At 48.6% G+C, this 136,893-nt stretch overlaps 2 protein-coding genes and 1 long non-coding RNA gene across 3 annotated transcripts; 1 reads left to right on the forward strand and 2 right to left on the reverse strand.

The window, feature by feature from the left end:
- Nucleotides 1-3,603: 3,603 nt before the first annotated feature.
- On the reverse strand, nucleotides 3,604-10,351 carry LOC149429058 (uncharacterized). The gene is made up of 2 exons (XR_016310619.1): nucleotides 6,383-10,351; nucleotides 3,604-5,856 (listed from the first exon to the last, which is right to left on the reverse strand). It is a non-coding gene; the product is annotated as an uncharacterized LOC149429058 (long non-coding RNA).
- Nucleotides 10,352-18,327: 7,976 nt separating this feature from the next.
- Nucleotides 18,328-20,729, reverse strand: LOC149429059 (cyclin-dependent kinase 5 activator 1-like). The gene has a single exon (XM_089666774.1). The coding sequence runs from the start codon at nucleotides 20,318-20,320 to the stop codon at nucleotides 19,439-19,441; it is 882 nt and encodes a 293-aa protein (XP_089522900.1). The 5' UTR covers nucleotides 20,321-20,729; the 3' UTR covers nucleotides 18,328-19,438.
- A 16,395-nt stretch (nucleotides 20,730-37,124) lies between these two features.
- PTPN23 (protein tyrosine phosphatase non-receptor type 23) lies at nucleotides 37,125-114,867 on the forward strand. The gene is made up of 25 exons (XM_089666773.1): nucleotides 37,125-37,266; nucleotides 39,709-39,783; nucleotides 45,644-45,771; nucleotides 47,655-47,731; nucleotides 51,245-51,294; nucleotides 52,927-53,058; nucleotides 54,586-54,666; nucleotides 58,011-58,142; nucleotides 64,040-64,087; nucleotides 64,315-64,371; nucleotides 65,297-65,355; nucleotides 69,278-69,357; nucleotides 69,900-70,014; nucleotides 74,085-74,150; nucleotides 74,438-74,583; nucleotides 80,982-81,293; nucleotides 86,952-87,106; nucleotides 89,225-89,376; nucleotides 92,842-93,021; nucleotides 97,797-100,554; nucleotides 103,821-104,005; nucleotides 106,156-106,260; nucleotides 106,360-106,498; nucleotides 106,744-106,857; nucleotides 113,642-114,867. Exons 1-25 carry the CDS (start codon nucleotides 37,183-37,185, stop codon nucleotides 114,218-114,220), a joined length of 6,009 nt encoding a protein of 2,002 aa, XP_089522899.1. The 5' UTR covers nucleotides 37,125-37,182; the 3' UTR covers nucleotides 114,221-114,867.
- The last annotated feature ends 22,026 nt before the right edge of the window (nucleotides 114,868-136,893 follow it).

The following is a 136,893-nucleotide window of genomic DNA, read 5'->3' on the forward strand; positions in this document are numbered from 1 at the left end:
CAATGCGGGTCGTTGATTGCAGACAAGATTTGTTGATTTGCGCACACAAAAAAAGTATTTTTCCTAACAAATTTATCCAAGACCATGTTGCAAAAATGAACACGCCTCAATGAAAGTCTTAGGAGCAAAGCTAAATTTTACACAACAAAATCCTAATGAAGGAGAATTCAGCTCCAGGTGAGTCTAATTATTCATTAAACAGGTGTCCAGAGGACAGGTGATTATAAAAGGGCGTGACTTGACAAAGAAAACCTCGCCCATTTCATGTTGTCATCAATGGCACCACGTGGAAGAGACATGTCACAAGGCCAGAGAAAGAGAATAATTTCTTTACACAAGAAAGGTGACAGCTACAAGAAGATCAGCAAAGTCTTACTGGATACTGGAGCAAAAGTGTAACAAAGATGGAACTGCAACCATGTCACAGAGACGTCCAGGCTGTCCTCAGAAGTTAATACCTCGACAGGAGTGTCTTCTGATGAGAAGGGTTGATGAAAATCCACAAGAAAGGTGACAGCTACAAGAAGATCAGCAAAGCTTTACTTATCGGTCAGAATACTGGAGCAAAAGTGATACAAAAATGTAACAAAGATGGATCTGCAACCATCTCACAGAGAAGCCCAGGCCGTCCACGGAAGTTAACGCCTCAACAGGAGCGTCTTCTGATGGAAAGGGTTGAAGAAAATCGCCATGCAAGTTCACTGCAGTTGGCTAAAGAAGTAGAAAGCCAAACTGGGACGATTGTTTCCTGTGACACAACACGGCGTACACTGCAGAGGAATGGCATGCATGGGTGTCATCCACAAAGGAAGCTTCTCCTAAAGCCTATGGACAAAAAAGCCCACCTAGAATTTGCCAGGGCCCATGCTGAAAAAGAAGAATACTGGGACTCTGCACTCTGGAGTGATGAGACCAAGATAAATGTTTTTGGAACTGATGGCTTCAAAACTATATGGCGTCGCGAAGGTGAGAAGTACAAAGAAAAATGCATGGTGCCTACTGTGAAACATGGTGGTGGCAGTGTACTTCTGTGGGGCTGCGTGAGTGCTGCTGGTGTCGGGGAGCTGCATTTCATTGATGGTGTCATGAATTCACAGATGTATGGCTCTATATTGAAAGAGAAGATGCTCCCATCACTCCGTGCCCTCGGTCGTCGGGCACTTTTCCGACATGACAACGATCCAAAACTGGGTGAAAGGGATTCCATGGCCAAGTATGTCTCCTGATCTGAACCCAATCCAACACCTATGGGGGTATTCTGAAGAGACAAGCTGAGCATCGCTCTCCATCCAGGGTCCAAAAGAGGTCGTTCTTGAAGAATGGAAAAAGATCGATGTTGCAGTATGTCGCCAACTTGTTCATTCCATGCCTGGAAGACTCGGTGCCGTCCTCACCAATCATGGAGGTCCTACAGAATACTCGATGGAGGAGTTCTTGTTGTGGGGGGGGGATTCATTTTTGCATCGACTCATTGGAGTAAAACTGAAGATTTTGTCATCTAAGTTCTATTATGAACCTTCCATGTCATGAGCCGAACAGACGATCGATAAAACTCCGATCTGTCCCAATGGTGGAGATCGTTCTTGTGTTCCTTCAGAGATTGATTCAAATCTTACTTTTCAAAAGGGGTGGAGTCATGTATGCTGAGCACTGTGTATACTGTATGCTGAAATCTGACATGGGAACGACACAAGTATTAAATCATTTTTTTTTTCTTCAGTTTCACTGAAGGTACAAAATAGATGAGACCGATTTATTGTGAAAAAATCACCAGGTCTAGATGGCTTTCAGCCACGACTCCTCAGTTTTAGTCAAGCCGTGATTTCTCATTTTTAAAGACACCTCACTACCCACAAGGAAGAAAGATATACAGTAGGTTAAATATGTATTTAAAAATATTCTTCCCAAATATATTGACGTATATTTGAAATACTACAATTTTGGGCGTATTCAATATATATATACTGTATGTTAAAAGGCGTTTTTTTATATATTACAACATATATGAAAAAAAATTTTCAAAATATTTTTTTTACATATATTCTTCAGATTATTTTTAACATTAAAAAAAGCCATTTTTACATATATTTGTAAATGCATTCCAAAAATGTAGATTAAATGTATTTTTAAGGACATACGGTGTATTTGAAAATGTACTTTTAAAAATATTTTTCATATATTTTGTAACATATAAAAAAGGCATTTCAACATACAGTGTATATATAGAGAGAGAGAGATAGGGTGGGGGAAGAGAGAAGGAGGGGGAGGGGGGGAGAGAGAGGGAGGGAGGAGAGAAAGGAGAGGGGGGGGAGAGAAAGAGAGGGGGGAGGAGAGAAAGGAGAGAGGGGGAGGAGAGAGATAGAAGGGGGGAGAGGGAGGGGGGAGGGAGAGAGAGAGAGAGAGAGGGGGGGGAGAGGGAGGGGAGAGAGAGAGAGGGGGAGAGAGATGGAGGGAGAGGGAGGGGGAGGGGGGAGAGAGGGAGTGGGAGAAAGAGAGGGAGGGGGAGAGAGAGGGGGAGAGGGAGAGAGGGAGGGGGAGAGAGAGGGGGGAGAGGGAGAGAGGAGAGGGAGAGAGGGGGGGAGAGGGAGAGAGGAGAGGGAGAGAGGGGGGGAGAGGGAAAGAGAGAGGGGGAGAGAGAGAGGGGGGAGGGAGGGATGTAGAAAGAGGGAGAGAGAGGGGGGAGAGGGAGGAGAGAGAGAGGGAGGAGAGTGGGGGGGAGGGAGAGGGGGGGAGAGAGAGGAAAGAGAGATAGAGGGGGGAGGGAGAGAGAGGGGGGTAGGAGATGGAGATAGGGGGGTAGGAGAGGGAGAGAGAGGAGGGGGGAAGGGAGAGAGAGGAGGGGGAGAGAGAGGAGGGGGGAAGGAGAGAGAGAGCGAGGGAGAGAGAGGGGGGAGAGAGGGAGGGGGAGAGAGAGAGAGAAAGAGAGGGGGAGAGAGGGAGGGGGAGAGAGAGGGAGGGGAGAGAGAGAGGGGAGAGAGATAGGGAGGGAGAGAGAGATGGGGGAGAGGGAGAGAGTGAGAGAGGGGGGAGGGAGGGAGAGGGGGGGAGAGAGGGAGGGGGATGTAGAAAGAGGGAGAGAGAGGGGGGAGAGGGAGGAGAGAGAGAGGGAGAGAGAGAGAGGGGGGGAGAGAGTGGGGGAGGAGAGGGAGGGGGAGAGAGAGGGGGGAGGGAGAGAGAGGGAGGGGGGAGAGAGAGGGAGGGGGGAGAGGGGGGAGAGAGAGAGGGAGGGGGGGGAGAGGGGGGAGAGAGAGAGAGAGGGGGGAGAGAGACAGAAGGAGAGAGAGAGATGAATGCCGGGAAGTGCTCTCTCAGCACATAAACAATGGCCTCCCAGCGTTCAGTATATGGGTTACAGACCCCATCATTTTGCTGCTGCACACATTTGTGCCGGAACAGCAGCAGATCGTTGAGCGTCCCTTTGTAAATTCGACCCGGAGATAAAATGGCCTAAAAACATTCAATGTTGCCCCCGTTCACACAGAACGAATCTACATGCAGTTTCCCAGGACGAATAGCTCTGAATTTTTTTTTTATGAACACGCCCCCCGGTGTCTGATGCCGGAACAGCAGCAGATCGTTGTAAAATGACGACAAAGCCAAGACTCCATTTTTATTACGTTTTTATTTTCATGAAAAGTGCCACTGTTGATGTCCCATTATTAAGAGGACCAACAATTCCCGTCTGTGGTGGGGAGGACCTGCATCTACCCAAAAACCCAGACAAATCCCGCACAGCCAAGACACGACAAACCTAAAAACGACTTACTCCCCCCCCCACCCCCCAAAGAACGAATCTTATCCTTCCCACTTCCCTGCCATCCACCTGACATCGAACATAAACACGTCATACACAGCCGGCCACGTCTTCTTTCTCCATTAAACTTCCTGAGGTGACTCTTAAAACGGCCATATCCCAAAAAAAAAAAAAAAAAAAAGTGCTTGTCCCGTTTTTCCAAGTGTTGCCCATAAAACCACATCGACAGAACAAAGGCAAGACCAACTGTTTTTTTTTTTGTTTTTTTCTGTTTTTTTTTTTTTGTTATCTTTTTGTTTTTTTTTCTTTTTTTTTTTAACAATAAGTGGCAAAAATCCATCAGTCACATTTTTTTTTTTTTCAGAAAAAACGCAAGTAGGCTTTGATTTTGTCTGGAGGGTCCGAGGACAGCAGTCTACGTCTCCAGCCGAAACGCTCCAGTGTCAGCGCATAAAAAAAAAAAAAAAAAAAAATTCTTACAAAACCAGAAAAAAAAAAAGGTGAACGAAATCCGCACAAATACGTGTATTCTGCCGTCTGCACGGAGGAAACTTTTTTTTTTTTTTTTGTAAATCGATTTTGAATCGTTTTTGTTCCCTTATAAATTAAATAATTTACAAAGTGAGAGAGAAAAAAAAAAATAAAATAAAACCTAAAAACACCAAAGTCTTGCATGCACCACGCACACGCACACACACGGAAACATAGTAATAATATCGTCATCGGTAGTATGTACAGTACAGCATTTCTCGCCCGCCCCCAGGCAGGCCTTTTGATTTGGGTGGGGGAGGGGGGATCAGGAAATTTTCCTCAAAAACAAACAAAAATACAACCCCGGACCCTTCCCATCAGTAACATGTAGCGGTTTGTCCCCTAGAGATGTTAGAATATGTGCGTCAATGCAATACGGTAAACATTTACAAGAGTTTTATGATCGCCCTGGTGTGGACTGAAAGTGGGAAAAAATTTGACCAATTCCAGCCCACCCCCCCAAAAAAAATAAATAAATAAATCAAGCTATTGATGACCGGAGATCTGTGTTGTCCATTGCAGCCAGAATTTAGAGAGTTCCCCACAGAAACCCTGGGAGTGTCCTTCCTTTCTCCCTCTCTCTCCAATGTAGGGTTGGGTGTGATGGGTAGATATTTTTTACATTGGGTTTACGGTATGAAGAAACCTGCAGTAATATCTCCATTAAAAAAAAAAAAAAAAAAACCCAAGGCTCAAAACTTTGAAGGACACCTCAACTGGAATCCATAATCTTGCCAAAAATGGCTAAGATCACCACTTTTGGCTTTTTTCCTGAATAATGCTGGGTGGTGGATACTCAGATATGCTATTATTGGCAACCAAGGTGTATCTAAAAATTTGGAGGTATTGATCCCCGCTGAGTATCTCTTGATAGACGTTTTTGGAAAATACCAAACTCTGGATGGAAGGACTTGGGTTCCTCAATTTGGAAAAAAATAAGCCTGGCTAAGATCACCATTCTTGGTTCTTTCCCGAATAATGGTGGGCAGAGGAAAAGCCATCATTGGCAACCAAGGTGTAGCTAAAAAAAGTTGGAGATAATGATCTCCATATTCCCATTGAGAATCTATTGATAGACGTTTATGGAAAATACCAAACTCTGGAGTAGAGGACACCTATCCTGGAAACGCTAATTTGGCCAAAAAAAAAATACCTGGCTATGATCATCATTATTGGCTGTTTCTTGAATAATGGTGGGTAGAGGACTCTCAGATATGCCATTATTGGTAACCAAAGTATACCTCTAAATTTGGAGATAATGATCTCCATATTTCCATCAAGAATCTGCTGATAGACTTTTATGGAAAATCCCAAATTCTGGAGGAGGGGACACCTCACCTGGTTCACTAATTTGGCCGAGAATAAACCTTGCTGAGGTCACCATTTTTGGCTCTTTCCTGAATAATGATGGGTAGAGGACTCCCAGATGTGTCATTATTGGCAGCTTAAGTGCACATCCAAATTTGGAGGTAGTGATCTCCATATCCCCAATGAGAATCTGCTGATTGGGCTTTACGGAAATTAACAAACTATGGAGGAGAGGACACCTCAACCGGGTTCGCTAATTTAACCTGGCTAAGATCACCATCTTTGGCTTTTTCCCGAATGATGGTGGGTAGAGGATTCCCAGATATGCCCATTATTGGCAACCAAAGTAGACCTCTAAATTTGGAGGGAATGATCTCCATATTGTCATCAAGAACGATGGTGGGTAGAGGACTCCCAGATATACTGATGTTAATAATCAAAGCCTACTTCTAAATTTGGAGGTAGTGATCTCCATATCCCCATGGAGAATCTTCTAACTGAATTATTTGGAAAATACCAAACTCTAAAGGAGAGGACACCTCAGCTAGGTTCGCTAATTTGGCCAAAGATAAACCTGGCTAAGATCACCATTCTAGGCTCTTTGCTGAATAATGGTGGGTAGAAGACTCCCAGGTGTGTCATTGTTAACAACTTATGTGCTCATCCAAATTTGGAGGTTGTGATCTCCATATCCCCAATGAGAATCTGCTGATAGGATTTTATGGAAAACAACAAACTATGGAAGAGAGGACACTTCAAATGTGTTCGCTAATTTGGCCAAGAATAAACCTGGCTAAGATCACCATCTTTGGCTCTTTCCCGAATGATGGTGGGTAGAAGACTCCCAGATATGCCATTATTGGCAACCAATGTGTACCTCTAAATATGGAGATAATGATCTCCATATTTTCATCAAGAATGATGGTGGGTAGAGGACTCCCAGATATATCAGTGTTAATAATCAAAGCATACTTCTAAATTTGGAGGTAGTGATCTCCATATCCCCATGGAGAATCTTCTAACTGAATTATTTGGAAAATACCAAACTCTAAAGGAGAGGACACCTCAGCTAGGTTTGCTAATTTGGCCAAAGATAAACCTGGCTAAGATCATCATTCTTGGCTCTTTGCTGAATAATGGTGGGTAGAGGACTCCCAGATATGTCATTATTGGCAGCTTAAGTGCAAATCCAAATTTGGAGGTAGTGATCTCCATATCCCCAATGAGAATCTGCTGATAGGATTTTATGGAAAACAACAAACAATGGAGGAGAGGACACTTCAAATGCGTTCGCTAATTTGGCCAAGAATAAACCTGGCTAAGATCACCATCTTTGGCTCTTTCCCGAATGATGGTGGGTAGAGGACTCCCAGATATACCAGTGTTAACAATCAAAGCCTACTTCTAAATTTGGAGGTAGCGATCTCCATATCCCCATGGAGAATCTTCTAACGGAATTATTTGGAAAATACAAAACTCTAAAGGAGAGGACACCTCAGCTAGGTTCGCTAATTTGGCCAAAGATAAACCTGACTAAGATCACCATTCTTGGCTCTTTGCTGAATAATGGTGGGAAGAGGGTGGGTAGAGGACTCCCAGATATGTCATTATTGGCAACTTAAGTGCACATCCAAATTTGGAGGTAGTGATCTCCATATCCCCAATGAGAGTCTGCTGACAGGCTTTTATGGAAAATAACAAACTATGGATAACGATCTCCATATTTTCATCAAGAATGATGGTGGGTAGAGGACTTCCAGATATACCAGTGTTAACAATCAAAGCATACTTCTAAATTTGAAGGTAGTGATCTCCATATCCCCATAGAGAATCTTCTAACGGAATTATTTTGAAAATCCCAAACTCTAAACGAAAGGACACTTCAACTGGGTTCGCTAATTTGGCCAAGAATAGACCTTCACCATCTTTGGCTCTTTCCCGAATGATGGTGGGTAGAGGACTCCCAGATATACCAGCGTTAACAATCAAAGCATACTTCTAAATTTGGAGGGAGAAGATTCTCCATGGGGATACAGAGATCACTAACGGAATTATTTGGAAAATACCAACTCTGAAGGAGAGGGCGCCTCAGCTAGGTTCGCTAATTTGGCCAAGAATACACCTGGCTAAGATCACCATCTTTGGCTCTTTCCCGAATGATGGTGGGTAGAGGACTCCCAGATATACCAGCGTTAACAATCAAAGCCTACTTCTAAATTTGGAGGGAGAAGATTCTCCATGGGGATACAGAGATCACTAACGGAATTATTTGGAAAATAACAACTCTGAAGGAGATGGCGCCTCAGCTAGGTTCGCTAATTTGGCCAACGATAAACCTGGCTTAGATCACCATTCTTGGCTCTTTGCTGAATAATGGTGGGTAGAGGACTCTCAAATATTCCATTGTTGGCAGCTAAAGTGTACCTCTAAATGTGGAGGTAATGATCTCCATATCTCCATTGCAAATCTGCTGATTGACTTTTATGGAAAATACCAAACTGTGGAGGAGATGACACCTCAAATGGCTTTGCTAATTTAGTCTAAAACAGAATTATTTGGAAAATACCAAACTCGAAAGGAAAGGACACCTCAGCTAGGTTCGATAATTTGGTAAAAAATAAACCTGGCTAAGATCACCAATGATGGTACTGAACAATGGTGGACAGAGAACTCTCAGATGCACCATTTTTCTAAGGTCTTTTTTTTAAATCATGGATGTTCTAATCCCCCAAATGCATGTTTATAGGTATGGAGCAGAAACGAAGGACTGAGGAGGAGACACTTCAGATAACAACTCAACAAGGTGGGAATTGGTAGGAATCAAAACAGCAACTTCCAGCCCGTCCAACCAATCTTTCCCCCAAGGTCTGCTGGAGACTCTCACTTGAGAAATTAGATTGAAAACAGACAGACCCGGTTTTAGGTTTATGGCTGGAACAACAAATATGTGGATAATAAATTCAAACGTGGACAGTCTGCAGTAGTTGAGTGAAGTTCAGACAGAATGTTCCAACTGTCTGTGGAGACAAGGAACCATTTCTTACCACCACCACCTACTGATAGTAGGGTGAGCAACAGGAGAGGACAGAGTAGACAAGGAACCGTTCTAGCAAATGCATCTCAACTCCTATCATATGAGCTAAAATAAAGCCATTTGTCAAGTCAAAGTCTAAGGATTTGGCCATATTGGTTACCAATATCCATGATCCTCCTCACCAGAGATGGAGAACTAATTTCTTCCCGATAACACCCGGTGACTCTAGACGTCATAGAGTACTAGCTCTTCTTACTTGACACATCACCACAAAGCGGAAGCTTCTCATTCTTCACAACTAACAGAATATTTTTCTCTGTCATATGACCCGACCAGGCACTGGGAAATTCACGTCTAACCCCGAAGAATCACCGTTTTTTTACCCTCATCTTGGGATCTGATATTTTGTATAGGCCTCTTTTTTTGGAAATTAAAGGGTGAGATCAGGTCTAATGGTACTGAAAGAAAGGAGGGACTTCTTCCAGGCTGGAAATATAAATGTCCGCCACTAAATATACCTCATAATTTAAATAGGGTAAGCTGCTCCATATGGGCCACATAAAGGCACATCACCAATGATGAGGGAGAATTTTGGTATAGAATCGTCATAGATCTGCAGATGTCTTTGACAATGTGTCCTGTGAACTATGTGACATTATACAGTGGCTAAGTGGTTAGCCCTTCCGCCTGGCAGTACTAGGGTCGTTGGTTTGAATCCCAACAAAGGCACCACCTGCCCGCAGTTTTCATATTCTCCCTGTGCCTGCGTGGATTTCCTCCGGTTTCCTCCCACACTGCAAAGACATTCTGGGAGGTTAATTGGCTCCTGTCTAAATTGGACCCAGTATGTGAGTTAGGGACCTTAGATTGGCCACACCTTGAGGGTTAGGGAATGATGTGAATGTACAATAGGCTGTATGTATACGTAAAGCACTGCGTAAATTGATGGTGCTATACAGGTATATATACCTAATACACATATATAATATAATATACAGGTATATTTTATAAATATTGTATAAAAAGCAATGATCTGCTTCATGACGTCACCCACAGAGGTGATCTGACCATGAGGGATTCCTACAACAGATGCTAAGAATACCTATCGTAGGTAGATCAACGCAGTCAACTCTGATGTGAAATCTCTGTAGGCTTGTGGCATCACTACACCCACACAAGTGACTCAGATCCACTTACACTGTGAGGGGGAGGAAAAACATTTCTCACATGTAAAAAGGATCGCCAGACAGAATACAAATGTTTCTGCGACAATGGTGGTGTAATGATCAATGACTACGATAGGATGGCCAATGTTTTACAATGAATTCTACGTCAACCTGCATCAGAATCCAGATGTTTCTGTGGCAATGTTGGTATAATGGCTGATGACTAGGATAGGATGGCCAATTTTTTACAATTAATTTTGCATCAACTTGAATCAGAATCCAGATGTTTCTGTGGAAATGGTGGTATAATGGCCAATGACTACGATAGGATGGTCAACTTTTTTCTATTAATTCTACGTCAACCTGCATCAGTATCCAGACATTTCTGTGGCACTGGTGGTATAATGGCCGATGAGTAGGAGAGAATGGTCAATGTTTTACAATGAATTCTGCATCAACCTGCATCAGAATCCAGATGTTTCTGTGGCAATGGTGGTATAATGGCTGATGACTATGATAGGATGGCCAATGTTTTACAATGAATTATATCATAGTCATTAGCCATTATACCACCATTGCCACAGAAACATCTGGATTCTGATGCAGGTTGACCTAGAATTCATTGTAAAACATTGACCATCCTATGTCAACCTGCATCAGAATCCAGATGTTTCTGTGGCAATGGTGGTATAATGGCCGTTGACTACGATAGGATGGCCAGTGTTTTACAATGAATTCTACGTCAACCTGCACCAGAATCCAGATGTTTCTGTGGCAATGGTGGTATAATGGCCAATAACTACGATAGGATGGCCAATGTTTTACAATGAATTCTACCTCAACCTGTATCAGAATCCAGATGTTTCTGTGGCAATGGTGGTATAATGGCCGATGACTACGATAGGATGGCCAATGTTTTACAATGAATTCTACCTCAACCTGCATCAGAATCCAGATGTGTCTGTGGAAATGGTGGTGTAATGGCCAATGACTACGATAGGATGGTCAATTTTTTTTCTATTAATTCTATGTCAACCTGCATCAGAATCCAGATGTGTCTGTGGAAATGGTGGTATAATGGCTGATAACTATGATAGGATGGTCAATTTTTTTCTATTAATTCTATATCAACCTGCATCAGAATCCAGATGTTTCTGTGGAAATGATGGTATAATGGCCAATGACTATGATAGGATGGTCAATGTTTTGCAATGAATTCTACGTCAACCTGCATCAGAATCCAGATGTTTCTGTAGAAATGGTGGTATAATGGCCAATGACTACGATAGGATGGTCAGTTATTTTCTATTAATTCTACGTCAACCTGCATCAGAATCCAGATGTTTCTGTGGCAATGGTGGTATAATGGCCGTTGACTACGATAGGATGGCCAATGTTTTAAAATTAATTCTATGTCAACCTGCATCAGAATCCAGATGTTTCTGTGGAAATGGTGGTATAATGGCCAATGACTACGATAGGATGGTCAATTTTTTTTCTATTAATTCTATGTCAACCTGCATCAGAATCCAGATGTTTCTGTGGCAATGGTGGTATAATGGACGATGACTATGATAGGATGGCCAATGTTTTACAATGAATTCTACGTCAACCTGCATCAGAATCCAGATGTTTCTGTGGAAATGGTGGTATAATGGCCAATGACTACGATAGGATGGGCAATGTTTTAAAATGAACTCTGCATCAAATAGAAGAACTGAAGATAACATTTGAAGTAGAAAACCCTACAGACGCACCAATAATATTAACTTTGTCTCCCAGCATGCCCTGCCACAGCCAGTAAGCAGTGATATGGCCAAACAAAATTTGGAAAGCTTTCAAAGAAAATTGGATTGGCTTCCCAGTACAACCAATCAGATTCCAGCTCTCATTATTCCACGGCTGCAATTGATAAGGCATACTGTCTTCTGTTCCAAGGAAATAAATTGGAACAAATCAACTTGCCATTTCTGCTCCTAGCAGCTTACCTTTGATATGGCAATAGTAGCTGGAATCTGATTGGGTGTGCAGGGTGTGTTGGGTAACCAATGACAGTCAGAAGCCTCATAAGGAACATCAGGCAGTAAGACGACTGTCCTGGATGAGAACGCCACTCGACCAAGACCCTCTGAGATGTCTTCCTCGACATGGGGGTTGGGCGGCAGTAAGAAATGGTTCCTTGTCTCCACAGACCGTTGGAACATCGTGTCTGAACATCACTCAACTGTTGTAAGCCACCCCAGAATCAGAAATTCCACCTTGAAAAGCCACCATCTAATGACCAGCAGTGTTTATAATCTGAAATGACAAATGGATGCCTTTCCTACTAAAAATTATATCTCCACCTGTTATTAGTGGACCCATCTCTGGACCCCTTGAATAATAGGGTCAGGGAAGTATTTTGTCCCCAGTATGAAGCTAAATTGGCAGCTGTTTCACTTCCAGATTCTGCATTTCCTTTTTCTAGATCAAGGCTCTCCAAATCTTCTAAGCACAGGGCCAATTTACTGGGGGGCTGGACTGTGACCTGTGGGAGCAGAAAATGCCCCGACATCAGTAGGCATAAACAATGAACCATCATTGGTATTAATGGGGGGAATGTTGGTATCAGTGGTAAAAATGGTGCCATCTATGGAGTCAGGAATGGTGTCCCATCATTTGTGGAATAGTGCCCCAAGGGCCAGATAAAGGCAAACAAAGGGCCACATCTGGCCCTCAGGCTGCAGTTAGAGACCACTGCTTAAGATCAGCAGTTTGGGAAGGGTATTCCAACGTGAATGTTGGGGACTTTAGTAATTTATTGACTAGTTTTTATTTGGGAGTTCTATGTTTTTTAGGGAAGAGAATAAACTGTAACATTGTATCCCATGCTAGTCACAGATCCTCTAGAGAGTCAAACATATGTACTATATGGGCACATTTTTGAAGGCACCTGAACACCACTTTGATAGCAACATAATTGGCATCTTAATCCAACCATGGCCATTAATATGGAGTCCAACTGAGCCAGGTGGACATCTCAGTCCAACCATGGCCATAAATATGGAGTCTGATTGTGAGCCAGGTGGACATCTCAGTCCAACCATGGCCATAAATATGGAGTCTGATTGTGAGCCAGGTGGACATCTCAGTACATCCATGGCCATTGATATGGAGTGCGATTGTGAGCCAGGTGGACATCTCAGTCCAGCCATGGCCATTAATATGAAGTCTGACTGAGCCAGGTGGACATCTCAGTCCAGCCATGGCCATTAATATGGAGTACGATTGTGAGCCAGGTGGACATCTCAGTCCAACCATGGCCATTAATATGGAGTCCAATTGTGAGCTAGGTGCACATCCCAGTCCAACCATGGCCATTAATATGGAGTCAGATTGCAGGTCAATTTGTAGCTATAACATCCTCTACTCTTCTGGGAAGAGTTTTCACAAGTTTTTGGAGGATGTCTGTGGAAATTTGTGCCTATTTGTCAGGTCAGGGTCTGATGATGGATGAAAAGACCTTGCTTACATGTTGTGCTCCACGTTGGGCCCAAAATAAAACACCTGGCTCACAATTCGACCTTCCAATTCATCCCAATGGTGATCAGTAGGGTTGAGGTCAGAGCTCTGTGCAGGACACTTGAGTTCCTCCACACCACACTAGTCAAACCATGTCTTTATGAATTGGATTCTACACAGGGGTACACTCTTGGTTGAACAAACTGTTCCCATGATGTTGAGCTGTTGGCCATCGCATTCCAAAACCATGATCATTAATATGGATTTGTCCTCCATTCAAAAACCATGAATATTATTATGGAGTTGGTTCTCCTTTGTGGCTATAACATCCACTGCTCTTCTGGGAAGACTTTCCACCAGATTTTGGAGGGTTTCTGTTGGAAACGTTGTCCATTTGTGAGGTCATGTACTGTTGTTGGACGAGAAGACCATCAGCAATCCAATTCATCCTAAAGGTGTTCAGTAGGGTTGAGGTCAGGGCCCTTTGAAAGGCATTTGTTCCTCAACACCAAACTGGTCAAACCATTTCTTTATGGAGCTGGCTTTGTACACCGGGGCACAGTCATGGTGGAACAGAAAAAGGTCCCTTACCAAACTGTTACCACAAGGTTGGAACAGCACAATTGTTTACAATGTCTTTGTATATTGCAGTATTAACAGTAGCCCTCACTGGACACACCAGGATTTCCTAACTTAGAAGGGGGGGTTCTCATGGTTTTGGCCATATAGTATACAATCATTTTTTTTGTTTAGAACAGACACTATATAAAATGTCTTCATTGCTCAGACATTCATTATAAAACATTTGGAATGCAAAACCACTAATCCTTCCCTATGAATGGACACCAAAGAGGTCAGGAAAAAGCCATATGCTCATTTTTAATGTGTCCACCTCCCGGCATCGAGCATCTCATATTACCCACCCAACTGCACGATGGGGCCAAGCACAAAACTCTATTAACAGCCTCCACCACCCAAGGTCGGAGAAAGGAAATTCATTTGTGGTGTTGCATGGCAACTAAAAGTTTTAATTCTCAAACCTGGTTTCTATTTGGCTGCAGTGGACAACACAGACACTCTCCCTTCAGACCTATATAAAAAACGGTGTAACACCTGCAACTTTGAAGTCATCGGTTAAAGTGAAGAGCCCTCTGACCACCAAACTCCTAGGCTGCCTGGAAGTCAGATGGTTGTCTCAGTCACAGGGGCGGACTGACCATTTGGAAACTCGGGCACTGCCCGAGGGCTCGGGGTCAGTAGGGGGCCCCATGAGATGCCCCTGGTACCTTTTTCATAGGCTTTTTGAGTTTGGGCAAGGACACAGGGGCCCCATGATCCCTTATTGCCCGGAGGCCCCATGAGTTGTCCGTCCGCCCCTGGTCAATCAGCAGCTTCTCATGTAGGCATTCTGCATAAAGACAATTCCCACCACTTGTGTACAGGTGTACAAAGAACCCTTTAGCCAGCTTGCCATGTCATTTATAGCCACCAATGGTTGAAAAGCAGCTGAACAGATGATCTGCCTACATCAACCAATAAAAATGTAGCATTTTGTTTCCAGTGTAGTTTGAAGAATAATAGGTGAAATACGATAGATTGCTAAAGCAGCATCTACACTTCCAGAATAACACAATCACCATTCACATTGTGGGGGTCTGTATCAGGTACAGCTCCCATGAAGACAGAAGACCTCTAAAAACTGGACCTGGGGAAAATAATGATGTTGCCCAAAGCAACCAATCAGATTTTCTCTGTTCTTCCTTATTCTGTATTGGAGAAACGAATCCTGAAATCTGATTGGTTGATATGGATAGCAGGAACCCTGGGCTCCAGTTTTTATACGTCGTGCCTGCCAGTGTTTGTTCTCAAGGAGGTAATACTGCAAACCCGGTATAGACAAGGATCATGGTGCCCATGAGAATGCCCATGGGGTGTCCATACCAATCCTGGCAGGCACCTCGTAACAGCACACAGATTAGGGAATACTGACAGGTATATAAAGATGTGTGCAAAATACAATGCAACAACGCAAAACTCCTGATCATCTCCCACCCTGTACAGTGGCCATGTCCATCAGAACACTCGGCTCTAGTGAGGGATCAATCATCAACCAATGAACCTGCAACAGCAGAAATATGGTAGACACCATTGCCAACCTGCTGTGAAGGTGCAACTCCAGAGGCATCACCCTGACCACTTGATATGCACATGCTTGTTCCAGGAGAGTCACCGAGTTGTAAAGGAATGATGAGGATTGCCACCCTGGAACATGCACCTTAACAAACAAATCAGCAAGGGGGGATGAAAGATGGAGAAAGAGATGGAGAGGGAAGGAGAAAGGAAGGAAAAAAAGTCAAAGGGAGAGGAAGGATGGAAAAAAAGTGAAAAGGAGAGGAAGGATGGAAAAAAAGTGAAAGGGAGAGGAAGGAAGGAAAAAAAGTGAAAGGGAGAGGAAGGAAGAAAAAAAAGTGAAAGGGAGAGGAAGGAAGGAAAAAAAGTGAAAGGGAGAGGAAGGAAGGAAAAAAGTGAAAGGGAGAGGAAGGAAGGAAAAAAGTGAAAGGGAGAGGAAGGAAGGAAAAAGTGAAAGGGAGAGGAAGGAAGGAAAAAAGTGAAAGGGAGAAGAAGGAAGAAAAAAAAGTGAAAGGGAGAGGAAGGAAGGAAAAAAGTGAAAGGGAGAGGAAGGAAGGAAAAAGTGAAAGGGAGAGGAAGGAAGGAAAAAGTGAAAGGGAGAGGAAGGATGGAAAAAGTCAAAGGGAGAGGAAGGATGGAAAAAAGTCAAAGGGAGAGGAAGGATGGAAAAAAGTGAAAGGAGAGGAAGGAAAGAAAAAAAGTAGAGGGAAGGTGGGAAGGAAGAAAGAAGAAGGGGCAGATAGGAAGGAAGGAAATAACAAAGCAGGAAGGGAAAGGATGAGGATGGAAGAAAAGAGAAGTGAGAGAAGAAGGAAGGAAGAAGTGTAGAGGAAGGAAGGAAAGAAGAGGGAGTGAGGAAGAAGGGTGGGTAAAGAGTGAGGTGTGGGAGAAAGGGAGGGAGAGAGATAGAGAAAGGGAGAGATGGAGACAAAGGCATGGTGGTCATACTTGTAACAATCTGATGGAATGATTCTTCCCAGACTCGTGTAATACGATCAGACCTATGATTATTGAAAAGATACAAAATATGTGGTGTTGATCAATTTTGAGTAAAACAGATCAATTTCATTGAAAGGATTCTGATCAGTCCAGAAAGAAAATCAAACAGTAAATTGATCAACAATACGATCATATAAAAAATTGGTCGGTGTATGGCCGCCATTAGAATAAGAGGAGAGAATACAAAGCCAAGAATGAGGGAATTAAACTGTATGAATAGGAGGAGAGGAATAGAAGGATCATAGGGAGGAAGAGAGGAGTAATGTGGGGGGGGGGGAGAGGATAATAGAGGAAAGATGGAGAAAACATTGAATAGATCCTGGGCCCCTGGAGGAGAAGTGGAAGAGATATGAATGGTGGGGAGGATAAAGAATAATATAGGAAAGACGGAGGAAATGTAGAACAGACCCCGGCATACTGGAGAGAGATGGAGGAAAGTAGAATAGACCCCAGGATACTGGAGGAGAAGTGGCAGATAAGAATGGTGGGGGGATAAAGATAATATAGGAGAGATGGATGAAACATAGAATAGACTCCGGGATGCTGGAGGAGAAGTGGCAGATAAGAATGGTGGGGGGGATAAAGGATAATATAGGAGAGATGGAGGAAACATATAATATACCCCAGGAACCTGGAGGAGAGATGGAGGAAACATAGAATAGACCTCGGTATCCTGAAGGAGAGATGGTGGAAACGTAGAATAGATCCCGGGATACTGGAGGAGAGATGGAGGAAACATAGAATAGACCTCGGTATCCTGAAGGAGAGATGGTGGAAACGTAGAATAGATCCCGGGATACTGGAGGAGAGATGGAGGAAACATAGAATAGACCCCGGGGATTCTGGAGGAGAGATGGAGGAAACATAGAATAGACCCCGGGATACTGGAGGAGAGATGGATGAAATGTAGAATAGACCCCAGGGTACTGGAGGAGAAATGGCAGTTAAGAATGGTGGTGGTGGGGGTAAAGGATATAATAGGAGAGTTGGAGGAAACATAGAATAGACCCCGTGATCCTGGAGGAGAGATGGAGAAAACATAGAATAGACCCCAGGACCCTGGAGGAGAGATGGAGGAAACATAGAATAGACCCTGGGGCCTTGGAGGAGAGATGGAGAAAACATAGAATAGACCCTGGGGCATTGGAGGAGAGATGGAGGAAACACAGAATAGACCCCAGGACCCTGGAGGAGAGATGGAGAAAACATAGAATAGACCCCAGGACCCTGGAGGAGAGATGGAGGAAACATAGAATAGACCCTGGGGCCTTGGAGGAGAGATGGAGGAAACACAGAATAGACCCCGGGGCCCTGGAGGAGAGATGGAGGAAACACAGAACAGACTCCGGGATCCTGGAGGAGAAGTGTCAGATACGAACGGTGAAAAGAGATGACAAAGAGGAAGAGAGGAGGATGCAGGGAGGGAGTGATGGGAAGCAGCCGAACAATCTCCCTCTTTGTTCCAGCAAGCCATAGTAGAATCAAGTATGGAGATAGCCGTGTGCCCACATGTAAAATATCCCAGTGTTCCTCTACACAGACATACATGGGGGGGGTTATTTACTAAAACTGCATGGTGTAAAATCTGGTTTAGCTTTGCATGGAGACCAGTTTTCATATTTTATTGCCACAGCTTAATTGGCCAAGCTGAGGTTAGAAGCTGATTGGCCGCTATGCACAGCAGCACCAGATTCTGAATGCACCAGTTTTAGTAAGGGTCCCTGTCCAGTAAATCTACATGACCGGAGGGGTGCGTGTAGTCAGCCCATGCATGTAATCCATGTAATACAGCAGACAAGCATGTGAGCTGCCTGTCACACTCCTCCTGTACACCAATCTATTCCTCATTAATGTAAAGCCAGCTCAGCATACCACCCTCCCCCCCCCCCCCCCTCCAAGGCAGGCAATAATCCCCGGGAGCCGGTTAGCAGGCTACATCGTCTGAGCCTTGCGTTGGCGCAGAGGTGAACCTTCCCTTTAAACACACGTAGAACAAGGCCGGTATCATGAAATTTCATCTTTCAAATAACATTGCCCCCCCCCCCCCCATCCCCCAGCAAGCATCGCTAGTGGCAGCCTCCATGGAACCGAGGGCACATTTGGCATGGCCTGCAGCAATTGCGCTCTATCTAGCATTACAACACATTAAAAACAAGTCTTTGCCAAAGATAACCTCCCCCCTGACAAGGTCCCTAGCATAAATAAATCACTCAGCAGGGGATTTCCTGACTGCCGAAAAAAAAAACCGAAAGAAGAAAATGACCCAATTTCAGCATAATGCAAAATTGTTCTCGTAATCTGCACGACTGGACTGCAAGCGCTCCCTATCAGATCGGTGTTATGGATCTGAAAGTAACTTCTCATGCGGAATTGTACTGGTGGTACCCCACATGAAAGGAAATGAGCAATAAAGCAGACGTATTGTTACCGATGTGGTGTTATAAAACCAAAGTCTAATCCATATATCGTCACATTCGTGGATGCAAAGGAACTGAAGAAGTCCAACAGGGCCCCATAACGATCCTCCTGCCTCAGCGGCCTCTTTAATCCTGCAAGCTTGCTGACTCCAACCACAATTGGCCGGATGGAGAAGATGGGATTGAAGGCTCTTGACGTTGACTGGCCAATTCAGGTTCCTTATCGTACATTTGTACAGAAAAAATAGGAAAGGTTTGGGGATTCGCTTTGGAATGAGTATGAGCAGCCACTACCAAGGTGTAGTGAAGAAAAAAAAAAAACAACGTGCAGCCCTCGGAGAATACTAAGTGGGAAAAAGAGGTGGTGAGCGTCAGGCACTTTTTGGCCTACAAAATAAAAGATGCACGTTGGATGGTGGCCAAGATGCCTCGAATTTCCACCACTGTTCAACGTAGGCAATGCACAAAAGGTTGAATGTGGTCCCGTTTTGTTTTCTTTTTTTTTTGGCTACTGGATCAAGGTTGGCCAGCAACATTATGTGTAGGATCTGGCCTTCAAGTGCTGTGAAAGAGCTGGACCTGGTCTCTCCATGGACAGTCACCGGTCTAATACTCTGGAAAACTCATCGCGGTTGCCCTCGTTTTTTAGGTCAGCAAACACCTGGGTGAAGTAATGTGGGTCAGCGTTAATTCTCAACATCTTGGCACTCATGGCATCAATGATGCAAAGACATCGGTCCCAGAAGGCATCCTTGCCGGCTTCCACCAAGAAAGGCTTGAGAGGGTAAGATATCTCATTGCCCATGTAAGAGTAGGAGAGATACAGGCAGGTCAACAGAGTGGCCTGCAAGTCATGTTCAGTGGCCACAGAGTCCCCGTCGATGACATCCCTGCAAAGCAAGTAGACAAATACTACGTTGGCGGGAGTGACGAAGGCCTGGTCTTGCCAGCCTTGAAGAAGTAAGGAGCGGTCCACGCTGCGCAGCCATAGAATTGGGTCTGTTGGTGACAAATGTTTCAGCCGGTAACACCTCCTACAAAGGAATTCCCCAAGGCATTTGAGTAGTTCTCCGGTGGAGGCTTGGACTATAACCCTCTTTGGAGAGCCACCACCAGTAGTGTTGGAGACCTTCTTGATGGAGGATATCTGCTTGGACGTGAGCGGGGCAAGGGGCTGACTGTCATAGCTGGAGAGATTGGCACAGGATAAGGACTTTTTCACATTCTCGTGGTTTAAATGGGCGACGTCTTTCTGGTAATTGCTGTTGGCGGTTCCTTTCCTTGAGGTCTTCTTTTTGGTCGAGGCCACCAGCCTTTTCCAGGTCAGCGCAGGGATAAACATGGAGTGCCGCTTTAAACCCTTATCGGGCTTCTGCCCGCTGCCCTTGCTGACACTGGTGTAATGCGCCAGGGATCCAGAACCATCGTCGTAGAGGCTCGCCTTCCGGGAACCCGGAGACAGAGAGAGGACCGTGCCCATGCTAACGAAGATCTTCACCAGAAAACCGGGGGAATGGGAGGAGTCTGAGCAACCTCAGAGGAAAGCAATTAGTCCAATAAAGATCCAATCTTCTCGGGGAGAATTAATTACCAGCGGAGGAATGAAACTGGCAGTTCTTTGTTGCCTGCATTGCAGGACACATGCAGCTTTCTCCTCCGAATACGGCACGCTGGTGGTAAACAAGAGCTCAGTGGTCTCTTCTCCCCCCCCCCCCCCCAACGCTCCAATGAAAGTCCTTTCAAAAGAAATAATTCAATTAGCCAGCTGATTCATTAGCTGTGGGTCTCCCGTGATGTGGAGGGGGGGGGTGGGTGATGGTATTAGTCAGATGCTGCACGGTGGTCCTCCTTGCAATCTGCGATGTGGACTGCAGATAGCTGGAGGGGAAGGGGGTGGGGGGGGGGGGGGGTTGATGTTGCCAAGGATGAAATGGAATGTAGATAGAGATTGGCTCACTCGCACCTTCAACAAATTCTATATTGATCTGTCCTTGGTTTGCTCATTGCAAAATACTAACTGTGAGCGGCGTTGATGAAGATAGCCAAGCCTTGATCTTTGGTGGGGGTGGTGGCAATATGGACCGAGCCTGCGTTTATGCAGAATGAGCCATTGGTCTTTGGATAAAAGAGGACCCACCTAGATAAAGGGGGGGGGGGGGGTATTGGTGAGGAATAGCAATCCGTAGTGAGCTTTGGATGATCCAGCCTTTGTAGTGCAGTCCAGGCGGGGAGCGTTGGGGGGGGGAACGGAAAGAGGGGGTTGTCCAGCTTTTGTCAGACGAGTGTCTTGGTACCTCTGTGATGCTGAAGCTGATGCAGGCGGGGGGGGGGGGGTCTTCCCTTAGGATGAAGGCTGATGAGCGAAGACAGTCTACTGGATGGACATGCGGCACCCCAATGCAGCCGCCCCCCCTGAGACCTGAGCTGTCAGTGGTTGCTGGAGGTGCAGGGCAGCGCAGATCTGCCGCATTGGTCAGGGGGAAGGCAGTGCTGAGCATCTGATGAGAGACAGGAGACACTGAAAGGAGAGGGCTGATCCTGAGTCTCAGCTCACAGACATCTCCATGCGGCTGATCCAACCAGCTCTGGCCTTCCAAGGGGGGGGAGAACACACGGGCATTGTGATTTGCTGACAGCCTTGCAGCCAGAGCCCCCCTCCTGAATGGAGATGTCAGTGCCATTGCAGGAATAGTAGCGCCACCTGCTGGAGCCCCTCTGGTAGGACGCTTTTGTTCCAAGATGCAAATCTCGGCACGCTACAATGTAACAGATGGTTCGCCGAAAAGAGAAAAACATCGAATCAATGAAAACGGCGGCAAACCGGTCACACGGGTCAGGACATCGTTTCTCCCTGACGCATCCTTACTCTATTCACCTTCTATGCTTCCAGTAAATAAGGCGGTAATTGGAACCACGCAGCGTGCATTATTGTGCGTACAACATGCGTCCGCTGGTGTGCAGTGAGACTGTGCGCTGAAGTGCTTTATTTTCCTCCTTTTTATATGTTTCCAGATTGTAAGGGCTTGTTAAACCACAAAGTGCGCATTATTGTGTGTATAGTGCGCATGCACTGGTGCGCAATGAGAACGCATGCTGCAATGCACACAGCGAGCGTTCTAATGCCTATACCATGCATGCACTGGTGCGCAATGAGAACGCATGCCGCAATGCACACACAGCGAGCGTTCTAATGCCTATACCATGCATGCACTGGTGTACAATGAGAACGCATGCCGCAATGCACACAACGAGCGTTCTAATGCCTATACCATGCATGCACTGGTGCGCAATGAGAACGCATGCCGCAATGCACACAGCGAGCGTTCTAATGCCTATACCATGCATGCACTGGTGTACAATGAGAACGCATGCCGCAATGCACACACAGCGAGCGTTCTAATGCCTATACCATGCATGCACTGGTGTGCAATGAGAACGCATGCCGCAATGCACACAGTGAGCGTTCTAATGCCTATACCATGCATGCGCTGGTGTACAATGAGAACGCATGCCGCAATGCACACACAGCGAGCGTTCTAATGCCTATACCATGCATGCGCTGGTGTACAATGAGAACGCATGCCGCAATGCACACAGCGAGCGTTCTAATGCCTATACCATGCATGCACTGGTGTTCTTGAGTCCCTCCATTGAGCCTGCGTTGTCGAGTTCCTCCATTGAGCCTGCGTTTTTGAGTCCCTCCATTGAGCCTGCATTCTTGAGTCCCTCCATTGAGCCTGCGTTGCTGAGTCCCTCCATTGAGTCTGTGTTCTTGAGTCCCTCCATTTAGCCTGCGATGTTGAGTTCCTCCATTGAGCCTGCATTGTTGAGTCGCTACACTGAGCCTGCATTGTTGAGTCCCTCCATTGAGCCTGCGTTGCTGAGTCCCTCCATTGAGCCTGCGTTGCTGAGTCCTTACATTGAGCCTACATTGTTGAATCCTTACATTGAGCCTGCGTTATTGAGTCCCTCCATTGAACCGGTGTTGTTCAGTCCCTTCATTGAGCCTGCGTTGCTGAGTCCTTACACTGAACCTGTGTTGCTGAGTCCCTCCATTGAGCCTGCATTGCTGAGTCTTTATATTGAGCCTGCATTGCTGTGCCCCTCTATTGAGCCTGCATTGTTAAGTCCCTCCATTGAGCCTGCATTGCTGAGTCCCTCCATTGAGCCTGCGTTGCTGAGTCCCTCCATTGAGCCTGCGTTGCTGAGTCCCTCCATTGAGCCTGCATTGTTAAGTCCCTCCATTGAGCCTGCATTGCTGAGTCCCTCCATTGAGCCTGCGTTGCTGAGTCCCTCCATTGAGCCTGCGTTGCTGAGTCCCTCCATTGAGCCTGCATTGTTGAGTCCCTCCATTGAGCCTGCATTGTTGAGTCCCTCCATTGACCCTGCATTGCTGAGTTCCTCCATTGAGCATGCATTGCTGAGTCCCTCCATTGAGCCTGCTTTGCTGAGTCCCTCCATTGAGCCTGCATTGTTAAGTCCCTCCATTGAGCCTGCATTGCTGAGTCCCTCCATTGAGCCTGTGTTGCTGAGTCCCTCCATTGAGCCTGCGTTGCTGAGTCCCTCCATTGAGCCTGCGTTGCTGAGTCCCTCCATTGCGCCTGCGTTGCTGAGTCCCTCTATTGAGCCTGCGTTGCTGAGTCCCTCCATTGAGCCTGCGTTGCTGAGTCCCTCCATTGAGCCTGCGTTGTTGAGTCCCTCCATTGAGCCTGCGTTGTTGAGTCCCTCCATTGAGCCTGCATTGCTGAGTCCCTCCATTGAGCCTGCATTGCTGAGTCCCTCCATTGAGCCTGCATTGCTGAGTCCCTCTATTGAGCCTGCATTGCTGAGTCCCTCCATTGAGCCTGCGTTGCTGAGTCCTTACATTGAGCCTGCATTGCTGAGTCCCTCCATTGAGCCTGCATTGCTGAGTCCTTACACTGAGCCTACGTTGTTGAGTCCCTCCATTGAGCCTGTGTTGTTGAGTCCCTCCATTGAGCCTGCATTGCTGAGTCCCTCCATTGAGCCTGCATTGCTGAGTCCCTCCATTGAGCCTGCATTGCTGAGTCCTTACACTGAGCCTATGTTGTTGAGTCCCTCCATTGAGCCTGTGTTGTTGAGTCCCTCCATTGAGCCTGCATTGCTGAGTCCCTCCATTGAGCCTGCCTTGCTGAGTCCGAATATATGAAATTAATTCCGAAAACGAATCATTCAAACATAATGAATATGATGAAGCAAAATTCAATAATTTAACGAATCAATCCGAAATGAAAGAAAACAAACATTTCCGTTGTGCACATCTCTAGTACACTTCTCCATTTTCATAGTAAAAACAATCCAGCAGCTGAAACACGTTTTTGGCCTCAATAGGAACATGTGCAGACAGAAGATCAATGTGGGGGACATTCACTAAAACTGGAGCACTCAGAATCTGGTGCAGCTGTGCATGGGAGCCAATCCGCTTCTACACTCAGCTTCAGGGGTGGACTGACCATTTGGAAACTCGGGCACTGCCCGAGGGCCCGGGGTCAGTAGGGGGCCCCATGAGATGCCCCTGGTACCTTTTTCATAGGCTTTTTTGAGTGTGGGCAAGGACACAGGGCCCCCATGATCCCCTATTGCCTGGGGGCCCCATGAGTTGTCAGTCCACCCCTGCTCAGCTTGTTCAGTTGCCCCTGGTTCAAATCTGTGCGGGTGGTGCCGCTGCGATTCCACACAAAAATCCATGCAGCCGCACCACCCGCACAGAGGAATGCGGACCCACGGGCGGGTGCCATTACTTCTAATGGCACGCCGCCCAAACTGGAAGTCGCAACCGTACTGGGAACAGAGGTTCCCGTGCAGGCTACGTTTTCCGAAGAAGTGCAAGGACTTCTTCTCTACGTGTCCCGGGGCAAATGAATGGGCTCTCGTGCCCGCGCAAAGCTCGGCCCGCAGGAACTCGGAGATGTGAACCTAGCCTTAAGCTTTGGCAGTAAATCCTGGAAGATGATTGGTTTCTGTGCACAGCTGCTCCAGATTTTGCACTCTCCTGTTTTAGTAAATAACCCCCCATGGAGTCTCTGAAGTAAATTGTGTGGTCACTACAACCAGCTGTTTTCCTTAGACTTAGGAGACCTCTATCTGCGAGTCTCAGGAGACCCTGCCTTTCGATCCTATTTTCCCTTTGCAATTGGTAAGGACCACTACAAAATCACCTACCTTCCTTACGGACCCTCATTGTGTCCAAGGACCTCTACATCAATGGTCCCTGTGGTGAAGTGGGCAGAGTAGCACATGCAACTCTTTCAACATCTCCAGCTACTTCTGCCTATAGCTGCTCTGTTGAGGTAAAGAGCAGGGCCAGGACAAGGGGTTGGTGGAAGGGGTGGCTGCCCTGGGCGCAAAGGTTTACTATAGGGATGAGGGCACCTTCCTTCTGTTACAAGGCTGACAGGCACCACTACTTCTATCAGCCCAGCACTAGGATCCCTAAGTTTGAACATGATTAATGGGGAGGGGGGGGGGGGGTCGCGTGGTTTTTGCATCTTTGCCTTGGCCACTGGATGACCTTGAGGGATAAGAATTTATCATTACCCCAATGACATCTTCCTGCTGGCTCAAGACACAGACCTTCTCCTTTCAAGCAACGATGAGGTTCAACAAATCTGAACCACCCTTGGATGGGTGATCAGTTGAAACGAAAATGAGCCCAATCCAAGACTTCTAGTTATAGTCATATGAGTTGAGTTTCTTTAGCGATGTCCTCTTCACATCTCAGAGCCTCTACGTGTCTAAAAATGATAGTCACAATGGTGGAAGTGATCCCCAGGGTGAAGTGGGCACGGTAGCACATGCGACTCTTTCAATGTCTTCCAAGGACTTTTACAAAAGAACTTTAGCAAATAGTTTCTCTCTTGAGACAAACCAGGATGAGAATTCATCATTAGGTGAAGGACATCTTGCTGCTGGCCCAAGACACAGATTTTCTCCTTTCATACAATGATGAGGTTCAAATGTGGACCACCTTTGGATGGGTGATCAGTTCGAACAAAAATCAGCTGAAGGCCTTTGATTCACCTAGAAGTCAAGGCTTCCAATTCCAGTCATAAAGAGTTTGTCTAGTGGAATCCTCTTTGCAACTCAGAGCCTCTAAGTGTCTAAAAATTAAAGGCACAATGGTGGAAGAGATCCCCATGGTGAAGTGAGCACAGTAGCACGTGCAACTCTTTTAACGTCTTCACGGACTTCTACAAAAGTACTTTTGCCCATAGTTAATCTGTTGAGGCAAAGAGGGATAAGAATCCATCATTACCTCAATGGAATCTTGCTGCTAGCCCAACACAGAGACTTTCTCCTTTGATACAGACACCGTTAAGTAAATTTGAACCACCTTTGGATGGGTGACCAACCAGCTTAAGCCCTTTGATCCACCTGACAGCCCAAGTCACGACACCCAGTTTCAATCATAAAGAGTTGAGTTTCTCTAGCGTTGTCCTCTTCGCATCTCATAGTATCTAATAATTATAGGCACAATGGTGGCAGAGATCCCCATGGTGAAGTGGGCACAGTAGCACATGCAACTCTTTAAATGCTTCCAATGACTTTTGCCCATAGTTGCTCTGTTGAGGCAAAGAGTGATAAGAAATCACCATGACCTCAATGACATCTTGCTGCTGACCCAAGACAGAAATCTTCTCATTTTGAGGTTCTACATCAATGTCAACTAAAGCACTTTGGTTCACCTTGGAGCCCAAGTCAAGACTTTCAGTCATGGGTTCATTTTCTTTAGCTCAGCTCTCGTTGCATCTCAGAGGCTCTTTGGGGTTGATTTACTAAAACTGGAGAGTGCAAAATATGGTGCAGCTCTGCATAGAAACCAATCAGCTTCCAGGTTTTATTGTCAAAGCTCAAATGGACAAGCTGACATTAGAAGCTGATTGGCTACCATGCACAGCTGCACCATATTTTGCACTCTACAGTTTTAGTAAATCAACCCCTAAGTGTCTACAAATTCTAGACAAAATGGTGGCAGACATCCACATAGTGAAGTGGGCACAGTAGCACATGTGATTCTTTCAGGGCGAGGTTTGGCAACAGATCTGGACAAGAACATAAAAATCTATCACATTCTAGTCTATAGTGGTGGACTATCAAACTCAACCTTTCCAACTACCACTTTTAATTCCAACCACATGGATCAGAGAGTGGTGTCCAATGTTCTGGAGCTAGAAAAAGCCCAATGAACATTCTCTCATCTAATCCTGAACACGTCAATCTTCTGGGGAATGGACAATACAACAGTGGTAGGCCACAAGGGAACTGCCGGCGGTAGCCTCTAGCGTTCCACAGACCGGAATTCCCCAAGGCGCGGAATCTAAGCCCCGACCTGCTTGTTCACCAGGGCCCCTGATGGTGGGGATGGACTTGGAGCAGGCCAAAACCAGGTCGCGGGCCCCTGGGTTCACCCAGCTGTGGTAGAAGCGCTTGCCGAAGGTGTATAGCAGGTGAGAGCCTGATGTGAGGAGGTAGAAAGAGCGGAGTCGGGCAGGCCGGGTCGGTAGCGGTGGAGGCAGCACGGTACAAAACAGTAGACAGAAGGATAAATGGCTCACAAGCCGGGTTCGGTAACAGAAGATCAAAACGTGTGGGATAAGACAGGAGAATGGTCAGGCAAGCCAAGGTTCAGAGCAGGAGACAATCAGCACATCAAAGGTCAGGCAGGGTCGGCAACAAAGCAATCTAATCTTCAGGAACACAGGATACAGGTAAGACCATACGGCAATTAGAGCCAGACCTGACCTGTTTTAAATAGGGCGCCCTGATTGGTGCCAGGCGCGTGTCCGTGATCGCGAGTGCACATGCGAGAACGCCGCTGCCTTCGCGGGTGCCCAGGTCCCAATGCTCGCACGCTAGTGCGGCCGGGCACACCGTGCATGCGCAAACCCGTGCGCGATCGCGGCCAGATCCGGGGTCCCTGACACAAGGAGAAGCATGGATGGCCATAAAGTATCTAATTTTTAATGAATCAGAAATGACTTTGCTCTGGAAACAGACAAAGAAATTAAAGAACTAACTGGGGAATACTCAAACCAAATTCCAGGTGAGGACAAGGTGAGAAAATTGAAGTATTCTTAAAGACAAGGGGTGGGCAACCTGCGGCTCTCCAACTGTTGCAGGACTACAAGTTCCACCATGCCTCTGCAAGCCATAGCTATAACTGTCAGTTTTGAAATGTCTCATGGGACCAGTAGAGTCATGCTTGTGTCTTTGCAATTCCTCATGGGAAATATAGTTCCACAACAGCTGGAGAGCCACAGGTTGCCCACCCCTGGTCTAGCAGCTCAGTCATGGCCACTTCCACAGGTGGATCTGCATGCCTCACCGCTCAACAAAAAGATTCCCATATTTCACATGTCCAAGACCAATGGTGGTGGACATCATGACAGTGCAATGTTCTAACAGCCTATGTCTTTCCCCCATCCAGGTGATTTCAGATTGTTCTAGAGAAGGTCTGGATCCTAGCTGTGATTCCATTTTGCCAGAAGGTCCATGGTTCCAACCAGGGTTTCTCAACCAGGTTTCCTCCAGAGGTTGCTATGGGTTCCTTGAGCAATGTGCACTGTCTGTCTCTTAAAAAAGTTCTCACTGCCACCATTGATATTTTTAGCTTTCTCTAAGGTCATTCCTCCCAATGACCACAAGTGTAAGGAGCCTTCTTCCCACTGACCAGCACAATAATGTAGTCATTTTTAGCAGGTGTTGCCTGAGATCGGAGAGTTATATCAAAGGGTTCCTCTGTATTGAAAAGGTTGAGAAAGGATGGTTAGCTGTTAAGCTAACTCGAGCTTTAAGATCCTGTTCCCATTCCAGCTGGCCAAACCGTTCAAGGGTCAGTCGCCCATCCTTGTCCCTCTCACCTGCATTTTATGGTTTGGGTTTTCAAAGGGAAAGACTTGCCAAAACAAGATGTTTATTAAAAATCATGGGCATTCTGAGGAAGGCCAGAAAGACTTGTAGAGTCTCCTATAGATCTAGCAGCAAGTACACTATATTGCCAAAAGTATTGGTCGGCTGACCTTTCCACGCACATGAACTTTAATGGAATCCCAGTCTTAGTCCGTAGGGTTCAATATTGAGTTGGCCCCGCCCTTTGCACCTATAACAGCTTCGACTCTTCTGGGAAGGCCGTCCACAAGGTTTAGGAGGGTGTCTATGGGAAGGTTGGACCATTCTTCCAGAAGCACATTTGTCAGGTCAGGCACTGATTGCGGGGGAGGAGGCCTGGCTTGCAGTCTCCGCTCTAATTCATCCCAAAGGTGTTCTATGGGGTTGAGGTCAGGACTCTGTGCAGGCCAGTCAAGTTCCTCCACCCCAAACTGGCTCCTCCATGTCTTTATGGACCTTGCTTTGTGCACTGGTGTGCAGTCATGTTGGAACAGGAAGGGGCCATCCGCAAACTCTTCCCACAAAGTTGGGAGCATGAAATTGTCCAAAATGTTGCCTTAAGAGTTCCCTTCACTGGAACTAGGGGGCCAAGCCCAAGCCCGGAAAAGCAACCCCACATCCTAATCCCCCCTCCACCAAACATTACACTTGGCACAATGCAGTCAGGCAAGTACTGTTCTCCTGGCAACTACCAAACCCAGACACATCCATCGAATTGCCAGAGAAGCATGATTGGTCACTCCAGAGAACACGTCTCCATGCTCTAGAGTCCAGTGGCGGCGTGCTTTACACCATGGCATCCAATGCTTTGCATTGCACTTGGTGATGGAAGGCTTGGATGCAGCTGCTCAGCCATGGAAACCCATTCCATGAAGCTCTCTACACACTGTTGTTGGGCTCATCTGAAGGCCACACCAAGTTTGGAGGTCTTTAGCTATTGACTCTGCACACAGTTGGCGACTTCTGCGCACTGTGCGCTTCAGCATGCGCTGACTGCGCTCTGTCATGTGACGTGGCCTACCACTTGGTGGCTGCTGTTCCCAGTTGCTTCCACTTTTTTATAATCCCACTAACAGTTGAGCGTGGAATATTTAGTAGCCAGGAAATGTCACGGATGGACTTATTGCACAGGTGGCCACCTATCACGGGACCACGCTTGGAGTCACTGAGCTCCTGAGAGCGACCCATTCTTTCACCAATGTTTGTAGAAGCAGTCTGCATGTCTAGGGGATGGATTGTATACCCCTGTGTCCATGGAGGGGATTGGAACACCTGAATCACATGATTGGAAGGGCGGGGCCAATACTTTGGGCAATATAGTGTATGTAGCGCAGGGGCCCGCCTTATTGGATACAAATGGGATCGTTTAGGTAGGTGTTTTATGTGAATGGACGGTTGTGGTACATCCCCATTCTGCTGGAGCCAAATGCACCGTAGGGATCATTTTTGCTGCACCGCATGCAAACATTGCGTCTGCAGCATGTGTACATCCTAAAGTGGAACTAAAGTCTGCAATTATTCAATAGAGAAGATGGGACTTTCAGGGTTCATGAACATGAATACCAAACATATTAAAAAGTTATATCATTTTTATTTCTTATTTAAAAAAAAACAAAACAAAAAAGGAAAAAATACAGAAACATAAAAACTATTTCAGTACTAAGAGTGGAACTGAGATTCAAACTTGATTATATAATTGTAGTTACTCCCTACATGTTTCGTCCTCACGGGCTTCTTCAGGGAAGATTTTGGAAGAGATTACAACTGCCGCCCCTGAAGAAGCCCGTGAGGACGAAACATGTAGGGAGTAACTACAATTATATAATCAAGTTTGAATCTCAGTTCCACTCTTAGTACTGAAATTGTTTTTATGTTTCTGTATTTTTTCCTTTTTTCTTAAAATACGAAATAAAAATGATATAACTTTGTAATATGTTTGGTATTCATGTTCATGAACCCTGAAAGTCCCATCTTCGCTATTGAATATTTGCAATTTTAAGGGATGTGGTGCAATAATCGTATCTGGTCGCTCGCTCGCCACTTTACTCTTACTAAAGTCTGCCCTTCCTCAATCGGTCAGAGATCCCTCGCTAGCGCCAAATCTTCTACCCGGCGTCTTCTGGGTGTTGTGCTGCAGCTGTCTTCATTGGCCAACGCAGGATGACATCACTCCTGTGCATTCGCTGGAGTTTAGTGTACATGCAAAAACTTCAGAGGGCAGTAGAACCTTCCCCCCGACCCTTCGCCTGCCGTGTGACATGACATGGCGCAGCAAAAATGAAACATCATGTCGCTTTTGGCGCGTGTTGCTGCTGAACGCAACTAATGCTGTTCTACGGAGCCACCATGCAACTGCCCCGCCATGGCGTATGATGCACGCAATTGTGGAGCAGCAGTGTGGCTTATGAAGGGTACAATCAGGTCCTGAGGTGGCAACATATCGCCTCCTCACCTGCCGTCTGTCAAACATCTCTAAAAAAAAAAAAAGCGATCCAGGAGCGAATCGCTTATCAGAGGAGCAGCAGTCCTCGAAGTGGTGACTGTCTTGGGTGGGTTCTGGTTGTCCCCTGTAGAATAGTGGATGTCTCTATTAGCCCCCTGTAGACTGGTGGCTGTCTCTAGTGCCCTCCTGTAAAGTGGTGACTGTCTTCGGTGGCCCCCTGTAGGTGGTGGTGGTCTCTAGTAGTCCCCTGTAGGGGGGGTGGTCTCTGGTTGTCCCCTGAAGGAGGGTGGTCTCTGGTTGTCCCCTGTAGGATAATGGCTGTTTCTAGTGGTCCCATGTAGGGTGATGCCAATCTCTGGTTGTCCTCTGTAGGGTGGTGGTGGTTTGTAATGACCCCCAGTAGGGTGGTGAAGGTCTCTTGTTGCCTCCGTAGGGTGGTGATGGTCTCTGGTTGTCCTTCTAGGGCGGTGATGGTCTCTGGTTGTCCCCTGTAGGGTGGTGGTGGTCTCTAGCTGTCCTCCTGTAAAGTGGTGGTGGTCTCTGGTTGTCCCCTGTAGGGCGGTGATGGTCTCTGGTTGTCCCCTCTAGGGTGGTGGTGGTCTCTAGTTGTCCCCCTGTAAGGTGGTGATGGTTACTGGTTGCCCCCTGTAGGGTGATGATGGTCTCTAGTTGCCCCTGTAGGGTGATGATCTACAGTTGCCCCCTGTAGGGTGGTGATGGTCTCTGGTTGCCTCCTGTAAGGTGGTGGTGGTTTGGAATGACCCCATGTAGGGTGATGATGGTCTCTAGTTGCCCCCTGTAGGGTGATGATGGTCTCTAGTTGCCCCCTGTAGGGTGATGATGATCTACAGTTGCCCCCTGTAGGGTGGTGATGGTCTCTGGTTGCCTCCTGGAAGGTGATGATGAACTACAGTTTCCCCCTGTAGGGTGGTGATGATCTACAGTTGCCCCCTGTAGGGTGATGATGGTCTTTGGTTGCCCCCTGTAGGGTGGTGATGATCTACAGTTGCCCCCTGTAGGGTGATGATGGTCTCTGGTTGCCCCCTGTAGGGTGGTGATGATCTACAGTTGCCCCCTGTAGGGTGATGATGGTCTCTGGTTGCCCCCTGTAAGGTGGTGATGATCTACAGTTGCCCCCTGTAGGGTGGTAATGATCTCCAGTTGCCCTCTTTAAGGTGGTGATGGTCTCTGGTTGCCTCCTGTAGGGTGGTGGAGGTTTGTAATGACTCTCTGTAGGGTGATGATGGTCTCTAGTTGCCCCCTGTAGGTGTATATCGCCTCCTCACCTGCCGTCTGTCAAACATCTCTAACAGAAAAAAAAGCGATCTGGGAGCGAATTGCTTTTCAGAGGAGCAGCAGCCCTCGAACAAGCCTTTAAAAAAAAAATTGCAAGCAGGCAGGTAGGTGTATTTTCTTGCAGAAAAGAATCTTCCCATCTCTTCGGTAATAAATTGCTGCCTGCTCGCAGTTTTTTGAATTGGAGACTTTAGTATAGCTTTAAGGAAAGGGGGATTGGGGGGAGGTAAAAATGCAGCTCAAAGACACATTTTTAACACCATCCCCCAGCACCAAGGGTAAACAAGGCCTTAGAATGTTCTTCCATGTTTTCCCAGCCTGTCCTGAACACTCCTATCACAGCCGTGATTCTAAAGATTTGGTACAATGTTTCCATTTGCAATAAACAGACTCCTCCCCCCTCCATTCAACGGTCTCCCTCTAGTGGCCAATTCTGATATCCAATCAAATGCCGGTCACTGCGGGTGGGATCGCATCATCGCAGGAGCAGCCGCAACTTCCGCAAGTGATTGCTGCAGCCGATCCAAAGTGGATTCTAACAAAGAGAGATATCCGAATTCGAATTGGAAACATATTGCAGCAAGGTGTAAAAGTGAAATAAGATGATGATTCCTACTTAGGCTGCTGAATAGAATAGAATAAAAAAGAAATAATAGAATAGAAAATAAAATAATAGAGTTGAATAGACTAGAAAAGAATACAATAGAAATGAAAAAAAGAATAGAATAGAAAATAATAGAATAGAACAGAATAAAATAAATAAACAGAAAAATAGAACAGAATAACAAATAAAAAATAGAGTAGAATAGACAAGAAAAGAATAGAATACAAAAGAATATAATTTCCAAAAAAAGAAAAATAGAATAGAAAATAAAAAAATAGAATAGAACAGAAAATAATAAAATAGAACAGAACAGAATAGAAAAGAATAAAATAAAAAAACAGAAAAATAGAACAGAATTACAAATAAAAGAATAGAGTACAATAGACAAGAAAATAATAGAATACAAAAGAATATAATTTAAAAAAAAAATAGAATAGAAAATAAAATAATAGAGTAGAATAGACTAAAAAAGAATTCAATAGAAAATAAAAGAATAGAAAAGAAAGAAAAAAACAGAATAGACCAGAAAATAAAATAACAGAATAGAAGAGAATAGAAGAGATTAAATTAAAAAAAACAGAAAAAGAGAACATAATAAAAACAAAAAAAATAGAGTAGAATTGATGAGAAAAGAATAGAATAGAGTATAAAAGAATAGAATAAAAAAAATAAAATAATAGAGTAGATTAGACTAGAAAATAATACAATAGAAAATGAAATAATAGAATAGAAAAGAAAAAGAATAGAACAGAACAGAAAATATAGAACAGAATAGAAAAGAATAACATTAAAAAAACAGAAAAATAGAACAGAATATCAAATAAAAGAATAGAGTAGAACAGACGAGAAAAGAATAGAATAGAAAAGAATAGAATAAAAAAAAGAAAAATAGAATAGAAAATAATAGAGTAGAATAGAAAGGAAAACAATAGATCAGAATAGAAAATAATAGAATAGAACAGAATGGAAAAGAATAAAATAAAAAACAGAAAAGTAGAACAGAATAAAAAATAAAAGAATAGAGTAGAATAGATGAGAAAAGAATAGAAAAGAACAGAATAGAACAAAAAAGAAAAAAAATAGGAAAGAATCGAGTAGAAGAGACTAGAAAAGAAAAGAATAGAAAGTAAAATAATAGAGTAGAATAGAATGGAAAAGAATAGCATATAAATGAGTAGAAAAGGATATAAAAAAAAATCAAATAGAAAATAAAAGAATAGAACAGAAAAGAATAGAATAAAAAAAGACAAAATAGGGTTGTAGGGTAGTGCCTGTCTCTAGCGCACCCTGTAGGATGGTGGTGGTCTCTGGTGGCCCCCTGTAGGGTGATGATGGTCTCTGGTGGCCCCCTGTAGGGTGATGATGGTCTCTGGTTGCCACCTGTAGGGTGATGGTCTCTGGTTGCCCCCTGTAGGGTGATGATGGTCTCTGGTGGCCCCCTGTAGGGTGATGATGGTCTCTGGTTGCCACCTGTAGGGTGATGGTCTCTGGTTGCCCCCTGTAGGGTGATGATGGTCTCTGGTTGCCCCCTGTAGGGTGATGATGGTCTCTGGTTGCCACCTGTAGGGTGATGATGGTCTCTGGTTGCCACCTGTAGGGTGATGGTCTCTGGTTGCCCCCTGTAGGGTGATGATGGTCTCTGGTGGCCCCCTGTAGGGTGATGATGGTCTCTGGTGGCCCCCTGTAGGGTGGTGATGGTCTCTGGTGGCCCCCTGTAGGGTGATGATGGTCTCTAGTTGCCCCCTGTAGGGTGATGATGGTCTCTAGTTGTCCCCTGTAGGGTGATGATGGTCTCTAGTTGCCCCCTGTAGGGTGATGATGGTCTCTAGTTGTCCCCTATAAGGTGGTGATGATCTCTGGTTGCCCCCTGTAAGGTGGTGATGGTCTCTGGTTGCCCCCTGTAGGGTGATGATGGTCTCTAGTTGCCCCCTGTAGGGTGATGATGGTCTCTGGTTGCCCCCTGTAGGGTGTTGGTGGTTTGTAATGACCCCATCTAGGGTGATGATGGTCTCTAGTTGCCCCCTGTAGGGTGATGATGGTCTCTAGTTGCCCCCTGTAGGGTGGTGATGGTCTCTGGTTGCCCCCTGTAAGGTGGTGGTGGTTTGTAATGACTCCCTGTAGGGTTGTGATGATTTCTGGTTGCCCCCTGTAGGGTGGTGACTGTCCTTGGTGGCCCCCTGTAGGGTGGTGATGGTTTCTGGTTGCCCCCTGTAGGGTGGTGACTGTCCTTGGTGGCCCCCTGTAGGGTGGTGATGGTCTCTGGTGGCCCCCTGTAGGGTGGTGACTGTCCTTGGTGGCCCCCTGTAGGCTGGTGGTGGTCTCTGGTGGCCCCCTGTAGGGTGGTGATGGTTTCTGGTTGACCCCTGTAGGGTGGTGACTGTCCTTGGTGGCCCCCTGTAGGGTGGTGATGGTTTCTGGTTGACCCCTATAGGGTGGTGACTGTCCTTGGTGGCCCCCTGTAGGGTGGTGATGGTCTCTTACACCCCCTGTAGGGTGGTGACTGTCCTTGGTGGCCCCCTGTAGGGTGGTTCTGGTCTCTTGTTGTCCACTATAGTGAGGAGGTCTCTGGTGGCCCCTGTAGGTTGTTGGCTGTCCTATCTGCCCCTCCCCCCATGTGAATGAGCCCTAACACCTATTAATACTGTAATGGTGACAATGACAGAACAGACAGGAGCACAGCGCCATCTGCTGGCTGGAGGAGCCACCCTCCACCTTCCTGGTGGTCACATGATCAGGCAGTACACTGACCCCCAATCACTGGTTGGTGGAGTAGAAGACTGAGGTGTTTCTGATCCTGCCACTGTCCCGATGGAGGAGATTTCACATCACTTCCTGTTTTGGTGACAACTCACCAGTTTCCCATCACATCACTTCCTGTAAAACAGACATAACAGGAAGTGGGAGAAATTTTTCTAAAGTGAGGGGGAAATCTCTTCTTCATTGTCACCAGAACTGGTGTCCCCAATATATTTCCCCTTACTTCCTGTCCTGGTGACACCTGACCAGTCTGGAATTTACATCACTTCCTGTCCTGGTGGCATAACAGGAAATTAAATTTTTGGGACGTAAGGGGGGAACGGGTGTCCCCAATGGGAGATTTCTCCCTCACCTCCTGTGCTGGTGACAACTGATTATTCTGTGATTACATCACTTCCTGTGCCAGTGACAACTCACCATTCTGGCATTTACATCACTTCCTGTCTCGGTGACAACTGACCATTCTGGAATTACGTCACTTCCTGTGCCGGTGACAACTGACCATTCCGGGATTTACGACACTTCCTGTACCGGTGGCAACTGACCATTCTGTGATTACATCACTTCCTGTGCCAGTGACAACTCACCATTCTGGCATTTACATCACTTCCTGTCTCAGTGACAACTGACCATTCTGGAATTACGTCACTTCCTGTGCCGGTGACAACTGACCATTCTGAGATTTACTTCACTTCCTGTCCTGGTGACAACTGACCATTCTGGGATTTACATCACTTCCTGCCCTGGTGACAACTGACCATTCTGGGATTTATGTCACTTCCTGTGACGGTGACCACTGACCATGCTGGGATTTACGTCACTTCCTGTCCTGGTGACAACTCACTCTTCATTCTTCAGTAGATGGGGGTCTGTGGGGCTCCTGTGGAAATCACCATGGCAACACCTCCCTCTTCACAGGCCTCAAGCACTGACTCAGGGTTACCATGGAGATGGGTTAGCACAGTCACGATCAGCTGACCGCCCAGTGCCAGCCCACCTGCCAGGAATGCCGGGACTTGTAGTATCTCAGGTGTCAGCTGACAGCATGAGGTAATTTCAGCACAGCGGGCGTGGTTGAGGTGATCCGCCCATTATTGAGGGCAGGCTCCTCCTCCTCCTCAGAGAACAGGTGCCCCGCCCCCTGCCCAGGCCGGACGAGGAGGGGGTGTGCCCTGTGTAAAAATAGAGGGCGGAGCATGAAAGGTATTTTACTGCACTGTAGGATGGGCGGAAACAAAGGAGGGGCTACACAGCGCTAGGAGGCGGGGCGGTGGAGGGCTCAGAACTCCCAGCATTCCTCGCTTCTTCCGGGAGGTCAGCTGACGCAGCGGGCAGAATGGAGGCCGTGCCGCGGATGCCGATGATCTGGCTGGACCTGAAGGAGGCCGGAGAGTTCCCCTTCCAGAGCCCGGTCCGCCAGGTGAGGGGGAGGGGCCTGACTATGACAGGATATCAGTCTGTGGGAGGGGTCAGGGCACTATGGGGCGTCTATGACTGTTGGCACTGTGGGGCGTCTGCGGGTGTTGGGTCTGTTGGGCGTTTGCGGGTGTTGGGTCTGTTGGGTGATGGGTCTCTGCGGGTGGTGGGGCGTCTGCGGGTGTTGGGTCTGTTGGGCGTCTGCGGGTGTGGGGCGTCTGCGGGTGTTGGGTCTGTTGGGCGTCTGCGGGTGTTGGGTCTCTGGGGCGTCTATGACTGTTGGCACTGTGGGGCTTCTGCGGGTGTTGGGTCTGTTGGGCGTCTGCGGGTGTTGGGTCTGTTGGGTGATGGGTCTCTGCCGGTGTTGGGTCTGTTGGGTGATGGGTCTGTGCGGGTGTTGGGTCTGTTGGGCGTCTGCGGGTGTTGGGCGTCTGCGGGTGTTGGGTCTGTTGGGTGATGGGTCTGTTGGGCGTATGCGGGTGATGGGTCTGTTGGGCGTCTGGGGGTGATGGGTCTGTGGGGTGTCTGCGGGCGTTGGGTCTCTGCGGGTGGTGGGGCGTCTGCGGGTGTTGGGTCTGTTGGGCGTCTGGGGGTGATGGGTCTGTGGGTCGTCTGCTGGTGATGGGTCTGTTGGGCGTCTGCGGGTGTTGGGCGTCTGCGGGTGTTGGGCGTCTGCGGGTGTTGGGTCTGTTGGGCGTCTGCGGGTGTTGGGCGTCTGCGGGTGTTGGGTCTGTTGGGCGTCTGCGGGTGTTGGGCGGGTGATGGGTCTGTTGGGCGTCTGCGGGTGATGGGTCTGTTGGGCGTCTGCGGGTGATGGGTCTGTTGGGCGTCTGCGGGGGGTTGGGTCTGTTGGGCGTCTGCGGGGGGTTGGGTCTGTTGGGCGTCTGCGGGGGGTTGGGTCTGCGGGGCGTCTACGGTTGTTGGGTCTGTTGGGCGTCTGCGGGTTTTGGGTCTGTGGGGCTTCTGCGGTTGTTGGGTCTGCGGGGCGTCTGCGGGTTTTGGGTCCGCTGGGCGTCTGTAGGGTCTGTGGGGGTTGGGTCCGCTGGGCGTCTGTAGGGTCTGTGGGGGTTGGGTCCGCTGGGCGTCTGTAGGGTCTGCGGGGGTTGGGTCCGCTGGGCGTCTGTAGCGTCTGCGGGGGTTGGGTCCGCTGGGTGTCTGTAGGGTCCGCTGGGCGTCTGTAGCGTCTGCGGGGGTTGGGTCCGCTGGGCGTCTGTAGCGTCTGCGGGGGTTGGGTCCGCTGGGCGTCTGTAGGGTCTGCGGGGGTTGGGTCCGCTGGGCGTCTGTAGCGTCTGCGGGGGTTGGGTCCGCTGGGCGTCTGTAGGGTCTGCGGGGGTTGGGTCCGCTGGGCGTCTGTAGGGTCTGCGGGGGTTGGGTCCGCTGGGCGTCTGTAGGGTCTGCGGGGGTTGGGTCCGCTGGGCGTCTGTAGGGTCTGCGGGGGTTGGGTCCGCTGGGCGTCTGTAGGGTCTGCGGGGGTTGGGTCCGCTGGGCGTCTGTAGGGTCTGCGGGGGTTGGGTCCGCTGGGCGTCTGTAGGGTCTGCGGGGGTTGGGTCCGCTGGGCGTCTGTAGGGTCTGCGGGGGTTGGGTCTGTTGGGCGTCTGCGGGGGGTTGGGTCTGTTGGGCGTCTGCGGGGGGTTGGGTCTGTTGGGCGTCTGCGGGGGGTTGGGTCTGTTGGGCGTCTGCGGGTTTTGGGTCTGTGGGGCTTCTGCGGTTGTTGGGTCTGCGGGGCGTCTGCGGGTTTTGGGTCCGCTGGGCGTCTGTAGGGTCTGTGGGGGTTGGGTCCGCTGGGCGACTGTAGGGTCTGTGGGGGTTGGGTCCGCTGGGCGTCTGTAGCGTCTGCGGGGGTTGGGTCCGCTGGGTGTCTGTAGGGTCCGCTGGGCGTCTGTAGCGTCTGCGGGGGTTGGGTCCGCTGGGCGTCTGTAGCGTCTGTGGGGGTTGGGTCCGCTGGGCGTCTGTAGGGTCTGCGGGGGTTGGGTCCGCTGGGCGTCTGTAGGGTCTGTGGGGGTTGGGTCCGCTGGGCGTCTGTGGGGGTTGGGTCCGCTGGGTGTCTGTAGGGTCTGCGGGGGTTGGGTCCGCTGGGCGTCTGTAGGGTCTGCGGGGGTTGGGTCCGCTGGGCGTCTGTAGCGTCTGTGAGGGTTGGGTCCGCTGGGCGTCTGTAGGGTCTGCGGGGGTTGGGTCCGCTGGGCGTCTGTAGGGTCTGCGGGGGTTGGGTCCGCTGGGCGTCTGTAGGGTCTGCGGGGGTTGGGTCCGCTGGGCGTCTGTAGGGTCTGCGGGGGTTGGGTCCGCTGGGCGTCTGTAGGGTCTGCGGGGGTTGGGTCCGCTGGGCGTCTGTAGGGTCTGCGGGGGTTGGGTCCGCTGGGCGTCTGTAGGGTCTGCGGGGGTTGGGTCCGCTGGGCGTCTGTAGGGTCCGCTGGGTGTCTGTGGCTGATCATCTTCTCTTTCTCCTCAGTTTGTCCTGAAGAACTATGGGGAGAACCCCGACACCTACAGCGAGGAGCTGAAGAAGTTGGAGCAGCTCAGACAGGTAGAGTCCCCCCCCCTCCATATCAGAGTCCCCCCCCTCCATATCAGAGTCTGGACACTGCTGATCCGGGGGGAGCCCCCCCGGGGGATCTGTGTTGTGGGGGGTCAGCCGGATAATCAGCACCCAGGACAGGTCCTCAGTAATATGGAAAGTGGTGACACCCTGTAGGTATTGCTGGTCTTTGGGGGCTTCCAATAGGGTGGTGGTGATCTCCAGTGGCCCCCCTGTAGGGTATTGCCAGTCTTTGGCGGCCCCCTGTAGGCTGGTGGTGGTAGCCACTTGAAGGATAGTAACACTTTCTGGCGGGCCCCCGTAGGATGATGATGGTCTCTGGGAGTTCTCTGAAGGGTAGATACTGCCTCTCTTGGCCCCCTGTAGGGTGTTGGCGCTGTCAGGTGGCCCCTCTGTAGAGTTATGACTGTCTTCCAGCAGTCTCTGACAACCCACTTTAGGTTGGTGGTCTCTGGTTGTCCCCTGTAAGTTGGTGATTGTCTTTGGTTGTCCCTTCTGTGGTGGAGGTGTTCTCTGGTGGCCCCCTGTAGGGTGGCGGTGTCTGGGTGGCCCCCTGTAGGGTAACTGAGATGGCGGCGGCTCCCCTTTAGGTTGGCGGCGGTGGTGTCCCCCCAGTAGGGTGGTGTGGCCCTCCTGTAGGCTGACGGTGGCCCTCCTGTAGGGTGGCGGCGGCCCCCTTGTAGGGTGGTGGCGGCGGCCCCCTTGTAGGGTGGTGGTGTACCCCCTGTAGGGCGTTGGCCCCCCTGTAGCGTGGTGGTGGCGGCGGCCTTCTTTTAGGGTGGAGGTGGTGTCCTCCTTGTAGGGTGGTGGCGGTGTCCTCCTTGTAGGGTGGTGGCGGTGTCCCCCTTGTACGGTGGCGGTGTCCCCCTTGTACGGTGGCGGTGTCCCCCTTGTACGGTGGCGGTGTCCCCCTTGTACGGTGGCGGTGTCCCCCTTGTACGGTGGCGGCGGTGTCCCCCTTGTACGGTGGCGGCGGTGTCCCCCTTGTACGGTGGCGGCGGTGTCCCCCTTGTACGGTGGCGGCGGTGTCCCCCTTGTAGGGTGGCGGCGGTGTCCCCCCTGTAGGGTGGCGGCGGTGTCCCCCCTGTAGGGTGGCGGCGGTGTCCCCCCTGTAGGGTGGCGGCGGTGTCCCCCCTGTAGGGTGGCGGCGGTGTCCCCCCTGTAGGGTGGCGGCGGTGTCCCCCCTGTAGGGTGGCGGCGGTGTCCCCCTTGTACGGTGGCGGCGGTGTCCCCCTTGTACGGTGGCGGCGGTGTCCCCCTTGTACGGTGGCGGCGGTGTCCCCCTTGTACGGTGGCGGCGGTGTCCCCCCTGTAGGGTGGCGGCGGTGTCCCCCCTGTAGGGTGGCGGCGGTGTGCCCCCTGTAGGGTGGCGGCGGTGTGCCCCCTGTAGGGTGGCGGCGGTGTGCCCCTTGTACGGTGGTGGTGTCCCCCCTGTAGGGTGGCGGCGGTGTGCCCCTTGTACGGTGGTGGTGGCCCCCCTGTAGGGTGGTGGTGGTGGCCCCCCTGTAGGGTGGTGGTGGTGTCCCCCCTCTAGGGAGGCGTCTGGTGGGTATTGTAACCTTTCTGCATATCAGTTCTTGCTGTGGACTCGGGTGGATTGTATTGGGCAAAGTAATTCTGTTTCCTGTGTGGCCTCTCCACATCCGGCCTCCTCATTGGCTACTGAACCTCACCACGTCCAATGAAATTACGAGCTAGAAGTGGGGACGGGTCTTGTTGTTTTCAACGACGCCGAAAACGCGGAGTGGTTTTTCCACGATTGTGCAACAATCTCAGCGAATCACATCGCGTGAAGCTTGTCGCCCAAAAAGGAGCTGAAGTTTCTTTCGGGCGACCAGCTTCACGCGATGTGATTTGTCACGTGACAATCGCGGCAAAACCGCGCCGCATTTAGGGGCTGTTTGAAAATGACACCTGAACCTGCTTTTTTCAGTCACGGGCAGAATCTCGGCTGTTCTGCCGCGATCCCAAGCCGCCCAGGTGGGAATGGAACCGCCCTGATTCACACGCATGCGCTTCTGGATGCGTCTTCAAACTCACATGTTTGCATGACAGGTATGGAGATTATATGTTGATATTGAGGCGGTTCACACAGATTCCATCCACACGCGTTGCGTTTTGGGTGTCGTTACAAGAAAAAAAGGGTCCTGTGCAAGTTTGTAGCGGTGGTCCAGACTCGCAGGTGATCGAGTTTTTGCCTTCAAGTCTATGGGAGGCTTTTTTGTGCCTCGGAGGTCGATTGGAGGTGTCTTTTTCCTGGAGGTCGACGGGAGGCGGGTCTTTTGTGCCTCGGAGTCGACGGGAGGCGGGTCTTTTGTGCCTCGGAGTCGACGGGAGGCGGGTCTCTTGTGCCTGGAGGCCAGACTTCCATGCAAAAGAAAAAAATGCTTCCCATAACTTCCATGCAAACAGAAAAAAAATGCATACCATTGACTTCCATGCAAAAAAAACACGTCTCATGAACTTGCATGCAAAACAAAAAATGCGTCCCATTGATTTCCATGCACAAAATAAAATGCGCCCCATTTACTTCCATGCAAAAGAAAAAATGTGTCCCATTGACTTCCATGCACAAATGTGTCCCATTGACTTCCATGCACAAATGTGTCCCATTGACTTCCATGCACAAATGTGTCCCATTGACTTCCATGCACACAAAATTGTGTCCCATTGACTTCCATGCACACAAAATTGTGTCCCATTGACTTCCATGCACACAAAATTGTGTCCCATTGACTTCCATGCACACAAAATGCATCCCATTGATTTTTTATCTATATTTCATTTGATTTGCTGTCCAATATTTTCTCTAAAAGTTATTTTTACGTTACTGGATTGCATTTTTTTTAAATTCCTATTCATTCAAATTGATATTAATTAAAAAGTTGAATATCATACAATTTAAATCTATAAAAAATACGTTTTTCACAAACCGTTGCGGTGCCCCAGTAGAAAGCTGCGATGTGACATTTTTGGGTTTGTAACTCTTCTGGACGAATTTTCTTCAGGCCGCCTTCTGTGAGGATCGAACGTCGGGGAATGTTACGTTCGTCCTGCGAAAGGCGAAAGCTGACCTTTCCCACGGATTACAAACATCAGACATGATTTGTGACTTTTGTGCAAATGCTGAAACATTGTTGCAAAATGTATTTTGTTTGCTTGTTTTTAAATAGACCCCCGCCCCCCTCTCAGCACCCCCCTCAATCGCCCCCCATTTCCTGGTGTGTCCGTGTTTCCAGCAAGAAGCTTCCACATAAAGATTGTTGATTTGCAGAACTCGCGGCTTTTACGGCCAGGAAACCATAAACCCAGCTGGGATGGGCCTGCTCAGGGCGGCCTGTGTCCTCCTCTCTAGTGCATGGAGTTTGATCTCGGATTATACAAAGGGGGGGGGAGTTGTTCCAGTGTACCGTTGCCATGGCTGCCAGGCCGTGGTTTAGTTCCTTCTGTCTGTATAGAAGTACAATGAGAAGCAGAGTGTCGCCTGTTCCAGTGCCGGAACTTCCCTTCTGTGTGCGCCCACCTGCTTCTTCCTCCACCACAGCCAATCACAGAGGAGGTGCTGTCCTAACCACCTGTCTATCAAGGACTCCATTTTTGCCTGGTGGTGAGCAGGACCCGTTTTTTGCCCGGGGGTGAGCGGGGCGTGTTTTTTGCCCGGGGGTGAGCGGGACATGTTGTGTTTTTTTTTTTTTTTCTGCCTGGGGGTGAGAGGGGCGCCATTTTATTTATTTTTTTTTTTTCTTGCACGGAGGTCAGCGGGACACCATTTGGCCCATGGTCACAATCTATCCTCCCCAAACCGTGTCATCCCAAAGGTCTTCAGCAGGGCTGAGGTCAGGGCTGTGCAGGACACTTTTGTTCCTCCACACCAAGCTGGCCAAACCATATTATGGAGATGTTGGTTGAGAAGACCTTGGTCATTCTAGTTCATCCCAAAGGTGTTCAGTTGGGTTGAGGCCAAGTGGGGCCGCCACGTCTGCCCGGGGAGGCCAAGTGGGGCCGCCACGTCTGCCCGGGGAGGCCAAGTGGGGCCGCCACGTCTGCCCGGGGAGGCCAAGTGGGGCCGCCACGTCTGCCCGGGGAGGCCAAGTGGGGCCGCCACGTCTGCCCGGGGAGGCCAAGTGGGGCCGCCACGTCTGCCCGGGGAGGCCAAGTGGGGCCGCCACGTCTGCCCGGGGAGGCCAATGGGGGGGGGGGGCGTTTTTTTTCAGTGAAGTTGTGCAATTTCAAAGTCAGGGAAAATGTCGATTTCAGGTGCGATTTTCAAGACTTCTATGCAAGTTGCACCTGAAGTAGCGCACGTATTACTTTATAAATCTGTGTGGCTTCGACAAGTCAGAACCGCACCGATATGAACCGCTGTGATTGCAGACAATAGGGTGCGACTCGGCATGCAAGGCACACCCAGCGCCACCGAGGTCTTACAGGAGCTATTGAGACTTTAATTTGCATTAAACATCCAAGTTTCCGGATGGAACTTCCTTCCCTTCCCTTCCTTCCCTTCCTTCCTTCCCTTCCTTCCTTCCCTTCCTTCCTTCCCTTCCTTCCTTCCCTTCCTTCCTTCCCTTCCTTCCTTCCCTTCCTTCCTTCCCTTCCTTCCTTCCTTCCTTCCTTCCCTTCCTTCCTTCCCTTCCTCCCTTCCTTCCTTCCCTTCCTTCCCTTCCTTCCTTCCCTTCCTTCCTTCCTTCCCTTCCTTCCCTTCCTTCCTTCCCTTCCTTCCTTCCCTTCCTTCCTTCCCTTCCTTCCTTCCCTTCCTTCCTTCCCTTCCTTCCCTTCCTTCCTTCCTTCCCTTCCTTCCTTCCTTCCCTTCCTTCCTTCCCTTCCTTCCTTCCTTCCCTTCCTTCCTTCCCTTCCTTCCTTCCCTTCCTTCCTTCCCTTCCTTCTTCCCTTCCTTCCTTCCTTCCTTCCTTCCCTCCCTTCCTTCCTTCCCTTCCTTCCTTCCCTTCCTTCCTTCCCTTCCTTCCTTCCTTCCTTCCCTTCCTTCCCTTCCCTTCCCTTCCCTTCCTTCCCTTCCCTTCCTTCCCTTCCTTTCCTTCCTTTCCTTCCCTTCCTTTCCTTTCCTCCTCCTTTCCCTTCCTTCCTTTCCTTTCCCTTCCTTCCTTTCCTTTCCCTTCCTTCCTTTCCTTTCCCTTCCTTCCTTCCTTCCTTTCCTCCTTCCTTCCTTCCTTCCTTTCCTCCCTTCCTTCCTTTCCTCCCTTCCTTCCTTTCCTCCCTTCCTTCCTTTCCTCCCTTCCTTCCTTTCCTCCCTTCCTTCCTTTCCTCCCTTCCTTCCTTTCCTCCCTTCCTTCCTTTCCTCCCTTCCTTCCTTTCCCTTCCTTCCTTTCCTTTCCTCCCTTCCTTTCCTTTCCTTTCCCTTCCTTCCTTTCCTCCCTTCCCTTCCTTTCCTCCCTTCCCTTCCTTTCCTCCCTTCCCTTCCTTTCCTCCCTTCCCTTCCTTTCCTCCCTTCCCTTCCTTTCCTCCCTTCCCTTCCTTTCCTCCCTTCCCTTCCTTTCCTCCCTTCCCTTCCTTTCCTCCCTTCCCTTCCTTTCCTCCCTTCCCTTCCTTTCCTCCCTTCCCTTCCTTTCCTCCCTTCCTTCCTTTCCTTCCTTTCCTCCCTTCCTTTCCTTTCCTCCCTTCCTTTCCTTTCCTCCCTTCCTTTCCTCCCTTCCTCCCTTCCTTTCCTCCCTTCCTTTCCTCCCTTCCTCCCTTCCTTTCCTCCCTCCCTCCCTTCCTTTCCTCCCTTCCTCCCTTCCTTTCCTCCCTCCCTCCCTTCCTTTCCTCCCCTCCCTTCCTTTCCTCCCCTCCCTTCCTTTCCTCCCCTCCCTTCCTTCCTCTCGGTACTCACGGTCTTCTCTTGTCTCTGCAGAGCGCGGTGAACGTTCCCAGAGACTTCGAAGGATGCAGCGTTCTGCGGAAGTACTTTGGCCAGCTCCATTACCTCCAGAGCCGCATCCCGATGGGGCTGGAGCAGGAGGCAGCCGTCCCTATTACATGGTGAGAGGTGACTTCAACCAAATGTACCGCGCTCCTCTGGATCCCTTGCTTTAGGCGAGGTTCACACCTATGCAGGTTGCGTTTGAGCTTTTTCTGCATTTTTGATGCGCTTTTTGCATTTTTGGTATTTTTTTTTTTTTTTTTTTTTTGTTGCTAGGCAGATTTAAAACGCATCAAAAAGCGGAAAAAACACATGCTTTTCCATTGGAGTCTATAGAAACAAAAACGCGTTAAAGCCCCTGACCCTTTCCAAAAAATGCTTCGGGTGAAACCTCCACCCAGTATGGAAAACTACAGGAGGGGGCGGAGACAAGACCAGTCGCCATGCACAAGGAGAGAGCAGAGCTGCGGGAGGGGCCCAGCAACCTCCACCCAGTATGGAAAACTACAGGAGGGGGCGGAGACAAGACCAGTCGCCATGCACAAGGAGAGAGCAGAGCTGTGGGAGGGGCCCAGCAACCTCCACCCAGTATGGAAAACTACAGGAGGGGGCGGAGACAAGACCAGTCGCCCTGCACAAGGAGAGAGCAGAGCTGTGGGAGGGGCCCAGCAACCTCCACCCAGTACAGGCTGCCTGCAGAAATTTACAGAAGGGGGCAGAGCCTGCTCGGCCCCTTCCACAGCTCTGCTCTTTCTCCTTGTGCAGGGTGACTGGTCTTGTCTGCGCCCCCCCCCCCCCTCCTGAGATGGCCTATAGTGGGTGGAGCCTCCCGGGTCCCTCTCACAGCTCTGCTGTTTCTCCTTTTGCAGGGTGACTGGTATTGTCTGGCCCCTCCTGTAGATTTCTACAGACAGCCTATAGTGGGTGGAGCCTGCTTGGCCCCTCCCACAGCTCTGTTCCCTTTCCTTGAGCAGGGTGACTGGTCTTGTCTCCGCCCCCCCTCCTAAGTCAGCCTATAGTGGATGGAGCCTTCTAGGCCCCTCCCACAGCTCTGCTGTTTCTCCTTGTGAAGGGTGAGTGGTATTGTCTGCCCCCTCCTGTAGATTTCTGCAGACAGGCTGTAGTGGGTGGAGCCTGCTGGGCCCCTCCCACAGCTCTGCTCTTTCTCCTTGGGCAGGGTGACTGGTCTTGTCTCTGCCCTCCTCCTAATTTAAAAGAGGGGCCTTCTTTTTGAGTAGAAGCGGCCAGTAGACCCAGCACACAAAACAGGAGAGCTGGAGCTGCATGCTACAACCTCGCAGCTACCCCCCCCCCCCCCACTCAGTGCAGGGAGGGCGGGGTTAACTTTTTAGTCTCTGCTCGTGTAGTTTAATCACTGCACGGGTATAGAGAGGGATTTGAGCGGTCTGCTGACAAACGTCATGGTTGTACCTGGCAGGAATCTGAAGCAGTTTCCTGAGGGATTGTGTCACCATGCAGCAACCGGGTGACACCATCACAGGGGGAGCAGGATGCCGGCGCAGTGACCGCTGCCCCCGCCCCGGGGTAGTAGTAAAATGAGTATCCCCTGAAGCCAACTGTGCATGTGCGGTTTCAGGCCGAAGAAGCCGATCGCCGGCTCTGTGGTAAAGTCGGTGATCGGCTTCTTTGGCCCTAAAGCCGGCACATGCGCAGTTGGCTTCACGGGATACATATTTTCAAGGGATACTCGTTTTACCGGCACCGTTCCTTCCTCTCTGGAGGGGTCACACCACGTGTTACCGCACCGGGTGACACCAACCCTAGGGACGCCGCTGCTAAAAGAAGAAAGGTATGGTTGTATGTGCAGTATACTTTCATATTTTAATAAATACCGACATGCATTCAGGGGGGTTCACCTGCCCCGGAGTCCAGATCTACAAATGTAAAGTCCACAACACAGAAAAGGAGAATTCTGTTGTGTCTGTAACGCTTCTGTGTCTCCAGCATCCCCCACCCCATGACTGTCATCTTCTCCCCTCAGGACAGAAATCTTCTCTGGAAAGTCGGTGACTCACGCCGACATCAAGTATGAGCAGGCCTGCGTCCTCTACAACCTGGGTGAGTGCCGGTCTATGAAGGGGCGTTGCAGAAAAATCCCGACAGTCAGATCTTCCTATCGCCATCTCACATTTATAGCAGTCAGTGGTGTAGTAATCTTCCAGACGCTGCATAGAGGTCCATTATATGGGCACCTGACCATCGACATTATGGCCCATGGTCCTAATATATCCTTCCCAAAAACCGTGTCACCCCAAAGGTATTCAGTAGGGTTGAGGTCAGGGCTCTGTGCAGGACACTCTTGTTCTTCCACACCAAGCTGGTCAAACCATGTCGTTATGGAAATGTTGTTTGAGAAGACCTTGTTCATTCTAGTTCATCTCAAAGGTGTTCAGCAGGGCTGAGATCAGGGCTATGTGCAGGACACTCTCGTTCCTCCACAACAAGCTGGTCAAACCATGTCTTTGGAGATGTTGGTTGAGAAGACCTTGTTCATTCTAGTTCATCTCAAAGGTGTTCAGCAGGGCTGAGATCAGGGCTATGTGCAGGACACTCTCGTTCCTCCACAACAAGCTGGTCAAACCATGTCTTTGGAGATGTTGGTTGAGAAGACCATTGGTCATTCTAGTTCATCCCAAAGTTGTCAAGTAGGGTTGAGATCAGGGCTATGTGCAGGACACTCTTTTTCCTCCACACAAAGCTGGTCAAACCATGTCTTTTGTGGAGATGGTGGTTGAGAAGATCTTGTTCATTCTAGTTCATCCCAAAGGTATTCAGATCAGGGCTTTGTGCAGGACACTCAAGTTCTTCCACACCAAGCTGCTCAAACCATGTCTTCATGAGATGTTGGTTGAGAAGACCTTGGTCATTCTAGTTCTTCCCAAAGGTGTTCAGTGGGGTTGAGGTCAGGACTCTGTGCAGGACACTCTGGTTCCCCCACACCAAGCTGGTCAAACCATGTCTTTATGCAGCTGGCTTTTGTACACAGGGGCACATACCCCTAAGTCACTGGAGTTTAGAGTATTATACCAGGATGATGCCTGCAGCCTCAGGCATCATCCTAGTACCACTTTTTAGAGCCGACGGTTGGCTCTCTTGTAATATCAATCAGAGCAGCTAACTAGCCACCCAATTTGCTATTACAAGCAGCGAGAGGGGATGTCTTCTACCCTCCCCATTTTCTACTGTCCCCAATCCATCTACTGATAGGACAGAGCTCTAGGAGTCACTCTGCACATGCTCCATTAAGTGTGTATTGCTATAGAGATTTTATTTTCTTTGGGAGGGTGCATGTGATCAGCACAGGGCCAATCAGAACTGTCCAGACTGAGTGTCGGGGGTTATGCAGCCTCATAGGACAGTCAGAGCAGAATGAAAACTGATTCTAAAAGATTAACCAGTGCTCAGCCGGACACTGATAGAGGTAACAAGACTGCTATACACTGCTAAACAGAAAAGGTATTTAGCAGTTTATATTTACTAAAATAATTGCATTTTCATGTTCTGTGTACGGGGGGGGGGGGGGGGGGCAGATATAGTGAATGCAGGGTCCTGGGTTTAGTAACACTTTGAAGGCAGAGGAGAGATTTGGCGGATCCTTTCATAAAGAGTACCTGTCACATGCCTATTGCTGTCACAGGGGATGTTTTACATTTCCTTCTGACAGCAATAAAAGTGATTTAAAAACAAAAAAAAAATTCAAGTGACGGGAAAAAAAAATAAAAAGGGCCCCTCCCTCACTCGTGACGATCCCGCATGCAAACCGTGATCGTCCCACACATGTATGTATCACCTCAAGCTTCAGATCACGGGCAGTAATTCTAGCACTAGACCTCCTCTAAATCTAAAGTGGTCTCCTGTAAAGGCTTTTGAAGTATAACTAAAGGCAACTTCCTTCTTTTTTTTTTTTTTGGACAGAGTGGAGAGGAATTAGCCCCCCCCCCCCCCCCGTCAGCTGTTATTTCAGTCTGCACCCCCGTTAGGGGGATTCTCCCTCTCTATTTGTCCGGTTTACCGTTGTCACCGAAATTAATTGCGTTTGAAAAAACGCCACGCAAATACCACGTGACAATAAAAATTGCCAAACCCACCAATTTATTCTCTAGGGCCTCTACTTTAAAAAAAAAAAAAAAAAAGATATAGAATGTTTGGGGGTTCTAAGAAATGTTATAGCAAAAAAAAAATGAATTGTTATATGTAAGCAACAAAAGAATTGTCAGAAAAGGGCGGGTCTTCCAGCGGGTAGAGCAGTGGTTGATTTGCAGGTACCGGCACTGAATATTCTATTGGAGAACAGCAAATGATTGCGTGCCCACATGGGATATTTGGAAGCCAACATTTTCCCATATGGTCTTGTATTTTTAAAAAATTATTCACGCCAATCACCATATCCCGTTGAGGCATGGACTCCACTAGACCACTGAAGGTAGGCTGTGGTATCTGGCACTGAGCCGTCAGCAGATCCTTTAGGTGCTGTAAGTTGCGAGGTCGACTCCACTAGACCACCGAATGTAGGTTGTGGTATCTGGCACCGAGCCATCACTAGTAGATCCTTTAGGTCCTGTAAGTTGCGAGGTGGATTCCACTAGACCACTGAAGGTAGGCTGTGGTATCTGGCACCTAGCTGTTAGTAGCAGATCCTTTAGGTGCTGTAAGTCGGGATATGGACTCCACTAGACCACTGAAGGTAGGCTGTGGTATCTGGCACCGAGCCGTCACTAGCAGATCCTTTAGGTGCTGTAAGTTGCGATGTGGACTCCACTAGACCACCGAAGGTAGGCTGTGGTATCTGGCACCGAGCCGTCAGTAGCAGATCCTTTAGGTCCTGTAAGTTGCGATGTGGACTCCACTAGACCACCGAAGGTAGGTTGTGGTATCTGGCACCGAGCCGTCAGTAGCAGATCCTTTAGGTCCTGTAAGTTGCGAGGTGGATTCCACTAGACCACTGAAGGTAGGCTGTGGTATCTGGCACTGAGCCGTCAGCAGATCCTTTAGGTGCTGTAAGTTGCGAGGTCGACTCCACTAGACCACCGAATGTAGGTTGTGGTATCTGGCACCGAGCCATCACTAGTAGATCCTTTAGGTCCTGTAAGTTGCGAGGTGGATTCCACTAGACCACTGAAGGTAGGCTGTGGTATCTGGCACCTAGCTGTTAGTAGCAGATCCTTTAGGTGCTGTAAGTTGCGAGGTCGACTCCACTAGACCACCGAATGTAGGTTGTGGTATCTGGCACCGAGCCGTCAGTAGCAGATCCTTTAGGTCCTGTAAGTTGGGATATGGACTCCACTAGACCACCGAAGGTAGGCTGTGGTATCTGGCACCGAGCCGTCAGTAGCAGATCCTTTAGGTCCTGTAAGTTGTGAGGTGGGACCTTCATGAAGAGTCAACCGCATGAATAAATCAAGGCGTTGGGAACCCCCTGAAGGAACGATTTCCCCAAGGTCTCAAGTAACGCAAGACGGGAAATATTCTATGGATTACCTTTACATACACAGCAATACCAGATACCCCAAACTGTTCATATGTACTGTACCTGTAGTTACTGTTGTGCCTTTTTTTTTTCCCCCCCTGTAGGGGCGTTACACTCCATGCTTGGCGCAATGGACAAGAGAGTCTCAGAGGAGGTAAGTTCCTACTCCTCTCGTACTGACAGGTAATGTCTACACCCTCTGGATTAGAATGATATACGGTATGGTACTCCCATGTATGTAGATTTTTGTGCTGGCACTAAAATTGGACCTTTTAGGATACTGAGTATAGTTCTTCCCCCTGGGAGCCTGCGCACTATGACCCGATGGGGTTGCCTCCTCTATAAAACCACGAGCAACTCCTCCATGCCCCAGCTTTTAATCTCTAGCCTACCTGACGCTTTCACCCCCTTCCTGCCCAGGCCAATTTCCAGCTTGCAGCGCTGTCGCACTTTGAATGACAATTGCGCAGTCATGCAACACTGTACCCAGATGACATTTTTATCATTTTTTTGAGACCGATAGAGCTTTCCTTTGGTGGTATTTAATCACCTCCTGGGATTTTTTTTTTTTTTTTTTGCTAAACAAACCAAAAACAACTGAAAATTTTGAAAAAAAACGTTTTTTTTTTCTTTTAGTTTTTTGTTTTAATTTTGTAAATAAGTGATTTTTTTTCTCCTTAACTGATGTGCGCTAATGAGGCTGCAGTGATGGGCACTGATGAGGAGGCACTGGTAGATGGCACTGATGGGCATTGACAGGCATCACTGATGGGCACTGAAAGGCAGCACTCATATATGACACTAATAGGCAGCACTGTTGGGCGGCACTGACTGGCACTGTTGGGCGGCACTGACTGGCACTGTTGGGCGGCACTGACTGGCACTGTTGGGCGGCACTGACTGGCACTGTTGGGCGGCACTGACTGGCACTGTTGGGCGGCACTGACTGGCACTGTTGGGCGGCACTGACTGGCACTGTTGGGCGGCACTGACTGGCAGCAGTGATAGGTGGCACTGACTGGCACTGATAGGTGACACTGAAAGGCAGCTCAAATGGGCACTGATATGTGGCATTGATGAGCACTGGCAGGTGGCACTGCTGGGGCTACACTGATCATCAGGGCACACCAATCATCAGTGCCCTGATGATCAGTGTACATGTCCCCTCTGAGGAATGCCGACTACCGGCTCTCCTCTCCTGTCAGTGTGACAGCTCGAGAGGAGAGAAATGCCGATAACCGGCATTTCCCTATTTACATGTGATCAGCTGTGATTGGACACAGCTGATCACATGACCGAGCCGACCTCTTCGGCTCTTTCCGTGGATCGGTGATCCGCTGTGTCCGAGGGACACAGCGCACCACAGATCGCCGCGCTGCGCGCTCCCAGAGCAGCGCACGCGCTGTAGGAGTGGGAGGACGCCAGAACGAGAGAACCGCCTTGCGCCCCGTCGTTTCCTTATATGGCGGGCGGGAGGCGGTTAAGGAAGGGCTCCTCTCCCATAGGTGGGGAAACAAGTCTTTGGATCTTCTCTGAAGGAGGTTATCGAGGAGAAATGGAGGTGACCTTCAGAGTTCTCCTGAGGTTTGCACCCCCCCCCCCGGGTCATCACACTCATTTTAGGACCAGTAGATATGAAGCTGGACACAAGGAAGGACCCTCTAACATAAATCACCGACTTGGGAAGGTGGGAGCTGAATAATTGTTACGGGCTTAATGGGAGTATGCATCCGCTGTGCTGGTGTCCCCGTGTTCTCAGCGAGTCACCGTGGCCTTTCTCTTTCAGGGGATGAAGATTTCCTGCACTCACTTCCAGTGCGCCGCCGGAGCCTTCTCCTACCTGAGAGACCACTTCTCCCATTCCTACAGCGTGGACATGAGCCATCAGATCCTCAATCTCAATATTAACCTCATGCTGGTAAGAGGAACCTTCTGTGTGCGAATCTTCCCGGAGTGCCTCCTAATTGACAGAGTACAGGAGAGCTGGAGCTGCATGCCCCCCGATCTCGCTGTCCCCACCTCCCACTGTAGGGGGAGGAGTAGGGTGATAAAGTGGGTGTAAACCCTTCCATATACCCAGTGAGGTGACCGGCTTCAGTTGATATACAGAAATGAAACACATCCTACTAAAGTTGTACCTGTTTATCTGTAGCCTTCTCTTCTCTACATCTGTTCAAAGTGCTCAATTTTATACAGCTTGTCTGAGGGTTCAGAAAAAAGGGAACAGAGAGCTGAAATGACACACTGCAGAGCTCAGTGAGGAGAGCTGTGAGAGCTGATTGGATGGAAGGGACACACCCCTCCTCCAGGAACAGAGCTGAGGCTGTCAATCTGCTGGACGTCCCTCCCCGTCACCATTTTTCTCTTGGTGTCAGGAAAACTTATCAGAAGTGACTCGTGAAGGAGGCAGCAGACAGAAATGACGCTTCGTGCTCTGGACTGAGACAAGTACACACTATAGAGCGGATGTGTTTTGTTCCTATTTCACGTCTGAGGTTTACAACCACTTTAACTCGTGTAGTACAATTGCTGCACGTGCATAAAGAGGGATCTGAGCGCTCTGCTGACAGCTCACATCCTGCCTGGCAAAGTCAGACCTGGTGGGAATCTTGGCAGTTTTTCTGTATGGAAAGCTGCCGAATTCCCCCCCGTTATTTCGGTGCAGAATTGCAACCGTTTTACATTTCACTCTGAAACAGAAACTGAAACAGGTCGATCTTCTCTGTTAGGTGCCTTCCAGACGGGGCCCCCGGAGATCACTTGCTCAGCAGGTTACCTGTCCGCTGGTCCCCGCCGAGCAGGCGGATGGCTGGTCCTTGTCTGCCCGCTCTCCACTGGAGGATTGATGTAAACAGAACGCCGGTGACATCCGACTGCCATCCGATCCGCTAGACCAGGAGTCGCCAAACTGCCGCCCTCCTGGTGTTGAGGAACTGCAAGTCCCATGAGGCCTTGCAAGACTCTGACAGCCACAGGAAATACTCCCAGAGGCATGATGGGACTTGTAGTTCTTCAACCGCTGGAAGGCCATTGTTTGGAGAACGGATCCCCATCCGTCCTGGTTTTTTTTTTTTTTTTTTTTTTTTTTTTTTTTTTAGCAGATCGAATTGGATGTAGATGGCAGTGTAAACGGACACACCCGCTGCTCAACAGAGGACAGCGGAGGGTTCAGTCGGCTCTGCCCATCAGAGGCAATTCGGCAGCTTTACATGTAAAAAAAAAAAAAAAAACTGCCAAGATTCCCACCAGGTCTGACGTCACATCCCTCTCTCTGCCCGTGCAGCGATCACACTACATGAGCAGAGACTGCAGAGTTAGTGGTTGTAAACCTCAGACGTGAAAGGGGCCTTAATGCGACGCACGTCACTCCCGACCTTTATAATGGCGCAGAATAGTCCCCCCACGTGTATCTGCTCCTTATGTCTGCACTGTGTTCTCCCCGCAGGGTCAGGCTCAGGAGTGCCTGCTGGAGAAGTCCATGCTGGATAACCGGAAGAGTTTCCTGGTGGCGAGGATCAGCGCACAGGTGGGTTCAGGTACACCGCGTCCATTGACAGACTTGTGAGCTCAGACAGTACAGTCTGATGCATAGGATCCTCCGAGATGTTCGAGTCTTTTTTTTGTTTGTTTTTCTGTTTTTTTGTGGGTTCTTTTTTATTTTTTTGTTCTGGTTTTTTTTTTTGTTCTGGTTTTTTATTTATTTTTTTTGTTCTGGTTTTTTTTTTTGTTCTGGTTTTTTATTTATTTTTTTTGTTCTGGTTTTTTTTTTTGTTCTGGTTTTTTATTTATTTTTTTTGTTCTGGTTTTTTTTTTTGTTCTGGTTTTTTATTTATTTTTTTTGTTCTGGTTTTTTTTTTTGTTCTGGTTTTTTATTTTTATTTTTTGTTTTGTTTTTTGTTCTGGTTTTTTATTTTTTTGTTCTGGTTTTTTATTTTTTTGTTCTGGTTTTTTATTTTTTTGTTCTGGTTTTTTATTTTTATTTTTTTTTGTTTTATGGTTTTTTATTTTTTTTGTTCTGGTTTTTTATTTTTTTGTTCTGGTTTTTTATTTTTTTATTTTTTTTTGTTTTATGGTTTATTTTTTTTGTTCTGGTTTTTGTTCTGGTTTTTTTGTTGTATTGTTTTGTTCTGGTTTTTTATTTTTTTTTTTTTTTCTGCGTTTTTTTGTGTTTTTTTTGGGTAGTTTTTTTCAGTTTTTTTGGAGGGTTTTGTTTTTTGTATTTGTTTTTTGTGGGGGGGGGGGTTCTGGTTTTTTTTTTCTTTGTTTTTTTTTGTGGGTTCTGTTGTCTTTTTTTTTTTTTTTTTTTTTTTTTTTTTTTTTCCAGAAATGTAAGCTAATTCACAGATCATTCAGAGCTATAGGTAAAATTCCCACTCGCCACCCCCCACCTGGCAAACGTGGACAAGACGGCCAAATTACCGAGTGGGAAGCCGTCTCGCCAACCACAGCGCTGGTCTACACCCACTTTTAGATTCAGAATATTTTGTATCCTAACCATTTCCCTTTGGGATTAACCACTTGCCCTCTGGAATATTTACCCCAGGCCATTTTTTTTTTTTGCTATCCGACACTGCCCTGATTTAACTGACAATTGCGCGGTCATGCAACACTGTACCAAAAATGAAAATTTATAACATTTTTTCACACAAATAGAGCTTTCTTTTGGTGGTATTTGATCATCGGTGAGTTTTTTTAATTTTTTATTTTTTTTTATAAATTAAAAAAAAATGAAAAACCTTTTTGACATTTTGCTATAAAACATCCATAAAAAAATTTTCATAAATTTAGGCCAAAATGTATTCTTTGGTTACCTTCGCTGCGATCGCCTTGGCAATCGAAAGCAGAAGGTGGCCCTATATAAATCCTGTATAATAATAATAATAATCAGACGACTGAAGAGCGGGATCTGGGAAAGGCTGGAGGGAAGTATTGTAGATCTTGGTTCCTCTTTAGCCACTAGCCGAATGACGGCTTCACTGTGGCCCGCCAGTTCTGGGAGGGCGTCATAGGAGGTCCTCCTAGAACGCGTCCTGTGCGCCCCCGGCGATCTCCGCGATGTGGCAAAAGGCCAATCACAGCGGCCTTTTACCACGTGATCAGCCGTGTCCAATGACATGCAGATCACCCGGAAATGCGGTTGCCGGTTATTGGCTGCACTTTCCTCACCCTGTCAGAGTTTGAGGAAAGTACTGACGAGAATCGGCAGTTGTCGGGGGGGATCGGCAGTGATCATCAGGGCACTGATGATTGATGCCCAGCAGTGCCGCCCACAAGTGCCCAGCAGTGCCCCCCACAAATGCCCCCCATCAGTACTGCCCAGCAGTGCCACCTATCAGTGCAGCCTCATCAACGCACATCAGTGGAGAAAAATTACCTGTTTGCAAAATTTTATAATAGATGGCCACCCACCTGTGCCCATCAGTGCCTAGTAGTGCCACCCACCTGTGCCCATCAGTGCCTAGTAGTGCCACCCACCTGTGCCCATCAGTGCCTAGTAGTGCCACCCACCTGTGCCCATCAGTGCCTAGTAGTGCCACCCACCTGTGCCCATCAGTGCCTAGCAGTGCCACCCATCAGTGCCTAGCAGTGCCACCCACCTGTGCCCATCAGTGCCTAGTAGTGCCACCCACCTGTGCCTAGTAGTGCCACCCACCTGTGCCTAGTAGTGCCACCCACCTGTGCCTAGTAGTGTCGCCTATCAGTGCCTAGTAGTGCCAACCACCTTTGCCCATCAGTGCCTAGTAGTGCCAACCACCTTTGCCCATCAGTGCCTAGTAGTGCCAACCACCTGTGCCTAGTAGTGCCAACTACCTGTGCCCATCAGTGCCTAGTAGTGTCGCCCATCAGTGCCAACCACCTGTGCCTAGTAGTGTCGCCCATCAGTGCCAACCACCTGTGCCTAGTAGTGTCGCCCATCAGTGCCAACCACCTGTGCCTAGTAGTGTCGCCCATCAGTGCCAACCACCTGTGCCTAGTAGTGTCGCCCATCAGTGCCAACCACCTGTGCCTAGTAGTGTCGCCCATCAGTGCCTAGTAGTGCCAACCACCTGTGCCCATCAGTGCCTAGTAGTGTCGCCCATCAGTGCCTAGTAGTGCCAATCACCTGTGCCTAGTAGTGTCGCCTATCAGTGCCTAGTAGTGCCAACCACCTTTGCCCATCAGTGCCTAGTAGTGTCGCCCATCAGTGCCTAGTAGTGCCACCCACCTGTGCCCATTAGTGCCTAGTAGTGCCAACCACCTGTGCCTAGTAGTGCCAACCACCTGTGCCCATCAGTGCCTAGCAGTGTCGCCTAGTAGTGCCACCACCTGTGCCCAGTCAGTGCCTAGCAGTGCCTAGTAGTGCCACCACCTGTGCCCAGTCAGTGCCACCCAGCAGTGCCGCCCATCAGTGCTGCCTATCAGTGCAGCCTCATCAACGCACATCAGTGAAGGAGAAAAATTACCTGTTTGCAAAATTTTATAATAGAAACAAAGAAAAACTTTTTTTTTTTCTAAATTTTTGCTTTTTTTTGTTTATAGTTCAAAAAATAAACCCCCCAGCGGCGAGTAAATACCACCAAAAGAAAGCTCTATTTATGTGAAAAAAAATAACAATGTCATATGGGTACAATGTTGCATGACCGCGCAATTGTCATTCAAAGTGCGACAACTCTGAAAGCTGAAAATTGGCCCTGGGCAGGGAGGGGGTCACAGTGCCCGGTAGGCGAGGGGTTAATGGGCCTCTCACTTGGTCTGTCGGGGGTGATTCGTCTATTCTCTTGCCATTGTGTTGCCTGTCATAGTTGTCGCTCTGACCTTGGAAGTTCATTGGATGTGAACGGGTTAGACAGGCCCCCCTCCCTGACATTCACAGTGTTTGTCTCCGGACAGGTCGTGGACTACTACAAGGAGGCCTGCCGGGCTCTGGAGAACTCCGAAACGGCCTCTCTGCTGGGGAAGATCCAGAAGGACTGGAAGAAGTTGGTGCAGATGAAGATTTATTATTTTGCTTCCATCGCTCACGTGAGTGAAATCTCTGCAGCTTCATCAGGATGAGTCTGTAAGAACAGGTTCACACGCATGCGGTGCAGGAAACTCGGCGGTCCCTTTGCGTTTCCTGCACCACATCACACTGTTTTCAATATGACCGCCAGTTTCTGCCCATTTCCCAACTGGGACTTCAATAGGACCGCCAGTTTCTGCCCATTTCCCAACTGGGACTTCAATAGGACCGCCAGTTTCTGTCCATTTCCCAACTGGGACTTCAATAGGACCGCCAGTTTCTGTCCATTTCCCAACTGGGACTTCAATAGGACCGCCAGTTTCTGTCCATTTCCCAACTGGGACTTCAATAGGACCGCCAGTTTCTGCCCATTTCCCAACTGGGACTTCAATAGGACCGCCAGTTTCTGTCCATTTCCCAACTGGGACTTCAATAGGACCGCCAGTTTCTGTCCATTTCCCAACTGGGACTTCAATAGGACCGCCAGTTTCTGTCCATTTCCCAACTGGGACTTCAATACGACCGCCAGTTTTTGCACATTTCCCAACTGGGACTTCAATACGACCGCCAGTTTCCGCACATTTCCCAACTGGGACTTCAATACGACCGCCAGTTTCTGCACATTTCCCAACTGGGACTTCAATACGACCGCCAGTTTCTGCACATTTCCCAACTGGGACTTCAATACGACCGCCAGTTTCTGCACATTTCCCAACTGGGACTTCAATACGACCGCCTGTTTCTTGCCATTTCCCAACTAGGACTTCAATACGACCGCCAGTTTCTGCCCATTTTACAACTCTGACTTCAATACGACCGCCAGTTTCCGCACATTTCCCAACTGGGACTTCAATACGACCGCCAGTTTCCGCACATTTCCCAACTGGGACATCAATACGACCGCCAGTTTTTGCACATTTCCCAACTGGGACTTCAATACGACCGCCAGTTTCTGCACATTTCCCAACGGGGACTTCAATACGACCGCCAGTTTTTGCACATTTCCCAACTGGGACTTCAATACGACCGCCAGTTTCTGCACATTTCCCAACTGGGACTTCAATACGACCGCCAGTTTCCGCACATTTCCCAACTGGGACATCAATACGACCGCCAGTTTTTGCACATTTCCCAACTGGGACATCAATACGACCGCCAGTTTCTGCACATTTCCCAACTGGGACTTCAATACGACCGCCAGTTTCTGCACATTTCCCAACTGGGACTTCAATACGACCGCCAGTTTCTGCACATTTCCCAACTGGGACTTCAATACGACCGCCTGTTTCTTGCCATTTCCCAACTAGGACTTCAATACGACCGCCAGTTTCTGCCCATTTCTCAACGCGGACATCAATACGACCGCCATTTCTGCCCAAGTTGGAAAATGGGCAGAAACTGGCGGTCGTATTGATGTCCGCGTTGGGAAATGGGCAGAAACTGGCAGTCGTATTGAAGTCCAAGTTGGGAAATGTGCAGAATCTGGTGGTCGTATTGATGTCAGAGTTGGACATCAATACGACCGCCAGTTTCCACACATTTCTTAAAGCGGACTTCAATGCGACCGCCAGTTTCTACACATTTCCCAACTGGGACATCAATACGACCGCCAGTTTCCGCACATTTCCCAACTGGGACATCAATACGACCGCCAGTTTCCGCACATTTCCCAACTGGGACTTCAATACGACCGCCAGTTTCTGCCCGAGTTGGGAAATGTGCGGAAACTGGCGGTCGTATTGATGTCCGCTTTGGGAAATGTATGGAAACTGGCATTTGATGTCAGAGTTGGACTTCAATACGACAGCCAGTTTCCGTACATTTCCCAACGCGCAGATCAATACGACCGCCAGTTTCCGTACATTTCCCAACGCGCAGATCAATACAACCGCCAGTTTCCGTACATTTCCCAACGCGCAGATCAATACGACCGCCAGTTTCTGCACATTTCCCAACTGGGACTTCAATACGACCGCCAGTTTCTGCACATTTCCCAACTGGGACTTCAATACGACCGCCAGTTTCTGCACATTTCCCAACTGGGACTTCAATACGACCGCCTGTTTCTTGCCATTTCCCAACTGGGACTTCAGTACGACCGCCAGTTTCTGCCCATTTTACAACTCGGACTTCAATACGACTGCCAGTTTCTGGCCATTTCTCAACGCGGACATCAATACGACCGCCATTTCTGCCCAAGTTGGAAAATGGGCAGAAACTGGCGGTCGTATTGATGTCCGCGTTGGGAAATGGGCAGAAACTGGCAGTCGTATTGAAGTCCAAGTTGGGAAATGTGCAGAATCTGATGGTCGTATTGATGTCCCAGTTGGGAAATGTGCGGAAACTGGCGGTCGTATTGATGTCCGCTTTGGGAAATGTATGGAAACTGGCATTTGATGTCAGAGTTGGACTTCAATACGACAGCCAGTTTCCGTACATTTCCCAACGCGCAGATCAATACGACCGCCAGTTTCCGTACATTTCCCAACGCGCAGATCAATACGACCGCCAGTTTCTGTACATTTCCCAACTCGGACTTCAATACGACCGCCAGTTTCTACACATATATATAATTTGGGGTTTTTTTCGCATTAAAATACTTTAAAGTTTTTATTTTTTTCTCAAAAAAAATTTGTTTGAATAATTGCTGTGCAAATACCATGTGACATAAAAGAATTGCATTGACCACAATTTTGTTCTCTAGGGTCTCTGCTTAAAAAAAAAAAAAAAAAGTTTGGGGGTTCTGAATTAATTTTCTAACAAATTTTTTTTACGTGTAAATGCCAGAATTGGCCCGGTATGGAAGTGGTGCAGGTGAATCTGAAGCCAAATACTCCCCTTTTTTTTTTTTTTTTTTTTCTCCCCCTGATTTTTGGATAAAAGGGTAGAAGCCCTCTGGTGCCCCTCCCAGCAAACCAGCTTACGGCTGTTGGTGGGAGGAGAAGAAGATAGGAAAGCGGTAAAGGTGGTCAAAATTGTTGTTTATAGTCATCTGCGGTTTTGTATTCAGCCCGGGAAAACCAAGTACAGGCGTACCTCGGATTACGAATTTAATGCGTTCTCCGGGATGTTTCATATTGCGAAAAATGTTTGTGAATCGAAACGCAGTTTCGCATAGGAATGCATTGAAAACCAATTATTCCGTTCTGGAGGTCAGAAAAAAGTGGAAAAAAAAATGTCATTGTCACTATGTCAGTGCCGGTTTTTCGGCTTTTTTTTTTTTTTCTTCACTATAGTTTAGAGAATCAGCGGTCACTTTCCCCCCAGCTTAAAAAACAATGTTTCCTTTTCGTTTCTTAAAAGAAACAGTTTCCTATAGCTCCGGGGAAAGTGACAGCTCATTCTGTGAGCTATAATGACAAAAAAAAAGCCGGAAATTGCATTTAAAAATCGGCACCGACATACACTTTGTACTGTGAAAAAAAAATTTGTAAACCGAGGCGTTATTTTCAATGGCTTTTCATTCGTAAACCGAAACGCGGTTTCCCATAGGAATGCATTGAAAACCAATTAATCCGTTCCGGAGATCAGAAAAAAGATAGGTCACTATAGGTCAATGCCAGTTTTTTGCCTTTTTTTTTTTTTTTTTTTTTTTTTTTTTTCTGCATTATAGCTCAGAGAATCAGCTGTTAAAGCCGTTAAAAGAAACAATATTTCCTTTTAGTTTCTTAAGGGACAAAGTTTCCTTTTATCTCCCAGGAAAGTGACAGCTCATTCTGTGAGCTATAGTGACAAAAAAAAAAAAGCCGGCCATTGCATTTAAAATCGACACCGACATACACTTCGTATTGCAAAAAAATTTGTAAACTGTGGCGTGATTTTCAATGGATTTTCATTCGTAAACTGGAACGCGGTTTCCCATAGGAATGCATTGCAAACCAATTAATCCATTCCGGTTAAAAAAGTCACGGTCACTATATGTCAGTGTCGGTTTTTCGGTTTTTTTTTTTTTTTTTTTTTCCGTCACTATAGCTCAGAGAATCAGCTGTCACTTTCTCCTGAGCTAAAAGAAAATGGAGTTAAAAGAAACAATTTTTCCTTTTAGTTTCATAAAGGGAATAAAATTTCCTTTAGCTCCAGGGAAAGTGACAGCTCATTCTGTGAGCTATAGTGACGGAAAAAAAAAATCGGCAATTGCATTTAAAAATCGGCACCTACACACACTTCGTATTGCGAAAAAATTCGTAAACCGAGGTGTGATTTTTCAGTGGATTTTCATTCGTAAACCAAAAATGACGTTAACTGAGGCGTTCGTAAACCGAGGCACACCTGTTTTCCAAAATTTTGTGTTGGTGTCTTGGAGGAAGCTGGTCACGTTTTCCAGAAGCATGGATATTTATTTTTTCGAGACCAGTGCTTTAACATGGGTGACCTAGGTTGTTTCCAGATTTGAGTCGGGAGGGGGGTAGCCATGCCTGGTCCCATCTGCTATGGGGAACATGTCTGGGAGTATGACTACAGAGATCGGATCCACAGCCGCGTAGGAGGACCTACTAAATGTTTTTTATGGATTTACTACTTTGCCCTAGACCAGGGGTGGGCAACTGTGGCCCTCCAGCTGTTGGTGAACTACAAGTCCCATCATGCCTCTGCTTTTTAGGAGTCAAGCTTTTAACTGTCAGTTTTGCAATGCCTCATGGGACTTGTAGTTCTACAACAGCTGGAGGGCCACAGTTGCCCACCCCTGCCCTAGACTGATCTACAATTCTGGTTGAATGTTTTTGAAGAACCTCTTCAGAATGACATTGAATGAGGAATCCTCAGGGAACCTTTTGCCCCAGACTGATCTACGATTCTGGTTGAATGTTCTTGAAGAACCTCTTCAGAATGACATTGAGGAATCCTCGGGGAACCTTTTGCCCCAGACTGATCTACGATTCTGGTTGAATGTTCTTGAAGAACCTCTTCAGAATGACATTGAATGAGGAATCCTCAGGGAACCTTTTGCCCCAGACTGATCTACGATTCTGGTTGAATGTTCTTGAAGAACCTCTTCAGAAAGACATTGAATGAGGAATCCTCAGGGAACCTTTTGCCCCAGACTGATCTACGATTCTGGTTGAATGTTCTTGAAGAACCTCTTCAGAATGACATTGAATGAGGAATCCTCAGGGAACCTTTTGCCCCAGACTGATCTACAATTCTGGTTGAATGTTCTTGAAGAAGCTCTTCAGGATGACATTGAATGAATACGAATACTGAATACGGCGGCCAGACTCATCCACCTTACCAACCGTTCAGTTTCCGCTACCCCCTTCTGCCAATTCCTCCATTGGCTTCCGATTGCCCAACGGATCAAATTCAAAATCCTAACACTGACGTACAAAGCTGTCCACCATACTGCCCCGAACTAAATCACCGACCTAATATCCAAGTACCACCCAACACGCACACTCCGCTCCTCACAAGACCTCCTTCTCTCTAGTTCCCTGGTCTCCTCCTCCTATGCCCGCCTCCAGGACTTCTCCAGGGCGTCACCCATCCTCTGGAACTCCCTACCCCAATCCATCAGACTATCACCTACTCTCCTCTCCTTTAGGCGCACCCTGAAAACCCACCTCTTCAGGGAAGCCTACCCCACCCCCTGCTAATTGCCGACCTCCTCTACTCACCCTACCACCCCATCCCCCACAGCTATCTCCTCCTGTGCCACCATCCCCTCCCTCCTAGATTGTAAGCTCCAAGGAGCAGGGCCCTCAAACCCCTCGTATATTGTATTGTATTGTTCTGTCACATGTTCTGTCTCCCATTGTAATGTACAGCGCTGAGCGAACTGTTGGTGCTTTATAAATACTGTATTATAATAATAATAATAATAATAATGAGGAATCCTCAGGGAACCTTTTTAGATCTTTATGGGATTTTTTCTAAACGATTCCAGTGATCTTCTGTTTTTTGTTTTTCTATCTTTTCACAGCTGCACATGGGAAAACAGGCAGAGGAGCAGCAGAAGTACGGAGAGCAGGTGAGTACACGGGTCCCCTCTATGTCCTACCTGTCCGGCATGTTATGCACAACCCACCACTGACTGTAGAATAGTGACCGATCGGTAAAATCATTCTCCGCCGATCCCTGCTTGAATTTCACCCAGACTCGTACAATATTCTGTCCTTGGATCCCCTGACCTATGATGTGGACACACCGACGGTTTCTGACTTGCTGTGTTTCATGGTTTCCTTTTCCCACCCACAGGTCGCCTATCTGCAGAGCGCTCTAGACAAACTCAGCGAAGCTGTAAAACTGTCCAAGGTAAGAGGCATCACATTCCATCTTCTGCGTGTTCTCGTATCACCAGGATGGTGGACATGTTGTCCGCCAGGATGCATCACCAGGATGGTGGACGTGTTGTCCGCCAGGATGCATCACCAGGATGGTGGACGTGTTGTCCGCCAGGATGCATCACCAGGATGGTGGACGTGTTGTCCGCCAGGATGCATCACCAGGATGGTGGACGTGTTGTCCGCCAGGATGCATCACCAGGATGGTGGACGTGTTGTCCGCCAGGATGCATCACCAGGATGGTGGACGTGTTGTCCGCCAGGATGCATCACCAGGATGGTGGACGTGTTGTCCGCCAGGATGCATCACCAGGATGGTGGACGTGTTGTCCGCCAGGATGCATCACCAGGATGGTGGACGTGTTGTCCGCCAGGATGCATCACCAGGATGGTGGACGTGTTGTCCGCCAGGATGCATCACCAGGATGGTGGACGTGTTGTCCGCCAGGATGCATCACCAGGATGGTGGACGTGTTGTCCGCCAGGATGCATCACCAGGATGGTGGACGTGTTGTCCGCCAGGATGCATCACCAGGATGGTGGACGTGTTGTCCGCCAGGATGCATCACCAGGATGGTGGACGTGTTGTCCGCCAGGATGCATCACCAGGATGGTGGACGTGTTGTCCGCCAGGATGCATCACCAGGATGGTGGACGTGTTGTCCGCCAGGATGCATCACCAGGATGGTGGACGTGTTGTCCGCCAGGATGCATCACCAGGATGGTGGACGTGTTGTCCGCCAGGATGCATCACCAGGATGGTGGACGTGTTGTCCGCCAGGATGCATCACCAGGATGGTGGACGTGTTGTCCGCCAGGATGCATCACCAGGATGGTGGACGTGTTGTCTGTGAACCTCCCCGCCTTCTACTTACCACCATCTCCCTCTTCTGCAGGGTCAGCCGTCCACCGTCCAGGAAGCTCTGCGCTTCACCATGGATGTGATTGGAGGAAAGTAAGTTCAAAGACGAAAACCGATTTTCTTCTGTAATCGTTCACACCCCTCGGTGTAATTTGCAGAATCGTGGGAGGTAAACTGTCTCAGTGGTTGGGTGTGTATGGAGCAGAGGTATTGGATTCAAATTTAAGGAGGGTCCGGTCACTATAAAAATTTTCTTCCAGCCGAGGTCCAAATCTCAAGTTTGTACAAAGACTCAGAAAGATTGTAGTCACTGTATGTAAAAAAAAAAAAAAAAGCCATGTACAGTTTCCATAGCATTTCAACAATATTTATTGTCGAGTTTCAGTTACGACATTAAACATGTGGACAGTTGGAGCTAGGATGGTTTTACCACAGTGCCGCTTTACCGCAGGTATTCCCGTCAGAGAGCCCACTTACATCTGATTTCTGGATCAGAAGCCCTCCTTGCATCTGGTGTCTCCTGTTACTGTGCCCCCTTACATCGGTTGTCCCCAACAGAGTGCCCCATTATATAAGATTCCCCCCCATCACAGTGACACCTTACATAGGATGTCCCCATCATAGCGCCACCTCACATCAGGTGTCACTAGCAGAGTACATCAGGTGTCCCCATCACGGTGCCCCTTTACATCAGGTGTCCCCATCACGGTGCCCCTTTACATCAGGTGTCCCCATCACGGTGCCCCTTTACATCAGGTGTCCCCATCACGGTGCCCCTTTACATCAGGTGTCCCCATCACGGTGCCCCTTTACATCAGGTGTCCCCATCACGGTGCCCCTTTACATCAGGTGTCCCCATCACGGTGCCCCTTTACATCAGGTGTCCCCATCACGGTGCCCCTTTACATCAGGTGTCCCCATCACGGTGCCCCTTTACATCAGGTGTCCCCATCACGGTGCCCCTTTACATCAGGTGTCCCCATCACGGTGCCCCTTTACATCAGGTGTCCCCATCACGGTGCCCCTTTACATCAGGTGTCCCCATCACGGTGCCCCTTTACATCAGGTGTCCCCATCAGAGCGCCCACTTACATCAGGTTTCTTGCTTTAGAAGGCCCCATTACATCTGGTGTCTCCCATTACTGTGCCCCCTTACATCAGTTGCCCCGATCAGAGTGCCCCCTTACATCAGTTGCCCCCATCAGAGTGCCCCCTTACATCAGTTGCCCCCATCAGAGTACATTGGTTGTCCCCATCATGGTGCCCCTTTACATCAGTTGTCCCCCATCACAGTGCCCACTTACATCAGGTTTCTTGTTTTAGAAGGCCCAATTACATTTGGTGTCTCCCATCAGAGTGCCCCATTGCATAGGGTTCCCCCATCAGTGACCCCTTACATAGGTTGTCCCCATCACATCAGGTGTTCCCATCAGTGCCCCTTTTCATCACGGGTGTCCATCAGAGTGCCCTTTTCCCGTAGTATGTGCCCATCAGAGTGCCCCTGTAAATCTTTGAAGTGCAGTACACACACCATACCCAATCCGTGTAAATTAATTGGTTTACGTGAAAGTTATAGTGTTTACAAATGGCGGTATAGATACGGGGATTTATTTTTTACCCTTACTAGTAATGGCGGCAATCAGCAACTTATAGCGAGACTGCGGCAGACATTCTGACACTGGTGGGGAGGGGGGGGGGGGGGGGGGGACTGACTTGGTGTCAGACATCCCCAGTGACACCAATACAGTGATCAGTACTAAAAAAAAAAAAAAAGCACTGACACTGTACTAATGATACTGGGCAGGAAAGGGTTAACATGAGGGGCGATCAAAGGGTTACCTGTGCGCAGGGAGTGTTTTACTAGGGGGCAGGAGGGGGGGTGTATGCTTCACTGTAATCACACTGCTGTGGATGGCTGTGCAGTGTGCCCGAGCTGACCGGGAGGAGAACTGTTGGCAAACAAAACAGTCGTCCTCCCCGTCAGATCTTCGTAAATCACTGGGCGCCGGCGAGTAATTGCCGGTCGGGACCTGGTGATTGACAGCCACGGCTGCGAATGGCGGCACGGGTAGGGGCCGTAGTACATAGTATAGTAGTATATGTAAGTGATTTTGCACAACCGTTCCGCCTTGTAGCAGTATTTCTGTTGTAGGGTGGCCGGGAAGCGATTAATATTCAAAACAAATCCATCCATGCTTTTGCTGATAAATCACTTTGAAAAACTCCCCTTAGAATTTGTGGCCATCTAAAAGAGGAGCTCCAATCTTCTGTGGGGGAAAAAAAAAATTAAAAACTGGAGCTGCTGACTTTTTTAATAAACCTGTAATAAAAAAGTCCCCTATGTGATGATTTTTTGGTGACAGGTTCTCTTTAATGAGACATCTGGGATCTAAAAGACCCCAAATGTCTCCTCTGGCTCCATTGAATGTAATGCAGTGCATATCACACTGCATTACAACCATGCTTTGATGGCCGGGAAATCTGTCGACATGGACCCAGACGTCATTTCCAGGTCAGGACATGTGTCCGCTTTTCTCCATCCCCTCTACCAGCAGACACCCTGCTACATCGGTCCCGGGCCCGCAGATGGGCAAGCGGAGCCTGGGGTAACATAATGGGGGTAAAAGGTGAGTGCCGGGGGATGGCACTAGTGCAGTGTGTGGAAGCAATGCTTCCACCTGACAAGCCCTGCTGCTTGCCCACAGCAGGGCTAAATGTACCAAAAAAAAGCTCCTCCAGTGATTTTTTTATAGGTGTCTGCAAGGAGGGAATTCCCACTGACCACTAGATTAAGTGGGCCCCTCTCCCAGTGGCCACCAATGGAAGGGAGTTCTTCGCTGGCTGCCAATGGAAGGGAGCTCGTCACTGGCCGCCAATGGAAGGGAGCTCGTCACTGGCCGCCAATGGAAGGGAGCTCGTCACTGGCCGCCAATGGAAGGGAGCTCGTCACTGGCCGCCAATGGAAGGGAGCTCGTCACTGGCCGCCAATGGAAGGGGGCTCTTGACTGGCCGCCAATGGAAGGGGGCTCTTGACTGGCCGCCAATGGAAGGGGGCTCTTGACTGGCCGCCAATGGAAGGGGGCTCTTGACTGGCCGCCAATGGAAGGGGGCTCTTGACTGGCCGCCAATGGAAGGGGGCTCTTGACTGGCCGCCAATGGAAGGGGGCTCTTGACTGTCCGCCAATGGAAGGGGAGCTCTTGACTGTCCGCCAATGGAAGGGGAGCTCTTGACTGGCCGCCAAGGGAAGGGGAGCTCTTGACTGGCCGCCAAGGGAAGGGGAGCTCTTGACTGGCCGCCAAGGGAAGGGGAGCTCTTGACTGGCCGCCAAGGGAAGGGGAGCTCTTGACTGGCCGCCAAGGGAAGGGGAGCTCTTGACTGGCCGCCAAGGGAAGGGGAGCTCTTGACTGGCCGCCAAGGGAAGGGGAGCTCTTGACTGGCCGCCAAGGGAAGGGGAGCTCTTGACTGGCCGCCAAGGGAAGGGGAGCTCTTGACTGGCCGCCAAGGGAAGGGGAGCTCTTGACTGGCCGCCAAGGGAAGGGGAGCTCTTGACTGGCCGCCAAGGGAAGGGGAGCTCTTGACTGGCCGCCAAGGGAAGGGGAGCTCTTGACTGGCCGCCAAGGGAAGGGGAGCTCTTGACTGGCCGCCAAGGGAAGGGGAGCTCTTGACTGGCCGCCAAGGGAAGGGGAGCTCTTGACTGGCCGCCAAGGGAAGGGGAGCTCTTGACTGGCCGCCAAGGGAAGGGGAGCTCTTGACTGGCCGCCAAGGGAAGGGGAGCTCTTGACTGGCCGCCAAGGGAAGGGGAGGACTTGACTGGCCGCCAAGGGAAGGGGAGCTCTTGACTGGCCGCCAAAGGCTGAGAGCGGCTGGTCTATGAGGATGACAGGAGATCTGTATTGACCGTAGGGATTGTCTTTCCAGGAGAACGTCTATGATCTCTTGTGTGGGCAGAACACCAATATGATTCTTTATCTTCCAGTACTGAGTAACCGTCATGTGACCTCTTCCTCATCACAGGTTCAACTCTGCCAAGAAAGACAACGATTTCATCTACCACGAGTCCGTCCCTGCCCTGGACACCCTGCAGGCTGTGAAAGGTGCCGTGATTGGAGAGGTCTTATTGGTCTGATTAATGAGGAATAATGGTCTGTTCCACAGACTCGGGAACTCAGCACAGGGATGGTGGGAATCCCTCATAATGGGCACAGCAGGTGTACTAGACCCAGGAACTCGGCACAGGGATGGTGGGAACCCCTCATAATGGGCACAGCAGGTGTACAAACCCGGGAACTCAGCACAGGGATGGTGGGAACCCCTCATAATGGGCACAGCAGACATACAAAACCCGGGAACTCAGCGCAGGGGTGGTGGGAACACCCTCATAATGGGCACAGCGGGTGTACTAGACCCAGGAACTCAGCACAGGGATGGTGGGAACCCCTCATAATGGGCACAACAGGCGTACAGACTCGGGAACTCAGCACAGGGATGGTGGGAACCCTTCATAATGGGCACAGCGGGGGTACAGACTTGAGAACCCAGCACAGGAATCCACCAAACACTAAAATACCAATTTAGATTGTAGTGACCTTTTGAAAAAAAGAAATCTGGTCTCATGTTCTGTGTTCTGGCTCCCCAGGGGCCCCGTTAGTAAAGGCTCTTCCTGTGAACCCCACTGACCCCGCTGTGACCGGACCCGATATCTTCTCCAAGCTGGTTCCAATGGCGGCACACGAGGCTTCCTCTCTATACAGGTGAGTGAAACTCCCGGCACGAACTGAACCATATGATCCAGGGGACAAGATGTTCCAGTTCTGGACAATCGCCCATCATGGTTGCCTCGTATTCATCTCTCTACAGGGAAGGAAATGCGTATTTGCTCCCCTCTGATGCTGAATGTTCGCCCCTCACACAGAAATGATCGGTCTAACAATGGAATGTTCGCCCCTCACACAGAAATGATCGGTCTAACAATGGAATGTTCGCCCCTCACACAGAAATGATCGGTCTAACAATGGAATGTTCGGTGTAACACTGAGAGACAGAATACAACAACAAATTCAGCAGAAATGCGTCTAACAAATGATGACTGATCTGCATGTTCATGAGGGAAAGAAGGATTGGATCCCCTTCACAAAACATGACTTAGTACTTGGTGGCCAATCCCTTGTTGGCAATCACAGAGGTCAGACGTTTCCTGGAGTTGGCCCCCAGGTTCGCACACATCTCAGGAGGGATTTTTGCCCACTCCTCTTGGCAGATCCTCTCCAAGTCCTTAAGGTTTGGTGGCTGATGTTTGGCAACTCGAACTTTCATCTCCCTCCACAGATTTTCAATCGGATGAAGGTCTGGAGACTGGCTAGGCCACTCCAGGACCTTAATGTGCTTCTTCATGAGCCGCTCCTTTGTTGCCTTGGCCGTGTGTTTTGGGTCATTGTCATGCTGGAACACTCATCCACCACCCATTTTCAATGCCCTGGCTGAGGGAAGAAGGTTCTCACCCAAGATTTGAGGGTACATTGCCCCGTCCATCACCCCTTTCATGCGGTGCAGTTGTCCTGTCCCCATAGCAGAAAACCACCCCCAAAGCAGAATGTTTCCACCACCATGTTTCACAGTTGGGATGGTGTTCTTGAGGTCATAGGCAGCATTCCTCCTCCAAACACGGCGAGTTGAGTTGATGCCAAAGAGCTGGATTTTGGTCTCATCTGACCACAACACTTCCCACCAGTCCTCCTCTGCATCATTCAGATGTTCAGTGGCAGACTTCAGACGGGCCTGGACATGTGCTTTCTTGAGCAGAGGGACCTTGCGGGCACTGCAGGATTTCAGTCCTTGTCGGCGTAGTGTGTTACCAATTGTTTTCTTGGTGACTGTGGTCCCAGCTGCCTGGAGATCATTGACAAGATCCTCACGTGTAGTTCTGGGATGATTCCTCACTGTTCTCATGATCATTGACACTCCACGAGGTGAGATCTTGCATGGTGCACCAGACCTAGGGAGACTGACACTTGTTTTGTGTTTCTTCCATTTGTGAATGATTGCACCAACTGTTGTCACCTTCTCACCAAGCTGCTTGGCCATAGTTTGGTAGCCCAGTCCAGCCTTGTGTAGGTCTACCATCTTGTCCCTGACATCCTTGGACAGCTCTTTGGTCTTTGCCATGGTGGAGAGATTTGGAATCTGATGGTTTGATGGCTCCTGTGGACAGGTGTCTTTTATACAGGTAACACAATGAGATTAGCAGCACTCCCTTTAAGAGACTGCTTCTAATCTCAGCTTGTTAACTGTATGAGAGACACCTGGGAGCCAGAAATCCTGCTGAATGATAGGGGATCAAATCCTTCTTTCCCTCATGAACATGCAGATCCGTCATCATTTGTTAGACACATTTCTGCTGAATTTGTTGTTGTATGCTGTCTCTGTGTTACACCGAACATTCCATTGTTAGACCGATCATTTCTGTGTGAGGGGCGAACATTCCATTGTTAGACCGATCATTTCTGTGTGAGGGACGAACATTCCATTGTTAGACCGATCATTTCTGTGTGAGGGGCGAATGTTCAGCATCAGCCGGGGGGCAAATACACATTTCCTTCACTGTATAAGGGGCAATACCTCAGCATAGAAGCTCGGATTGGATCCAGCCAACAATCATGGCGTTTCCAGAAAGGCAGGCAGAACCCTGCTCTTGGGGTGCTAATAAAGCTCCTCCCTCTCCCACCCCTCACTGACTCCTGATTACTGTCAGATACAAGATGTGCCAAGCTGTGTCTGTGTATTGCCAATAAAGATAATTCTGCTTCAAGAAAAAAAATAAAAACCCTTCAGTTTATACAAAATACCTAATTCATCATCAGTGGGTCTGTGTGCTTCCCTATGCAGTGCAAGCAGATCACGGCAAGGGGAAGGGTTGACCACAAGCGGACTGGCACTTGGGAAGAGTTATGCAAATATCAAAATGTCTGACGGGTGGGCGTCAACCTGGAGGAGTGGGCGTGTCTAGGCCGATTTGCATGTAGATCTAGGTAATGCCCATACAGTGGGGATGGAAAGTTTGGGCACCCCAGCTAAAAATTTGTATTAATGTGCATAAAGAAGCCAAGGAAAGATGGAAAAATCTCCAAAATGCATCTAATTACAGATTAGACATTCTTATAATATGTCAACAAAAGTTAGATTTTATTTTCATCATTTACACTTTCAAAATAACAGAAAACAAAAAAATGGCGTCTGCAAAAGTTTGGGCACCCTGCAGAATTTATAGCATGCACTGCCCCCTTTGCCAAGCTGAGACCTGCCAGTGTCATGGATTGTTCTCAATCATCGTCTGGGAAGACCAGGTGATGTCAATCTCAAAGGTTTTAAATGCCCAGACTCATCTGACCTTGCCCCAACAATCAGCACCATGGGTTCTTCTAAGCAGTTGTCTAGAAAACTGAAACTGAAAATAGTTGATGCTCACAAAGCTGGAGAAGGCTATAAGAAGATAGCAAAGCGTTTTCAGATGTCAATATCCTCTGTTCGGAATGTAATTAAGAAATGGCAGTCATCAGGAACAGTGGAAGTTAAAGCAAGATCTGGAAGACCAAGAAAAATATCAGACCGAACAGCTCGCAGGATTGTGAAAAAAACCATTCAAAACCCACGTTTGACTGCACGATCCCTCCAGAAAGATCTGGCAGACACTGGAGTTGTGGTCACTATTCCACTATAAAGAGATACTTGTACAAATATGGTCTTCATGGAAGAGTCATCAGAAGAAAACCTCTTCTACGTCCTCACCACAAAAATCATCGTTTGAACTTTGCAAATGAACATATAGACAAGCCTGATGCATTTTGGAAACAAGTTCTGTGGACCGATGAGGTTAAAATTGAACTTTTTGGCCAGAATGAGCAAAGGTACGTTTGGAGAAGAAGGGGCACAGAATTGAATGAAAAGAACCTCTGTCCAACTGTGAAGCATGGGGTTGGATCAATCATGCTTTGGGGTTGTGTTGCAGCCAGTGGCACAGGGAACATCTCACGAGTAGAAGGAAAAATGGATTCAATAAAATTTCAGCAAATTTTGGATGGTAACTTGATGCCATCTGTGAAAAAGCTGAAGTTAAAGAGAGGATGGCTTCTATAAATGGATAATGATCCTAAACACACCTGGAAATCCACGGGGGATTACATCAAGAGGCGTAAACTGAAGGTTTTGCCATGGCCTTCACAATCTCCTGACCTCAACATCATTGAAAATCTATGGATAGACCTTAAAAGAGCCGTGCGTGACAGACAGCCCAGAAATCTCAAAGAACTGGAAGACTTTTGTAAGGAAGAATGGGCAAAGATACCTCAAACAAGAATTGAAAGACTCTTGGCTGGCTACAAAAAGCGTTTACAAGCTGTGATACTTGGGGGCAGTACAAGATATTAACTCTGCAGGGTGCCCAAACTTTTGCAGACGCCATTTTTTTGTTTTCTGTTATTTTGAAAGTGTAAATGATGGAAATAAAATCTAACTTTTGTTGACATATTATAGGAATGTCTAATCTGTAATTTGATGCCTTTTGGAGATTTTTCCATCTTTCCTTGGCTTCTTTATGCACATTAATACAAATTTTTAGCTGGGGTGCCCAAACTTTCGATCCCCACTGTATGTGATGCTGATCCTCCGTGATTGAAAGTACTGAGATCCAATGAATGAAATGAGCGGGGCCTGTCAGGCTTGGGAGGAAAGAGCTAGATAATGCTGGGTGTCCTCCGGGCAGGAAATGAGGTGGTTTTTGTTGATGTGTATTTATAATCGTGGCTGCTTTTGATTCATTGATTTCCAGCGAAGAGAAAGCCAAGCTGCTGCGAGACATGATGTCCAAAATAGAGGCCAAGAATGAAGTCCTGGAGTGAGTATGTGACCTGAACATGGGGGGATCCTTTATTGGGGGGGGAGGTTCCTTTATTGGGGGGGAGGGAAAGGGGGAGGTTCCTTTATTTTGGGGGGGAGGGAAAATGAGAGGGTCCTTTATTGGGGGGAGGGTCCTTTATTGGGGGGAGGGTAAGGGGGAGGGTCCTTTATTGGGAAAGGAGGGAAAGGGGGCGGGTCCTTTATTGGGGAAGGAGGGAAAGGGGGCGGGTCCTTTTATTAAGCGGAACTTTTGTCACCATTGGCTGTCCGCTTCCTACCTCGCAGTCAGTTCACAGACTCTCTGCAGCTCGATCCGGACACGGTGGACAATCTGGACATGTACGGCCACATCCCTCCGGCCCTGATGGAGAAGTGCGCAGCGCTGAGCGTGCGGCCGGACACCGTGAAGAGTCTGGTACAGTCTATGCAGGGTAAGTGCCGGCTGGGTGCCAGTGATTGGCAGTATCATACCATTATAATGGCGCTCCTTTTCTGATTATACGGTTTGCCTTTTTATAACGTTTTAACAATCTTGCTGGAAAATTGCTAATTTTATATTTATTGCTGATGATCTTATTTTTATTTATTTTTTTATTACTGATTTTTAATATATTTTTATTTTATTTTATTTGTTGCATTACTTGTTTTATTCTATTTTGTTGCTTATTTTATTTTTTTGTTGCTTATTGTTTTATTTTAGGTTTATTTTCTGCTTATTTTTTTTATCATGTTATTTTAATTTGATATTATTATATTATTATTATTATTATTATTATACAGGACTCATATAGCACCAGCAGTTACAATACCATTTGGTACAAGAGGGAACAGAGGGCCCGACTCGTTAGAGCTTACAATCTAGGAATTATTTTATTCATTGCTTTTTTTTTTTTTTTTTTTTTTTTTTTTTTTTTTGCATTGTTTTTAGATTTATTTTGAGTTTTTTTTATATTTTTGTTTAATCACCTGTTTTTTTATTTTTATTTATTTTATTGCATTATTATTATACAGGATTTGTATAGCACCAACAGGTTGCTCAGCGCTTTACAAAATAAAGGGAGACAATACAGCAACAATACAGTTCAATACAAGAGGGAAGGGAGGGCCCTGATCCTGGGAGCTTACAATCTAAGCATATTTTTTCATTGTTTGTTTTATTTTAAAATTAGATTTATTTTCTGCTTTTTTTTTTTTTTTTTTTTTTTTTTTATCATTTATTTTTTTATTTGATTATTCATTGCTTCTTTTTTATTTGTTTTTAGATTTATTTTGTGTTTTTTATATTTTTTAATCGCCTATTTTATTTTTATTTATTGATTTATTTTATTGCATTATTATTATACAGGATTTATATAACGCCAACAGTTTGCTTAGCGCTTTACAATATAAAGGGAGACAATATAGTTTAATACAAGAGGGATAGGAGGGCCCTGATCCTGGGAGCTTACAATCTAAACATATTTTTTTGTTTGTTTTTTAGATTTATTTTATTTTAATTTAATTTTAGATTTATTTTCTGTTTATATATTTTATTTCATTTGTGGGAAATACAGGAAAGCCGAATCAAGGTTGAATAAAGGACCTCGCTGCAGGCCAAGCGGACCTATAAAAACTGGCCTCCGAGGCCAGGCGTGAAGGCAGGGTTGTCAAAGGGCGAGGTCAGGGGGCTCTGGTCCAAGGACAGAAAAGTTTCTAATATAGAATACCATTTGCGAAGGGTTGCCCTAGTCCAGGGGTAGGCAACCTGAGAGCCGCAGGACTACAAGTTCCATCATGCCTCTGCAAATCATAGCTGTAACTGTCAGTTTTTCGTCATCTTTGCAATGCCTCATGGGAAATGTAGTTCCACAACAGCTAGAGAGCCGCAGGTTGCCTACCCCTGCCATAGTCAAAACCGTGGCAAAAGCTGGACAATCTAGCAGTGGAAGATCCTGTTCTACCGTGGTGGAGGCTTCAGGAAGTGGTTTAGGTAACCAATCTAACAGACGCGCTGTTAGATCGATCCAACAAGTGCTGAGGCATGAGACATGTCCGGGAGGCCCGCCCCACCCAGTTATTTAGCACAACGAAGCCTAGAGAATCTATGATTCCAAATGAAGTGGAAAGCGAAGGGAGTGTAGAGTACAGAAAAAGGTGTGTGGTACTGATGTTGGAATAGTCTGAAAGATCTACAATAATCGAGGACGGATGTCCATCTTCAGGGCGTTAACCCTACCGAGCCAGTGATCCAAATCATTCCAAATGGTGAAACGAGAGCCCCAAGTAAGAAAGTCCCCAAGATTTCAACCAGAATGGATAATTGGCCTTCAGTTGGGTAAGGGATTCTCCTGATGGTGAGATGTTGAGGGCTTCAGTTTTAAATCTTAAAGTGGGGGTGCCCAACAGAGCCCTCTGATGTGGTCCGCAAACTCCTGCTGTGGGATGGTGGGTTGGCAAGCCCAGATCGAGGGTTCCCGACCTACCATCCCAAACCAAGGATGGCGATCTTCAGGGCGTTAACCCTACCGAGCCAGTGATCCAAATCTCCAAATGCTGAAGAGATGGCAGCACTTGAGGGAGTGAAGATCAGCAGTAATCCTTGTCCCCAAGATTTCAACCAGAATGGATAATTGGCTTTCAGTTGGGTAAGGGATTCTCCCGATTAGTGAGATGTTGAGGGCTTCAGTTTTAAACCTATAAACCTTACAGTGGGGGTGCCCAACAGAGCCCTCTGATGTGGCCCGAAAAAACTCCTGCTCTTGGATGGTGGGTCGGCATGCTCAGATCGAGGGTTCCTGATCCGCCATCCCAAGCCAAGGATGTCCATCTTTAGGGCGTTAACCCTACCGAGCAAATGATCCAAATCTTTCCAAATGGTGAAAAGAGCGCAGTACTTGAGGGAGTGCAGATCAGTAGTAATCCTTGTCCCCAAGTAAAGTCCCCAAGATTTCGACCAGAATGGATAATGGACTTTGTTGGGTAAGGGATTCTCCCAATAGTGAGATGTTGAGGGCTTTCAGTTTTAAAGCTTAAAGTGGGGGTGCCCAACAGAGCCCTCTGATGTGGTCCGCAAACTCCTGCTCTGGGATGGTGGGTCGGCAAGCCCAGATCGAGGGTTCCCGACCCGCCATCCCAAACCAAGGATGTCCATCTTTAGGGCGTTAACCCTACCAAGCCAGTGATCCAAATCTTTCCAAATGGTGAAGTGAGAGCAGTACTTGAAGGATTCTCCCGATAGTGAGATGTTGAGGGCTTCAGTTTTAAACCTATAACGCTTACAGTGTGGGTGCCCAACAGAGCCCTCTGATGTGGCACGAAAAAACTCCTGCTCTGGGATGTTGGGTCGGCAAGCCCAGATCGTGGATCCCGACCTACCATCCCAAACCAAGGATGTCCATCTTCAGGGCATTGCCCCTACCAAGCCAGTGATCCAAATCTTTCCAAATGGTGAAGAGAGCAGTACTTGAGGGAGTGAAGATCAATACTCCTTGTCCCCAAGATTTGAACCAGATTGGATAATTGGCTTTCAGTTGGGTAAGGGATTCTCCCGATTAGTGAGATGTTGAGGGCTTCAGTTTTAAACCTTTAAAGCTTAAAGGGGGGGTGCCCAACAGTGCCCTCTGATGTAGTCTGCAAACTCCTGCTCTTGGATGGTGGGTCGGCAAGCCCAGATCGAGGGTTCCCGACCCGCCATCCCAAACCAAGGATGTCCATCTTTAGGGCGTTAACCCTACCAAGCCAATGATCCCAATCTTTTCAAATGGTGAAAAGAGAGCAGTACTTGAGGGAGTGAAGATCAGCAGTAATCCTTATCCCCAAGTAAGAGTCCCCAAGATTTCAACCAGAATGGATAATTGGCCTTCAGTTGGGTAAGGGATTCTCCCGATAGTGAGATGTTGAGGGCTTCAGTTTTGAACCTTTAAAGCGGGGGTGCTCAACAGAGCCCTCTGATGTGGTCCGCAAACTTGTGCTCTGGGATGGTGGGTCAGCAAGCCCAGATTGAGGGTTCCCGACCTGCCATCCCAAAGCATCAGTGTGGAGAATGGAGTTGGCAGAAGAGTCTGCATCGGTCTGAAAGCAGTCTTGGGCCCCTCTCGTGATCAGTCCGATCGGGTCCGCATTGGTCTGAAAGCAGCCTTAGGCCCCTTACACATGATCAGTGCGATTGGGTTTGCATCGGTCTGAAAGCAGCCTTAGACCCCTCTCGTGATCAGTCCGATCGGGTTCGCATCGGTTTGAAATCAGCCTTAGACCCCTCTCATGATCAGTCTGATCGGGTTCGCATTGGTCTGAAAGCAGCCTTCAACCCCTTTCACGTGATCAGTGCGATTGGGTCCACCTGTTTTTCAGGCTGACCCATTTGGACCCTCCATTCACCTTTATGGTGGACATGTGCCAGTTTACAACCGCCTACATCCTACATGACCCCTTGACCCTCTGTCTGGATAGTGCTGATTGGCGCTCTGCTGATCACATGCACCCTTCCAAAGAAAAAACGATCTCTAGCAATATACACCAAACTGAGCATGTGCAGAGTGACTCCTAGGGTTCTGTACTATCGGCAGATGGATTGGGGACTGTGGAAGAAGGGGAGGATCAGAGGAGACAAAATCAAACAGGCTTTTTACACAGTGCGGAGGATTAACTCCTTAGGTTCCCCAGTGAGTATAACAAGAATTGTATGTTCTATCACAAAAAGAAGGGGAGATGGGGGTATCCCTGACGGGTGCTGTTAGAGCTTGAGAGGTTCGGAAACTGATCCATTAACCAACACTGAAGCTGAAGGGGAGGAATAGAAGGACATCACTTTGGAGATGAAATTCTAGCCCAGGCCTGTTTGTTCGAGGGAGAGGTGAAGAAACCTCCAATCCACCCTATCAAAGGCCCTCTCGGCATCAAAGGATAGCAGGAAAGCCTGTAGCGTGAATTTATGACCGTGAGAGATGGAGTCTTCATAGTGTTCTCCTATCCCTTGCCTCACGGCCTGGGACAAATCCCACTTGCTCTCGATGGATGACCCAAGAAAGCAAGGGGAAACGATGGGATGTTAGTGCTTTGGCCAGAGTTCAGGTCCAAGTTCAAAAGGGATAGAGGGACATCACTTTGGAGATGACGTTCTAGCCCAGGCCTGTTTGTTCAAGGGAGAGGTGAAGAAACCTCCAATCCACCCTATCAAAGGCCCTTTCGGCGTCAAAGGATAGCAGGCAAGTCTGTAGCGTGAATTTATGACTCTAAGAGAGGAGAGATGGAAAGTCTTCATCGTGTTCTCCTATTCCTTGCCTCACTGCCTGGGACAAATCCCACTTGGTCTTGATGGATGACCCAAGAAAGCAAGGGGGAACGATGGGATGTTGGACCTGAACTCTGGCCAAAGCACTAACATCCCATCGTTCCCCCTTGCTTTCTTGGGTCATCCATCGGGACCAAGTGGGATTTGTCCCAGGCCGTGAGGCAAGGGATAGGAGAACACGATGAAGACTCTCCAACTCTCTTTTTACGGTCATAAATTCACGCTACAGGCTTTCCTGCTATCTTTTGACGCCAAAAGGGCCTTTGATAGGATGGATTGGAAATTTCTTCACCTCTCCCTCGAACAAAATAGGCCTGGGCTAGAATGTAATCTCCAAAGTGATGTCCCTCTATCCCTTTTGAACTTGGACCTGAACTCTGGCCAAAGTTCAAAAGAGATAGAGGGACATCATTTTGGAGATGAAATTCTAGCCCAGGCCTGTTAAGATGGATTGGAGATTTCTTCACCTCTCCCTCGAACAAACAGGCCTGGGCTAGAATTTAATCTCCAAAGTGATGTCCCTCTATCCCTTTTGAACTTTGGCCAGAGTTCAGGTCCAAGTTCAAAAGGGATAGAGGGACATCACTTTGGAGATTAAATTTTAGCCCAGGCCTATTTTGTTCGAGGGAGAGGTGAAGAAATCTCCAATCAATCCCATCAAAGGCCCTTTCGGCGTCAAAGGATAGCGGGCAAGCCTGCAGCGTGAATTTATGACCATAAGAGAGGAAAGAAAGAGTCTTCATTGTGTTCTCCTATCCCTTGCCTCACGGCCTGGGACAAATCCCACTTGATCTCGATGGATGACCCAAGAAAGCAAGGGGGAAGGATGGATGTTAGTGCTTTGGCCAGAGTTCAGGTCCAACATCCCATCGTTCCCCCTTGCTTTCTTGGGTCATCTATCGAGACCAAGTGGGATTTGTCCCACGCCGTGATGCAAGGAATAGGAGAACACGATGAAGACTCCTCTCTCCTATCTTATGGTCATAAATTCAAGCTATTTATTTATGACCGTAAGAGATGAGAGATGGTGAGTCTTCATCGTGTTCTCCTATCCCTTGCCTCAAGGCCTGGGACAAATCCCACTTGGTCTCGATGGTTGACCCAGGAAAGCAAGGGGTAACGATGGGATGTTAGTGCTTTGACCAGAGTTCAGGTCCAAGTTCAAAAGGTAAATCGGATGATAACTGCTGCAAACGGAGAGGGCCTTTGCCTGGTTTGGGGATAATCACAATATTGGTCCTAAAGAATTGAGCTGAAGGGAGGGTTGTCCATGTCACTGGAGCTAAAGCCTGATGTCCTAATAGGGACGAGACGGAGCAAATAACTTGCCGTGAAACCATCTGGCCCGGGGCGTTTCCTGTGCTTTAAGCCTTTTAGAACTTGCAAGAAGATATCATGTTTTATTTTAGATTAGGGTTTGTCTAGAACCCCCTTTTGATATTTTTATATTTTTTGTGGCTGTTGAGGAATATATTTCAATGAATATTTTTGTGCTTGGAGTGCATCTTTTAATCCTGAGTAGGAATTTTTGTTAATAATGGTGTCTGTGTGTGATTCCAGTACTGTCGGGGGTGTACACCGATGTGGAGGCCTCTCTGAAGGACATCAAGGACCTTCTAGATGAAGATGAGAAGCAGGAGAAGGTGGTGCAGGAGGAGGTCGGAAAACAGGCAGCGGCAGTGGCTCCCTCTTCGCCTTTGGTGGTGGAAGTAAACAAGGAGTGGACCAAGTACATGGAGGTGCATGAAAAGGCCAGCTTCACCAACACCGAGCTCCACAAAGCTATGAACCAGCACATCGGTAACCTCAGGCTGCTGAGCGGACCCCTGGATCAACTTCAACAGGCACTTCCTGTTCCCAACCTGACCGAGGGTGAGCAGAACCTTCTCCTTTTTTGCATGCCTTGCTGTATGTGTGGTGGCAGAGCTCATACAGCGAGACCACCATGAACCCCAACGGACTTGAAGAGTATTGTACTTGTATAGATTAGTCTAGCTGGAACTTTGCCAGTCCCTAGATGTGGTGGTTGCATTTTTTTTTTTCTTCCTTTATTTTTAGCCGTTGATCCTGCCAGCAACATACTTCCTGACCTAGGGTGACCATGGTGTTTACCATCGTGGCCAAAAATCTTGTCCCCCCTGCATTTCTGTCAGATAATGCGCAACTTCGGTCAGAAAATTGTTGCAATTACAAATGTTTTGGCATTCTTTATTTTGTTTGCATTGGTATGGCACAAAAAGTAGACACAAAAAGCCAAGTCTGACGCATTCCACGCAAAACCCCAAAAATGGACTGGTACTCTTCTTTCGCCAACTGCTCCAGGTCTCTCAGATTGGAAGGTTCCTTTTCCCAACTGCTGTTCTGAGATCTCTCCACAGGAGCTCTGTGAGATTGAGATCTGGACTCATTGCTGGCCAGTTCAGTCCTCTCCAACGTTTTGTCTGAAACCATTTCTGGGGGCTTTTTGACGTGTGCTTTGGGTCATTGTCCTGCTGGAAGACCCATGACCTCTGATGGAGACCCAACTTTCTGACACTGGGCCCTACATTGCACCCCAGAAATCTTTGGTGGTCTTCAGATTTCATAATGACATGCACACGGTCAAGACATCCAGTGCCTGAAGCAGCAAAGCAACCCCAAAACATCAGAGACCCCCCCACCATGTGTAACTGGAGGGACTGGATTCTTTTCTTTAAAGGCCTCATTGCTTTTTCTGAAAACAGTAGAATGATGGGCTTTACCAAAAAGCTGCCATTTTGTTTCGTCTGTCCACAGCACATTCTCCCAGAAGGATTTTGGCTTCCTCAGGTAAGTTTTGGCAAACTTCAATCTGACTTCCACTATGTTTCTGTGTCAGTAGTGGGGTCCTCCTGGGTCTCCTCCCATATTTCTGTGTCAGCGGTGGGGTCCTCCTGGGTCTTCTACCATATTTCTGTGTCAGCAGTGGGGTCCTCCTGGGTCTTCTACCATATTTCTGTGTCAGCAGTGGGGTCCTCCTGGGTCTCCCACCATATTTCTGTGTCGGCAGTGGTGTCCTCTTGGGTATCCTACCGTATTTCTGTGTCAGCAATGGGGTTCTCCTGGGTCTTCTAATATATTGCGGTGTCAGCAGTGGGGTCCTCCTGGGTCTCCTACCATATTTCGGTGTCAGCAGTGGGGTCCTCCTGGGTCTCCTACCATATTTTTGTGTCAGCAGTGGGATCCTCTTGGGTCTCCTACCATATTTCTGTGTCAGCAGTGGGGTCCTCCTGGGTCTCCTACCATATTTCTGTGTCAGCGGTGGGGTCCTCCTGGATCTCCTACCATATTTCTGTGTCAGTAGTGGGATCCTCCTGGGTCTCCTACCATATTACTGTGTCAGCAGTGGGGTCCTCCTGGGTCTCCTACCATATTTCGGTGTCAGCAGTGGGGTCCTCCTGGGTCTCCTACCATATTTCGGTGTCAGCAGTGGGGTCCTCCTGGGTCTCATACCATATTTTTGTGTCAGCAGTGGGGTCCTCCTGGGTCTCCTACCATATTTCTGTGTCAGTAGTGGGATCCTCCTGGGTCTCCTACCATATTTCTGTGTCAGTAGTGGGATCCTCCTGGGTCTCCTACCATATTTTTGTGTCAGCAGTGGGGTCCTCCTGGGTCTCCTACCATATTTCTGTGTCAGTAGTGGGATCCTCCTGGGTCTCCTACCATATTTCTGTGTCAGTAGTGGGGTCCTCCTGGGTCTCCTACCATATTTCGGTGTCAGCAGTGGGATACTCCTGGGTCTCCTACCATATTTCGGTGTCAGTAGTGGGATCCTCCTGGGTCTCCTACCATAGCGTCCTTTTTCGTATAGTGCGAGCTGACAAAGTTGCACCCTGTTCCTGAAGGTCAGCTTGGATTTGTCTGGAAATTGATGGAGGTTCTTAATCCATCATTCCAACAATCCTTTGTTGCAACTTTGATCGATTTTTTTTTTTTTCTCTTTCGTCCACATCGATTAGCTACATTGCAAGACAAACAAACGGTTTCCCAGCAACACTTACCAGCTAGCTTGCGAAACAACCAATTTGGCCCCGTCCTAACAGTGTGCGTTGAAAACAAGAGGGTTTTGTTTGCACACATTTGCAAATACCTGCGTAAGCCTCATTCCCACGTCAAGGGTCCTCTGTATACTGTGGACCTAACTAAAATTTTAAAAGCCTCCATAGTAGGATAGGTTAAGGGAAGGTGTGCCTGGAGGAGCTACAGTGGCACAGGCTGTAAACTTCTTGACAATGTTGCGCACAGTGGACACAGGAACATTAAGATCTCTGGAGATGGACTTGTCACCTTGAGGCTGTCCGTACTTTTCCACCATTTTTGTTCTCAAATCCTCAGACAATTCTTTGCTGCTCTTTCTCTTCTCCGTGCTTCATGTGTCACACAGAGACACACAACAAAAATAATGATTTGCCATTTTAACTGGTTGCCGGTGTGAATTTTTTTATTTTTTTATATTGTTGGAACCTAGTAATTGATACAGGTGAGTTTTTCTTGACAAATTACAGGAGCATCACAGACTTGGAATGCAGTTATTTCTTACAATTTTGAGAAGGTGCCAATCATTTTGTCCAGTCCATTTTTGGGGAATGTGTCAGGTTTGGCTTTTTGTTTCTCCGCTTTTTGTGTCCTACCAATAGACAAAAAAAAGATAAATGACTGGTCACCAATATTGTCTGCGGTTTCCATGCAGCTGATGTGATGGCTGGTGGGGTAATAAGGATGGAGGAAGTACAGATCCCCACAGAATAGATGAAGCAGGGAGATCCTTGCACTGCAGGTCCTCAGGTACAGCTTCCTCTGCAGCAAGGAGAACAGCTGTGGTACAATTTACATTTTTAGAGGTTTCCTATTACAGATCTTCACTGTTGGAGTCGTAGTCTACTCAATGTCTTCTGCAGTCTGCCTGTTTTCATGTTAATGTTTTTGCTGTTGATATATAAAGTGAGGCGCTTTGGTCCTCTATTCAGGGGTCTCCAAACATGCTAAGCAAAGGGCCAGTTTAAAATAAAAATGTAGTATTGCGCTCACAACCTTCCAATCTATATATATAGACAAATAAAAATGTGTATATGATATACATAAATAACTGAATAAGTGAATCTGTAGAAATCAACTCACATGAGCAAAATATACAACAGTGAAAAAAACTAAAAGAAAATAATATAATAATATTGTATAATAATAATGTCCCACAAAAAATAAGTGACTTTGTGCTGAAAAATCTTCAATATCTTTTAAATGGGTGACTGCTTGTGCCTCCTCCCTCAAGTGAAGATGTGCGCTCACCTCATAGATAGCCTGCAATTAGGCTATTAAAGCTTGCGGTTCACCTCCTTGGAACCTACTTGTTTAGGAATTGATGTTGATAAGATAACCATGAAATGCGACATGTGCTGTAGAAAAGTATCCTCTCACTGGGTGCTACTCCACTGTCTTCTTATTTCCATGCGATCCTCCATATATAAGAAAAATCCTGACATGGTGCTTTATCGTTTTAAAAGCTTTTAATGTGAAGCTGACAGGTGGCACTCACATAAATCGTATAGTGGTAGTACAACTGATTCAAATATCCACTGGCTGGCGGAGCTATGCGCTCGTGGTCCGATATCCGGACTGACTCCCTCCGAGTGACGTGAACAGTCCCACCCCTACGCGTTACGCCACTAGTCACGTGGCTTTTTTTGGTGACCAATCAAATCCCCCTGATGAAGCCACGTGACTAGTGGCGTAACGCGTAGGGGTGGGACTGTTCACGTCACTCGGAGGGAGTCAGTCCGGATATCGGACCACGAGCGCATAGCTCCGCCAGCCAGTGGATATTTGAATCAGTTGTACTACCACTATATGATTTATGTGAGTGCCACCTGTCAGCTTCACATTAAAAGCTTTTAAAACGATAAAGCACCATGTCAGGATTTTTCTTATATATGGAGGATCGCATGGAAATAAGAAGACAGTGGAGTAGCACCCAGTGAGAGGATACTTTTCTACAGCACATGTCGCATTTCATGGTTATCTTATCAACATCAATTCCTAAACAAGTAGGTTCCAAGGAGGTGAACCGCAAGCTTTAATAGCCTAATTGCAGGCTATCTATGAGGTGAGCGCACATCTTCACTTGAGGGAGGAGGCACAAGCAGTCACCCATTTAAAAGATATTGAAGATTTTTCAGCACAAAGTCACTTATTTTTTGTGGGACATTATTATTATACAATATTATTATATTATTTTCTTTTAGTTTTTTTCACTGTTGTATATTTTGCTCATGTGAGTTGATTTCTACAGATTCACTTATTCAGTTATTTATGTATATCATATACACATTTTTATTTGTCTATATATATATAGATTGGAAGGTTGTGAGCGCAATACTACATTTTTATTTTCACGCTTTTTCACATTGGTAGTTATGTGCTAGAAGTTTGCGATCCAACAATAGGAATTTTATTACTTGGCTCGCAAGGTTTTTTCAAATAATTGAGACTCTTTTATATAAAAGGGCCAGTTTACTTTCCTTCAGGCTTTGGGGGGAGGGGGGAACTGTGGCCAGTGGGAGTGGAAGATGCGCCAGCATCAGTGGGAGTAAATGATGCCTCATCATTGGTTTAAATGGGAGGAATTGTGCCCCATCATTGGTATCAGTGGGAGGAATAGTGCCCCATCATTGGTGTCAGTGGAAGGAATAGCACCCCATCATTGATGTAAATAGGAGGAATTGTGCTCCATCATTGGTATCAGTGGAAGGAATAGTGCCCCATCATTGGTGTCAGTGGGAGGAATAGTGCCCCATCATTGGTGTCAGTGGGAGGAATAGTGCCCCATCATTGGTGTCAGTGGGAGGAATAGTGCCCCATCATTGGTATCAGTGGGAGGAATTGTGCCCCATCATTGGTGTCAGTGGAAGGAATAGCACCCCATCATTGATGTAAATAGGAGGAATTGTGCTCCATCATTCGTGTCATTGGAAGGAATAGTGCTCCATCATTGGTATCAGTGGAAGGAATAGTGCCCCATCATTGGTGTCAGTGGGAGGAATAGTGCCCCATCATTGGTGTCAGTGGAAGGAATAGTGGCCCATCATTGATGTAAATTGGAGTAATAGTGCCCCATCATTAGTGGAAGAAATAGTACTCCATCATTCGTGTCATTGGAAGGAATAGTGCTCCATCATTGGTGTCAGTGGGAGGAATAGTGCCCCATCATTGGTATCAGTGGAAGGAATAGTGTCCCATCATTGGTGTCAGTGGGAGGAATAGTGCCCCATCATTGGTGTCAGTGGGAGGAATAGTGCCCCATCATTGGTGTCAGTGGAAGGAATAGTGCCCCATCATTGGTGTCAGTAAGAGGAATAGTGCTTCAAGGGCAGAATACAAGCAAGCAAAAGGACACATTTTGGAGACCACTGGTTTAACAAAAGAGCGTTGGACTCCCTGCCATATAGTGACATGAATGGGATGCGAAGACCTCCAGTGGTGGTTGAACCTGGAGCTGATCACATGCTCTCTTTTCAGATGACAAGTCAGTCCTGCAGAACCTGAAGCGGATCCTGCACAAGGTGCGGGAGATGAGGGATCAGCGCCTTTCTCTGGAGCAGCAGCTGCGGGATACCATACAGAAAGACGACATCACCACTTCCCTGGTCACCACCGACCGCTCCGAGATGAAGGTGAGGACGCTTTAGTTACCATCGGCCAGACATCTCCTTTCTTTTATCTTCTAGTTCATGAAGTTGACAATCTGGTCCCTATTGACAACACAGACAATTTTTATTTTCGGATCCATTGATAGATGCAGGTCAGGTCATCCAGGTCCAGAGACGAGAATCTCGTCCTTTGGGTAGCACTGGTCACAGAACTCCTTCCTTGTTACGTAGAATCAAAGAAAGATCAATGGCCATGGAGTTCAGTCTTCCAAATAATTCCTCAGATCTTCATGCTAACGTTGGTTTGGTTGAGTTGACTGCAAAAGGGGTAAAATATTGGGAGCCTCAAAGAGCGGTCATCTCCCCGGATCACACCCAGTCAAGTTACTCTTCGAATTTTACTGTTTTAGACGTATAAAAAACCTTTTTTGTCTATTGAGGGGCACAGGAATTCAGAAACGCTCAGGTTATACCGCCGCCTACTGAAGGATTGGACAAAATAAACACTTTAACCTGCCTCTTTATATCCCCTCTTCTACCCAGCATGCCTCAGTTTCTTGCTGGTGTCATAGGAGGTTGGACACCTTTCCTTTAACTCTGGTCTAACTATTTTTATTCTATCTCATGTAAGATGGGTTATCTGACCAGGCAACCTCGTTCTTATCCTGGTACCCTCCTTCTCTGATTTTCACACCGGGCGCGCTCCCCTCCAGCACTCACCGGGCGCGCTCCCCTCCAGCACTCACCGGGCGCGCTCCCCTCCAGCACTCACCGGGCGCGCTCCCCTCCAGCACTCACCGGGCGCGCTCCCCTCCAGCACTCACCGGGCGCGCTCCCCTCCAGCGCTCCGGCCGTGCTGGCACGGGGGGGGCGCTCCCCTCCAGCGCACCGGCCGTGCTGGCACGGGGGGGGCGCTCCCCTCCAGCGCACCGGCCGTGCTGGCACGGGGGGGGGCGCTCCCCTCCAGCACACACCGGGCGCGCTCCCCTCCAGCACTCACCGAGCGCGCTCCCCTCCAGCGCTCCGGCCGTGCTGGCACGGGGGGGGGGCGCTCCCCTCCAGCGCACCGGCCGTGCTGGCACGGGGGGCGCGCTCCCCTCCAGCACACACCGGGCGCGCTCCCCTCCAGCACACACCGGGCGCGCTCCCCTCCAGCACACACCGGGCGCACTCTCCTCCAGCGCACCGCCCGTGCTGGCACGGGGCGCGCTCTCCTCCAGCGCACCGCCCGTGCTGGCACCCTTCCACGCTCCTCGAGCCCACCGGCCCCGCTCCTCGAGCCCATTAGACATGTTCCCTTTGCACACCAGCCACTCTCCTTTTGCAGACCCATTTGTTGTCCACAGTCCGTTGCCTTTGGGGACCTTTCCTCCTGGAGATTTTCTCCAGTGCTCTTTTTCGTGACCATATTACAATGTTGGTCAACTCCTTCTCCTTGTTGTCCTACTTCTGTTTTGTTTTTTTTCTCCACAGCTCTTGCTGATGTGGATTGAGTGTTCTTCAGTTGGATTTGTTCCCCTTAGGGGTGATCTTACCTGTTCTAGTCTGAATTGGATTGACCCTCTGCTGGCAGTTTCCTCTGTCTTGAAGATTTGGTTCAGCTTCAGGCGTTGGTCCTTCTGGTAGTCCCGGTCAGGTAGTTCCTTGTCCTTTCTTGGTTCAGTCAGTGGATTTAGCCCACCTCTCAGCACGGCTGCTTTCGGATGTCCTGACTGTTTCTGAATTCCTGTGTCCCTCAACGGACAATGGGAAAACAATTTGGTTTTGTACTTATTGGGAAATTTACACAAGTCCTGTCCTCTGTCTATACTGGTCCTGTATACTGCTTGCACACAGAGCTGAGGCATGTTGGGTATAAGAGGGGTTATATGGGGCTAGCTTGCAACTTTTCTCTGTCAGGGTTCCAACCTCCTGTCGATGACGGTATAACCCGAATTCCAGTGTCCCTCAATGGACTTCAAGAAACACATTGTATGGCAAGCACAAAATATCACAATTACTGAACCTGCTAGAACTTGCACTGTAACTTGGCCCCGAAGAGTCTCCATTACTGTACTTGCGTGTGGCCAGTCCTGCTTACGGTCACTGCTTGTGCTGCCTGGTCCTGTCCTAACTGACCACTCCTGGATCTTCTTCTTTTAGAAACTCTTTGCAGAGCAGCTGAAAAAATACGAACAGTTGAAGGTTTACATTGACCAGAACTTGTCGGCCCAAGAGAACATCCTGAAAGCCCTGACCGAAGCCAACGTGAAGTACGCACCGATACGGAAGATCCTGACGGATGCCGAACAGAAGTAGGTTCACCATTGGTCTTCCTTATTGGTCACTAATTATATTGTTTTGTGATGGCCAGGGGATGGGTGAGAGAGCAACGGAGAAAATAGTACACAGGTCTTCAACTTCCATCTTCATAGACTGGCCAATACAGCCATTTTGTTGGTGGTCTTTCTCTATGGTATGGTGGGTTATTACCCTAACTTTGGTTGCATGGTAATGCTCTGTTTGCCAATCTTCAGCCATTTTTCAAATATGGTGTCCTTTCCCTGTCCAGGTGCCAACTTTCTGTCTTCCCAAGAGGTTCTATATGCATGTTACCGCCAGTAAACCCTGAAAATCAACTTCCCTTCCCGATGCTACAGGGCATTTGCAGTAGAGTCCCCTTGGCCTCCTGAGATGTTTGACCACTTGAGATGCTTGGGTATCTCAGGATGCTCCTGGGAACAAATACATCATTTTCTAGGCAAGAAACCAGGAAGTGTCAGCTTGTAGTTCTCAGTGAACTACCACGGTGTTATGGAGTGCCGTGGCAGTTCATTGATTCTTCCTGTACCTACTTGTACCGCACTTTACTTAGGGCGCCTTCACGCTGCCGCGTTGCACATTTGCTAAAGCACAGCTAACTCGTGGTTTTCATACGGATTAGCTGCACTTTCCCATAGGCTTCTATTAGGTGCTGCGGTTTTGGCGCACCAAAACACCTGCTTGCTTCATTTTTGGTGCAGTTTCTGAAACGGCACTGAGGCAGCGGGACGTGGTTGGCACTGAGGCAGCGGGACGTGGTTGGCACTGAGGCAGCGGGACGTGGTTGGCACTGAGGCAGCGGGACGTGGTTGGCACTGAGGCAGCGGGACGTGGTTGGCACTGAGGCAGCGGGACGTGGTTGGCACTGAGGCAGCGGGACATCATTGAAGAAAATTGGGAAAGCGCCAGTAATCTGCTAGAAAACGGCATGCGAAGCCACCCTTAGGATATGTTCACACACCTGCGGTGCGGTACACCGCATGCGATTCGCACAGGAACCGCAACGCATTCGCACATGCAAATTGTGTGCGGTGTGATTGGAGCCGTACATTATAGCTCAGATCGCACCGCATTTGCGCCAAAAAGGTGCAGGACCCTTTTTTGGGTCCACACTAGAATTGGATGGCATGGGGATTCACACCTATGCAATCTGATTCTGCACATCGCACTGTGTTTTGCAGACCGATTTCGGGGTGTTGTTAACTTAACATACACACCCGCAGCGGTTCGCATGAACTGGGTGCGATTTTGATGCAGTGCGGAATTCGCACTGAAAACTCTGCAAATTCCAGACTGCATCAGTGTGATCCCGGGCTTAGTGTTCTTATAGTTTTTGAGACTATTTTGTCCTATCTTGTCTATACCGTCGTACTTCTAGTGGTCATGTTTTGGTTTATTTGTGACCTCTAAAGTCCCATTTATCTGTAAATATTATTATTATTATTATTATACAGTATTTATAAAGCGCCGACAGTTCGCTCAGCGCTGTACGTTACAAAGGGGTACAGAACAATAACAATACAATGCAAAACATGAGGGGATCGAGGGCCCTGCTCTTTCGAGCTTACAATCTAGGAGGGAGGGGATGGTGGCACAGGAGGAGATAGCTGTGGGGGATGGAGTGGTAGGAAGAGTGGAGGAGGTCGGCAAGTTAGCAGGGGGTGGGGTAGGCTTCCCTGAAGAGGTGGGTTTTCAGGGTGCGCCTAAAGGAGAGGAGAGTAGGTGATAATCTGATGGGTTGGGGCAGGGAGTTCCAGAGGATGGGTGACACCCTGGAGAAGTCCTAGAGGCGGGCATGGGAGGAGGAGATCAGGGAACTAGAGAGTAGGAGGTCTTGTGAGGAGCGGAGTGTGCGTGTTGGGTGGTACTTGGATATTAGGTCGGTGATGTAGTTCGGGGCTGTATGGTGGACGGCTTTGTACGTCAATGTTAGGATTTTAAATTTGATCCGTTGCGCAATCGGAAGCCAGTGGAGGGATTGGCAGAGGGGGGTGGAGGACACTGAGTGGAGGCCAGTGGAGGGATTGGCAGAGGGGGGTGGCGGAGATGGAGCGGTTGGAAAGGTGAATGAGTCTGGCAGCCGTATTCGGGATGGACTGAAGAGGGGATAGCCAGCGGCGAGGCAGGCCAGTGAGGAGGGAGTTGCAGTAGTCGAGTCGTGATATGATGAGGGAGTGGATGAGCTGTTTAGTGGTTTCTGAAGTTAGGAACGTGCGTATTTTGGCGATGTTGCGGAGGCGGAGTCTGCATGAGTTTGTTAGTGATTGGACTTGGTGTCATTCTGGACTCCAACCTATCCTTCCAGCCCCAAGTACTCTGGCCTGTGGGGCGGGTTTGATGGTGGCATTGTTGGACATGATGGAGAAGTCAGTGGGGGGTGGGGTCCGGGCTGGGGGGAAGACAAGAAACTCGGTTTTGGAGAGGTTCAGTTTAAGGAAGTGGAGCGACATCCAGTCTGATATGTCGCTCAGTAGGTGTGTGATTCGGGCAGAGACCGAGGGGGTGAGGTGGGGAGTTGAGAGATAGATTTGCGTGTCGTCGGCATAGAGGTGGTAGTTGAAGCCGTGAGAGTGTATGAGTTGACCAAGGGAGGAGGTGTAGATGGAGAAGAGAAGGGGCCCGAGGACAGAGCCTTGAGGGACCCCAACAGAGGCGGGGGAGTGAGGGGGAGGTGGTAGCATTATAGGTAACGCTGAAAGAGCGTTGTGACAGGTAGGATGAGAGCCAGGAGAGAGCAGAATCTCTGAGGCCGAGGGAGTGTAGTTTTTTGAGGAGGAGGGGGTGGTGGACTGTGCCGAAGGCCGCAGAGAGGTTTAAGGAGTAGGAGCACTGAAAATATGTAGATATGTTCGTATTGGACTAGGATTGGGGGATGTGGTACCAGGGATCTTAAAGTGGAGTTCTGGCCCCCCCCCCCCCCCAAAAAAAAAATAAGTCAGCGGCTACAAATACTGTAGCCGCTGACTTTTAATATTCTAATATTCTGGCACTGTCCAGGGATCCCACAGTGTCCTCACCCTGAGCCGATTCTTCAGTCGGCTGTCAGGTGCTGGTGCCGCCATTTTAACTAAGGGAAACTGGAAGTGAAGCCTTGCGGCCTCAGGCGGTTTCCATTTGTGAATGGGTCGCAGTCCTTTGGGACCTATAAAATGTCTCAGAAGGCGGGGGGGGGGCTGAACTTCCTGGCAAAACCAGGCACCCCCCCCCAAAAAAAAAGATATGCCAAATGTAGCTAAGCGGAGCTTTCACTTTTGGGTGGAACTCAACTTTAAATCGGCCCACCCTGTACTGTTTGGGGGGAAATGCTGGTGTATGTATCTGCTGTTCATTTCTCTCCCAGGGAGGCTGGAAGCAGGCCATGGTGTCTTATCTCAGTGTTGGCCCAAAACAGTTGCCGCTTAAAAATTGTTGACGCATTCCGTTTGTGTTCAGTCCTTTTTTTTCTCTTGTCCGTTTAGGTGGAATCACACCGTGCAGACTCTCATCTCTTCCTATGAGGCCTATGAGGACCTGATGAAGAAGTCTCAGGAAGGGAAAGACTTTTATGCTGATTTAGAGAGCAAAGTCGCCAAACTTCTGGAAAAGACTCGAGCGGCCTTCGAAGCCTCACAATCCAGCCGGCAAGCGATCCTGGAACGGTACTTGTTACTTCTCTGCATATTGTGAAAATGATAATACAGCAAAGGGTGCTCAACCTGTGGCCCTTGACCTCAAACCAGAAACCAGGGAAGTGCATGCTCTGGGTCGAAAGTCAATTGGTTGTGATCTGGGCTTGCCAACTTGCCATCCCAGAGCATCAGAGTGCACCGAGCCGGCATCGGAGGAAGCAGGAGCCGCATAAGCCGATGCTTCCTCTGTAGCACCCACTCCTGTCCGAGGCGGAGTGATACCAAGTGCACTTCACGCTGGGGACCTCTCTAGCAGCCTGGAGACAGAGTGATAAAACCCAATAGTTGAGACATGTTTTTACACCACCACCACCCCCAATTTACTGGTGTAGTATCAGAGGTCCCAATGGCGACCATGCCGCCTGCTCAAGGGGGCCCATGTGGCCTCCCTGTCACATTCTGTTTTACAGTTGCACAGTAGGGGAGGCATATACAGGAACCGGTCCTCTCCCATTTTCTTCCTGCAACCGCTGAAATCCGGCTTCTCCTCCTCTCCTCTCCCTCCCGCCGGGCATTCAGCGGCTGCAGGAGGAAAACGTTCATTATGATATTCAAAATAAAAAATTGGAACCATTTTACTGTGGCTCACAACCAGTTTCCAAATCCCTTTAAGTGGCCCTCACTCATCAAAAGGTTGAGCACCCCTGTATTAAAGGGTTTATCCTACACGGCTCTCATGCTTGCAGGGATATTAAATTTAATTTGCCACACCCAGGCCTGATTACTGCCAGACCTGTTGAATCAAGAAAACAACTAAATAGAAGCTGTCTGACAAAGTGAAGCTCACTTAAAGATCTTGAAAAGCAACACATCATGCCGCGATCTAAAGAAACTCAAGAACAGATTAGAAACAAAGTAATTGACATCTATGTAAAAGGGTTACAAAGCCGTTTCTAAGGCTTTGGGACTCCAGCGAACCACGGTGAGAGCCATTATCCACAAATGGAGAAGACTTGGAACTTCCCAGGAGTGGCTGGCCTACCAAAACTATTCCAAGATCACAATGCCGACTCATCCAGGAGGTCATAAAAGAACCCAGAACAACATCTAAAGAACTGCAGGCCTCACTTGCCTAGGTCAATGTTCATGATTCAACAACAAGAAAGAGACTGGCCAAAAATGGCCTCCATGGGAGAGTTCCTGGACCAAAGCCACTGCTGACCAAAAAAAACACAAATGCTCGTCTCACATTTGCCAAAAAACATCTTGATTATCCCCAAGACTATTGGGCGAATATTCTATGGACTGATGAGACAGAAGTTGAACGTCCCATTACATCTTGCGTAAAACCAACACAGCATTTCATAAAAAGAACATCATCCCAACAGTCACACGTGGTGGTGGTAGTGTGGTGGTCTGGGTTCAGGGCCTGGACATCTTGCCATGATTGATGGAACCATGACTTTTGTGTTCTACCAGAAAATCGTGAAGGAGATTGTCCAGCTATCAGTTCCTGACCTCAGGCTCAAGCGCACTTGGGTTATCCAGCAGGACAATGATCCGGAACACACCAGTAAGTCCACCTCTGAATGGCTCAAGAAAACAAAATTAAGGTTTTGGAGTGGCTAAGTAAAGTCCAAACTTTAACCCGATCGAGATGCTGTGGCATGACCTTAAACAGGCAATTCATGCTTGCAACCCCTCCAATGTGGCTGAATTAACCACTTCCCTTCCGGCTGTTGTATATAAATGGCTGGGCGGTGGCAGTGCAGGGGCAGGTGGCCGTTTATAAACTGCCTTCCCGCCCCCTGCTCCCAGGGAGCGCACAGCACCGCGATCCGGTGCCGCTGTGTCCTCCGGACACAATGGAACACCGATCGTCGGACGGGACGTCTGTGCGAGGTCCCGATCATGTGATCACTGATTGGCGAATCGGTGATCACATGAAGAGTAGTAAGCAAGATTTCACTTCTGACATCATTGCTTACTACGTGTGAAATCTGTGAATGATCACAGAGATCACATGGTACAGGGCTATTCACAACAGCCTTGTACCATGTGACAAGCTGTGTCTAATCAGAGCTCACACAGTAGTTCTCAATGGCTGCAGGAATGCAGCCAGAGAGGAGGAGAAATTATTGCTTTTACAGCCTTTATGGGTGTAAAAGCAATCGTTGTAAAAAAAATAAAAAATAAAAATCTTCACCCCCAAGTGACAGTAAATTAAAAAAAAAAAAAAAAAAAAAAAAAAAAACCACAAAAAAATAAAAATGTAAAAAAAGTTTCAAAATTATAATTTTTGGTTATAAACTAATTTGGGTTATTTTTTTAATTTTTTTTACTTAAAAGATAACTGAATGAATTTTGGCCAAGATTTATGATGAAATATATATTTGTAAAATTTTATAAGAAAAACACTTTTTTTTTACATTTTTGTTTTTTTTTCATTTACATAGCAAAAAAAAAAAAAATCACAGTGGTCGTTAAATGCCACCAAAATAAAGCTTTATCTGTCTAAAAAAAATTGCTAAAAAATTCATATGGGTGCAGTGTTGCATGACCGCGCAATAGTTATTCAAAGTGTGATAGCGCTGAAAGCTGAAAATTTGGCCTGGACAGGAAGGGGGTAAAAGTCAGCGATGTGAAAGACTCATTGCCAGTTATCGCAAACACTTGATTGCAGTTGTTGCCGGCAAGGGTGGCAAACCAGTTTATTAGGTTTAGGGGGCAATTATTTTTTCACATAGGGCCAGCCAGGTTTGGACAGCTTTTTTTAAAAAAATTTTTCCCCCCTTTTTCTATAACCCTTTCCAAACTGATACATGTCAATTACTTTGTTTCTCATCTGTTCTTGAATTTCTTTAAATGGCGGCATGTGTTGCTTTTTGAGATCTTTTAGCACGCTTCACTTTGTCAGACAGTTTCTATTTAACCACTTCCAGTCCGGACGCTTTCACCCCCTTCCAGTCCGGACGCTTTCACCCCCTTCCAGTCCGGACGCTTTCACCCCCTTCCAGTCCGGACGCTTTCACCCCCCTTCCAGTCCGGACGCTTTCACCCCCCTTCCAGTCCGGACGCTTTCACCCTCCTTCCAGTCCGGACGCTTTCACCCTCCTTCCAGTCCGGACGCTTTCACCCTCCTTCCAGTCCGGACGCTTTCACCCTCCTTCCAGTCCGGACGCTTTCACCCTCCTTCCAGTCCGGACGCTTTCACCCTCCTTCCAGTCCGGACGCTTTCACCCCCCCTTCCAGTCCGGACGCTTTCACCCCCCCTCCAGTCCGGACGCTTTCACCCCCCCTTCCAGTCCGGACGCTTTCACCCCCCCTTCCAGTCCGGACGCTTTCACCCCCCCTTCCAGTCCGGACGCTTTCACCCCCCCTTCCAGTCCGGACGCTTTCACCCCCCCTTCCAGTCCGGACGCTTTCACCCCCCCTTCCAGTCCGGACGCTTTCACCCCCCCTTCCAGTCCGGACGCTTTCACCCCCCCTTCCAGTCCGGACGCTTTCACCCCCCCTTCCAGTCCGGACGCTTTCACCCCCCCTTCCAGTCCGGACGCTTTCACCCCCCCTTCCAGTCCGGACGCTTTCACCCCCCCTTCCAGTCCGGACGCTTTCACCCCCCCTTCCAGTCCGGACGCTTTCACCCTCCCTTCCAGTCCGGACGCTTTCACCCCCCCTTCCAGTCCGGACGCTTTCACCCCCCCTTCCAGTCCAGGCCAATTTTCAGCTTTCAGCGCTATCACACTTTGACAATTGCGCGGTCATGCAACACTGTACCCATATGAATTTTTTAGCATTTTTTTTGAGACCGATAAAACTTTATTTTGGTGGTGTTTATTCATCACTGGGATTTTAATTTTTTTTGCTATATAAATGAAAAAGTCCAAAAATTTTGAAGTGTTTTTCCTATAAAATTTTGCAAATAAATAATCTTCATAAATCTTGGCCAAAATGTATTCATCTATCCTTTTTTTAGTAAAAAAAAAAAAAAAACCTAAATTTGTTAACCAAAAATTATAATTTTTCTACTTTTTTTTTATTTTAGATTTTTTATAATTTGTTTTTTTTTTTTTTTTTTTAACATACTGTCACCCTGGCAGTACAGTGTCACCATGGTGACGCTGTACTACTTGTGGGGGGGTGATGATTTACTTTTTCTTTCTTTTTTTACACCGATTGCTTTTACACCCATAAAGGCTGTAAAAGCAATCATTTCTCCTTCTCTCTGGCTGCATTCCTGCAGCCATTGAGAAATACTGTGTGAGCTGTGATTAGTCACAGCTTGTCACATGGTACAAGGCTGTTGTGAATGGCCCTGTACCCTGTGACCTCTGTAAACATTCACAGATTTCACACGTAGTAAGCAATGAGGTCAGGAAGTGACATCTTGCATGTGCTCACTGATTGGCCAATCAATGATCACATGAATCGGGACCTCGCACAGAGGTCCCGTACAGTGATCTGTGTTCCATTGTGTCCTCCGGACACAGCAGGCACAGATCACGGTGCCTCGCGCTCCCAGGGAGCGCACACAGGCAATGTATGCAGGGGAACATTTAGAAACATCTCCTCATATTGGCAGCGCTCCCGTCCGGCCGGCAAGAGGTTAAGTATTTTCTTGATTCAACAGGTCTGGCAGTAATCCGGTCTGGGTGTGGCAAGTGGAATTGAACTTTGGCTTTCCAAAAAAAATGTGGTTAATCACAGTTCATTCATGATTTTGCAAGGGGGGAGGGGGTGCCTTTTTAGTCCGTGTACAATGCTCTGCCGTGTCCTGTATTGTCGTATTTCTCTTGTCTTCTTAGGGAGATGAAAAAGAAGCCTCCACCCCGTCCAACGGCCCCTAAACCAGCGCTCGAGAAGAAGGTTTCCGACATGGACCTTGAGAACCTTCCTGCAGGTGACCTGGCCGACTTACAGAAGTTTTCATCCCTCTTCTTTTCGGACCTCCCAGAAGAGCTTAGGAGTTTACCACCTGATGCCCTCGTCGCCCACCTGGACCGGATGACCGCTGATGCTCTTGCTGCCTTTCCTGTTGGGCCGACAGCTGCATACAGGGGAATGAGGCCGCCCATGCCGGACCCTTTTCGTGGTGTTAGAACCGCTACCGCCCCCATGCCAGACCCGCTTGCAGTGCCTTTCAGCCAGGCTCCTTTTAATGTCCATCCCACGCCGTACCACCCAGGAGCTGGCCATGCCTTCCCACCCATCACGTATAACAATATCCCTCCTGTGACTTCAGGAACTGCCATTCCTCCACAGTTCATGCATCCTTCTCCAGATCAGTCCATCGCACACGGACAAATACCAACCTCTTCTCCTTCAAGGATTCCAAAAGTGTATCCAGCAGGGGGGCCTGGTCAGCCAAACCTAGCATCGGCCCCTGTGGCACCAGGGTATCTGCCGGCAGCTGGGCCACCGCAAAGAACTTCCCCACAGCATATGCCAATGCCTGTCGCGGCGCATTTGGCAGCTCAGTTTAAGCCAAGTGCTGCAGCGGCATATGGGGTTGGTCCACATGTTCCGCCTGTAGGGAACCTACCCCCTCCCTTTACCCAGAGTGCAGCTGTTCAGCCTCTAAACTCCAATCATCGGTTCCCTAACCAGATGCTGCCAAACAATATGCAGCCTCCAGTGCCGCAAACCATCCGACCTGCGACGACAACCGTGGACAGTATTCAGGGGCCCATATCGAGCTACGCAGCCCCGCGGTTACCAGGATCAGCCCCAGCTGGAGGAGCTCCACATGCCCGTCCCTTGGGTCATCCTCAAAGTGGTTATATTGGAGCCCCTGCTCCTCCCATAATTGGCCAGACCCCTCCTTTTCCATACCCACAAGGTGGAGTTCAGAATTACGTTCAGCCTCCTCCGACACATTTATCTGCTGCTCAGATGTTTCCTATTCACGGTCAGGCACAGCCTAGACTGGATACGCAGGTCCAGTCACAGCCCTTACAACCACCGTATGGGGCCCAGCCTCAATTTGCTCCTCAGATGAGGCCCCCTATACATCCACAGCAGGCTACTGCTTTTCAGCAGCAAGGACAGCCTCCGGGAATGCCTCTCAGTACCCCATTGCCTCCTCAGCAACAGTTTCAGCAGTTTCCAATGCAGCCTCCACATGCTATGCAGCCACCAGGTTCTGTAGTCCAGCCTCCACATCCCGCTATGCAGCCACCAGGTTCTGTAGTCCAGCCTCCACATGCCGCTATGCAGCCGCCAGGTTCTGTAGTCCAGCCTCCACATGCCGCTATGCAGCCGCCAGGTTCTTCAGTGCAGCCTCCCCACACAGCTGTGCAGCCGCCACCTTCCACCATTCATCCTGGCCATTCAAGTGTACCCCCACCCAGTTCTGTTTTGCAGCCTCCACACTCTGCAGTGCAGCCCATGCACCCTGGAGTGCAAGTTCTTCCACATTTAGTGGGGCAGCGTTTTCCGGTCGCAAAGAACGATAATCCTCCTCAGCCTCCCCTTCTTACACCATTCTCTGGGGCGTTTCCAAGAGCGTCTCCCCAGCCGCTACAGCCTGTACCTCCACCTCTGAGCCAGGCAACACCGCATATCCTCCCACATACCATTCCAGCAGCTCAGCCTCTACCTCCTGGATCAGCCTCCCAGATTACACCATCTATGCCCTTTGCTGCTCCTGTAAGACACACTGTTCCCTCTGCTAGTGGTATCGGAAATTCAATACCAACAGGACCTCAAATGCCAATCGGAGCACCACAGGGTGCATCCCTGCCTCATCACATACAGCCTGCCAGCAGCCCAGCTCTCAGCCAGATTCCAGGCGCTGCCATTGTTTCAGGGGCTGCAGCCATCCCATCTCCTGCACCCTCTCCACAGCCGTCCCTGGTTGTCCAGCCACCGGCAGTCATTCCTTCAGCTGTATCAACCAGCACGACTTTGCCTCAGAGACCTCCCCCTTCTCTGACTCCTGGAACCACACATTTAAGCCAAGGCTCTACAGAACCCGTATTTCAGAAGCAGAATTCCACCACCGATGATCTCCTGTCCTCTAGTCCTGAAAGCCAACACGGAGGTTCCAAGACATCAGTAGGGCAGCCGTTATTACAACCAACCAAGGCCGACGCTAAAGACGGGCAGAAACCCAAAGGCATTCAACTGATAGAGAATGACCCATACGAGAAACCGGAGCATGTGATGAGGCTGTTGTCTGAACTCGATCGCTTCCGAGTCGCGGTGAGCGCTCTTGACAAACCAGTGCCTGGTGCTGCGACTCAACTTGACTCCATGTGGAAGGAGTTCCAGGAGGCTCAGGAAAAGGAGGCCAGGAACCTCTCCATCGCCATTGCTCGCTGCTATACTATGAAGAACAGACATCAGGACATCATGCCCTACGACAAGAACCGTATAGTCCTGCAGTCGGGGAAAGACGACTACATCAATGCTAGCAAGATCGAAGATCTATCTTCTTACTGTCCCACCATTATCGCCACCCAGGCCCCGCTTCCAGGGACCGCCTCCGACTTCTGGCTGATGATTTATGAGCAAAAGGTGTCACTGATTGTTATGCTGGTGTCCGACCTGGAGATAGAAAAGGTGAGTGTGTACGAGGGCGATACCTACACTCAGTTTTAACATTTCCTTAAAGAAGGTCATTAGAATTTGTGTTGTACATGACAATGAAAGGGAGAATGTCACCAGCACACCGAGGATCACCAATATGGGTCCAAAAGTTTTAATGAACGATCACATTGTTACAGCAAGGCAACGTTTTGGAGTCTCGCAGGATTTCTTCATCAGGCATGTGATGTCACATGCCTGATGAAGAAGTCCTGAGAGACTCTGAAACGTTGCCTTGCTGTAACTGTGATCGTTCATTAAAACTTTTGGACCCATATTGGTGATCCTCGGTGTGCTGGTGACATTGTCCCTTGCTGATTCTGTTTGGTTCCAGACGACGGTTGCTGCAGCACCCACTTACAGTGGGGCAAAAAAGTATTTAGTCCCCACCAATTGTACAAGTTCTCCCACTTACAAAGATGAGAGAGGCCTGTAATTGGCATCATAGGGAGACCTCAACTATGAGAGACAAAATGAGAAAACAAATCCAGACAATCACATTGGCTGATCTGGAAAGAATTTATTTGCAAATTATGGTGCAAAATAAGTATTTGGTGAATATGAAAAGTTCATGTCAACACTTTGTTATATATCCTTTGTTGGCAATGACAGAGGTCAGACGTTTCCTGGAAGTCCTCACAAGGTTGGCACACACTGTTGCTGGTATGTTGGCCCATCCTCCATGCAGATCTCCTCTAGAGCAGTGATGTTTTGGGGCTGTCGCTGGGCAACATGGACTTTCAACTCCAAAGGTTTTCTATGGGGTTGAGACTGGAGACTGGCTAGGCCACTCCAGGACCTTGAAATGCTTCTTACGAAGCCACTCCTTCGTTGCCCGGGCGGTATGTTTGGGATCATTGTCATGTTGGAAGACCCAGCCACGTTTCATCTTCAATGCCCTTGCTGATAGGAGGTTTGCACTCAAAATCTCACGATACATGGCCCCATTCATTCTGTCCTGTACATGGATCAGTCGTCCTGGTCCCTTTGCGGAGAAACAGCCCCAAAGCATGATGTTGCCACCCCCATGCTTCACAGTAGGTATGGTGTTCTTTGGATGCAACTCAGCATTCTCTCTCCTCCAAACATGATGAGTTGTGTTTCTACCAAACAGTTCTATTTTGGTTTCATCTGACCATATGACATTCTCCCAATCCTCTTCTGGATCATCCAAATGCTCTCTAGCAAACTTCAGATGGGCCCGGACATGTACTGGCTTAAGCAGGGGGACACGTCTGGCACTGCAGGATCTGAGTCCCTGGCGGCGTAGTGTGTTACTGATGGTAGCCTTTGTTACGTTGGTCCCAGCTCTCTGCAGGTCATTCACTAGGTCCCCCCGTGTGGTCCTGGGATTTGTGCTCACCGTTCTTGTGATCATTTTGACCCCACGGGGTGAGATCTTGCGTAGAGCCCCAGATGGAGGGAGATTATCAGTGGTCTTGTATGTCTTCCATTTTCTAATTATTGCTCCCACAGTTGATTTGTTCACACCAAGCTGCTTGCCTATTGCAGATTCAGTCTTCCCAGCCTGGTGCAGGTCTACAATTTTGTTTCTGGTGTCCTTCGACAGCTCTTAGGTCTTCACCATAGTGGAGTTTGGAGTGTGACTGTTTGAACTTGTTATCAGTATAAAAGACACCTGTCCACAACCTCAAACAGGTGCCATTGATACAGGTAATGAGGGCAGGACAGAGGAGCCTCTTAAAGAAGAAGGTACAGGTCTGTGAGAGCCAGAAATCTTGCTTGTTTGTAGGTGACCAAATACTTATTTTCCACCATAATTTGCAAATAAATTCTTTCCAGATCAGCCAATGTGATTGTCTGGATTTGTTTTCTCATTTTGTCTCTCATAGTTGAGGTCTCCCTATGATGCCAATTATAGGCCTCTCTCATCTTTGTAAGTGGGAGAACTTTTACAATTGGTGGGGACTAAATACTTTTTTGCCAAACTGTATCCACACAGCCATTTTTAATGCAGGAATGTGTCATGTATATGACAATGTGTCACCTGCACAGGAAAAGATGGAGAAATCTTCCGAACAGAGAAGACAGTACATGAAAACATGCACATGTTGCAATATTTATTCCAGCTTACATATACAACTAGTACTGTATATTAGATATACATATTACTGAAGGTAAATGGCCGCCATTGGGACTGTCTGTAACAGGAGATCTTTACACCAGGACACCAACCCACAGTGCATAAATATAGGAACAGAACCGAGCATTGTCCTTGACAGACTTGCATGTTCTGGTGTGTAGGGGTTGGATTGGTGAGCATACCTGGTATGTGCGGGTTGGGTAAGTGTCCAGACCATTTGTGCAGCTAGTCACCAAGCCATCCCTACATATCAGGTCTGGTCACCGACCCAACCTCTGCAAGCCTGGTCTGGCCACTGAGCCAGCATCTCCACGCCAGGTCTGGCCACCAACCCAGCTTCTGCACATCAGGTCTGGCCTCCGGCCCGGCATCTCCACGCCAGGTCTGGCCTCCGGCCCGGCATCTCCACGCCAGGTCTGGCCTCCGGCCCGGCATCTCCACGCCAGGTCTGGCCTCCGGCCCGGCATCTCCACGCCAGGTCTGGCCTCCGGCCCGGCATCTCCACGCCAGGTCTGGCCTCCGGCCCGGCATCTCCACGCCAGGTCTGGCCTCCGGCCCGGCATCTCCACGCCAGGTCTGGCCTCCGGCCCGGCATCTCCACGCCAGGTCTGGCCTCCGGCCCGGCATCTCCACGCCAGGCCTGGCCACCGGCCCGGCAGCTCCACGCCAGGCCTGGCCACCGGCCCGGCAGCTCCACGCCAGGCCTGGCCACCGGCCCGGCAGCTCCACGCCAGGCCTGGCCACCGGCCCGGCAGCTCCACGCCAGGCCTGGCCACCGGCCCGGCAGCTCCACGCCAGGCCTGGCCACCGGCCCGGCAGCTCCACGCCAGGCCTGGCCACCGGCCCGGCAGCTCCACGCCAGCTCTGGTTACAGATATGTGCAATACGCATCAGATCCAGTCACCAGCGAACCCTTTTTGCATATTTTTGAATTATCTTCTTTCACTTTTTCAACCCTACACTTTGACAGGACAAATTTTATAAACTTCAGAGTTAGGCTGTATAGTGGGGGGTGTTCAAATATAGTTGTGAGACTTCATGGATAGCCCTCAGTATGATCCACTTGCTCTTCTCATTCTACTTACTGTTGTCACTTTCTTCAGATCGGTGTATAAAATATATCCTGTTCTCTCCACAGCAAAAAGTTGTACGCTACTTCCCCACCGAGCGCGGCCAGCCCATTCTTCATGGACACGTCACGCTGACTCTGACCAGCCATAAGGTGGCCGACACGCACGTGGAGAGAGTCATCTCACTGCAGTACAAAGACCAGAGCCTGAAACGTTCCATCATTCACCTCCAGTTCACCTCCTGGCCGGAGCTGTACGTCCCCGACATGGTTTATATACCTGCAGAAACATAATTTCTAAGTCTGAAGTTTCACCTGCACTCCAAACAAACTGCTATGTGTGCAGAAATACTTGGAAAAAAAATACACACACACACACACGAAAAGCTCCATTGATAATAATTCCTTGGTTTCTGAATTTTTTTCCTTATACGAAGTGTATGTCGGTGCCGATTTTTAAATACAATTGCCAGCTTTTTTTCTTCACTGTAGCTCAGAGAATGAGCTGTCACTTTCTGCAGAGTTAAAGGAAACTTGGTTTCTTTTAAGAAACTAAAAGGAAACATTGTTTCTTTTAACTTGGGGAAATAAACTAAAGAAAAACTCTTTTAGCTGGGGGAAAGTGACAGCTGAATTTCTGAGCTATAGTGAAGGGAAAAAAAAAAAGCGATAATTACATTTAAAAACTGGCACAATAATTTAAAAAAAAAACGGCATGGGTTCCCCTCCTCCCATCCATACCAAGCCCTTCGGGTCTGGTATGGATTTTGAGGGGAACTCCCAAGCCAAAATGTACAAAAAAATAGCGTGGTGCCCCAAAATCCATACCAAACCCTTATCCAAGCATGCAGGTCAGGAAGGGGGGGGGGAATGAGTGAGCGACCCCCCCCCCCCCCCCCCCCCTCTGAACCATAACAGGCCACATGCCCTCAACATGGGGGGCACCCCCCCCCCAAAGCACCATGTCCCCATGCTGATGAGGACAAGGGCCTCTTCCCTGCAACCCTGGCCGGTGGTTGTGGGGTTCTGTGGGCATGGGGCTTATCAGAATCTGACAAGGGGCCCCCAGATCCTCCCCCCGCATGTGAATGAGTATGGGTTACATGGTACCCCTACACATTCACAAAAAGTGTAGTGTGAAAAAAGACAGGACATTGTCTTTGACAAGTCCTTTATTAAAAGAAAAAACTAAAAGAATGTCCCCCGCAGTAGATCCAATGTCAATCATGATGTCCACTGCCGACCCGAAAAAAGAAAAAACAAAAGTTCCGTCCCCGACAATGGCTTCCAGGCCTCTGAGCTGGCTTGACAGTCCTTAAATATGTAAGGGGCGGGGCCACCCGGGGACATCACGCATGTGACTCCACCCCATGTGGCATCAATGCTGTCACATGGGGCGGGGTCACTCCAGTGATGTCCCTGGGCGGCCCCGCCCCTCACATATTTAAGAACTGTCAAGCCAGCTCAGGCAGAGGGCTGGAAGCCATCGTCAGGAACGGAACCTTTTTTTTTTTTTTATTTTGGGTCGGTGGCGGACATCATGATTGACGTTGGATCTACTGCAGGGGACACTTGTTTTATTTTTTTTTTAGGCGTCGCACTGCGGCATGATTCTTCTGACAGTGGGAGGGGCCTAAAACATGAACCTATTTACTAAATACACGGGAACGTGACACAGTCCTTCTCTTCAAAAAAAAATACTGTGGCACAAGTAAGAGTCTAACCAGGGTCAGGTGTATGTTTTGCATGGGTCAGAGTCAGGTGTATGTTTTGCATGGGTCAGGGTCAGGTGTATGTTTTGCATGGGTCAGGGTCAGGTGTATGTTTTGCATGGGTCAGGGTCAGGTGTATGTTTTGCATGGGTCAGGGTCAGGTGTATGTTTTGCATGGGTCAGGGTCAGGTGTATGTTTTGCATGGGTCAGGGTCAGGTGTATGTTTTGCATGGGTCAGGGTCAGGTGTATGTTCTCTGCATGGGTCAGGTGTATGTTCTTTGCATGGGTCAGTAGACGGAGTATTACAAAACCTTTCACACACCCCAGTGCAGATCTACCCCCCCCCCCCCCCCCACAAATACCAGATCCCAGTACAGATCTTCCTCCTCGTTTTTGAACTCCCCTTAAAATGCTTTACTTGGCGTCCATTGGACAACAAAGGTCTGTTGTTATGGTCGTACTCCCAACACTGCTTTGCTGCAAAAACAGGCATGCTGAGTAGAGGAGGGTTTATCCTGGACTGGACTACACTTTTTTTGTGGTTGCTCAGTATCCAGTCCTCATGAACAGTTGATGATCTTCTTTGTGTTCTTCACTGGACCCCAAGAAAAGACATTCCAGTAGGATACACTTTAACATCATTCATCTGTATGTTTCTGAAAATATCTTTCTTTTTTTTTTTTTTTAAAGAGGACTCCCGGATAGTAAAGGAAACCTATTGTGGTTCATCCAGGATGTTCATAAACACTACTTGCACCAGCGCCCCCTTCACATGCCCATTGTAGTGCACTGCAGGTGAGTGGGTCTCCTTCCGGCTACGTACCTGGAATATATCACGATACACCAGATTTGACTCTTTCCTCCCGATCTTGATTTCTGTTTGATCTTCCTTAGCTCTGGTGTGGGAAGGACGGGGGCCTTCTGCCTGTTGTATGCCGCCATGCAGGAAGTGGAGGCCGGGAACGGCATCCCAGACCTGGCTCAGCTGGTGAAGAAGATGAGGCAGCAGAGGAAGCACATGCTGCAGGAGAAGGTACGGCACTGCTGATTTGGATGGAGGTTCCTCGGTATCCTAATGTGAAGTGTCTGATGTACAGATCAGATACTGGGGAACATGAATGCCTGGTCAGACATTTGCGAACCACCAAGCAGACACCAGGTTTTATATGTCATCTGAGCTGACCTCTCAATCCAGGAAGTAGATGGTGACCCCGGATGATAGCCAAACAAAGACGACAATGTTGAGATTTCAAGTGTGCCATTTTTTTTTTCTCCCAGATACATCTGAAGTTCTGCTACGAGGCAGTTCTGAAGCATGCGGAGCAAGTTCTGCAGAGACATGGGGTCTGCACTCCCTCCTCTAGCAGGCCACATCATTCTTCCTCTCAGAAGGTAAGTGCCTGCAAGGGGGTTGTGGGGTTCTGCTTGAGAAAGGTGGGTGGCTGGATATAAGTACCTGTAGGGGATTGTGAATTTCTAGATGAGAAAGGTCCGTATCTGGAGATAATTACCTGCAGGGAGTGGCAGGTGTCTTGGTAGGAAAGGTAAGTGGCTTAAGAGATATGTACTTACAGGGGAAGGAGGTATGTGTCTTGGTGGGAAAGGTAAGTGACTTGGAGATAAGTACCTGCAGGATATTTGTAGGTATCTTGGTAGTGAAGGTGAGCGGCTTGCAGATAATTACCTGCAGAGGCCTGGAGATGTCTTAGACGGGAAGGTGAGTGGCTTTGAAAGAAGTACCTGTAGGAGGTGGTAGGTGTCTTGGTCAGGAAGGTGAGTGGCTTGGAGAGAAGTACCTGCATTGTATTTGTAGGTGTCTTGGTAGGGAAGGTGAGTGGCTTGCAGATAATTACCTGCAGAGGCCTGGATGTGTCTTGGACGGGAAGGTGAGTGGCTTGGAGAGATATACCTGTAGGAGGTGGTAGGTGTTTTGGTTGGGAAGGTGAGTGGCTTGCAGATAACTGCCTGCAGGGGGTGGCAGGTGTCTTGGCAGGGAAGGTGAGTGGCCTAGAGAAGTACTTGCGGGGGCTTGGAGGTGTCTTGGTAGGGAAGGTGAGTGACTTAGAGATAAGTACCTGCAGAGGGTCTGGAAGGGGAAGGCAAGCATCAAGCAAAGCAACACAATCAAAGATTATTTGTTAATGACAATATAATAAACAATATTTTATTTGAACGATTAACATAAAAACCAGGAAGCCCACCAAAACCTTTCCAATATTCTACACTATATTGCCAAAAGTATTGTCCCCGCCCTCCATATCATGTGATTCAGGTGTTCCAATCCCCTCCATGGACACAGGTGTATACAATCAAGCCCCTAGGCATGCAGACTGCTTCTATTATTATTATTATTATTATTATTATTACTACGAGTTTATATAGCGCCAAAGGGTTTGCTCAGCGCTGTACAATAGGGGGGACAATACATGGCACAGTACAACAACAACAAACAACGTACGAGGGGTAAGAGGGCCCTACTCTTTCAAGCTTACAATCTAGGAGGGAGGGGGTAGTGGAACAATAGGAAGTGGCTGAGGGGGATGAAGTGGTGTGAGGAATGAGGGAGAATGGCCGTTAGGTGAGGGTGGGGTAGGCTTCCCTGAAGAGATGGGTTTTGAGGGAGCGCCTGAATGTGAAGAGGGAAGGCGACAGTCTGATGGATTGGGGCAGTGAGTTCCAGAGGATGGGGGAGGACCTGGAGAAGTCCTGCAGTCGTGCATGGGAGGAGGAGACCAGGGAGCAGGATAGAAGGAGGTCCTGTGAGGAGCGAAGGGTACGGGTAGGGCGGTACTTGGGGATCAGGTTGGTGAGGTAGTCAGGGGCAGTGTTGTGAACGGCTTTGTAGGTCAGGGTTAGGAGTTTAAATTTGATGCGTTGGGCAATCGGGAGCCAGTGGAGGGAGAGGCAGAGGGGGGTGGCAGAGGTGGAGTGGGTGGTGAGGTGGATGAGTCTAGCCGCTGAGTTCAGGATGGTCTGGAGCGGGGAGAGCCTGCACTTGGGTAGGCCGGTGAGGAGGGAGTTGCAGTAGTCAAGGCGTGAGATGATGAGGGAGTGTACTAGAAGTTTGGTGGTGTCTGGGGTGAGGAAGGAGCGTATCTTGGCAATGTTGCGAAGATGGAGCCTGCATGTGTTTGTGAGCGATTTGACATGCGGTTGGAGGGAGAGGTTCGAGTCAAGAATGACGCCAAGGACTTTGGCTTGCGGGGCGGGAGTGATAGTGGAGTTGTTGGTGATGATGGATAGGATGGGGGGGGGGTGTTGGCAGGGGGAAAGATGAGGAGCTCGGTTTTGGAGAGGTTGAGCTTGAGGAAATGTAGCGACATCCAGTCTGAGATGTCATTTAGGAGGTGAGTGATGCGGGCGGAGATAGTGGGGGTGAGGTGAGGGGTGGAGAGGTAGATTTGGGTGTCGTCAGCATAGAGGTGATAGTTGAAGCCGTAAGATTGTATGAGTTTGCCCAGGGAGGAGGTGTAGATGGAGAAGAGAAGGGGTCCAAGGACAGAGCCTTGGGGGACCCCAACAGAGAGGGGGAGGGAGGGGGAGGTGGCACCATTGTAGGTGACACTGAAGGAGCGTCGGGATAGGTAGGATGAGAATCAAGAGAGAGCAGTATCTCCGATGCCAAGGGAGAGTAGTTTATTAAGGAGGAGGGGGTGGTCAACTGTGTCGAAGGCCGCAGAGAGGTCCAGGAGAAGGAGGACAGAGTAGTCGCCCTTGGCTTTGGCGTTTAGTAGGTCGTTAGTGATTTTGAGGAGGGCAGTTTCAGTGGAGTGTAGGGGACGGAAGCCGGACTGTAGAGGGTCAAGGAGGTTATTGTCAGTAAGGTGGGAGCTTAGGCGATTGTAGACTATGCGTTCAAGGAGCTTGGAGGTGAGTGGCAGCAGGGAGATGGGTCTGAGGTTGTTGGGGTCCGCGGGATCCAGGGAGGGCTGTTTGAGGATGGGGGTGATATGCGCGTGCTTTAGGGGGGAGGGGAATACGCCAGTAGAGAGGGAGAGATTGAAGATGTGGGTGAGGGAGCGGATGAGGGAAGAGGGGGGTGACCGGAGGAGTTGAGAGGGGATAGGGTCCAGGGGGCAGGTAGTGAGGCGGGCTTTTGAGAGGACTTTGGCGACTTCCTCAGTAGTGACAGGGCTGAGGGAGTGCAGTGCGGGGGGGGTTATGGTGGGCGGGGCATTGGGAGAGGAGGGGGGCAGTGTGGTTGTGAGGGCAGAGGAGGGGGGAGATGAAGGGGTGACGGGGGTGGGGAGGCTAGGTGGGGAGGTAGATTGCAAGTTGACGATGTCCTTACGGAGAGCGTCAATCTTGTTGTGGAAATGGGTGGCAATCTCGTGGGCGGTGAGAGAGGTACTGAGTGGAGGAGGGGGGGGGGGGAGAGCAGGGAGTTGAAGGTGGAGAAGAGTCGGCGGGGGCAGGAGGAGAGGGTGTTTATTAGGTTAACAAAGTAGGCCTGCTTGGCGGCGTGGAGGGAGGAGGTGTAGATAAGAAATGCAGATTTGTAGAGGGAGAAAGTATGAGGGGACCTGGTTTTGCGCCATAGTCTCTCCAGCACACGACTGCGACGTTTGAGGCGTTTAGTGCTGTCGGTCTGCCAGGGTTGGAGCGGTCTGGGTTTGATGATGCGTGTGGTTAGGGGTGCCAGAGAGTCTAGGGTAGCTGACAGTGAGTCGTTGTACAAGGTGGTGGCTATGTCAGGACATGACAGTGGGAGGATGCTGTCGTGTAGGCGGTCGGCGGCAGAGTGGAGGGGGGCCGGGTTCAGGTTGCGGAGGTTGCGGCTGGTGATGGTTTGGCGTTTTTGAGGGGGGGAGTTGGGGGAAGGGGAGATGGAGAAGGTGATGAGGTGGTGGTCGGAGAGAGGGAAGGGGGTGTTCGAGAACTGGTTGAGGGTACAGAGGTGGGAGAAGACAAGGTCCAGGGTGTTCCCTCCGAAGTGGGTGGAGGATTGAGTGTGCTGTGTGAGCGCGAAGGAGGAGGTTAGGTGGAGGAATTGGGAAGTAGCCGGGGTGTTGTCGTTGATGGGGATGTTGAAGTCCCCGAGGATGATGGTGGGGAGCTCAGAGGAGAGGAAGAAGGGGAGCCAGGCGGTGAAGTCATCCAGGAAGCGGGCTATGGATCCGGGAGGCCTGTAGATCACTGCGATCCTTAGGGGGGTGGGTGAGAAGAGTTGGATGCAGTGCGCCTCAAAGGAGGGGAAGGAAAGAGAGGGCGGGTTAGGGAGGACCTGGAAGGTGCTAAGCGGTGATAGGAGCAAGCCGACACCACCACCTCTGCGATCGCTCAGTCTTGGTGAATGGGTCCAGATGAGACCTCCATGGGTGAGTGCCACAGGGGAGGTAGAGTCAGTGGCCTGTACCCAGGTTTCGGTGACTGCTAGGAGGTTGAGGGAGCGGGAGATGAAGAGGTCATGGATGGCGGTAAGCTTATTGCAAACCGAACGGGCATTCAGGAGTGCAACCGAGAGAGGGGGGATAGATATGGGGAGGAGGGGTACATGTATGAGGTTGAGGGGGTCGCGTCGGCTGGCGTGAGCAGGGGGGGCTCTAGGGGGGGGTGTGAGGTGGTGAGGGGCCAGGGTTTGGGGAGATGTCCCCAGCTGATATGAGGAGGGTGAGGAAGGTGGCGTGGGAACGGGAGGTGTAGGAGCGCTTGGGTCTGAAAGTGGTGGCAAGTGGGTCAGCGGGGAAGTGGAGTAGCAGGAGGAGGTGGTGGGTGCCATAGTGGGGAGAGGGGAGAAGTGAGGGGGCGATATAGAGCTGCTTAGCGGGGGTGGGTGGGTAGAGGAAGGCGGTTTTAGGGATGGAGGAGGGGACAAGGAGGAGGAGCGCGGGCGGCATGTTGGGGTGAGCGGGCTGCAGGAAGGGTCGGGGTAGGTGAGGGGGTGCTGGTCAGGGATGGCGAAGCAGTGTCCGAAACGCAGTGGGAGGTGGCTGGTAGTCCCAGGTGGGGTGGAGGGCAGGGGATCCCTGGTGGGATGGTGGCCGTGCTATCCCTGGTGGGTTAGTAGCGATCCCTGGAGGGATAGTGGTTAAGGGTCCCTGGTGGTTAGGGTTTCCGGTGGGTGGTGGGATCCCTGGTGGCTGGTGGTGGGATGGTGGTTGGGCTCCCTGATGGGTAGTGGGTGCCCCTGGTGGAGTACCTGATGTCCTGGAGCGTCGGGGTGGAAGTGGATCCCTCCTATGTTAGGAGGACCGTTGGTGGTGGTGGTAGCTTCCCCGGAGGAGCGGAGGCGTCCCGCTGCGATTCCAGCCACGGCCGGCAGGAAACACCGCGGCTTCGGGTGCCGTGGTAGGCCTCAAGCCGCTTCGGACCGCCGGAGCTCCGCTGGAGGGACGGAGTGTCTGTGTCCCCTTCAGGGTGTTGGTGGGGACATCGGCAGCAGGCTCAGGGGCCCGGATGGCAGCGGATCGGGCGCGGGGGCGCCGGAGCTGACGAGCACGTGGCTGCTCCGGGCGAGCTGGTACCCGGTGGTCGGGATGGACCCAGGGCCAGTGAGGGGGGCCCTGGGGAGGCTGGCTGATCGGCGGGGACCGGGGAACAGAGCAGCGGCGGCCTGGGCTGATGCCCGGCGATCCGGGTCGGCCGCGCCAGAAATCGAGGCCGCGGCTTCGGGTGCCGGGTAGGCCGCAAGTCCCGGAGGTCCAGGAAAAAGGTCCAGTGGCCTTACCTGGCTGATGAGCAGGGACCGAAGGATCGTGGGGCCCCCGTTAGGGTCCGCTGCTGCCCAGATGGCAGCGGATTGGGGCCAGGGGAGCAGGAGCTCGCCAACGCACGTCTACAAACATTGGTGAAAGAATGGGTCGCTGTCAGGAGCTCAGTGACTCCAAGCGTGGTCCCGTGATAGATGGCCACCTGGGCAATAAGTCCATCCGTGACATTTCCTGGCTACTAAATATTCCACGCTCAACTGTTAGTGGGATTATAACAAAGTGGAAGCAACTGGGAACAACAGCAACTCCTGGCATTTGAAACCCCCTAAAGGGCCGGGAGGCACTGGTGTGAAGGGGTTAAGGTGGTGGGAAATCAATTCTATGAAGACATTCTCCATAGTCTTCCAGAAGAAACACAGTGGGCAGTGTCAGCCCTGGAGAGCCCATATGGGTCCTAAAGTGGAGAGGTCGGAGTCATGGAAGACTTGGTCAGCCCACAGCCAAGAGCTTCTGTGCAGTTGCTTGCCTTTTACATAAAGCCTAAGGGTAGCTAAAATTAAAAAGAGAGAAATCAGCACAAGGGGCAGTCAACAAGATATGTCCCTTATACTGATTCTTCTTCTTTTAGTAGAAATCCTTCTTCGTCCCTGCCCCCCCCACCCACCTGCTGCCATAATCTTCCGATGCTGTGGGGGTTAATAGGTTAATACAACTAAGGGACTGTCACAGGCTCCCATCAAGAGAGCCGAACTATTCCCCCCCATTTCTGGTCAGCATTTACAGAAGCAACACTACAGCCTTTATGAATGAAACACAGACTTTGTATGGAGCGATGGGAGAATGATAGCTCCACCTCCTCCTTTCATACACTGTCTTCCATTCACAGAATCTGTACTATGGCTTCTTTGAATGGAGGAGTGGATGGAAAGGCCGGGCATAGTAGGGCTCTGTTAATTGATTTAACCCCCACCGTACTGGAAGATTACAGTCTGGAGGAGGCATAGATGAAGTAAGATTTCTACTGAAAGGAGAATCGGCACAAAGGACACATCCTACTGACTACGCTATGTCCCTTGTGCTGATTTTTTTCAAATCGGAAGCTGCACTTGGGCCTTAACCTCCATTTAATACTCCAAGTTACACTCTTTGATTTCACTGCACTGTTGTCACCTTATTAGAGGAAATGGAAAATAAATGAATCTACGGGCAGAACTAATAAGTAATAAAATTTATATTAAAGGGGGGGGGATTCAGAAAAACAACTGCAGACCAGAGGCGGACTGACCATTTGGAACTCGGGCACTGCCCGAGGGCCCGGGGTCAGTAGGGGGCCCCATGAGATGCCCCTGGTACCTTTTTCATAGGCTTTTTTCAGTTTGGGCAAGGACACAGGGGCCCCATGATCCCCTATTGCCCGGGGACCCTATGAGTTGTCAGTCCGCTCCTGCTGCAGACTACATCATAAATGTAATTTTTGATTTTTTTTCCCCCAGAGGTCCCAGCTAACCCTTCCATTTCCCTTCCAGTTGTACTCTCTGCAGGATCCGCAGGACCTTGTGCTCGGAGGGGATATGCCCATCAGCTCCATCCAAGCTACCATTGCCAAGCTTAGTATTAAGCCGTCTTCCGGCAGCCCTGAGGCCACCAACCATTATCAGCCGCCTCTAATCCCTGCAATAAGTGAACAAGCAGCACCCGAGTTCTCTCAGACGGTTTTTCCTCCAAGCTCTTCCCAGCCGGATCTCGTCACGCAGACGTACCCGGAACCGGCGCCATCTCCAATCCCTCCTCAGCCCACTTCCAACGGTCCTGCTGCCGACGTCCCCGTAGAAGCAATTAACCATCATGCATCGGTCTCTGAAGATGTGGCGGCTGGACCAGAGGCCAGCAACGCTCCTGCCGCACCCTCATCGTCCTCTCTGAACCTGCTGGCCTCTCTCACCCCCGAGGCCTTCAACCTGGACTCTTCCCAGCGAGGAAAGCAGAAGATGAACAAGCAGAGCTTCCTGCAGCCGCAGAACGACGGTGGCCTGGCCCGGGCAAGCAAGGCTGACGATGACCCTCTGAGCATGCTGGACCCTCTCTGGACACTCAATAAAACTTAGACTGGGAGGTCTTTCTTGCAGTAGATTCTGGACAATGGTCCCCGTGCACTCCGTCATCGGGGGTCCCTCTTAGACTGAAACGGTGGGTATGAGAAACCGCAAATCTGGTCCACGTTTACGGGGAGGATTTCCTTCTGGTCTATGGGAACCCACAGAGTAGGTATAATGACTACATTGTAGAGTCTCTCGATGACAGCCTTAAGACGACGTAATTCTGGAGCATCTGCTGACCACACCTGGTTATGACTGTCCGAAGGCTGGATGGGTATCGGCCATGCAATCATTGCTTTGCTAAACCCGTAATCCTCCTACAAGATATACAGGACGCCCCACCTCCGGCACCCACGCCTGGCTTGCCCGAATGGGGCTAATGTAGCACTTTTCAGGTCACTCGGAGTGACCCGTATATGACATGAGGACCCTGCCTTACACTACAGGAAACAACTCCTTCTTTGTGCAGCATCACCTTCTGTGTTCATCTCTGCTTGTCACTGTGGAGCCCATTCCGCCATCTTCCACTCATAGAAACTGGTAACAATGGAGTTCCTCTGTAACACCATCCCATGAACATACCCTTCGTAAATTATATAGGATTCATTTAAAAGCTACATTCTGTAAATGTATCAAACAAGCCTTTCCTTCATGTATAGAGTTCTTCACAAGTCATGATTTATTTTTTTTTTATTTTTTAAGGCCGGGTTCCCGTTCGCTGTAAGTTATGATCAGGCTTGCAGTAGGCGTTTACTATCCTGAAATGTTTAGATTGTGTGATAAGGCAACGGGTGCAAGATGGGACAAGAGGAAAGCGTGCAAGGTGGAATGAAGGTGGTGATGAGTGCAGGGTGGAACGAAGGTGGTGAGGAGGAGTGCAAGGTGGAACGAAGGTGGTGAGGAGGAGCGCAGGGTGGAACGAAGGTGGTGAGGAGGAGCGCAGGGTGGAACGAAGGTGGTGAGGAGGAGCGCAGGGTGGAACGAAGGTGGTGAGGAGGAGCGCAGGGTGGAACGAAGGTGGTGAGGAGGAGCGCAGGGTGGAACGAAGGTGGTGAGGAGGAGCGCAGGGTGGAACGAAGGTGGTGAGGAGGAGCGCAGGGTGGAACGGGGGGGGGGGGGGGGGGGGGAGTGCAACAAGCAAGGTGGGATGATCAGCGGAAGGAAGTGAGGTGGGATCATGAGGGGGGAGAGAGGGCAAGATGGGATGATGGGGGGGGGGGGGGCGGTGGCATGATGATAATGATGACCCACGTGACATGGAAAAACAATGTATTTGAAATGCTAAAATTTTGGCCATATTCAATATATTTCAATTAAAATTAAAAAATATATATATATATATATATCTCATGTTGAAAAACGTTTTTATTACAAAATATAGGAAAAATATTTTTAAGAATACATTTCAAATATACTGTATGTCTTTAAAAATACAAATCTACATTTTTGCAATGCATTTACAAATATATGTAAAAATAGATGTTAAAATGGCTTTTTTTATATGTTAAAATAAACTGAAGAATATATTTAAAAAATCTATATTTTTCCTATATTTTGTAATATATAAAAAACGCATTTCATCATGCAGTGTGTGTATATATATATTTATTGAAATATTGAATATGGTCAAAATTGTAGCATTTCAAATATATCTCAATATATTTGGAAAGAATATTTTAAAAATATATTTTTCTCCCATATGGGGAAGTAAGTGAAATGGGATCAAGCATGGGGTGGGGGGCAAAGTAGGATGAGGGAGAGAGAGAGAGAGTGCAAGGTGGGTTGAGGGGGAGGGGAGGTGGGATACTGAGGATAGGGGGAGAGAGAGCAAAGTGGGATTATGAGGAAGGAGAGGGTGAGAGAGAGCAAGGTGCTAGGATGAGGAGGAGAGGGGGCAAGGACCAATGATGAGGAGGGAGAGAGCAGGGGTGGGGTGGAACAAGGTACAATGATGAGGGGAGGAAGAGAGAGCGGGGGGGGGGGCAAGGTGCTATAATGAGGGAGAGCGAGAGGGGGGGAGTTAGGTGCGATGATAGGGGGAGAGAGAGCGGGAAAGGGGGGGGGGGCAAGGTGCTATAATGAGGGAGAGCAAGAGAGAGAGAGGGGGAGTTAGGTGCGATGATAGGGGGGGAGAGTGAGGGGGGCAAGGTGCGATGATAGGGGGAGAGTGGAGCAGGCCAAAGCGCAGCGAGTGGGAATGAGGGAGAGCGAGGGGCATGGTGCAACAATGCAGGTGGGGGGGTGGGGGGGGGGGGCAAGATTTCACATCCATCCTACATTGCTGTACTGGGGTCACCAGGTCACATCCGTTTGTGAGTCCTTAGAATTGTAGACACGACAACAATGTCTAATATAAGGTAGCATCGTTCTGTGTGGTCACCCCCTCCCCCGCCCCAACTTCAGGTTCGTATTCACAGCCTCTTTGGAGGATTTATATAATGCACACTTGGAGGTCACATCATGAACAGCTAAAACTTCCATTATAAGGCCCTATGTTGGCCAAAATGTATTTTGTTTTGAATAATGCTGGGAAGGGTTAAAAGCCCCTGTTATGTTCCTATTGCCATCTGTGATCCCATTGGAGAGAGTTTCCACAATGTCGGCATCTGGTAGGTGTGTGGTAGCGCTGGACTGATTGGAGTCTATGTACATAATATTCTGACCACTGATGGGTACAGTGAATAACATTGATTATCTCCTTACAATGGCACCTGAAAGTGGATGGAACATATTGGGCAGCAAGTGAACATCTTGTCCCTGAAGTTGATGTGTTGAAAGCAGAAAAAAAATGGACAAAGGTAAGGATTGGAGGGGTGTTGCCATGGGCCAAATTGTAATGTCTAGACGCCTGGGTCAGAGCAACTCCAAAACTGCAAGTGTTGAGAGATGTTCCTGGTCTGCAGTGGTTAGGACTGACCAAAAGTGGTCCAAGGAAGGAACATCGGCCAACTGGAGACAAACTCAATGATGGAGGTGGAGAGGGAAGACTGATGAAGGTGGGGAGGGCTCATTGGGGGGGGGGGGGGGGTTGAGAGGGAAGACTGATGAAGGGGGAAGACTCATTGATGGAGGTGGAAAGGGAAGACTGATGAAGGTGGGGAGGGGAAGACTTATGGGTGGAGGTGGACAGGGAAGACTGATGAAGGTGGGGAGGGGAAGACTTATTGGTGGAGGTGGAGAGGGAAGACAGATGAAGGTGGGGAGGGGGAAGACTCATGGGTGGAGGTGGAGAGGGAAGACTCATGGGTGGAGGTGGAGAGGGAAGACTGATGAAGGTGGGGAGGGGGAAGACTCACTGGGGGAGGTGGAGAGGGAAGACTGATGAAGGTGGGTTGGGGAGGGGAAGACTCATTGATGACTTCCTGCGGGCAGTGACCCATTCCCTCTCAGGTAGAGCTACTGTCAGCATTGGAATCCAGTCTTCCTGGGTGGGTCTGATGGCATGTCCCTTGCTGTGTGCTCTGATCCCTCCTACCCACCCTTCCTTCCCTACAGGACCCAGTAGGGAGTAGGGTGAGGAACACTCTTTGACACACCCAAAAGAAAGTAAAGATTGGAGTCACTGCTTGCTGAAGTCAATATGAGTTATTGTCTTCTACAGGTTGCTTGTGCTCAGAGTTCCCAGGTCACAGGGTCCCTTTAAACGGTTTGCACATTAACTGTTGTGGCTGGAGTTCTACATCAATTATAAATCGGTCATAATCGCTGGTGCTCCAGAGCCTCCAGGATTGGTCTAGGCAACCAAGCAGAGCTGAGGCAACACATACAGAATGTAGGCATCAGTCAGGCCAATCTAGGAGCCACAAAGTATTGCCATCCTCACCAATAAAAGTAGCTGATCTGCTACCGATTAGAAGCACAGATTCTAATATTTGTCCCATCCTACCAGAGTGGAGGACTCACTACCCCCATGAGTGGAGGACTCACTACCCCCATGAGTGGAGGACTCACTACCCCCATGAGTGGAGGGCCCACTACCCCCTTGAGTGGAGGACCCACTACCCCCATGAGTGGAGGACCCACTACCCGCATGAGTGGAGGACCCACTACCCGCATGAGTGGAGGACCCACTACCCGCATGAGTGGAGGACCCACTACCCCCATGAGTGGAGGACCCACTACCCCCATGAGTGGAGGACCCACTACCCCCATGAGTGGCGGACCTCTACCCCCATGTGCGGCGGACCCCTACCCCCATGAGTGAAGGACCCCTACCCCCATGAGTGAAGGACCTCTACCCCCATGTGTGAAGGACCTCTACCCCCATGAGTGAAGGACCTCTACCCCCATGTGTGAAGGACCTCTACCCCCATGTGTGAAGGACCCCTACCCCCATGTGTGAAGGACCCCTACCCCCATGTGTGAAGGACCCCTACCCCCATGTGTGAAGGACCCCTACCCCCATGTGTGAAGGACCTCTACCCCCATGAGTGAAGGACCCCTACCCCCATGCAAAGGGAGTGCAAAGTCTTGGTTTTCCAGTTTTTTTTCTTTTTTTTTTGCTCAGGCTGTGTCTGCTTACTAAGCCTTTACACACCTTTTTGCTTTGACGCACCCAGAATGAATATAACAGATTTAAACTGAAAATTGAATTGGGTTTTAAAGGAAGTCTTATGAGGGAAATACTTGGAGAGCCATTGCTGAAAATGCTAACCCTCCTGCTTGCCATGCTGATTCATTTGCTTCAGCATTGCTTCTTAAAGCGGAGCTCCACCCAAAAGGAGAAGTTCTGCTTTAAGCCTTTGTCCCCCCGCTCCCCATTAAGGATTGTCATCTTTGGGGAACGGGGGGGCAAATTAACAGGTACCCGCTCCCACTTCCACTGCGATCGCTTAGGTGATCGGAAGCGCAAGTTGTCCTCCCCCCTCCCTCCCTGTAGTCTTCTGGGACAAGTGACAGGTCCCAGAAAACTACAGGTCCATTCACAAAGCTCAGCGTTTCTCGCACATGCTCAGTGAGCACCTGTGAAGCCGCAAGCTGTCACAGCCCGATGCCCACACTGAAGATGCCGGCACCAGGGAGAGAAGACGGCTGGTGAAACCAGCCGTGGTGAGGACACCGCTGGACCGAGGGACAGGTAAGTGGCTGTATTTTAAAAGTCAGCAGCTACAGTTTTTGTAGCTGCTGACTTTTTTTTTTTTTCAGGTGGAGCTCACCGTGGTGACACTGTACTGCTAGGGTGACAGTATGTGCAAAAAATAATAATATAAAAAAAAAAAAAAGTTTTTAAAAATTAACTAATTTGGGTTATTTTTTTTAATAAAATGTTAGATGGATACATTTTGGCCAAGGTTTATGAAGAAAGATTATTTATTTGCAAAATTTTATAAGGAAAACCCCTTTTTTTTTTTTTTTTTTTTTTTCAAAATTTTTGGACTTTTTCATTTATATAGCGAAAAAAAAAATAAAAATCCCAGCGGTGAATAAATACCACCAAAATAAAGCTTTATCTGTCTCAAAAAATGCTAAAAAATTCAAATTGTCATTCAAAGTGTGATAGCGCTGAAAGCTGAAAATTGGCCTGGACTGGAAGGGGGGTGAAAGTGTCTGGACTGGAAGGCGGGGAAAGTGTCCGGACTGGAAGGGGGTGAATGTGTCCGGACTGGAAGGGGGGAAAGTGTCCGGACTGGAAGGGGGTGAAAGCGTTCGGGCTGGAAGGGGGTGAAAGCGTCCGGGCTGGAAGGGGGTGAAAGCGTCCGGACTGGAAGGGGGGTGAAAGCGTCCGGACTGGAAGGGGGGGTGAAAGCGTCCGGACTGGAAGGGGGGGTAAAAGCGTCCGGACTGGAAGGGGGGGTGAAAGCGTCCGGACTGGAAGGTGGGGTGAAAGCGTCCGGACTGGAAGGTGGGGTGAAAGCGTCCGGACTGGAAGGTGGGGTGAAAGCGTCCGGACTGGAAGGTGGGGTGAAAGCGTCCGGACTGGAAGGTGGGGTGAAAGCGTCCGGACTGGAAGGGGGGGGGGTGAAAGTCCGGGCTGGAAGGGGGTGAAAGCGTCCGGACTGGAAGGGGGGGGGGAAGCGTCTGGGCTGGAAGGGAAGAGGGTGAAAGCGTCCGGACTGGAAGGGAAGAGGGTGAAAGCGTCCGGACTGTAAGGGGGGGAAAGCGTCCGGACTGTAAGGGGGGGAAAGCGTCCGGAGTGGAAGGGGGGGAAAGCGTCCGGAGTGGAAGGGGGGGAAAGCGTCCGGAGTGGAAGGGGGGGAAAGCGTCCGGAGTGGAAGGGGGTGAAAGCGTCCGGAGTGGAAGGAGGTGAAAGCGTCCGGACTGGAAGGGGGGGGGGAAGCGTCCGGACTGGAAGGGGGGGAAAGCGTCCGGACTGGAAGGGGGTGAAGGGGTTAAAGAAAAAAAAAGACAAAAATGACTGTAACTCCTCTTTCAGGTGATGGCTGCTCTAGCCGTGTGATGGATGGGCTGTAGAGGCTGAGCCTCCCCGGGGCCGAGTGTGAATTTCCTATCCAACCCCCCCTGATGCTTCCCATTGCCTCTAATGAAGATAAGAATTTGTTAAAGCTGAACTGCTGCCACAAATGGTTTCATTTAAACCAGGGGTGTCGCACTGGTAGCCCTTTAGCTGTTGAGAAACTACAAGTCCCATCATGCCTCTGCCTTTGGGAGTCATGCTTGTAACTGTCAATCTTGCAATGCCTCATGGGACTTGTAGTTTGGCAACAGCTGGAAGGCTGACAGTTTGACACCGGTGATTTAAAGGATATAGATCCACTTTTCGACAAATGCCTTTACAAACCCTGATATTACCTTGTAATGGTAGTAGTGAGCTGTGGGAGGGGCCCAGTGGTGTCCGCCCACTACAGTCTGGCTCCTGAATACTACAGGAGGGGGCGGAGACGAGACCAGTCACCCTGCACAAGGAGAGAGAGAGCAGAGCTATAGGAGGGGCCTAGCAGTCTCTGATCTCTACAGGCTGCCTGAAGAAAACTACAGGAGGGGGTGGAGACGGGACCAGTCCCCCTTCACAAGGAGAGAGCAGAGCTGTGGGAGGGGCCCAGAAGGCCCCACCTACTACAGGAGGGGGTGGAGATGAGACCAGTCCCCCTGCATGAGAGAGAGATCAGAGCTGTGGGAGGGGCCCAGCAAGCCGTACTCACTACAGGAGGGGGTGGAGACTAGACCAGTCCCCCTGCACAAGGAGAGAGCAGAGCTGTGGGAGGGGCCCAGCAAGCCCCACCCACTACAGAAGGGGGCAGAGACAAGACCAGTCCCCCTGCACAAAGAGAGAGCAGCAGTGGAGCGGTCTTTATTACAGGAAGCTCCTGCACCGAGGTAACGGCACACTGAATTCCTGCACACAGCTGGAAGGAACATACAAAGCACACCAATCCCCCTGCACAAGGAGCAGAGCTGTGGGAGGGGCTCAGAAGGCCCCACCCACTAGAGAAAACTACAGGAGGGGGCGGAGACGAGACCAGCTGGAAGGAACATACAACACACACTGAGATTCAAAAGGTGAGAAGCAAACTAGAGAAATGCAAGAAGTTCAGCCCAATCCCGAGATATGTACTTTACTGTGAGCTCTGAGGATTGTAGGGGGGGAGGGGCATAGATCTTCCCAGAGAAGGCGGAATAAAATGGAAGGATGGTACCGGCGCTTCCAAAAAATGTTTTTTGAAATTTGAGAACACAAATTTGGGTGGGGGAGGGGTATTGCTAAACTCTTAGCTGTTCCTCCATCGACACTTGCATGTAAATGTATTCTATGTGAATGGGGGGGAGGGGAGTGCAGATCCAACGCGTGAATAATACCCAATTATAGCCACTCGATCAGGAGGATTGAATTCAAATCCAACAAGTCAAATGTTCTTCCAGCAAAGATCCAACCTGCAATGTCTTCATCCCTCTCTTATATCACAATCCCTTCCATCAGTGTCCTCAATCCCCCCCCCCCCACACACACACACAACATAGTCCCCCAATTCACATCAGTTTCCCCTTCACAGTAGTGTTCTAAGACCCCTTGCTCCTCCCCCTCCCCTTTACAATAGTGCCCAACCCCCTTCGTAGCCATTCTCAACCCCTTTCACAGCCGTTCTCAACCCACTTCATAGCTGTTCTCAACCCCCTTCATAGCCGTTCTCAACCCCCTCCACAGCCGTTCTCAACCCCCTCCACAGCCGTTCTCAACCCCCTCCACAGCCGTTCTCAACCCCCTCCACAGCCGTTCTCAACCCCCTCCACAGCCGTTCTCAACCCCCTCCACAGCCGTTCTCAACCCCCTCCACAGCCGTTCTCAACCCCCTCCACAGCCGTTCTCAACCCCCTCCACAGCCGTTCTCAACCCCCTCCACAGCCGTTCTCAACCCCCTTCACAGCCGTTCTCAAACCCCTTTCATAGTCGTTCTCAACCCCCTTCATAGCCGTTCTCAACCCCCTTCAAATCACCACCCCTCCCCCCCAGTACTGTCCTCTGACAGCCCTACCCCCCTCTCATATCACAAATGCCAACAATAGTATGCCCTGCCCTCTTCACATCAACACCCCCCACAGCACTGTCCCCCTTCACATCTTCCCTCCCCCACAGCATTGTCCCCCCTTTCCATCACCACCAACACCATTGTCTCCCCCAACACTGCCCCTCTTCATATTCTACCCCCCTTCCATCACCACACATATACAGTTGTGTGCTCTGTCCTCTTGACATCCCCCCACAGCACTACCCCTTTATTAATCCCCCCTCAGACACCCCACCCAGAGTAGTGCCCTCTGCCCACCTTCACTGTCCTTCCTTAGAGCAGAGAGTGGGAGGCAGAACATTTCTGGACCAAGGGTGGGAGGCACAGCATTGATCAGAGTGCGGGAGCTGCCTGGGTTCACTTTTTGTATGAACCAGCAGGTGATTGGCTATTAGAACCGCCTTGCGTCCTATCAACCAATCACCTGCCGGTAAAAAAAAAGTTAACCCTGGCAGCTACCACACTCCGTTCAATGCTGTGCCTCCTGAACTCCACTCTGCTGTTATAATAGTGTTTCAGTCCGGATCCAGACCGCGGTCCCCCATTTACTGATTCCTGCACTTGGTGATGGTGGCATCTACTGGCCATAATGCAGTATTTCTCCACCCACCTTCTGGATCTGCAGAGCAGATCGTCTGGGAACATTCGATTTTTGCCCTCCTTGCCCTGAATCCATTTACATTCAGTTTTCAGTGGATGAACAGCTATGTCTGTACACACCAGAATGTCACATAGGTCAATGTGGTCATTTTTGAGGGCCTTGTAGCATCCCCTTCCTTAGTGATGTGGGCCCTTTTTGACATCTGGGACATTGTGTTCCCAATACATCTTGGAAACGTGTTTTTAGAATGCTGGTCTTCTGTTGCACTAAGGTAGCAGATGGAGGGCAGTCTGTTGGATTCACTACTTGCACCCTCTCATATCATATCTGGTCCAGCCCGGTCAAGACTGTAACAGAGCTATACAGTGGATATAAAAAGTCTTCACACCCCGGGTAATGTGTTCAGCCTCCTATGGGAAGGACCTCTTGTCACTTTGATGTCCAGCCTCCTTTGGGGAGGACCTCTTGTCACGTGACGTCCAGTCTTCTTTGGACAGGACCTCCCCTTGCTTGGTGTCTGTCTCCTATGGGGAGGACCTCCTCTTCCTTGGTGTCCATCTCCTATGGGGAGAAAGTCTTGTACAGTGGATATAAAAGGTCTACACACCCCTGTGGAAATGTCAGGTTCCTGTGATGTAAAAAAATGAGACAGATAAATCATTTCAGAACTTTTTCCACCTTTAATGTGACCTATAAACTGTACAACTCAGTTGATCAACAAACTGAAATCTTTTAGGTGGAAGGAAGCACAAATAAAAAACTAAAATAATATGGTTGCATAAGTGTGCACACCCTTACACTAATCCTTTCTTGAATCCCCTTTTGCTGTGATTCCAGCACTCAGTCTTGTTGGGGAGGAGTCTATCAGCACGGCACATCCTGACTCTGCAATATTTGCCCGCTCCTCCTTGGAAAAACACTCCAAATCTGTCAGTTTATGAGGGCATCTCCTATGCACATCCCTCTTCAGATCATTCTACAGATTTTCCACCGGATTCAGGTCTGGGCTCTGGCTGGGCCATTCCAACACTTCCATCCTCTTCTGGTGAAGCCATTCCTTTGTGGATTTGGATGGATGCTTTGGGTGGTTGTCATGCTGGAAGATGAAGTTCCTCTTCATGTTCAGCTTTCTAGCAGAAGCCTGAAGGTTCTGTGCCAATATTGACTGGTATTTGGAACTGTTCATAATTCCCTCTACCTGGACTAAGGCCCCAGTTCCAGCTGAAGAATAACAGCCCCAAAGCATGATGCTGCCACCACCATGCTTCACGGTGGGTATGGTGTTCTTTTGGTGATGTGCAGTGTTGTTTTTACGCCAAACATATCTTTTGAAATTATGGCCAAAAAAGTTCACCCTTGGTGTCATCAGACCAGAACACATTTTCCCACATGCTTTTGGGAGACTTCAGATGTGTTTTTGCAAAATTTAGCCGGACTTGGATGTTTTTCTTGGTAAGAAAAGGCTTCCGTCTTGCCACTCTACCCCATAGCCCAGACATATGAAGAAAGGGGAGATTGTTGTCACATGTACCACACAGCCAGTACTTGCCAGATATTCCTGCAGCTCCTTTCATGTTGCTGTAGGCCTCTTGGCCGCCTCCCAGACCAGTTTTCTTCTCGTCTTTTCATCCATTTTGGAGGGACGTCCAGTTCTTGGTGATGTCACTGTTGCGCCATATTTTCTCCACTTGATGCCTGTCTTCACTGTGTTCCATGGTATATCTTTGCCTTGGAAATCCTTTTGCACCCTTCTCCTGACTGATACGTTTTAACAATGAGATTCCTCTGATGCTTTGGAAGCTCTCTGCAGACCCTGGCTTTTTTTCTGTAGGATGCGACTAAGAAAATGTCAGGAAAGGCCTACTAGAAGAGCTGAACTTTATTTGGGGTTAATCAGAAGCACTTTAAATGATGGCGGGTGTGTACTGACTCCTATTTAACAGGATTGTGAATATGATCGCTTAATTCTGAACACAACTGCATCCCCAATTATAGGAGGGTGTGCACACTTATGCAACCGCATTATTTTAGTATTTTGTTTACTCCCATGTCTCCTAAAATTTCAGTTTGTTTTTCAATTGAGTTGTACAGTTTATAGGTCACATTAAAGGTGGAAAAAGTTCTGAAATGATTTATCTTTGTTTCATTTTTCTACATCACAGAAACCTGACATTTTAACAGGGGTGTGTAGACCTTTTATATCCACTGTACAAGACTTTCTCCCCATAGGACACGGACACTAAGGAAGAGGAGGTCCTCCCCATAGGAGACGGACACCAAGCAAGGGGAGGTCCTCTCCAAAGAAAGACGACACCATGTGACAAGGTCCTCCCCATAGGAGGCTGGACACCAAGTGACAAGAGGTCCTCCCCATAAGAGGCTGGACACCAAGTGACAAGAGGTCCTCCCCATAAGAGGCTGGACACCAAGTGACAAGAGGTCCTCCCCATAAGAGGCTGGACACCAAGTGACAAGAGGTCCTTTCTCCCATAAGAGGCTGGATAACAAGTGACGAGGTCCTCCGCATAGGAGGCTGGACACCAAGTGACAAGAGGTCCTTCTTCCCATAGGAGGCTGGACACCAAGTGACAAGAGGTCCTTCTTCCCCTAAGAGGCTGGACACCAAATGACAAGAGGTCCTCCCCATAGGAGGCTGGACACCAAGTGACAAGAGGTCCTCCCCATAGGAGGCTGGACACCAAGTGACAAGAGATCCTTCTTCCCATAAGAGGCTGGACATCAAGTGACAAGAGATCCTTCTTCCCATAAGAGGCTGGACAAGAAGTGACAAGAGGCCCTTCCCGTAGGAGGCTGGACACCAAGTGAGACATCCTCCCCATAGAAGACTGGACACTAAAGAAATAGAGGTTCTCCTCCAGTAGCTGGATTCCTCCAGTCTGTGGGTGTGAGGGGTAAATTATTGAAGGTTGGAAGGTTTTTATAAATGCTGAAAATGGTCTCCAGTTATGATGGATTATTTCCACTCTACCCACAAATTTGGTTGCAAAAAGCTGAGAAATCCCCAATACCAACATCTCTGTCCTAGTCACTGGAACACTGTTAACCCTGCCCACAGTCCGGCTCAAGTCCGGCCCATGGCCAGACAGGCCCACCCACTTACCAGAGTCCAAACCTTGACTCTAATGATGCAGGCACTGCCTGGTGATGGCCCCCGATTTCTGTAAGAAATGAAAGTGGTAACTCTATTTTTATTGAAAAAAAGAAATCAAACCCCCCCCCCCCCCCCCCCCGAGTGATCATGTACACTGCAGGGGTTGTAACACACTTTGTAGCAGGTTTCTACCTTTTGTTGCTCTGAAGAAATGGTTGTTTGTATCGCCGTGTCCCGTGTAGAATGATTCTGAATGGGAGTGTCTTGTTCATTATAATAACCTGGGCATGCTCAGTATTTTTTTTTGCTCTTTATTATATTTCTATTGATCACATTTTACAAAATTCCATCACAACGCTAACACATAATCTTCTACGACGCATTTTACGATCCAATCCCCCCCCCCCCCCCCCGTTTCCCCCTTCCCATCTCTGGAAACCTCCCCTTCCCTTGTTCTTCTGTTTACTCTCTGCACCTTTATTATACCTCTTATCTCTCTGTTCCCCCCCCCCCTCTACTATTTCCATCTCCTCTTTATCCATCAGGTCAACATATTTCTGTGTTAGTCCCAGGGGCTGACTGACAACTCATGGGGCCCCCGGGCAATAGGGGATCATGGGGCCCCTGTGTCCTTGCCCAAACTCAAAAAAGCCTAGGAAAAAAGGTACCAGGGTCATCTCATGGGGCCCCCTACTGACCCCGGGCCCTCGGGCAGTGCCTGAGTTTCCAAATGGTCAGTCCGCCCCTGGTTAGTCCTAAATTCACACCATCTTTCCCATTTTTAAATTTTCCCATTTCATCCTCTCCACTGTGATAAAGTTCTCATTTCCTGTAGCCATCTTCCACCCTCCTTATCCAATCCTTGACATTTGGGCTTCCAAAATTTGGGTATTTAACCCTTTTTGCTGCATTAAATAAATGAAATACAATTGTGTCCTGATATTGTTTTACTGTAAGAAGAGTATTATGGAATAAACACGCCCGTGGGTCCATTATTCTACTTTTCTCCTGTAATTTATTTTGTTTGTTGCCAGAATATTCTTTAATTTTTGGACATTCCCACCATATAGGTGTCATTGTGCCCTCCGTCCCACATCCCCTCCAACAGAGCGACAAATTCTCTGGGTGGTTCTTATAAACTCGGCGTATCGTACCGTGTAATAGTTCATCTCTATGGTATTCGTAGCAGTTGCCCCGTGTGCGATTCTAATTTTCTTTTTCTGTTGTTCATTTAACTCCGCCCCAAATTACATCACCAATCTTGTCTCCAAATATCACACAAATAGTACTCTCCGCTCCTCGCACGACCTCCTGCTCTCTGGCTCCCTCATCTCCTCCTCCCATACTCGTCTCCAGGATTTCTCCAGAGCTTCCCCCATCCTCTGGAGCTCTCTACCCCATGTATCAGACGATCGCCTACTCTGCTCACTTTTAGGAGATCTCTGAAAACCTCTCTCTTCAGGGAAGCCTATCCTGCCCTCAGCTAATAATGGAGTCTTCTACTCCTCCTACCAGTCCATCCCCCCAGTGGTGTATTTAGGGTTTTGTGCAGCCCTAGGCAACACAAAAATCCCCCCCCCCCCCACTGAGAGAGACTGACATTGACCAACCACCCCAGCTTCCCACCTGAGAGACCCTTCCACTACCACTGCCCCCCATACACCAGCCACCATCCCCCCATGGCGAGAGAGACACTAACCTTCCTTCACAGCTCTGGACATCCCCAGGAATGTGAGTCGGGTTGTGCATACACCATCATGAAACCCGCAGCCTCTCTCGGAACCCACCAGGTCTCCATGCTATGTGTGTCCCTTCTTCCATCCTTTCTTCCAAGAGGCAGTGCTGCCCCCCTGAAAAATGCTGCCCTAGGCAAATGCCTTGTTTGCCTTGTGATAAATAGACCCCTGCATCCCCACAGTTATTACCTTTTGTACCACTAGCCCCTCCCTCTTAGGTTGTAAGCTCCCAGGATCAGGGCCCTCCTATCCCTCTTGTATTGAACTGTATTGTTGCTGTATTGTCTCCCGTTATATTGTAAAGCACTGAGCAAACTGTTGGCACCATAAATCCTGTACAATAATAATAATAATAATATAAATCCTGTATAATAATAATAATAATATAAATCCTGTAATAATAATAATAATAATATAAATCCTGTATAATAATAATAATATAAATCCTGTATAATAATATTAATAATAATATAAATCCTGTATAATAATAATAATATAAATCCTGTATAATAATAATAATATAAATCCTGTATAATAATAATAATAATATAAATCCTGTATAATAATATAAATCCTGTATAATAATATTAATAATAATATAAATCCTGTATAATAATAATATAAATCCTGTATAATAATAATAATAATAATATAAATCCTGTATAATAATAATAATATAAATCCTGAATAATAATATAAATCCTGTATAATAATAATAATAATATAAATCCTGTATAATAATAATAATATAAATCCTGTATAATAATAATATAAATCCTGTATAATAATAATATAAATCCTGTATAATAATAATAATAATAATATAAATCCTGTATAATAATAATATAAATCCTGTATAATAATAATAATAATATAAATCCTGAATAATAATATAAATCCTGTATAATAATAATAATAATAATAATAATATAAATCCTGAATAATAATAATATAAATCCTGTATAATAATAATAATAATAATATAAATCCTGTATAATAATAATATAAATCCTGTATAATAATAATAATAATAATATAAATCCTGTATAATAATAATAATAACGGTGTTCCTAATTCTTTTCCAATTTTTACATATATTGTGGAAAAACCGGTTCAGATATTATAGTGAGGGTCTTGAGGGCAATGTTTTTGTGCTCCTTCTAAATTCATTAGGGATGCATCGAAATTTTTGGTGGCCGAAATGTTTCGGCTGAAAATACCCCTTTCAGCCGTCGGCCGATATAGGAAAAAAAGCACCGATACAGGTGCCGAAAAAACCTCACCCCTCGCCGCCACCAGCCGCCGCTCAGTAGTTCTCAGCCTTACCTGAGAAACCATCGAACGATCCTGGTGCAGGGCATAGAGATGAGTAAAGGAAAGATGGCCTCCACTCATCTCTATGCCCTTGGACAGGGGCGGACTGACCATTTGGAAACTCGGGCACTGCCCGAGGGCCCGGGGTCAGTAGGGGGCCCCATGAGATGCCCCCGGTACCTTTTTCAGAGGCTTTTTTGAGTTTGGGCAAGGACACAGGGGCCCCATGATCCCCTATTGCCCCGGGGGCCCATGAGTTGTGAGTCTGCCCCTGCCCTTGGGAAGACCGGAGCGATGTCACTTCCCGTTCCGTCCATTTTTTTTTTTTTAAAGCACTAAATCAATGCTTTTTTTTTTTTTTTTTGTACAATGCTTTACAATGCAGAGGAGAGATTGACCCCATATCTCTCCATAAAGAGGACCTGTCTCTAATTATTTCTATCACAAGGGATGCATGCATTTTTTGTGATAAGAATAAAAGGATTAAAAATGTTTTTAAAGGGACAGTGCAAAAAAAAAAAAAATAAATAATAATAAAAAAAATGTAAGTCCCCCCGTCCCCACGTGATCACACATAGTGGTGAACACAGACGTAGGCCACGCCCACATATGTAAACAGTGTTCAAACCCACACATGTGAGGTATCGCCATGAATGTCAGAGCAAGAGCAATAATTCTCACACTAGACCTCCTCTGTAACTTCACACCGCTAACCTGTAGAAATGTTTAAAGCATCACACATGGAGATTTTTAAGTATCGCAGTTTCACGCCATTCCACGAGCGTGCGCAATTTTAAAGCGTGACATGTTGGGTATCTATTTACTCGCTGTAACATCCTCTTTCATATTTTACAAAAAAACTGGGGTATATATTGTTTTTTTTAATCAAAGTGTATTTTTTTTCAAAAAAATATATATTAATTTTTAAAAACTGCGCATTTCGCTTTCGGTTTCGGCATTAGAATTTTCATTTCGGTGCACCATTAAAATTCATCAATCAGTTTTTTTTTTGTTTGTTTTTTTTCTTTCTTCGGTCTGCTGATCTTGTAAAAGTGACTCCATGTACTTATCTTACCTGGACCTCTTCCATTTTCAGCTTCATTGTGACTGGTGACTGGTCCAACAATGTTGTAATTTCAATGGTGGATTTAACCAACAATTCCAGTAATTTCTGCTCTATCATAATATAATCCAGTCTGGAATATACTGTATGTACAGAGGAATAGAAACGTGTAGTACTTTACCCCGGGTGCTTAATTCTCCAAACATCTATCTACTGACAGTGGTGTAACATCTTTTTTAACCTCCCTGGCAGTAATCCCGAGTGTGGCTCGGGGTTAATTTACAGTACCAAAAACCACAACTCGGGATTACACTGTAGTGCTTGTCCTGCGATCCCCCGATCCTTACCTTGTCCTGCGATCCCCCGATCCTTACCTTGTCCTGCGATCCCGATCCTTACCTTGTCCTGCGATCCCCCGATCCTTACCTTGTCCTGGCGATCCCCCGATCCTTACCTTGTCCTGCGATTCCCCGATCCTTACCTTGTCCTGCGATCCCCCCGATCCTTACCTTGTCCTGCGATCCCCCCGATCCTTACCTTGTCCTGCGATCCCCAGATCCTTACCTTGTCCTGCGATCCCCCCATCCTTACCTTGTCCTGCGATCCCCCCATCCTTACCTTGTCCTGCGATCCCCCCATCCTTATCTTGTCCTGCGATCCCCGATCCTTACCTTGTCCTGCGATCCCCCGATCCTTACCTTGTCCTGCGATCCCCAGATCCTTACCTTGTCCTGCGATCCCCCCATCCTTACCTTGTCCTGCAATCCCCCCAATCCTTACCTTGTCCTGCAATCCCCCCATCCTTATCTTGTCCCTGCGATCCCCCCATCCTTACCTTGTCCTGCGATCCCCCCATCCTTACCTTGTCCTGCGATCCCCCCATCCTTACTTTGTTCTGCGATCCCCGATCCTTACCTTGTCCTGCGATCCCCCCATCCTTACCTTGTCCTGCGATCCCCCCATCCTTACCTTGTCCTGCGATTCCCCCCGATCCTTACCTTGTCCCTGCGATCCCCCCATCCTTACCTTGTCCCTGCGATCCCCCCATCCTTACCTTGTCCCTGCGATCCCCCCATCCTTACCTTGTCCCTGCGATCCCCCCATCCTTACCTTGTCCCTGCGATCCCCCCATCCTTACCTTGTCCCTGCGATCCCCCCATCCTTACCTTGTCCTTGCGATCCCCCCATCCTTACCTTGTCCTTGCGATCCCCCCATCCTTACCTTGTCCTTGCGATCCCCCCATCCTTACCTTGTCCTGCGATCCCTCCATGCTTACCTTGTCCCTGCGATCCCCCCGATCCTTGTCTTGTCCCTGCGATCCCCCCGATCCTTGTCTTGTCCCTGCGATCCCCCCGATCCTTGTCTTGTCCTGCGATCCCCCGATGTCCTCCCGATGCTGGCATCCGTCTTTCAGGTTCCTTTCCCTGCGAGCGTCGGTCCGCAGGGGGGTGGAACCGGCGGGAGATTAAAAAAAGTAAAAATATGACATACACATAATACATTGTAATCTGTTAGGATTCCATTACTGTATCAAACCATTTCACCTAAATTTTGTCCGGCGCCCTGCCTGCATTTTTACTGTTCTTTCTGCCTGGAAACTGAGAAACGTCCATGGCGTCCAAAAAGCGTCCCTTTAGGTAAAAAGCGGTTTTAGACCGGCTAGAGAACAGCGATAGGAAATCAGAACCACTTGCAGAATTGAGTGATAATGATTGGTGGGGGAAATTCCTCATCAGACACTGAAAACGATTCTGCGACTTTGCTCAGCGATGTGCGAACTTGCCGCTATATTTCACATTTCAGTGTTTTTGGTTTGATTATATTATTGAATTACATTTATTATTATTATTATTTATGATTTCGTGTTTCAAACTTTATCCTACCCGGGATGTTTACTAGACTCTTGTTCGGACAGATTTCAGTGAGTTATTCCTAAGAATTACAGGCTTACAATAAAAAAAATACACATTTCCATGCAAAAAAATGTACCGCTTTGACATTCAAACATATTGATTAGTTAGACCGCCAGGGAGGTTATTATTATTATTATTATTATACAGGATTTATGGCGCCAACAGTTGGCTCAGCGCTTTACATTATAGTGGGAGACAATACAATAACAATACAGTTCAATACAAGAGGGATAGGAGGGCCTGATCCTGGGAGCTTACAATCTAAGAGGGAGGGGCTAGTGGTACAAAAGGTAGTAACTGTGGGGGATGGACTGGTTGGAAGAGTAGAAGATTCCATTATTAGCTGAGGGCAGGATAGGCTTCCCTGAAGGGAGAGGTTTTCAGTGATTGCTTAAAAGTGAGCAGAGTAGGTGATAGTCTGATAGATTGGGGTAGAGAGTTCCAGAGGATGGGGGAAGCTCTGGGAGGAGGAGACAAGGGAGCTAGAGAGTAGGAGGTCTTGTAAGGAGCTGAGAGTATGGTTTGGATGATATTTAGAGACAAGATCGGTGATGTAATTAGGGGCAGTGTTATGAACGGCTTTATACGTCAGTGTTAGTGTTTTGAATTTTATCCTTTGGGCAACGGGAAGCCAGTGGAGGGATTGGCAGAGAGGGATGGAGGAGACTGAGTGGAGGCCAGTGGAGGGATTGGCAGAGAGGGGTGGAGGACACTGAGTGGAGGCCAATGGAGGGATTGGCAGAGAGAGGTGGAGGACACTGAATGGAGGCTAGTGGAGGGATTGGCAGAGAGGGATGGAGGACACTGAGTGGAGGCCAGTGGAGGGATTGGCAGAGAGGGGTGGAGGCCAGTGGAGGGATTGGCAGAGAGGGGTGGAGGACACTGAGTGGAGGCCAGTGGAGGGATTGGCAGAGAGGGGTGGAGGACACTGAGTGGAGGCCAGTGGAGGGATTGGTAGAGAGGGGTGGAGGACACTGAGTGGAGGCCAGTGGAGGGATTGGCAGAGAGGGGTGGAGGCCAGTGGAGGGATTGGTAGAGAGGGGTGAAGGACACTGAGTGGAGGCCAGTGGAGGGATTGGCAGAGAGGGGTGGAGGCCAGTGGAGGGATTGGCAGAGAGGGGTGGAGGACACTGAGTGGAGGCCAGTGGAGGGATTGGCAGAGAGGGGTGGAGGACACTGAGTGGAGGCCAGTGGAGGGATTGGCAGAGAGGGGTGGAGGCCAGTGGAGGGATTGGCAGAGAGGGGTGGAGGACACTGAGTGTAGGCCAGTGGAGTGATTGGCAGAGAGGGGTGGAGGACACTGAATGGAGGCCAGTGGAGGGATTGGCAGAGAGGGGTGGAGGCCAGTGGAGGGATTGGCAGAGAGGGGTGGAGGACACTGAGTGGAGGCCAGTGGAGGGATTGGCAGAGAGGGGTGGCAGATACAGAACGGTTAGTAAGGTGGATGAGTCTGGCAGCATCATTGATGATAGACTGAAGAGGGGATAGTCTGCGATGAGGTCGGCCAATGAGGAGGGAGTTACAATAGTCAAGGCGAGAGATAATAAGGGAGTGAGGTTAAAGCTTCTAAACGTTTACTTCCATCCCTCTGTACATGCGAAGAAGTATCCATCTGCGGGTCCATGCACAGATTAAAATCCGCAGTCACAATTAGTTTCCATTTCTTGAAATCTATCAGTTTCCTTAACCACTTGCCGTCCGCCAGCAGGACGGTGGCACTCCAGGGGCGGGTTTCCATTCATAAATGGCACCCGCCATTTCTAGCTGTGCGCACTCCCTGGGAGCGCGCAGCACCACGATCCGGTGCCTCTGTGTCCTCTGGACACAGTGAAACACCGATCGTTGGACGGGACCTCTGTACGAGGTCCTGATCATGTGATCACTGATAGACCAATCAGTGATCACATGCAAAGTAGTAAGCAAGATGTCACTTGTGACATCATTGCTTACTACGTGTGAAATCTGTGAATGATCACAGAGGTCACATGGTACAAGGCCATTCACAACAGCCTTGTACCATGTGACAAGCTGCGACCAATCACAGCTCACACACTACTTCTCAATGGCTGCAGGAATGGAGACAGAGAAAGAGAAATGATTGCTTTTACACCCATATAGGATGTAAAAGCAATCACTGTAAAAAAAAAAAAAAAAATCTTCATCACCCCCCACAAGTAGTACATGTCACCATGTACACACTGTACTGCTAGGGTGACAGTATGTAAAAAAAAAAACCAAATAATAATATAAAAAAATAAAATAAAAATGTAAAAAAAAGTTTAAAAATTATAATTTTTGGTTATAAACTAATTTGGCTTTTTTTTTTTTTTTTACTAAAAAAATAACGGAATACATTTCGGCCGAGATTTATGATGAAAAATTATTTATTTGCAAAATTTTATAAGAAAAACACTTTTTTTTTCAAAATTTTTGGACGTTTTCATTTACATAGCAAAAAAAATAAAAATCCCAGTGGTGAATAAATACCACCAAAATAAAGCTTTATCTGTCTCAAAAAAATGCTAAAAAATTCCTATGAGTACAGTGTTGCATGACCGCGCAATTGTCATTCAAAGTGTGATAGCGCTGATAGCTGAAAATTGCCCTGGTCAGGAAGGGGGGGAAAGTGTCCGGACTTCAGGGGGTAAAAGTGTCCGGACTGGAAGGGGGGGGGAGGGGGGAAAGTGTCCGGACTGGAAGGGGGGGAAAGTGTCCGGACTGGAAGGGGGGGGAAAGTGTCCGGACTGGAAGGGGGGGGAAAGTGTCCGGACTGGAAGGGGGGGGAAAGTGTCCGGACTGGAAGGGGGGGGAAAGTGTCCGGACTGGAAGGGGGGGAAAGTGTCCGGACTTTAAGGGGGGGAAAGTGTCCGGACTGGAAGGGGGGGAGGGGGGGAAAGTGTCCGGACTTTAAGGGGAAGAAAGTGTCCGGACTGGAACGGGGGGGGAAAGTGTCCGGACTTTAAGGGGGGAAAGTGTCCGGACTGGAAGGGGGTGGAAAGTGTCCGGACTGGAAGGGGGTAAAAGTGTCCGGACTGGAAGGGGGGGGGGAGGGGGGGAAAGTGTCCGGACTGGAAGGGGGGGAAAGTGTCCGGACTGGAAGGGGGGGAAAGTGTCCGGACTGGAAGGGGGGGGAAAGTGTCCGGACTGGAAGGGGTTAATGTCTCCTGTAAATAGACCGTTGCCTTCTTATTTGGACAGTAAATATTTGCTGGTGTCCATTCCGTACCATATAAGTACCCCTTCAGATACAGAAACTGACCCTCTGGGTCTACCAGTCTGTCTCCTAAGTTAAATCTTACATTCCTTGCCATCCAAATCGCTACTCCTTTAGCTCGTTTTATTGGAGAGTCTGCATAAAACCAGGTCGGATATTGTCTTGATTGTAATTTAAGCATTGTATCTAGAGATAAATGTGTCTCTTGCAAGAATACTATATCAATTGAGCGTTGCCAAATTTCCCGGGTAATCTTATGTCTTTTAACCGGAGTATTGAAACCTGTAACGGAACCGGACCCCGACTGCACTTGGGTATTTCCGTTAGATTACCGCTTCCCCGTCCGAACACCGTCCACGGACACCACCGCTGACCATACAAGACTAGATGAGACCAGTCTTGAAGTAAACCAGGAAACAGACTACTTTATTTTAACAGAGATACAAGATATATACATTCAAGGGAACAATTCCCCCTCCCTGCATAATGACACAGGGGGGGGGGGGGCAAACCACATCTAGCAACAAGAGACACATCAGCAGACACCCCCCCCCCCCCACCAAGCCAATACACAAACACATACATCCCATAATAGTTTGCTCCCAAGCAAGACACACAATAGAGCAATGGGATACAATCACATGGCATTAAACAATGAACAACCCCCCACCCCAATATTAGGACATTTCATCCTGTACCTCTAACAGGCACAGGATGACTTACACATAAGAGGGATATGGGGAGCTGAGACAGGGGTCTCCCCACCCCTCCAATGTGAGCTGGGTTCCATGGGCCCCCCCCCACTCCCGTCACAAAAGCTTTTACATTGTAGGTCATAAAATTAACTACCTTCTTGTCAAACATCTCTTAATACTAAAACCTTTTTTCATTTGGGTCACACAGAGAGAGCAATCTGTATAATAAATTTGGAACCAACAGAGCGTTTTGAAATACCTCTTTCTCTCTAACCTACCCCCCTTTCCCCCCCACACCATCCTCCTGCCTCCTTCGATTTGGCCTCTACCCAGCCCTTGGATCTGTTGTGGATCTAACCCCATCCTCGATCCTTCAGCGGAAGTGGACGACTCTGGCTCAGGGGTACATTTCAGTGAACTCTCTCTACTTGTTTCGGTAACACCCCGATCTGAACATCTGTGCCACTATCTTGTCAGCCAGGTGTATACTCTGTTCTTCGAGCAAAGAGAGGATCCCTTTTGCCCAGTCAATCAACACCAACACGTTGGATGCATCTGGATTGCTGCTGAT

Source organism: Staurois parvus, unplaced genomic scaffold, assembly GCF_062004578.1.
Source record: "Staurois parvus isolate SC_StPar_1 unplaced genomic scaffold, SC_StPar_1.0 ptg002837l, whole genome shotgun sequence".
In the NCBI taxonomy this organism is placed as follows: Eukaryota; Metazoa; Chordata; class Amphibia; order Anura; family Ranidae; genus Staurois; species Staurois parvus.

Coding starts and splice junctions, on each gene's coding strand:
- LOC149429059 (XM_089666774.1), bottom strand. CDS start 20,320: ATGGGCACGGTCCTCTCTCTGTCTCCGGGTTCCCGGAAGGCGAGCCTC.
- PTPN23 (XM_089666773.1), top strand. CDS start 37,183: ATGGAGGCCGTGCCGCGGATGCCGATGATCTGGCTGGACCTGAAGGAG. Junction 39,784..45,643: donor AGTTGGAGCAGCTCAGACAG/GTAGAGTCCCCC, acceptor TTGTCTCTGCAG/AGCGCGGTGAACGTTCCCAG. Junction 58,143..64,039: donor ATTTTGCTTCCATCGCTCAC/GTGAGTGAAATC, acceptor ATCTTTTCACAG/CTGCACATGGGAAAACAGGC.